Raw genomic sequence first — 144,179 nt, forward strand, 5'->3', positions numbered from 1 at the left:
TTCAACGTAGATGATCGATAGTATGCTTTTGTGCTTAATTCAAATTGAAAGGTGTATGATAAGCATTCAATTATACAATAACCGAATTACAGTACGTATAATATTATTTCACAAAATACGATACAGAATATGATAGTTAAAGAATAGTATGATTCCTGCTATGATTTAAATAGCATTTTTGTGTTTTTTCAGTTTATGATCAAATAATTGAACACAAAACAAGTTTTCATCATATTTTATTTATTATCTTATATAAATATTAAAAAGTTTTCCTAATTTATTAAAAAATATCAACGGTTTTTTTAAATTGCCTAATGATAATAAATTGCCTAATAAAATGATTATGGCTTGATAAATCATTGCTTTCCAAGTTAAAATTGCTTGTATAATACAATTGCTGCTTCAAATTTTCACAATTATATCTAAGAACAGCAAAAACTACCTCTGGAATGATTTTTGTTTGGTGCTGAATCTTTGCCCATGTCCAGAGGATCTGCTTTTTCCGGTGGTGCTGCATTCCTGTTCCTATAAAAGAAGAGAAAAAAATGAATGTCTGTAATATATATGGAGTTTTGAGCATCATTAATGTTTTGACTTCTTGATAATAGCAAGCCATTCTGCTTGCAAATGGTTATCTGAGATTTTTTAAATAACAAAAATCGCCTTTTCTCTCCATTTTTTTAACTGTTTCAATAGGTTTAAAGCCCAGCGCAGCGGCGCGTTTGAATATACATAGGTTAACTGTTTATCATAGACTTCTTACCTTCACAAACGTTCCGCGGTTCAGCCGAATCCGATAATGAAATAGCGTACTTATTTTCATCTTAGGAGGTATACGTATTTCTGAAAATAAACAATATTTATGTTAGTTTTCTACGTCGTATAATATATAGAGTCCAATTACATGTATTCAAACCAATTTATTTTTGATTTTAGAATGCAATTTTAGAATTGCATTTTATTCACATTGCTGCCGAAAAACTTAAATGGCAGTTGGCACGAACAACATTTGCCGAAAGAAATTGTCACAATTGGGTTGTTTAGGGGTATATATTTTTTACATATTCTGAATCTGCATAAAAACTGAGCCTAACCCCAATTTTTCAGAATTTTTGGAGCCCCGGAACTATTTTTAATTTGCATTTTAAATTTGTATGGGACTAAAAATTTGTTCTTATGCTGCATGGGCCAACTGTCATTCTATGAATGTTAGTGTCATTCTATAGATTGAAATGGCTTATTGTTTGCTATATAAAAATGTAAATAAAAGGTTTACAAACAAAATAAAAATATTTTGGAGATTAGGAAAGCATGCTCTTTATGTTAAATTATAAAAAACCTCATATTTTTCTTTGCTAAACAACCCAATTACACTGAAAATGAAAACACCTTATTTCTGTGTTGGTGAAAAGCTATCTAAATTATTTATGGTAAGATACGTTTAGAATAAAATGATATCAGGTAATCCTTACTACACCATGTATAATCTGTGAATTATTGTATATGATCGAGTCGTTATTTTTGTTAATCATAAAATTGCACATATATCATATACGTTATGATGATTACAAGTGGAATGGCAAACTAATAATATCAACTATTCGGCGTACAATTTATTTCTATTCGGGCGGTGCTACAAACAAACCGAGTGCACACGTATGCTGGCGGGAAAACCCGTTGCAAGCAAAATATCCGCTCCGTGCAAGACACAGCTCCCAGTTCGGCTCGTTTGAACCACACGGTTCGCTCGCTAGAATCGGTCGCGACTGATCCGGATCGAGATCCGTGTCGCACGGATCTGAGCTGGTGGCGCAGCTCTCGCTTGCATGTCACAGCAATAATTTCGAGCTGGACGACGACATGAGCGGAACTGAGAGTTGTTCGGATCTTCGGATCTTTTGCTTGGTACGGATCGTTCGCTACCGCACTAAGGTATCTTTTGTGTGTCCGTTTGTAGCGCCGAGTATGTGGGTATGGGTTAAGAAATAGACGGCAAGCTAGATTATTTTTGCTTGTGTATTTCTTATTGCTATCTGCAGCAGAAATGATTTCTGTTGCTTGGCTAGATGGTGCTGTCGCTTGGCTTGATGGTGCTTGAGGTGCAAATAATAAAGATCAGCACGTGCGCGGTACTGGACTGGAATGCTCATACAAGCTCGCTTGTGTTGTGTACCGCGAGCGTGGTATTTTCGTTTGTGCTGTACAAAATACAACAGCGCGCGTACTCGAGTGCGTACGCTCGAGGGAGTTTCTCTAGGGGCGTGTTTGATAATGATTTCATCAATTTAAAGTGAGCTGCTGAGCTGGACTTCTTTAAAAAAGATCCATGGCTCATCAGATCAATGTAAGGAAGCGAATCTTTGGAACAGCTCCTGAGCAGAGCGCCCATCTCTACTTGGAACAACTATCATTAAACATCAATCAAACGTGCTTATGTGCTCTACGCATGGTGAGTATAAGTTACCGATACGTTGGAATCTGGCCAAAATAATTCTATCAGGAATGTTCCAATTGACGTTGATCTTCGTTGACGGTAATGGTGAAACGAACCGTTGCATTCGGGGCGACTAGATACTCGAGACTTGCCTGGTAACTGCACACTTAGGATCTGAATTCCAATGTCAGTTTGTTACGCGCAAAAGTGCACAATTCGTTTATACCAGTTATTGATACGTTGGCTGGTTTCTTCGACAGACCCACTGTCCAGCAAAACAAGACATTGATGGAGAAGATTCTGCTTATCGAAAACTTGAACAATGGCGTTTAGCTTAGCAGCAACACAATTTTGGACGAATTGGCGAAGTTGGATGAGAAAGTAGTGGACACAGGCTCTTCTTCCTCCAACGTTGACGGAACTGGAACAGAGGGTGGGCTTACAATTAATTATGTTGGAATGGTAATACATGACTTGTTCTAATTACTTGTTGCACCATCCGGTGTTGAACTTAATCTAGAATTAAAAAAACACCTAAATAAAGATTAAAAAAAAAAATTGTTGCACCATCCTTCTCATGGAGTAATGTGTACTGTCGTCGATGATACTTAAAGCACGTCTTTCTGGAAGGGCAATCCTTGGCACGGTGTCCTTTCCTGCGGCGCGGATTTGTTTGCCTTTCCGACGCTGTAAGGTTACTGAGAGCGGAACACTGAAAGTTTGGATGCTTTTTACCATATTATTATTACTTATTACCATACCATCACAAATCTTACATGTTGGATGAAACTGCGTGGCTCTTCTGTGGTTGCATTTTGATAGGTAGCTGGATTCGCTTTGGCTTCATCGATGGAGTTACGGACTGGAATGCAGCTTCGTAGTTTTCTAAAATTTGACACCTGGAGTTCAGGAACTCGATCACTTGGTTGTACTTCGATAGATCTCCCATTCTTTGACTACCGTCCCAAGATTTGCAGGGAAATTCGTCCTACGCAGAGATAAGCAGATAGACGATGAAGTGCTCTGACACTCCAGTGATCTGTTGCTGAAGCTGAAGATAGCGCAAACCTTTGACGTGGTGAGTAGAGTAATTTAACAATAACCGTGAGATTCTGACGTCATCTTCTTGAGCAACCACAACCCACGGATATGAGTTTCCACGATGATCTCTGGTTTGGAGCTAGACATTGAGGTTCATCAGTACCTGGTAAGCTTCAAAGGACGACGGAGATCCTTCGTAGCTTAAGGGGGACAGCTTCTGTCTAGCTTACTGGGATAGTGGGTTCAATTACCCCTCAAGAAAGTGGTGACTTCCAATAAATCGAATAAAATCTTTCATATGTTGTCCATGCATATGCACAAATGGGGCTTCCAACATAATAACTGAATAATCCACCAAACGTTATATTGATCATAACTTTTGAGCCCATAGGCTGATCCGGCCAATTTTAAGTACGAAACAATGTGACAGGATTCCTTGTCAAATGCAGATTGGTTAAGGGTAAGTTAAATAGAGCTAGCCGAGAAAGGCAGAAATACCAAATAATCTTCCGAAAACTAATATACTCTTGTTGCTATTAATGAATTTACAGCACGCCTTAGATAATAAAATATTCCGTTTAAATCTGCATCTGAGGTGATGATGATGATGGTCCCGCCACATGCCTCTACAAAGGTTTGAGTTGGACGAGTTATTTTTAAGATAATAGAAGTAGGAATATTGCATTCCTTTGGATGATGTGGTACTCCAATTGATGTTTGTGCTTTATTTTTAGCTTAAGTAATTATTGCTGTTTAAATCAAAAAGGGGCTTCTGTTGGTAAGAAGTGCAGTATAGAGCCTTTACCGAAGTATAATGGAATGTTGCTAATATTATTGCTGTGCTGATTGAGGTCAATGGCAAACGAAAGAGCGCCAACTGCTCTACATTTTCTTATTTATCGACAGTATTTGGTGGTATCAATAACAATCATTTTCAAGTTTTATCAAAAGAGAGTGGATCCTGGTATTGTGGTATAATATTATGCCGTTATGCTAAGTACGGCAACAGCAAGTATCGATAATGATGTTTTTCAAGCATGGACCTTTATGTCTGCATCCATTTGCCAGCAACGCGGTCTTGTTCCGCAGTTGCCCAAGTATGTGGGTAGGGAAAATATTTCATTGTGCCAAATAGTTGCAGAAAATATATAGGGTAGAATACGGCATTGGCAGGGTGCGACAGTTGTTGGCACCCTCAACAATATTTGCGTTTTTCAGCAAACATACACTATTTATGAACATAATTTTGATTCAATCACACAATTTCAAGTCTAAGCTTTCATTTGAATAAGTTGTTTGTGTAAAAGTAGCAAGATTTGATGTGTTAATCACCGAAACAAATTTGCACCTACGAAATCCTTGCCATTATTGCATTGCCAAAGAAAGCAGCGCATGAATAGCAAACTGTTACTTACTTTTTTGGATCGCCTGTTTCTCCTCTTTATTGCGTATGACACGACAAATTAGGTACGTAAACTACTTTTCACACTAAATCACCACTTGATTATTACCACAAAGAGCAAATTTATGCAATATTTGCTCTATGTTTCACTAAATAAAATCGGGACTGTTCGTTTTCTTTGACAGCAACACACTTCAGAATAGAGCAGTTTGTGAGTTTGTGAGCATATCAAACACACGCTAAAAGATACCACGCACAATTCTATGTGAGTTGATTTTAGCAAAAATACGAACAAAATATCTGGCGATGGCATTAATTTAAAAAAAAAGTGTTAAAATACAAATGCTTCAGATTTTTTACGCAGACCATGAATTATATCAAAAGTAATAGTAACATCGTAGTATTTTAACCCTTATGTGGCTGACAGGACCGCTTTCCTTTTGCAACTTCAATACTTTCCAAGCTCATCAAATAAATCATAACCATTCCCGTTCCTACATAGCGCATTTCAACCATAAATAATTGCCTACTTTTAGGGTATTATCTATTATTCAACTGTGAAACGTAGTGTAAGAATGGGGTGGCTCCAGCGGCTGGATAGGACAGTGCTGCCCATTATTCAACATATGAAGACTTACGAGGTGGAATATATTGTTAATATACTATACAACCAGAACCGACGAGCTTCGTTTTACCTGAAATTGATTAATTATATATTTTTTACATTATTTAAAAGACGGTTGAATAGACGAAATTTGTACTTTATTTGTATGGGAGTCCCCCCTCCAGAAGAGGAGGGGTCTAATACCATCATAAGAATCTTTATCGTTCCCAAAAACCTCTACATACAAATGTTCATGCCGTTTCCTAATCTATAAGGGCAGACAGACAAAATTCTTTCTTATGTGTATAGATTTGGTTTTACGTAGTTTACGTCGAGCGGTCGTGTCTTGTACACAACCACCATGATTTTTTTTTGATGAAACAAACATATCATGTAAGGACCGCAAAGAGCAAGTTGTATATTTGAAACTGGTTGATAGATTTTTGCTCACGACTCTTATGGAACGTACACACCGTCAATCAGTTTGACCAACATGACCGCCAACTGTCAAATGGTTGTTCGAACAACTTCACACACGTTCAAACAAAGCAGCAACCAAAGCGTTTTCCTCGGGGCGGAGTCAATGTTCGTCAAACTGCTTGACTGGTGTGTACGTTGCATAAGGCATTACAAAAGACAAAAGATGTAAATCTTGGCAGCGGACAAAAAGCATATAAGTTCCCTTCTCCAAAATGGCCAACATTATTCAAATAGGATGAAAATGGTAAAAGTTATGAAAATGTCAATATACACACTGAAATGTCAATATACACTAGTACCCTATCTGCCATTCACGTCTGTTTTTGGCGCATAAGGGTTAAATTTGTTTTACAATGTGTTTAAATACTTTTGCCTATCTGTCTACATCAGCGGTTCTCAACCTGGGGTACATGTACCCCTGGGGGTACCTTCACTGGCGCCAGGGGGTACCTCGAACAAAAATGCGTAATGCTGGATGTATTACAATTCAAATAAAAACTTATTGATGAAGTTTTAAAATTTACTATTTCAAAACATTGTATTGTACATCAAATGCATGGCGATCAGTAGATCAAAAACTTTTGAATCCTGTCTACCCCTAGCAGAGCAGTGTATGAAGGGCTGTGACAAAAAATCAAAAAGACGAAACGTCGAATGAATAAATTTTAAAATTCTTTAATGTAATCTACCTGAGAGAGACAAAATATTATGTTTTCGCACTAAAATCAAGAATCTAAAGGTTCGGTACACTTTACTTGATAGACATGAATGCCTTGTTTTCAGAAAATCTCAGTAGCTTCGTTGTAATAAGCTTAGAAGCCTTCTTTCAACAGGCTCCTTCCAAAGCAACTCGTAAGACTCCTTTCAAGAAACTAGGAAGGCTCCTGCCCATAATCTCGGAAACCTCCTGCTCGGAAGCCTCGTTTTAAGAGACTCGAAAGCCTCCTTTCAATATGCTCGGATACCTCATTTCAATTGGCTTAGAAGCCTTTTTTTAAGAGGCTTGGAAGCCTAGTTTCAAAAAGTTCGGAAACTCTCAAGCATTTTTTTTTCAAGATGCTCGGTAGCCTCCTTTCAAGAGGCTCGGAAGCCTTCTTTCAAGAGCCTAGGAAGCCTCCTTTCAAGAGGCTCGGAAGCCACCTGAGAATCGTATGATAATATGGTTTTGTATTTACACAACAATAACTCGCATTTAAAACACTGCCGATGAACGAAGGGAGCATCCTCATTTCATGCTGCCCTACTGAACGATGTCTCCTCGACACTACCCGGCTTGTGAAGATGCCACGTTCAAAACTCCCCACTTTCAATGTATAAAACGAATGCTTTGTATTTGACTCTTCCTTTGTTCGTTCAGCAAGCAACACGTCATCCAGCAAACATCAATCGGTGCACCGAAATTAAAACTCATTGTGGGCTAAAACCGAAGCATTCGTTCGTTTTTGAATGAATTTCCAAGGCCTGCTTCAAGGTGCTCAGAAGCCTCCTCTTAAGATGTTCGGAAGTCTCCTTTCAAGAGGCTCGAAAGCCTCTCTCTAAGAAGATCAGATTTTTTCAAGCGATTCGGAGGCCTCTTTTCAAGAATTTCGGAACCCTCCTTTCAACAGGTTCGGAAACCTGCATTCAAGAGGTTCGTAAAGCTCCTTTCAAGAGGCTCGGAAGCCTCCTTTCAAGAGGCTCGGAAGCCTCCTTTCAAGTTGCTTGGAAACCTGCATTCAAGAGGTTCGTAAAGCTCCTTTCAAGAGGTTCGGAATCCTCTTTTTAAGAGGCTCGGAAGCCTTCTTTCAAGAGGCTCGGAAGCCTCCTTTCAAGGCTTTCTTTCAAGAGGCTCGGAAGCCTCCTTTCAAGGCCTCCTTTCAAGAGGCTCGGAAGCCTCCTTTCAAGAGGCTCGGAAGCCTCCTTTCAAGAGGCTCGGAAGCCTCCTTTCAAGAGGCTCGGAAGCCTCCTTTCAAGAGGCTCGGAAGCCTCCTTTCAAGAGGCCTGGAAGCCTCCTTTCAAGAGGCTCAGAAGCCTCCTTTCAAGAAGCTGGGAAGCCTCCTTTCAAGAGGCTCAGGCCTCCTTTCAAGAGGCTCAGAAGCCTCCTTTCAAGAGGCTCAGAAGCCTCCTTTCAAGAGGCTCAGGAAGCCTCCTTTCAAGAGGCTCAAGCCTCCTTTCAAGAGGCTCTGAAGTCTCCTTTCAAGAGGCCTGGCAGCCTCCTTTCAAGAGGCTCAGGCCTCCTTTCAAGAGGCTCAGAGCCTCCTTTCAAGAGGCTCAGAGCCTCCTTTCAAGAGGCCTGGAAGCCTCCTTTCAAGAGGCCTGGAAGCCTCCTTTCAAGAGGCTCAGAAGCCTCCTTTCAAGAGGCTCAGAAGCCTCCTTTCAAGAGGCCTGGAAGCCTCCTTTCAAGAGGCCTGGAAGCCTCCTTTCAAGAGGCTCAGAGCCTCCTTTCAAGAGGCTCAGAGCCTCCCTTCAAGAGGCCTGGAAGCCTCCTTTCAAGAGAGGCTCAGAAGCCTCCTTTCAAGAGGCTCAGAAGCCTCCTTTCAAGAGGCTCAGAGCCTCCTTTCAAGAGGCCTCAGAGCCTCCTTTCAAGAGGCCTCAAGCCTCCTTTCAAGAGGCTCAGGCCTCCTTTCAAAGGCTCAGAAGCCTCCTTTCAAGAGGCTCGGAAGCCTCCTTCAAGAGGCCTCAAGCCTCCTTTCAAGAGGCCTGGAAGCCTCCTTTCAAGAGGCTCAAGCCTCCTTTCAAGAGGCCTCAGAAGCCTCCTTTCAAGAGGCCTCAAGCCTCCTTTCAAGAGGCCTGGCAGCCTCCTTTCAAGAGGCTCGGCAGCCTCCTTTCAAGAGGCTCGGCAGCCTCCTTTCAAGAGGCTCGGCAGCCTCCTTTCAAGAGGCTCGGCAGCCTCCTTTCAAGAGGCTCGGCAGCCTCCTTTCAAGAGGCTCGGAAGCCTCTTTTCAAGAGGCTCGGAAGCCTCCTTTCAAGAGGCTCGGAAGCCTCCTTTCAAGAGGCTCGGAAGCCTTTCAATATGCTCGTAGACTCGGAAACTCCTTATCAAGAGGCTCGTAATCCTAGTTTCTGGAGGCTCGGAAAGCCTCCAAAAGTCTTGTGGAAAACTTGACGTATAAAATCAATTTGGTTTGATTTTAATATATCTTATGAAATACGCTTATTTTCATTTACAGCAAAAAATGAAATAGGGGTACCCTAATGAAAGCATAAGTTTGAAGGGGTACCTCTCAAGAAAAAGGTTGAGAACCGCTGGTCTACATGACATAAAATTGATGCCAAGGCTAAAAATTGATGGTTTGTTTTAAGCCAGTTTTGATAATTAATGAAATTTGTTCCAAAATTGAGTGACGCGGAATGAGCGTGCGGCTGATTAATATGAATGAATTTTACTACTGGAGGATATAAACAACCAGCATTTGGCACCAATACATTACCAGTTTTCTACTTCCATGTCTAGTTGCTAAAGAGAGCAAACTCATTGCTGATAAAAGAAATTGCTATGCCAATAGAAGAAACGTTGACCTGTTACTTTATATTAAATTTACTGAGTTTGTGGTAAAAGCTGTTATATTTAGTGAACACCAATCATCAAAGAAAGAGCATACAAATGTATACCAGGTCAACTGTACCTGTGTTTTAGTGTAATTATTCATTATTTTTATCATTCAATTTGGCGAATGTCTTAGACTGCCAAGAATAGGTATTTTCCCCTACCATCATTAAAATTGCACATCTGAAGATGCCAAGTTCATATAACAACTGTTAGTGGCTGCGAGAAATAACCTTTCTTTGTTGCATACAACAGTCTCAGATAATTAGATGTAATGTCTAGAATATTTTTCTAAAAAATCCTTCGCTTGGTAACTGTACCACCCCAAGTGATTCACTCCAGGGCATATTTTGGCCAAAACCTGAAAATGACGTTAGAATAGCATTAGAGGTATAGCATTTAAGTTCTGTTATTGAGTGCAATCTTTCTATTAGGTATGTTGGTGCAACTAGTTGCAAAAAGATGATTTTTTCAGCAAGAGTTACACCTTTATCCAACAAGGCTTGCCGAGTTGGATAATTATTACGAGTGCTGCATAAATTGAGTTTTGAACGAGTTGCACACGCTATTTTTGTTTGCAGTGACGAAAAATAGGCTTTATTGTGATAAATCTGTACCAAAATTGTAGTCTAACTTACTCCACATGATTATTCTTGTCAATATACTTTGTTGCTGCAGAGAACAATCAGACGCCATGTTATCCTACCTTATTGTATAGATAATTCATGAAGTGATTGAAGAACTTGCCTTTGGAAAATTTTGTCATTATTTCATTTATTGTATCGCGAATATACTATTTGAACACTTACCCAAGCTAATAAGGCAAAATGTAGTCATGTAACTACTGTTCTGATGTTGGTTTTTCATTAATGTTTTTTTTTTTTTTTTAACTTATTTTATTTGGTTAAAAGACTATTATTCTTCCATTTACTTCCACTATTAATCATAATTTTATTTGCTAATTATCTAATACATGCATTCATCTCTTAGACTAGGTGTTCCGTGTTTTCTTAACACTATCATCCTTATTTGCTATGTTATATTTTTAGTTATTAATACATTTCAATTGCCTCTGGCAGTTAGAATTTTTCCTCTGGTTGAATTGAACCATGTAGGAATTACAATGTTTTCAACTTAAACTAATCTTAACCTATTTTATACTAAGGGTACAAGGAGTTAATCGTTGCAATTGAAGATTGCAACGATTTTTGTCTAAAATTGGAAATTATTTTGTTGGACATTTGTTGCAATGTCTCAATATTAGAAATTCTATGAAGTTCATTGGTACTATACCACGGAGGCAACTTCAGAATCATTTTCAAAATTTTATTTTGAATCCTTGTTGTGAAACGACCTCTCCGTGACGAAAAGGGGATTAGTCGGTCCGGCTAGCAACAATAAACGCCACAAAACATAATTTAGTGTGCAATCATATCATCCTATATTTCACCCATTTACATAACTTCTCAACGTTCTTCTGACTCCCTACTCTCCTACTCGATTAGCATGCCTGGTCTTCTTACATCTTCGTTTCAATTTCTTAAAACTATCACTCACGGCTGCCGCATCCTCAGTGCCGCTCTCGTTCTTCCCACCTGGATTCCGTCGAGCGCATCTCGTATCGCGAGGAAATGGTGAACCCCTGTGCTTCTGAAGTGGCGTGAAGATTCGTCTTGTCATTGGCAGCGATACGCCAATCGCTCTTCCAGCGGGTGCTGTCCGTGTCCTTCTCCTTCTCTCCGTCCGTGTCCTTCTCTTTCCGGTTCAAGCTTCCGTACCTTCTCGCGCAATGCCGAACTCTTCCCAGCACGACAGTTGAATGATGGTTTTTCCGGCTTCAGACTTCGATCCCCACAGTGTTCGAAACGCCCACGGCGGTTACCTTTCGGGAGGCTAAGGCCGTTCACCGTGACCGATCTGCAAAATATAGAAAAATGGCCCTGCCGGATTGCATCCGTTAGTTGTTTTGTTGGCACTTCTATTCGGATCGACTTACTCCTTGTGGAGGCCTTTTGTCGTGCGAGCCGCGAATGGAAGGATGACGGTGCTGTGTCCTTGAGCTACGGGAGGAAAAAGTGTGAGCTGGCAGGTTTCTCACATCTGTGCGGAGTGACTCACCTTTGGTTTGATTTCGGGTGTGCTCTTTGTATAGGTACTCAATTAGCTATAATCTGCCCCGATCGATTTAATGCCTTGCCCTTTCTGGTTTACGGTACCGGGAGTGTTCCGACGTGCTGTAGGGAAAGTCAGCACCATAAAGGATCTAGTTTGCGCTTCGTGATGTAAGGTTCAACTCACCTTAGTATTCTTTAGTCCACCCGCCCGTCCGGATTCGTCTCTGGGATTCAAAGCGAGCAGTCTGTTAGACTTTAAATATGTCCCCACGTGCTGTCACAATTACGGTCCGGATGGCACAATCGGTGCGAATGAGGGAAGCAATTTCAATTGCTGTTAATATTTTTCCTATATCGTCAGGAATTCCTTCCCCGATTCCTTCTTAAGCACTCGCGCCCTTCGTCCGCTTCCTAGGACGATTTTTTTCCGTTCGTACGAAAAACGGGCACTTTTATTTTTTTCTTTTTTGCTGCACAACTTTGCTGCTGACGGCGGCGAGAAGAATGCGGAATGACGTTGACGGAAGTAGGTGTTCGCCGATTTTGATGACGTTTGTTTTTCGCTGATCTTGTTCGCCGTATCCTAGGATAGGATGTGACAAGTAGTCAGTAAAAAGCGTACCGATTTGCTGTCACAATCGTACCGGTTGCTGATTGGTTGAAAATGACAATCGATTACTTCGATTGGTGGCGACGCGTTTTTCGTAGGGCAGCATGTTGTTAGTTTGGCCGTGTTGCAGGTTTGTAAAGTTGATATTAAGCAAATTACGTAAATGTTTCGAGTTCCAGTTTTTTGGTAAAAAATAAATTTATATTGAACTGCTAACGCCATATAAATTATTCTCAAGGGTTGTAAAGGTTTAAAACTGTTGATTTTAAGCATTATGATTCACCTTTCTGTCATTTTCGATCTCAAAATCATATTTTCATTAGCGAAAACTTCTCTCTGTTAGTCTTTCGCTTCTCTTACATAAATAATGGATGGAACGGAAAGAAAAACATCAAGTTTTGATACATGATATTTGGAAGATTTTGTACCAAATTACTTTGGCTGCACTGGCGACCACCTCGTCAGAGCAACCGACTAAAAACAACAAGGCAGTCTCAATTGAGTTGTCACATCCTATCCTAGGCCGTATCGTATTTAAGCCCATGCGGCATATCTTGTTAGCACAGCTGTCATTTAGGGTGGTATTCAGTGATTGATTGCACATTCATGTAAATTAACTAATTATGTATGCTAATAGGTACTAACGTAACACAACCTTACCACAGGCGCAGAGTTTTTTGTGAGCGCTGACAAGCAGCTCACAAAAAACTCTTAGACTCACTTCATAAAGAAGTCGCAGAGAGACAGAGCAGATCAAACGTCTTCGACTTAAGCAGACCTTAAGATTTAGACAACTACAACATACTAACATACGCAAGCATCTTTGCTTGCCAGATCCAAAAGCTCAAACATAATCAAAACAAACATAACGGCAGCGAGTCCTGCCAGAGGTGATCTGAACGCTCACTAATGAGCAAAAGTCTCTGCGCTTTTCTTGTCCCATCATCTGTGCCATGCCCTTCCTGTGGCAAAACACTCAAAACTGATCTACACTAGTTTTAGGAGCTACAATAAAACTAGAGATCTTACATGTAACGAAAATGTACACTAAAGTTGGCTAATAAAAGAACGAGTACAGCGGATACTGAATGCTACGTTTGAGAAAAGGAAACATTTCAGAATCCTAAATCACTACGAGCCCAATAGGAGGTTTTACCGCGCCCCCCGGTCGCGTTGCTTCGGTAGAGTTTTTCGTAGTGACCCCCATGTAACAGACTACCACTGCGTTCTAGACCCATGCCTGTATCAGTCAATGTCGTTCAGACGGATTTGCACCTTTGTCGCTAGCTTGCCTTCTCGGAAGATTGTTGTTGTGTAGGCAATGCTGCTTGTACGCCGGCTCCAGTCGGCTAAACGCTGATCGATGTTTTTTCGGATGATGTGGTAGTGACCGTGTTTGCAGCTGTATCTGATGTGGTGGTCGACTTGATGGCAAGGATGGCGAGGTTTCGTTTCTTGTCGTTGGTCCTCTAGCCTTTTCCGTATTTCGTGTTTTAGTGGCGATTTCGCTCGTCGTTGGCAGCTCCTTGCTTCTGCTGCTGCTTGCATAGCTTGCTTGGTTGTCAATGGCATTTGGAGCCTCCTTACTGGCTTTCAGGGTCCCAACCTCCCGCGCCGCCTGTCGGATGTAGCGACTCTGCTTTTTCGGCCGCGCCGACTCTGTTTTTGGTACTTGGGGCCTCCATAACTTTCAGGGTTTAAATCTCCCGCGCCTGCTTTAGGCTTCATACGAAGCCTTCAATTCTCCCAGTACTGCCAGCTGATATCCCGTTGCGCCTGATAGTGGCCGTAAGCATCAACTCCGCGCTGAACCGATTTTTGGTCGTCAACTCCGGGTCTCCACTCCTCCTATCCAAGACACTAACTGGTGCACTGCAGAGATCCCTAAGTCCCGTTTCCAGAATCGAAGGGTACGATTTCTCCCGTATCGTGAACGGCAAACGGTCCATCCCCTGGCGCGATGGGAATGGGCGGTGGACCGCAATTTGGCTTGTTCCTCAGTGGCATCTGGAGCCTCTTACTCCAAACTTCAGAGTTCCAGTCTCCCTTGCCTGTGGTAGGCCGATTGGCCTTAGTGTTGTTTGATGTAATGACCGCATAGCGTATGTTGTTTTCCGATGAAGGTTGTGGTTGGCAGCGATTGCTGCGTACATAGCTGAAGGAGTGTCAAGGTGGAGAGGTAGTTTAATATAATGTTGTTGCTCATCACACCTGACTGACGCCTTGCTAGGACGTTTGTCGTGTTGATGCCGCTGAACGGTGAAGCTTGATTTCGGTGGCGAGAATCGAATTTTGCGTGGAGCAGCACCGTCTAGGTCCTCCGTGTTTCCGGAGCTTGTCGGCTTGTTGTTTCACTGCGTACCTTCTGCTTCCCTTGGGTGTTGTCTCCTCGTTCTGCACCGTTGAACCTTGACCGCCTTGCGTATTTTGTTGATTCTCCGTGGATAATCTGTTGTTGACAGCTTTTGCTGTTTACATAGCTTGTTAATTACTGCACTAGTCGGGTTTAATGTCCTTGGCGTGGTACTGACCACGCTTGCCATTCCGTACGTCCTCCAGCATGTATAGGTTGCTTCCGATAATCTTGACCACTGTAGCTGGAACGAACTTGGAATCGAGCTTGCGATTAATGTGATCCACCTTGGATGACTGCGTGAAGGTTCTTCGCCAGACGAGATCGCCGACCTTGAACGTGATGTTCCGTGTCCTCAGGTTGTAACGCTGCTTGGTTTTCTCGTGGTTGTTCTTGATGCGTTGGATGATGAATTCTTGGATTCGGCGAATCGCTGAGAGACGAACGTCTTGAGCTACCTTGGGATCATCTGGCGTATTCAACTCCTGCTGAGTGTAAAGATCGGTGTGCAATATCAGCTCCCTGCCGAAGTTGGCGTAATGCGGACTGACTCCGGTGGCTTCATGCTTTGCTCCGTTTATAGCTGCGACGATCGCTTGCAGGTTCTCGTCCCACCCTCGGTGGTCTTCATCCAGGAGAGCACGTATGCACGTGATCAGTACGCGATTCACTCTTTCGGCATTGTTCACCATCGGACAATAGAACGCGGTCTTCATGTGAATGATGTTGTGCTTGGAGATCAAAGCTTTGAAAGCTGCCGAAAGAAACTGCTTTCCATTGTCTGAGAGAATGATCCGTGGCCGCGAGTATCGAAGGAAAACTTGTTTTTCCAGAAATTCCACCATTTTGAGCGAGTCTGCTGACCTCATTGGATGAACGATGACGTATTTTGTTACCCAGTCCACTATGACGAGCATCACCGTGTTCCCGATGCGTGAGCGAGTGAACGGACCGACGAAGTCAATTGATACTAGTTCCCACGGCACGCGAGCCGGCTTGAGACCTCCCATGTTTGGCATCATCGCTTTATTTGGTGCTTTGCTTGCTTTACAAGTTTCACAGCTTCTAACATACCGAGCCACGTCTTCAATCATCTTGGGCCAGTAGAAGTGGTGTTGGATCTTCTGCCATGTTTTCTGGAAACCTAGATGCGCTCCTGAAGTTGAATCGTGGAACTTCGCAATTACTTCTGCTCGCTGATTGAGTGGCACGACCTTCTTCCACTTATGCTCTACTGCTCCTTCTTGGTTCTTGCAACTGCAGTTCTTGTAGAGTTCTTGGTTCACCACGCGGAAATCCGGGAATTTGCCACCCTCTTGCTGTACTCGTTGAACCAACCGCTGATACCACTGATCGACCGAAGCATCTACCGAAAACACTAGTGCGTTTACAATTCTCGACAGTGCGTCTGGAACTGTGTTTATTACTCCCTTCCGGTATTTGATATCAAAATCGAATGCGTTAAGTCTCAGTATCCAGCGACTCATGAGCGCCGTCGGGTTCTTCATGGACTTGAGATAGCTTAACGCCGAGTGATCGCAGTGCACCGTAAACTTTGTTCCTTCCACATACGCTCTGAATTTCTCAATCGCTCTGATAACGGCGAGGCACTCCCGCTCGGTTACTGAGTATTTTCTCTCGGAGGATGATAGCTTTTGCGAAAAATATGCGATGGGGTGTTCTTCGCCGCCAGTTTCCTGGGTCAAAACAGCACCTATTGCCACGTCGCCAAGCGATGGCGAATGGCTTGCAGTGCTCGGGCATCGCTAGAACTGGTGCCGATACGAGAGCTGATTTGAGCTTCAGAAATGCTTCGTTCGCTTCACTTGTCCAGCGAAACATCGCTTTTGTCTTTGTTAGCTCCGTGAGAGGAACTGCGATTCTCGAGAAGTTCGCTATGAACCTGAGATACCAGTTAGACATGCCCAGAAACCGTTGTACCTCCTTCCTGCACTGCGGAACTGGAAACCGAACTATGCACTCAATCTTTTCCTGGTCGACGTTCCATCCACTTTGATTGAGCACGTACCCCAGGTACTTCATCTCTTCCAAACAAAACTTCGATTTATCGGCGGAGATAGTCAGTCCCGCATCCTTCAACCGTTGGGCGACCTTCTCTAGCATCCTAATGTGTTCATCGAAAGTACGGGAACAGATGATGATGTCATCGAGGTAATGAAACACATGGGGCTCTAAATCGGCGAACAAGTGGGTCATGAGACGCGCCAGAGCCTGGCTCGCCGTGCACAGACCAAACGGCACGACCTTAAACTGGAAGTGACCTCTCTGTGGCACCGTAAACGCTGTGACTGGACGAGAACTGGCTTCCAGCGGTAGCTGCCAGAAGGCATCTTTCAGGTCGATCGCTGAGATGTATGTGCAACCACTGAGATTATTCATGATCGCAGATATCTGAGGTATTGGATACCCTTCGTTTACCATCACCGAGTTGAGGTGACGCGCGTCTAGGCATACTCGATATTGACCAGTTTTCTTTTTCACAGCTACTAACGGATTATTCCACGGCGAGAATAGTGCTTCTTCAATCACGTCGAGTTCCAGCATACGGTCGATCTCCTTGTTCACTTCATCCAGCACGTACTTCGACATCGGGTAGTAGCGTTGTTTCCGCGGTTTTGCGTCTCCTATGTCGATGCGGTGGGTATAGCGATCCGTTCTGCCCAGCTTTCCGGGTTCTGCTTTCGGGAATTTACTTATTGCTTCCTGGAGTCGAATGTGCTCTTTCGTGCATAACTCCTTTGTCGCTTCTTGTTTTGACTTCTCTTCCTTCTCGTCTTGCAGTGTCATGGTACAACAAATAGGCTTTATGCCGAAAGTGTTCCAGAAGTTCATTCCGAAAATCACACACGTCGGCAAAGTTGGGAGTAGCAACATGGTGACGACTTCGTTCTTGTTGTTGTAGGCTACCGGTAGCCGAGTGTAGGACTGTATCCTGTGCTCGGTGCCGTCGGCTGTTCGTATTCCTCCTTCAAGTGCTGTTTTCTGTAGTCCTAACTCCTGTGCTAATCTCGTGTGATCGCCTCCTAGGATGGAGCAGTTGGCGCCACTATCGAGTAACCCTGTAATCTGCCTGCCGAGAACTTCTACTACTGCGTGAGGGCGATTGTCATTGTCGGGGTTGATGATCAGTGAATTGATCTCGAGTGTGTCTGGTATTGTTGAGGGATCGTTGACTTGATGCGAGGACTCTGCTCCCTCGGTTATTGGTTCCCCGCTATCGCGTTTCCCGAACGTTGACGGCACGTTGGACAGCTTCTTAGCGAGAATCCCTTCTGTCCACAGCGGTAGCAGAACAGCACAGCCTGTGGTTTAGCACAATCCATGAAGCGGTGTCCCTCTTCGTCACAATTCCAGCACATTATCACCGCAGGTGGCCCACGAGCGATTGTTGCTTCAGGCATCTGTCCTTGTTGGAGATTGGAACTACCGTCCGACGATTGTTGACGCTGCTGGTCGAAAACTTGCCTACCTACTGCTTCACGACGGTCGAATCGTAGTTTGAGAGCGTTCACTTGCTGTAGTATCGCCTCCATACGCTGGTCTATTCTCTCCTCTTCTGGACAGTCGCTTTCCACCGGTACTTCACCACTTGTGTAGCTCTGCGCGTTGTCTACTTCCAATGCATGGACTCTTCCAAAACGTTGCAATGGTTGCTGTGGTTTTGCTTGACGCTGTGACGGATTTGGAGTTGCTAAAGCTGGTTCTATCAAAGCACCGTAAGGCAGCGAGATCCGCCGCTGGTATTGCTGCAGCTTTCGGAGTTCATCCAGTTCCTTACATGCTTTCACCAGCAATCGCATGGAGTTCTGCGAAGCGGCGATGGGCGCGTACGTTGAATTCATGTTCTTCTTGATTATGAACAGCTTCTCCAGATCGCTCATCGGTGGATCAACGTATTGGAATAGAGTCGAGATGTCCTGGTAGAATTTGTTGAACGGCTCTTCCTCGCCTTGTATGCGGTGGTAGGCCACTGCCCTCAAAATTTAAGCGTAGCTTGCTGGTAGGAACTCGTCTCTGATTATGCGTTTGAAATCCTCCCAGGAACTGAATACACCTGTAGCATACATGGTGCTGTACCAGTTGAGAGCATCGTCCAACAGCAAATGTTTGACACTTTTCAGCAGCAAATTATCTGCGATCTCTTCTGATGCGGCGAATGTTTCTACTCGTTGCAGGAATGTGTTCAGCGATGAGCCATCCTTTTCCCCCTTGTAGCGGAACGGCCAGTTGTGAATTGCTTTCAGCGTCCTCCTTTCCTCGAACAGCGGCCTCGGAACGTTATCTTGCCAACCTTGGTTTCGATACGGAGCGCGGTTTTCCCATCGCTGATTCAGATTGCGCAGCAACTCATTGCGCAGCTGATTGTACTCCTGGAAGTGTAAATCCTCCCTAACGTCTGGCTCGACTGCTTCTGTTCTCGACTCATACGGAGGTGGAGCGAAGCTACTGAACGTTGGCTCACGCATGCTGGATTCTTTCTGTAGGCTATACCTGCTACTCTGCACCGTTGGACGTTGACTCGCATTCCTGTAACCTCTTCCTCGATTGACTCGTTGAACTTCTAGGGATTCTGCTCCGTGTTCACTGCCCTGGACATTTGAACTATTTCGCGTTGGAAGTGCTGCTAACGGATCGGTCATTGTTGGCGTCGATCTGGATTGTTGTCTAACTTCCTCGGTTTGGATGACGAAATCTTGATTTTCTTCATTCGACTGCTCCCTTGGATCTCCGTTCTCGTCGAATCCTCGAAAGTTTGCTCCGGGTGATGTGGAAGTCTGCATCGTTCCTTTGGGAACAGCACCAGTGTTTTTCGCACTATCACTGTTCACTTTTGTTCTCACCTGTTTCTTCGTTCTGCCCAATGCGTCGTCTGTATCCTCCAACGAAAACTGCTCTAGTAGCGACAATGTAGCGTTTCACTTTGATCAGTCGGAGGATCCACGATGGCTAACCGATCTCGATAAGGATTTAAACGCGATCGTATTACACGCACTGCTGGAAGGTCACCACGCTTGAAGGCTCCGTCGAGTTCCGAAACTATTTTGCTTACTTCCGATTGACATTGACTGATATTGTCGACAGCTTCCATAACGTGAGAAGAAGTGTCATAAATTGTGTTTTTAATTTCATCTTCCTGCATAAGAGCACGCAAACGGACGGCTCTCGCCCTGCGAGGAAGTGAACCAAGATTAGTTACGTGGCGCAACGCCAATTCGTAACCTATTTCCTCTTCTGTCAGGCTTGCTGGATCCATGATCCTTAAGGTCTAAAATTAGCCAACTAATAAAATAAGTGGTAGGTTCTTAACGTGTTACTAAACAGAAATTGTGCCACAAACTAAACACAAATTTCTAAAAACTCAAAAATCTACAAACCACAAACTAAATGGTTCGTTTTGTTGGGCGCCAGTGTTGTGAAACGACCTCTCCGTGACGAAAAGGGGATTAGTCGGTCCGGCTAGCAACAATAAACGCCACAAAACATAATTTAGTGTGCAATCATATCATCCTATATTTCACCCATTTACATAACTTCTCAACGTTCTTCTGACTTCCTACTCTCCTACTCGATTAGCATGCCTGGTCTTCTTACATCTTCGTTTCAATTTCTTAAAACTATCACTCACGGCTGCCGCATCCTCAGTGCCGCTCTCGTTCTTCCCACCTGGATTCGGTCGAGCGCATCTCGTATCGCGAGGAAATGGTGAACCTCTGTGCTTCTGAAGTGGCGTGAAGATTCGTCTTGTCATTGGCAGCGATACGCCAATCGCTCTTCCAGCGGGTGCTGTCCGTGTCCTTCTCCTTCTCTCCGTCCGTGTCCTTCTCTTTCCGGTTCAAGCTTCCGTACCTTCTCGCGCAATGCCGAACTCTTCCCAGCACGACAGTTGAATGATGGTTTTCCGGCTTCAGACTTCGATCCCCACAGTCTTCGAAACGCCCACGGCGGTTACCTTTCGGGAGGCTAAGGCCGTTTACCGTGACCGATCTGCAAAATATAGAAAAGGCCCTGCCGGATTGCATCCGTTAGTTGTTTTGTTGGCACTTCTATTCGGATCGACTTACTCCTTGTGAAGGCCTTTTGTCGTGCGAGCCGCGAATGAAAGGATTACGGTGCTGTGTCCTTGAGCTACGGAGGAAAAAGTGTGAGCTGGCAGGTTTCTCACATCTGTGCGGAGTGACTCACCTTTGGTTTGATTTCGGGTGTGCTCTTTGTATAGGTACTCAATTAGCTATGATCTGCCCCGATCGATTTAATGCCTTGCCCTTTCTGGTTTACGGTACCGGGAGTGTTCCGACGTGCTGTAGGGAAAGTCAGCACCATAAAGGATCTAGTTTGCGCTTCGTGATGTAAGGTTCAACTCACCTTAGTATTCTTTAGTCCACCCGCCCGTCCGGATTCGTCTCTGGGATTCAAAGCGAGCAGTCTGTTAGACTTTAAATATGTCCCCACGTGCTGTCACAATTACGGTCCGGATGGCACAATCGGTGCGAATGAGGGAAACAATTTCAATTGCTGTTAATATTTTTTTCCTATATCGTCAGGAATTCCTTCCTCGATTTCTTAAGCCCTCTCGCCCTTCGTCCGCTTCCTAGGACGATTTTTTTCCGTTCGTACGGCCACTTTTCTCATTTTTTTTTTTTGATGCGCAACTTTGCTGCTGACGGCGGCGTAGAATGCGGAATGACGTTGACGGAAGTAGGTGTTCACCGATTTTGATGACGTTTGTTTTTCGCTGATCTTGTTCGCCGTATCTTAATTAAGCCCATGCGGCATATCTTGTTATCACAGCTGTCATTTAGGGTGGTATTCAGTGATTGATTGCACATTCATGTCAATTAACTAATTATGTATGCTAATAGGTACTAACGTAACATCCTCTGAAGTGCCTTCTTTCTGGTATTGCAGCAACTAGTCCATATTGGCACAGCATACAACATGGCAGGTCTAAAATTTGTTTGTAAATCAAAAGTTTGTTCTTAAGACAAAGTTTTGATTTTCTGTTTATAAGTGGATATAGACACCTAATATATTTGTTACATTTGGCTTGAAGGCCTTCAATCCGAATTTTAAAAGTTAATTTTTGATCTAGCAGAAGTCCTAAATATTTAGCTTCGCTAGACCAATTAATTGGAACCCCATTCATAGTGACAATATGTCTGCTAGAAGGTTTCAAATAAGAAGCTCTCGGCTTATGTGGAAAAATTATAAGCTGAGTTTTGGAAGCATTCGGGGAAATTTTCCATTTTTGCAAGTAAGTGGAGAAAATATCCAAACTTTTTGCAATCTACTACAAATGACACGAAGGCTACGCCCTTTGGCCGAGAGACCTGTGTCATCTGCAAACAAAGATTTTTGACACCCTGGTGGTAAATAAGGTAAGTCAGAATTAAAAATGTTATACAAAATGGGCCCCAGTATGCTGCCTTGGGAACACTAGTCTTACAGGTAATCTATCAGATTTAGAATTCTGATAGTTTACCTGCAGTGAGCGATCTGATAAATAATTTTGGATCAGTTTAATAATGTACAGAGGAAAATTAAAATTCATCAATCAATGGGGCCCTCCTTAGCCGTGCGGTAAGATGCGCGGCTACAAAGCAAGACCATGCTGAGGGTGGCTGGGTTCGATTCCCGGTGCCGGTCTAGACAATTTTCGGATTGGAAATTGTCTCGACTTCCCTAGGCATAAAAGTATCATCGTGTTAGCCTCATGATATACGAATGCAGAAATGGTAACCTTGGCTTAGAAACCTCGCAGTTAATAACTGTGGAAGTGCTTAATGAACACTAAGCTGCGAGGCGGCTCTGTCCCAGTGTGGGGATGTAATGCCAATAAGAAGAAGAAGAAGAATTTTACAATCAAACCTTCATGCCAAACACTGTCAAATGCTTTCTTTATATCAAGAAGAGCAACTCCAGTCGAATATCCTTCAGATTTGTTGAGCCGAATTAAGTTCGTAACTCTTAATAACTGATGAGTGGTTGAATGCCCATGGCGAAAACCAAATTGCTCATCAGCAAAAAATAGAACTGTCATTAATATGGACCATCATTCTATTTAAAATAATCTTTCCGAACAGTTTGCTTATTGAAGAAAGCAAACTGATTGGGCGATAACTAGAAGGCTAGGCTGGATTTTTGCCTGGCTTCAAAATTGGAACAACTTTGGCATTCTTCAATTTATCTGGGAAGTATGCCAATTGAAAACATTTGTTAAATAAATTAACCAAAAAGGATAAAGAGCTCTCAGGAAGTTTTTTGATAAGTATGTAGAAAATACCATCATCACCCGGGGCTTTCATATTTTTAAATTTTCTAGTAATAGATCTCACTTCATCCAAGTTAGTTCCCAACGAAGGGTCAAAAACATTATCTTGGTTGAGAATGTCTTCGAAGCTCCGTGTAACCTGATCCTCAATTGGACTAGTGAGACCTAGACTAAAATTATGGGCACTCTCGAACTGCTGAGCAAGTTTTTGAGCCTTTTCGCCATTTGTTAATAAAATTTTATTTCCCTGTTTAAGCGCTGGAATTGGCTTTTGAGGTTTTTAAGAATTTTTGTTAATTTCCAAAAGAGTTACGAACTGGGATCCAACTTCGAGACATTATTCTCAAAGTTGGTATTTCTCAGAATAGCGATATGTTTTTTAATTTCATTTTGCTTTCAACTTTCAACGCGGGATCGCGAGTTCTTTGGTATTGCCTTCGCCTCACATTTTTAAGACGGATCAGTAGCTGAAGATCGTCGCCAATAATAATGGAGTTGAATTTAATTTCACATTTAGGAATTGCAATGCCTCTGGCTTCGACAATTAAATTTGTCAAAGATACGAGCGCATTGTCAATATCACTTTTGGTATCCAAAGGAATAGTAACATCAAAATTCCTATCGATATATGCTTTATATAAATCCCAATCAGCTCTATGATAATTAAAAGTAGAGCTGATTGGATTATAAATGGCTTCTTGTGAGATTTCAAATGTCACAGGAAGGTGATCAGAGTCAAAGTCAGCATGAGTTACCAATTGGCCACACAGCTGACTTGAATCCGTTAAAACTAAATCAATTGTAGAAGGATTTCGACTGGAAGAAAAACAAGTAGGGCCATTGGGATATTGAATAGTATAATATCCCGCAGAACAATCTTCAAATAAAATTTTGCCGTTGGAATTGCTTTGAGCATTATTCCATGAACGGTATTTGGCATTGAAGTCACCAATTACGAAGAATTTTGATTTGTTGCGAGTCAGAATTTGAAGATCAGCTTTCAACAAATTCTTTTGCTGCCCAGTGCATTGAAAAGGCAAATAGGCTGCAATGAAGGAAAATTGACCAAAATTTGTTTCAACAGAAACTCCCAAGGTTTCAAAAGCGAAGAAAATAATTTATGTTTGATACGTCTATTAATGACAATGGCGACCCCACCACAGGCGCTGTCAAGACGATCATTTCTGTAGATAAAATAATTTGGATCTCTTTTAATGGAGAGTCCTGGTTTTAAATAAGTTTCTGTTATAATGGCAATATGCACATTATGAACTGTTAGGAAGTTGAATAATTCATCTTCCTTACCCTTTAGAGAGCGGGCATTCCAATTTAGAACTTTCACACAATTATTTAGATCCATTAAAACGGAGTCCGATAACAATTTTTTGTGTGTACTTTATACCAACCTGAACAGCTTCAGGAATGGTATTTGCTTTGAACATTGCATCAATCATGTGATGCAATTGTTCAGTTAAAAAATCAAAATCGGAAGCAGTCATGCTACCTGAATCGGCAACATGAGCGTTATTTTCCGTTGGGACATGGGTATAAACCTCATTTTGAGAAGAGAAATTTTGTCTACCAGCAGCGATGTTTGCATACGTAGGTACATTCGAAAAATTGGAATTTACTGAAGTGCTTGCTACCCGTTGACGAGCGGCAAAATTTGTTTGTGAATTGTGGTGGGTATGAATTGCTCGACCGGTAACTGGTTTCGAAATTTGAGCGTTTGAAAATTTCTACCTGTCGAATCTGGGATCCGATTGGAATTTCCGTCATCAATTTTGCACGGGAATTCAAAACTTTTGCGTGAAGGGCATTCCCAGAAATTGGATTTATGATTGCCCCACAATTTGCACATTTAAATTTATTGAATCTTCTCTCACAGGACATGCGTCCTTGGCGTGAGAGGTTCCACCACAAATCATGCATTTAGCATCCATGTGACAATGTTTGGTTCCATGACCCCACTTTTGGCACTTACGGCACTGGGTGGGGTTTTGGAAATTTCCCCAGGCCTGCGGAAATGTTCCCACGTAACACGGACATGGGACATAATACAGGCCTTTTCCAAACTTTTCGTATTATTTAGTTCACTTGTGTTAAAATGAACTAAATAAAATTCTTGGGAAATGCCCCTTTGGGAAGCACCAGAGTGGGATTTCTTTTTCATCTTAATTATTTGGACTGGTGAAAATCCAAGTAATTCAGAAATTTCAATTTTAATCTCATCCAGTGATTTATCATCACTGGGGAGACCTTTCAAGACGACTTTGAACAATCGCTCAGTTTTGTCGTCGTATGTGAAGAATTTATGGCGCTTCTCAGTTAAATACTGAAGAAGACGTTTGCGATCGTCAAAGGATCCCGGCAAAACGCGGCAGTCACCCTTCCTAGCAATCTGAAATGAAACCTTGATCCCCTGAAGGTTACTCAAAATCTCATTCCGATACAGATACCACAATTGGCGGAATCCTTTGCTTTTCGCATGAATCGAATCACCTGGGCTAGAGGTATATTCGATTTGCTCAATTTCATCATTAATCAAATCGAACTGATTGCTCAGTTCGATTGGAGAAGAATTATTTCAATATTAGAGTTAGAAGGAATATCTGAATTCTCCAGCTTCCTTCTATTTTTTCCGCGCTTTGGCAGGACGGTCTTGAAACCTTGTTTCTTTGAAGGAAGTGGAGAATTCAGAGACTCCCCTTCCTCTTGTTTTTATTAATGCTCATGGCTGAGCTTGGAGACGTGACCTTCTAAGAGGTTTTTACCCAGAACGGTGTCCCTGCAGGATTACCACCGCTTGTCGGAATTTTACTTCCGCAAACGGGTCCAACGTAAGACGAAGGCACGGGTCCTTGCAAAGATCGTAACGGGATCAGTGGGTACAAATAGCGCTAAGAAGCACCGTTGAAATTAAAATAGCTTCGGGTAGTATTAAAAACTTCCTTCCGCAAAGAGAGAAAGAACCGCACAGCACGAAAGCACGATGCGGTCTGATTCATTAATGTTCATTAAAGCACTCATTTCGATGGCATGGAAAACTAGGCCGTTTTATCTGTTTCATCACTCAAAGACGAACTGTAAACCAGGTATTATGATCAGGAATTGCAAAAATGAACATGTGAGCAGTATGCTGCTCTGTTCGTTTGGCACCATTTTGAATGATGAATGCTTTGTTCCTATGACTTGTTCATATGAACATGACTAGGTATAATTGTCTGATTCTTGGACGAACAGCATGATTTAATTCAAAATTTGAAAATGTTCTGAAAACAGCACATGTGTGGATTCATTCATATGATACGTGATAATTTCTAGTCTGATTTGGACACTATCGTGAGCGAATACTTGCATAACTTTTGAAGAGCGTATCGAAAATCATTCACGTTCATATGCAGCGTTGGCAAAATAATAGACAAGCAGACATAACACATTGAACATTTATTCATCAAATTCATCGTCGTACAAACACTAACGACATCTGTTATTTTAACAAAGTTAGCCAAATCACGAATCAGTGGCAGCGAGGAAACGTCAAATTCGAGCAAATTCGATGCACGCGCTACGAGTGATCGATTTGCCAACTAATCGTTGTTTAATTTGACCAGTACATGAGTGAACGATGAAAATTTCACAAGTGTTATGTCTGTTTGTCTGCGGTAAAATCATTCACAAATCTCAATAATCGAGCCCTCCCGCGCTAACAATCTCGTTTCACTTGTTTTCCAAAAAGTAAGTTAGCTCCGGAATGGGTTTAAAAACAATTTGGGGGCAATTTTTTGTTTATACATGCAAGAGTATCCATTGTTCTATGCGATGAACGTCAATTCAACAGAAACAAAAGAACAAAAGAAAACCTACTATGATTCAAATGGTTGATTCGGTTGATTCAATTCAGCCATCAGTTTTTAGACACTGATTTGGGTGCGTCTCAACTCTCGCTTGATTTGAATCGATTCTTGAGTTTTGAGATTTTGAGTTTTTCCCAACACTGAATTGAGATGGCGCACAATGGCGGGAACCCGGACAAAACTTCGAATTTTTTTAGTTCGCTTGAACTGATTCCAATGTTTGATGATTGTAGCTTATAAATTTAATTTTTGGTGGCTTGTTGAAGTTAACGCTTGTTAATGTTATATATAGGATAATAATTTTCACATCAAAATGAATTTTGCGTTCCATACAGACATGAAACATGGACAATGCTCGAGGACTTGCGAGCACTCGGAGTATTCGCGAGACGGGTGCTTAGGGCCTTCTTTGGCGGTGTGCAAGAAGACGATGTGTGGCGGCGAAGAATGAACCACGAGCTCGCCCAGCTCTACGGCGAACGAGAGATGCGGCCTCGAACCGTGTATTGTTGATTCAGTGTTATCTGTTTAGATGTAAACTAAATAATTGAATGAATTTGCTGACAGATTAAACCGAAGTTGCTGCCAAGTGGAAGGAACACTTCGAGACTTTTTTGAACAGTGGAAAAGTGACGGTACAGCGGTGAAAATAAACATTAGCCATCCCTCTAACAGCGGAAAAGGTCCCAAGTCACAGACAATTATTGCTGGTAGGGGAATATGATTGAACAAAAAAAGCCCGATCTACATCGTATGTTGGGGAACCATCCTGATTCTGAACGAGAATTGAACTCGCCATCTTCGGTTCAATTCTCAATCGGTATGCCTTCGCTCGCAAGGCTAACTGGAGCCCAACACGTGCGGGATCATTCAAGGTTCTCACGTTCCAAGATTCTACTTTCCAATCGTAGTCCTTTATATATTGCCTAGTCTATTGCAGTTGAAGCCATCCGTTTGCTTTACATTTTCCTTTCTTGTTAACTGCAACGTATTTGCGTAGAATTTTTGCAATTGGATAATGATCCGTCGCCTCTAACATGGGGATCAGACGCCGTTGTGAGCCGCTTATAATATGAAGAAAAGACGCGCTATCAGATTTGCACCTCCAGAGTGGATTTTTTTCTTTTCATTTCTGGGAATTTTGAAATGAATTTAGTTCCAGTGGATATAGGGCTCGTACACATATGCGTACATAATGATTTCATGCATTCCTAACAAAAGGGATCAATTTAAATAGTGGAAATAAATTAATCGTTTGTTTGAAAAAAAAAACGGCATATGTGACTTTTTTAGCCAAAATGATTTTTTTTATATATTCTGTATCCTTGTCTAAAAATGCGTGGGGAAGAGGCCCCAAAACGCCCCCGGGGCAAAACGACTTTCAGATATTCACTTATATTTACCATGTTTGAGATAGCCTTAATAAAAATAAAAATAGATAGGAATGTAGGAAAAACTGAAATTTTCCACATTTTGATGAAACATTTAACATTTCGGCGAGGCAAAACGCCCTAGTGGAACTATCCTACAATGTACTCGCGTCTCCACGCACTGTCCATAATAGAATGCTGATGCGCCGACGCGTGGTACGTTGTTCCCTAAGAGCTGCCGGCTAAAAGGCGTTTTGCCTCATGAGTTTTCCAGCAACGAAATATCACCACTTTTTTGAAATGTGAATATGTATGTATTATCAATTTGATTGAGATTTTTTTCTAATTTTAATATGGCATCAGCCAGCTATATTGTTTAACTGTTGCGTGAGGTATAAACACCCATGAAAATCGTTATAGCTAAGGCATAAAAGCAGCCTATGCTTAGCTAGGGCATATTGCCCCTCCTTCCTCTATTCTGACAAGAAACATGAAAAAAAAAACAAAATGTTCAGACAAGTATTGATTTTTTTTCGTTTGTTTGAAAAACTACATTATGTACAAGCACTTTGGAGAGCAATTATGGAGTACTGCTTGCCGTTTCCCAACTGAAAGTGTCCAAGGGCATCGAGTGTTACCTATAGGTTATAGTTGTTATATATAACTATTTATCTGTATCGAAGAAATAAAAAAATCGGTGCCAATTTGTTTGTTTTAGGTTTTGTTTTTTATATACAGTTTCTCAAGCAAATGATTCCATAAGAATATTTAGAACGAATCCGTTTTTTTATTTCCATGAACTTGCATTATTTTGGTAAAAAAAATTAAAAAATGCTTTTTAAAGTTGATAATGATAATAATGATATTACACTTAATTGTTGCAAGGTCCCCTGCATATAGCATTGACTCATTCTGGAAAAAATGGTCCTGATTGTGTTATCATTTGTTTCGATACACCTACATAAAGTACCAAAAAGGGGTGAGCGGATTTGTGAGTGGATACACTTTCGAATGTTCCGCGAAGAATAAAAAAATGTCATTCTATAATTAAGTATTATCAACTTGCAAGGCTTTTTATGCCAAAAATTCAGTACCATTGTATACTTTTTTCCTTAATTAGGGTTACTTCTCATAGTTATTCATCCCACGAAAAGCAAAGCAACGAAAAGGTGTTTGATTTGTTTCTTATTCTTGTGATTTTTTTCATCAGTGAGCACTAAGCACGCCCTCCTTAGCCGTGCGGTAAGACGCGCGGCTACAAAGCAAGACCATGCTGAGGGTGGCTGGGTTCGATTCCCGGTGCCGGTCTAGGCAATTTTCGGATTGGAAATTGTCTCGACTTCTCTGGGCATAAAAGTATCATCGTGTTAGCCTCATGATATACGAATGCAAAATGGTAACCTGGCTTAGAAACCTCGCAGTTAATAACTGTGGAAGTGCTTAATGAACACTAAGCTGCGAGGCGGCTCTGTCCCAGTGTGGGGATGTAATGCCAATAAGAAGAAGAAGAAGAAGAAGAAGAAGACTAAGCACGCATGTTAGCAAAAAAACAACAAAATTGGTGCCGTATTTCTTTGTTTCGCGACGAGATACATGCTCAGTGAGATGGAAAACGGAGCAGTTCCCCTATGTAATTCGTGCTGTAGAGATCCTGTGCCAAAATTTATCAAAAAATCTGTTCCTTTCTTGATAATAATTCTAGCATCTCACTCTAACACAAATATTGACCAACTTAAAAGAGCTGCCCCGAGACCGAAGCATATTTTTTGTTTACCGATGCACCATCAGGAAGAATCAACCAACCGTAGCATGGAATCTGTTATATTTCGTTGGATCTATTTATCCGAGAGGCTCATAACTGAGTCTGTAGTATCAGTTCTGTGAACTAGCGACTATGGCCTTCTTATCAGTTAATTAGTTACATGCCTTTATTTAAAAAAAAACTTAGTGTGTCATCTTCACTTTGACCACTTCAATCTCATAGGGGAGCTGTTCCTTTTTCCATCTCACTGAACATATATTCATCTCATCGCAAAACTGAGAAATACAGAACCAATCTCGTTGCTTATTTTTGCTAGCATACGTGCTCCCTGTTGAAAAAAAAAACACAAAATCAAATTCCTTTTCATTGCTTTGTTTTCGATGGGATGAAAATGGGAGCTTTAAGGAGCTATATAATGACAATAAAATGTCACCCGAAAAACATTTTTAAAAAATCACATGTTTAATCACTTGTACAATATTCTCACACACTTTTCCATGTGTATCTATTTAATAGAGCTTTTATTTTAGAGTCTATCGCAACATTCTTCACTTAACAACACGAATATCAGTTTTAGCTGCAATATTCAACAGAAAATAAAATGCAAAACGCTCTAGAAGGGTGAACCCAAGAAGACCACATTCAAGACTCATATAATGTCTTCATGTTTCATCAAAATGTTTTATGTGGGAGGTTTCGTTTGAAAATCGGTGACTGTATTTTACAGAGACGATGTTGATATTATAATCTACTCATGATATCTATGCGTTTGCCCGACAGCATCTCCTCCTAGAGCTGGTGACTGACCTATACTCATCTGATATTGGGCTCCAGCAGCATGTAGCACGACAGTGTGATCCTTCTGCGTAAATGAGGATTCAAATTTCACCGTTCATCAACACTGTGAGCGTTAATTCTTGCGAAGGAAGCGCCAGTGAAGCTGTTAATAACTGTGGTGAAGCTAATAATGATAATCTGTAATCGTGATACCCACAGCCAGCAACCGCTCGCGCTCATGGTAAGTAGCATGTGGGAGCCTGACGTCCGCCTGCCATGGCTGTGCCAGCCGTTGGCTTTGGGTAGAAGTGCGTGCTACTGTGCTTCTCCCGGACCACATGTTCTGCAAGAAATCCAACTTCCGCCAGAGTTATAAAACCGATGTGATTTTCTGCTTTGCGGTCAGAAGATAAAAACTGTTAGTGAAGACTGGAGCGTAGTACAAAGCTTAATAAGGCGGATGCGCTCACACTGGCCACAGGTGCTGCCGCCGGAGAAAGGATATACATTGCTACAATGAGAACATTTATCTGAAAACTGTGTGCATTCGAAGTGAACTTAGTTTATAAGGCGGAAACTTGAACTTGACAGTATCGTTGCTCAGTTGCTGCCTGTGGATATTTATTTGGTCGTTATATTAGTTTTGGTGAGTGTTTGAAATAGTTGCATTATATATCTGCTTCCTCGATTCTCAATCGAATTTAATGATAATGACATTACTATTTACAATCATAGTATCATACGTTTACAGTCTCAGGGCTATAATAACTTACAATGGATTTCTTGTATTTTACAAGCTTACAGCGGCACACGAGAAGTGTTTTTTTTAACAAAAATGGTGATTCTCGGTCTGATCTTGCAGACAGATACAAATTCAAAGAAAGACATTGGAACCCTTCCTGTGGAAATGTGTTGAAAGTGTGAATGGGAGATCAGCGTTGTCAAGTTTCTCCGTTTATTGTACAGTGCAATTGAATTTCTCCTGTTCAAATTAATAATGATCGAAACAACAATACAACTCTCGGCATAAGTTTAGCCAACATTTATATACTGCTCCTTTTAGTTGTGTTATTTGATTCAAAAAGAAAAGACACCAATAACTAGAACTTACGTTTGCTATTGAGTCACCAGTTAGCATTGCGAGCAAATGCCTAGGAATCGAAAATTATTTAGAGCTTTTTTAGGATTGACATTCCGGATATGGAGATGTTCGATTCCTGGTTCGGCCTAGGATGTTTTCGGGTGGGAAACATTCTTGGCTTCTTGGGCATAGTGTATTCATTATACTTGCTACACAAAATAGAAATTCATGCAATTGGCAGGCAAGGGATAGTAAGGATTTCAGGGCACGCAGGGCAAGTTACAATTAGAATGTAGAGCCATCGAAGAAAAAGAAAAAGAAATTTATTATAATTTCTACATTTTCAGGTGTTTATACCAGAACAAATAACCGTACGAACTTGAAATGGTTTAAATTTGCGATGTTTGTCCTTAAATCATCCCAAATACCTGCAAAAGGGCAATTACGTAAACTATGTGAGCATGGGCAGTTGAAGTAAGCTTGTATGGTTGTATGGTGAAAAGCTTCCATTCGAACACTTCCATCGATACCCTTTTCTACATAACTGGTACTACATATTTTGTAGAGGAAAGTTCGATTTTTCAAATAAATTCATTGTAAATATTTTTCATCAAACACATTTTGAATGATTTAATACCCGCATGACCTTAAATAAGGAAAATTAGTCAAACTATCTTAATAACACATAGATGCTACCAAAAAATTATGATGGTTTTACACAAATTGGATAGTATGAACTGATTTTTCTGGAAATGAATCAGGGGCGTTGTTTCCGGAGCGGTGCGGTGGAGCACGTACGTACGTTATATTATTTTTTTAGATACGCTACAAATTATCGTATTTTAGATGATCGCAACAAATAGTTAAGGGAGAAGGTTCAATAGTGGGCACCCTTTTGTATTTTGTCCGTAATTTTGGCCCTAATTGGTATTATGCCGATACTTATATACCATGGGAAAAATCGAGCGAAAAAATGGATGTTTTACCGCCGCCGGATTTAGTCCACAAAAAATGTGTGGGAAGGGAAAACGTCTGATAAATCGATTGAAAGGGGTTTTGTGGGCTGGAGATAAATAAAAGTGGTCCATATTGCCCCATTTTATCCCGTTTTGACCCATTTTCAGCTCTGTTTAGGAATAATAAAAATTCAATATTATATTTATAAACCAATTTTGGTGGAGTAGAGTTAACATAGGGTAAATGATATATTTTGGACATGTACATATTTTGGACAAGCCTGAGCTTCTTCGATCAATTTTAGATAATGTGTAGGAAATTTTTATCGAAAGTATGATCATTGCATACTTTTACCTCAACTCTAGCGGCTCCTGATGAGAATTCACAAATCAACTATTATTTATCTTTAAAATTATCTAAAATGTAAAGCTTTCTACCAAAGTGCCTGCTGGACGCCAGTATGCAGGAGAACATGCATTATAGGACTCTTCGTAACATGCACCTGAAACACGTTTAAATTGGTTCAAACGGCAATCTTGAGGTCCTGCGGCCAAAGTTTGATTGTAATTGAGATACTAACATATTCCAATCGCTTAACATGAGGTTGAGGCGGATGAAAAGGAGTGACCAAAATGAAGTTATGTTTTTATGCATCAGACATTTATTGGTCACCCCATGTACAGTACATGGATGAACCATTTATTGCCAACTTTCAGGCTGTTTTCAATGATATCGATAAGATTGCGAAACAATGTTAATTTCTGGTTTAATCTATGTCAGTTAAGCAAATAAATGCATTTAAATGGATGTGGATACGTGTAGGTAAGTTATACTATTGAGATCTGTAGGTAGCCATTTTTAAATTAGGAGAAAATGACTCTGTCCAAAATATATGCATTTTCCATGTCGAAATTATATATTTGATGTCCAAAAGAAAATATTTCAGTTCGCAGTATATCACAGTTTACACCTAGTAAACGTAATTTACTCAAAAATTGGGCAATGGAGACACAAGACTAATCATAGGTTATTTATTTGGATGAACCAAGTGGTTTTCAATTGGTTTATACTATTCAATCTCGATATATTTTCTAATGTATGTCCTGCTCTTGTCCAAGATACATCATTTACCCTATGCATGGCAAATCATTAGCCAGTAACGTAAGTCATTTGCATATTTTGATATGATTAATTTGCCTTTTTTGTTACAATTGATCCCTGGTAGCCGTTTTTCTACTCGATTTTTCCTACTGTGCAATGGAAAGCTAGACTAACTGTCTTACTACTAAAGAATAAATTAGCCTGATTCAGTCGATTTGAAAAATTTTATTGACATTTTCGAAAATTCAACATTTTTGGAAATTTCAATTTTGTGGTTCGATTGAAAAGTCGATTAAAAACCGAAATAAATAAATGAATTCCTCCTAGGTTCAAAACAAATGAATAATTTATTCATTCTCATTCTCATGAGGCACTAAAATAACCCAGATGGATCCACCTAGCAGTAAGAGATGCTTTTTTGGTGATTTGTGGACAATTATGAAAACAGTCACATTAAAATGGTCTAAATATCACTTAAGATTAGTTAAGCTTTATTTTTTTCATATATTTACATTTAGGCCGTTACAAATATTTAATTAACTTTTTGTCCTACTGGTCTCCGAAAGGTCAAGGAGGGGGTATAATAAAAAATAAATATTAAAATGAAAAAAATAAAAAAAAACTCCTCGGATTTGATAAAGAATGTTTTGAAAATCCTCAAAATTATCCGAATTTTATTTTGTTGCCCCCTCAAAATATTATTTTTTGTAATTCCTGATCATAATATCTGGTTTACAGTTCGTCTTTGAGTGATAAAACGGCCTACTTTTCCATACCAACGAAATGGGTAATGAACATTATGCAACTCAAATGGGTTGCATAATATTCATTATAGCACTAATTTGGGTGCTATAATGAAAACCCAACATCAGAACAGTAGTTACATGACTACATTTTGCTGAATAAGCTTGGATAAGTGTTCAAATAGTGTATTCTCTGCGTCGCGTAATAAATGAAATAGTTTGATGGACATGATGTCAAAAAATTTCAAAGGCAAGTAGGGTAAGACGGTATAATATGCCCCCTAAGGCAAAACCTTGATAACTTTTTACTTTTCATCGCAATTTATGCAAACTTTGTGTTATTTAGTAGTGCAAGAAGTCGCAAATGCATTGCCCGTGAGTAGTCTTATAAAATATTACAGATAACACGTAATAATGCTTTTTGAAAAGTCGTGAAAAATGAATTTCAAAAGGTGCCTGGGCAATACGCCCCACCTTAGCCAAAGACGTTCCATAGCCCTTCATTAGTATTTCATCAATCCCATAATAAAAGGTTACAAATCCTTATGTGCTCGACATTAAAAACCAACATAAGTCCATTTAATCAGGTTTTAATTACATTTCAATAATTTCCATACAATTTGGAAGCAACTGCTGCAAGCTCGCCGCGCTTGTGTCCAGTTGGTAAGGGCATATCGTCCTGCCTACACTGGGGCGTTTTGGCCAGTAAAACATATTTTCGAAAATCGTTACGTTTTTGAAGATGGAAGCAATTTTATATCATATTAACCACTGAGAAAAGTTATTTTGTTGCCCAACTGAGTGTTCCCGTGCAAGTTTTGCGGACAGTATGCTAGCGTCGCTCCAAAATGTTGAGCAAACAAACATGAAAAGTTACATCAAAACTGTCACTTTTTTTATTTTGCTATTATTTTTATTATGTAATACAAAAATACTTCCACATTCACATAGTACGATGGTTTTACAAATATTTATAGGTACCAACTGATTTTGACCCTTAGTTGGTTATAGTTTTCTAGAAATCAAAGAGGGGCGTTTTGGCCAGGTGGGGCGCATTATACCGTCTTACCCTACATCTATCGTTTCACGGCTTATCGTACTATGCAATGTGGCACGGTAACATTGAATCTGGTTGTTTTCCGCAGCAACATAATTTATTGGCAAGAATGATCATGTGGAGAAAATTTGACTACAATTTTGGAACAGATTTATCAAATTAAAGTCCATTTTTCGTCATTGCAAAAAATAGCATGTGCAACTCGTAGCAAAACTCGTACTAAACGTACAACTCGTGCTGAAAAAATCATCTTTTTGCAACTAGTTGCACAAACCACTATTTTAGCAAAAAAATCCGAGGGGAGACAAAATAGATTTTAAATATTTGTATCGGCCTTATTGCATTACTAGAAACAAACCTGCCCGATCTCGCTCGGGTTTGTTTTTTTAATCGTTCAAACTGTCTATCGTGTAGGTGATTGCATCGTCGCACTCTAGATCGCTTTCATATTGAGTTTGATGGCTTGCTCCAGATCTCATAGGATCTCATGAAAACGTTGCATTTTAACAACTTTTCAACTTTTCAACTTTTCCCGTTAAATGTACACTTTTTGTGTATATAAACACAGCAGAGTCAAAGACGAATCAATTAGTGAGGACATCTTGCAAATCGGTCCATCCGTTCTTGAGTGATACTGCCTCAAAGGAAATTTGTACTCATTTTTATATATAGAAAGATAGAAGAAGAAAAGAAGATGTACATTACAGTAAAAAATATCCCTTTGTTTCGAAAGGGAATTTGTGAGAACAAAACCATGACTATAACTTTATAGGTAATGTCGTTTGGTTCAATTTTTAATGGGAAACAATGAGACCCGATTTCACGTCGAATGCAACTTTTTGTGAACAAATCGACCGATGCTTAGGGGCCCCATACACGCTCCGACATGTTGTACAACTTTGACTCCGCCTCCAGGAAACTTCGTTTGGTTGGAGTAAAGTCGGACCGTCTGTGGGAAAGTTGTACGACCGTTGAGCAGTACAACTTGCCCACAGACGGTCCGACTTTACTACGACTGAACCAAATTTCCTGGCCGCGGAGTCAAAGTTGTACAACATGTCGGAGCGTGTATGGGCCATGGGGCCCTTAGTTCCAGAACTTATACAATAGCAAAACATGCCTAAAACAAAACTTTATTATTTCAATCAATTATAGGAAACTGCTCCGTTTTCCATCTCACTGAACATATATTCGTCTCATCGCGAATCAAAGAAATACGGCATCAATATCGTCGCTTTTTTCTGTTAACATGCGTGCTCGCTGCTGAAAAAATCACAAAAATAAGAAACAAATCAAATAGGGGAAATGACGGCTTTGGCAGGTTTTGTTCTATTATTGTTAGGGGGTTTTTCTATAACTAATTATGCTCAAATTTGGCCATAACATTCTTTACATTTCAAAACATGTTGTGGCCAAATTTCACGAAATTTGGTCAACAAAACCCTCTGACAATAATAGAACAAAACCTATCAAAGCCGTCATTTCCCATACTTTTTTATTGCTTTGTTTTTCGTGAGATGAATATGGGAGCTATGAGATGAAGGCCAGGTGCGGAAACCCTATCTAATTAATTCTAATAAACGGCATAAAAACGCCAATAAAATAAGTTTAATGATAACCATAGTTGTATTGAACGATTTGTCAACAAAACAAGTGTACCCATTACTAAACTTTGCAGACTATTTGGAATGTGATGAAAATCATTTTGGTGCCAGTTTTTTTATGGCACTCGTCATTGAACTTAAAAATAGATAAAATTTACTGTATAAATACGCATTGGAATTAACTTTTTCAATTAAACCACTCCACTTTACGACACTTTGGAAACGGTGAAATAGCTTTCGTTTTTATTTTTAAAAATGATTTGTTTATAGTACAAAGTAGTGCTGTATATCAAGTTATGTTTCATAACACAAAGCATCATCTTATTGTAGCAAACAAATGACAGTTGACAGAATGGCAGCATCTGATTTTTATCAAAAGATACGTCGGGGTGCCCACAACCGAGACATTTCTCCAACTTATTTCAGCAATTGTACTATTTTTGAAAACTTGATTTATGCATTTGTGTTATGCACAACATGTGTAAAAGTTGAGTGCCTGTTTTGTCGTGTGTTGCTGCTCAATAAGCAGATAGTTCGCGCGGCCCGATTTTGTTGTTCTGTGCGAAAGAAATAAAAATCAATCAGTGCCTGTTTTGTCGAGTTTCTGCTTAGTAAACAGATAGTTCACGCGGTCGAGTGACTAAATAATTGGTGCGCGATCGAACGTGTTGATTCTGTTTTTAACGTTCGGTGAATAAGCATGCGATTGAACGTGTTTTGTATATGATGCGAAACATTACTTTAAGTTATTCAAATTTTGCGTGGCCAATATAAAAATCTTTAGGAAGGTCAAAACATACAAATCGCCCTGCAGAATAAATAAGGTTGTCAATCCAAAAAATAACTCACCACATAAAGGTCATTTGTCTAGAGGATCTATACTAAAAAATACGCTAGAACAAAACTACTTTAGTTCTCGCTAAAACTTCCCCTACTGTCAAATAGAGCTCCCTTTTATTCACCTTACCCACTAACACAAAATTTCTTTCCCTAAACATCTATGAAAGTAATATGGGTTCCCTGCATTTTCACTAGTATATGGGTCATTCGACTTAATCGACTTACACCGATTTTTATCAAATTTTGTGGATTTGTTTATCTACCGATTATATGAAAAAAAAAACCAAATTTATTTGATGATTGAACAACCCCTCGGCAAATGCGAGCACCCCCCGTTTTTGACGATTTGTAAAAACATATTTTTGAACGACTCATATCTCGGACAGTTTTAAAGCTACAAATAACTTCTTTTTATGCATTTTGAAGAGAATTCTTCAAACTTTTTGAGAAAAATATCGATTTTTAGTAGAAGTGTTGCCATCTGTATTGTTTTTGTAAAAAAAATTAAGTAAAAAATTGCATTTTTCTGCCAATGAGTATATTTTTATTTGGAAAATAACAGCAGCATCGTGTTCTCCAGAGAATTTTGCATAAGAAACACTTGAAACCCCAAGGTACTATGAGCCGTTCTCGAGTTATAGAGTTTTGAATGTTATATGGTTCATATGGAGCTTATCAATCACATAAGATTTTGTTATGCATACCCAACCTTTACCCTTTTTGCTAGAGTGTTTTTATGGAATTGGCAAGAATTTAAAGATTTTGTTTTCTTCAAAGAAATTGTAAAACATGTAACTTTAAATAGAAAATAATGTACTTGGCAACGTAATCACTTTGGAAAAAATAGCTTTTCTGCATTATTGTAAAGCGTACTATTAAAATATTACTCACATAGGTACTATAGTATTTTACCTGCTATGGAAAGATTTTTTTTTAAATTTTATAGACCAGTAAGTAAGTAAAAGCTTTCGGCTCATATGCTGTTAAGCGTTACGGAGCCGAAATCTTTTTTATACTATTTTATTCTTACAAAATAACGTTAGATTAAATGAACCGAAAGACTCGTGTTTTAATCATAGAAACAAACATTTTCTTAAAAACAGCAAAAGAAAGACATACGAAAAGCAATTATGACAGAAGAAACGATATGATTATCTAAAAAACCCTGATTAATTTACCTTGTGGGAATGGTGCATTTCTCGTGCATTTTGGAAATAGTATTTTGACCATATGTTTCGGGCCGATACTCCGAACCAGTCAAATTTAAATAGGAAACAATGGGACAGGATTTCCCGTAAAATGCAACATGTTGTGACCAAATCGGTTTAGGGGCAAGTGCCTGAAAAGTGGATGAAACTTTTCTGTGCACACACATACACACAGACATCGCCTCAATTTGTCAAGCTGAGTCGATTGGTATACAACACTATGGGTCCCCAGGCCTTCTATAAATAGTTTGTTTTCGGAGCGAACATATAGCCTTTCAGTACGCTTAGTGTACGAGAAAGGGGAAAATTAAGTAGCTCATTAGGAAGTAGACTTTCACTATGTTATTGTGGGAAAATAGTGTATGAAAAACGCAAATTATTAAGTAAATGATACTAGTACTCACAGAAGGAGAGGGTAAGTGATTTGTGACTATTTGTGACAAGTGGGAGGTAAGAGAGTTGAAAATGGCAAAAAACGTTGGTTTGCAATTTTCAAACGAATTTTGTAATTATACACAAGGCAGAAGAAAAGCTTAATATCAATACTAGTCGACCAGAGGAGAATTATCGACGAAAAGTTTTTATCTTACTACCACGGGAATTAAACCCACACTTCACAGCACCCAAATGTGATTTGACGACAGCATGAGCTCTCAGTAACTCAACAAGGAATCGAAAATTGTCAACTGTGTATGTATATTATCAACATATGAAAATAGTAGACATAAAAATGGTCTTCTTTGAGATAATGATTTTATTTTCTGTATTTTGAAAATAAATGGATAATAATTGCTATCCAATTTTTTTTGTGTGTTTCGCATTTTTAACTCCTAGAGAATTCAGATTTTCTTAAACCATGCGACATATTGCGTTAAAAGTTGACCCTAAGGATGCCGAAACACTTTGCAGAAGAAGGATCACTCAGGAAAATCGACACATACTTTATGGCAAAAATCCATGTATTTTGAAATATGCATATCATGCGTCGGCACATACCTAATTGCATACAAATTCACACATGGATACTATGACCCACATGGATAGTATGTGTGAACACTCATGCAATGCATGTGGGCCCATGGAATATGTGTGTCGAAAATATGGAATCCATTTCGCTAAACCCATTGCAAAAATCCATGTATAAACTCATGAATATAATGTGAAGTTTTTTTGTGAGTGATCCTTGCTGGAACGACGACCAAAATTGTTTATTCTCCCAGCACTGCCAAACTACGTGTACCAATCATTCAACTGAGCGTTATTTCGATTTTTTTTATTTTTTTAGGGCTGAGGAACAAATTGTAGTACAGTGCTGGCAGAAACATTTTTTTTTGCATAGGATTTCAACAATCAAACTTTGGAGTCTCGTTTCGTCCGTCTTCCAGTGCGGTTGGTTTTCGCGCTCTACTTTTGTGCAGTGATTCGCACAAAAGTAGAATAACTGAACCAGTGCAGTGACCGCGGTCGAAACAATTGTGTAGTGCAATAAAACTATAGGATCTAGGGTAAAACGCCCAATAGTGGACCCCTAGTAGCAAAATTTTGCTCTTCTTGACATAAGGAGTGGAAATTTTCAACATATCAATTTTGCCTCCTCTCCTCTTTACGATACATACATAAAACACTCAAATACACGACGTTATTTGTTGAAATTAACATTTTAAAGTCTTACTGAATTCGCCCTATAGTAGACCCCCTGGGGGTCCATAATAGGAAATTGCTTCCCTATAGTCGACACTTCATTTGATTTTTATGTTCCGTTCCGGGACGTTCTTCTTCCCTATTATGGACCCCCCAAAATATTCCTATAATGGACACTCTCGTGTTTATTTTTTAAAGAATTGTAAAAAATCATCTAATTTTACTTTCCACAGCATTTCCAATGCATGTAGTCAAATCATAGGACAGTAAGGTAGGTTCTCCCGATGGAATTTCGTAGCAAAATGTTTACATTGTGCTGTAATAATACAAACATGGCTAGAGGGTCCACTATTGGGCACTTTACCCTAAGTGCTTTAGACGCGGGCATGTTCGTGCTTGCAAGGGCTGATCGGTTATTATCAAGGGCAATGCCCTTGCTAATACTATGATCAAGCAAATTTAAATGCTCAAACATGTTCAGCGGTAAAATAATTAAGGAAAAGAGGTAAGGCTTCGATAATCTGTAAATATATATAAACACGCACGTACTTACACAAACTATTCACATATACATATACACAAATACACAAATACACGTATACATACGTTCACTGATGTACATAGTGGGGAAGCAACCAATCAAGCTGTGTGTGTGTGTATGTGTCAATGCGAATGTGTGTACGTTCGGAAATTAGTAAAAATATTCAATGTTCACAGTGAAAAAAGGACTTTTCATTTTTAAAATCCTGTATCTCAAGATCGGAACATAGTACCTCGAGGTTTCAAGCGTTACCGATGTAAAAATGGCCAAAGAACACGTTGGTGAGGTTATTTTTTAAATAAAAATATACTCATTGGGTAAAAAATGCATTTTTCGAACAAAAACTTAAAAATTGTTCATTTGGCAACACTGCAAATCAAAAAAATATTGTTTTATAAATTCCTTGAAAAATCTTCTTTCGAATGGTTACCTTAGCTTCATTATAGACCTCACAGTTCCAGAGATATTAACAAAACAAAATGATGGGTTTCATCAAATAAACAATTGGTCAAAATTTCATTTAATTCTAAGAAAGTCTATTGCACGTTTGCATTTTGTCTCGGTCACTTCATATGGAATGACTCATATGTTGATTCAACATTGTTGAACTAACATTCCTTCTCTTCCATCCGTGATTGTAAGGACGTGTATAGGAGAAGGTACTAAGGTACTAGTCCCAAGTATCAGTTTGCGACAATATACAATAGATTGCTCAATTGAGCATTGTATAGCCACCCCCGATTTGTACAATCACGACTACAACTTTGTCAGACAAGACATTGCTGTAAATATGTAATCTGGGGCGTGGGAGGTAAAATGTCATTCAAATGCCACGTGACATTTTGGAAAGATTTCACTCTTTAGCCTCAGATGTTACATTTAGAGCAATGTACCCTTGAACAAAAATATAGCACTACTCAAGTGTTATGAGTACATCTAAAATTATGAAGTTAATTCGGCGTCTGAAGAAAGTTGTGATCAAATTAGTCAAATGACATGCAGATGACATTTTACAAGACTGATCACGATCATCGGATGCACAACATGGACAAACGGACCCAATGGACTCACGGTGAGATGGACTGGCAACGATAATAATAATGGCAATGGAAATCTAAAAATAGTTTCTGTCTGGATTCTTTACAGCAGTAGATCTCGGCACAGTAGCGGTGATGTAACACAGAGTGTCTAACAAATAATGCTCGTGATCAGACAGTTCTGTTGTCGGAAAACTCATGGAAGCAAAACGCCTTTTGGCTGGTAGCTCTTAGGGAACATCACACTACGCGTCGGCTGACCTTGATATGGGTAGTGCGTGGAGGCGCGTGGTACATCATAGGTTGGTGCTGCTAGGGAGTTTTTCGTCATTCAAATGTGGAAGATCTTTGTTTTGCCTGCCTTCCTGTCTATTATTTCAACACTTTCTTTCACCAAACCTACATATTTTTAGCCCTAGTTTTATTACGTCTAACTCACCCTCGATCGATATGATCCAACGCACTACTTCAGAAGTTGGGCAAGTTGCCTGTATCTGGAGAAAAATCCAACTTCGATATTAAAAGCGTACTAAATTTGTTACGAATATACAATATAAGAGTCTGTGTCTCTGCCTCACAGAAGCAGCCAGACTTGCTAGTGGAAATATCAAGGTTATTTAATGCAGCATAGTGCTAACAATGTCACCAAACCATCAACAGAAAACCTCATTTTACGAATTATTCGAAAAGTGTCAGATATTAAGCATTCATTCATTATTGCAGGATCATCGATTTACGTCAGAACTCTGATAATTCTTGAGCTAATTCATCATTATCGTGCAACCGATAATGTTAAACACAATAATTTTTACGGTGATAATAATAAATTAACGATTAGCAACCTTAAAACATTTTCAATCATGTTTCACAAAGCAACTCATATTGTTTACGTTGATTTCGGAAGTGTTTATAATGTAACTTTGTGTGCGTAACACAGGCGTGAATTCATGCAAATGGAAGCCACGGTACTTGATGTTAACTTACTTAGGAATTATTACAATAGGTGTTATGTGAAAATATACTTTTGTTTTTCTTATTTGTTTTGCTGGATGGAAGCATGGGATTTGCACTCCAACCTCAATGTGCACAGTCCGAGAGCTCTAGTATTTTGGAAGGTCGATAACGGCGCTGGCCACGTCCTGACGGTCATCGGGGGATGGGAAGTAATTGATGATGCAGTCACTCGCCCACTGCAAGCCGAGAACACCTCTGCACTCGCCACGAGTTCCTGTGGAATTTTATTGGAATCTGGAGGTTAGGTTTTATGGCAGAGGTTCGTCTTGGTTAACGGGTTGCCAATGTGATAGTAATGAAAGGGTGGTGTAGTATTCTAATTCGATGCCGAAGCGAACTTTTTCGCTCATTTCGAATTCTAACAGTTACCTGCTAGAACTAATCAAAATGTAGTTAGAGGGGGATAATAGAAGATAGAAATGGTATGAAAGCCCATTTCCAGTTCTAGCGATTGCTAGAACTTGAGAAGTAGTATTGGGAAAAATACAAAATAGGAGAATGGAACGGGCCTGCACACTCCGTTTTTATTTCTGCAGCTCGGCAAAAATCCGCACAGCCGTGCGCCAGCAAAATAAAAACTAAAATAAAAAATTATAAAAAACTGATATTTCAGCAAAAATGGCGTTTGTTAGCTGACTTTCGGCAAAATATTTACTGATTTTCAGTAATTTTGACAGGAATCTCGGCAAAAAACATGTTAACTGGGGCACGGCTGTGCGAATCTCGGTAAAAGTTCAACATTTTGCTAAGATCCCGGTAAACAAAAAAATAAGTGTGCACGACCTCCTGCGTATGAGGCAGAAGCGGTAGCCATATGACCACCAAGCCCGTTAATTGCAATTTTTGTTTTAGAAGTGCTAATTTATTTTCGTTTTATAGAAACTTCTTAATTGTTTATTAGAAAATTATGGAGAATTCTTAATTTTTGTGGAAATTCTATATTTATTTATTGCTCATACCTTAATTTCTTTATTGACAATTTACTATTTTTTTATGGAAAAATTCATTTTCTTAGGGAAAGTTTTTATTTTATTCGATTATAAATGGCGTTTTGTGATGATTCGAAAGATTTCACAGAAAGGGAATCAGTATCAATGTCACTATAGGATATAAGTTGAATCGAACAGCTGAAACCGAGTGTGACATTTTGGTGAAGTTTGAATTAGGTATGTTAAAATATGCTTCGGTGTTAGAGCTTTGCGACTACATATTTCAATTGTTTCCACCCCAATTAAACCGTTTTTTAAAAATTGCATATGTAACATTTTTGGCCAAAATGAGATTTTGATATATTCTGAACCCTCGTCCAAAAATACGTATTTTGGCAAAAAAACGATTTTTTTTTCAGGAACGTATGACAATTTTTTCGTTTGTTTAAAAAACTTCATATGTGCACGCATTTTGAAGAGCAATTATGGAGTACTGCTTGCAGTTTTCACACTGCAAGTGCCTCAGGGTGTTGAGTTTTGCTAAAATCTATTGATCTGTATTGAAGAAATCGAAATATTCGGTACCAATTTGTTCAAAAACATTTACATACTAATTAGTAGACGAGAACGGCAAAACGTTGAAAAACTTTGCATCCCGTTTACTCAAAACTAGTTTTTATCAATTACATCCCTTCGCGATAGACAACCCTTTGCGATAGCAGTCACTGCGGCGTAAAACTTAACTTGTATTCGTCACTCATTTTTCAACTGATAAAGATATTGCATGCAAACCCGCATGTATAAACATGCGGCAACGTTACTTTGGTCTAATGTCATTGTCGTACTTGAAACTTTGCAATAAAATTACAAATCTCCTAAGTACACATTGCACACACACATCCATTAAAGGTCACGATGGGGTGAGCACTTGTTCGTTCGTATCAGGAGGACAACATCGTCAACCAGAAGTTATCCACCAAACTTACTCAAGGAAAATGCAGTTTATGACTTTCGGCGCACATATACGCCACGCACTTGCCGCATCGTCCATACAAAAGAAAGTTGCTCTCGATAAAAACAGACAGCTCGAAGAAAGTTGTAGGTACCATCTATATTGGCCTAAAAGCATATTGTCATTGCAGGAGCTATTAATAACTGGGGAGCACAATAGGAAACGCTATTTGGCAGTTTGATTCGCACGTGAACTAAATGCAAAATATATGGCTATGCTGCACGGCCTGAAGCAATTTTCAATTGCTCATAATTTCCACTGTAAGCCGCAGCGATAAAACAACTAACAGTAAGGGGTTACTTTTCTCGAAGTATATTTTAAGCTTTGATTCCCAACATGTTCAGCATGTCAGATTTCAAACAGAACAAAGTTCGAACGATGAAAGTTTCAGCTTTTTTCTTCAAACATACAGAATTAGTTAGATTGAAAGAGTTTTAATACTGCTAGGAGCAAGACAAACATTGCAACGCATCCCGTGTCAGAGAATCAGAATAAAAATGAGGAATGGGAGCACGCTAATAACATTATATGCAGAAGACAGTTTAAAAACGGCAATCTCTTACGTAATCAAGTTTATAAAGTTTGGATCCGGTACCAACGATTGGAAGCTGGTATGACAAAACGATTCAGTGAAAGAATGAGCAGCGATTCAGATTGAATGAATGTGATATATTGTTGTGTTATTTTATTGTATTATATGTTTAGTGTTGTAAATTATGCTTTACTCAATGTTCTGTAAATCAATATATTCTCTAATCTTATCTGCAACGCTAACAACTTGTCTGATTTTAACTGTCTAAATTTTAAAATTTGTCGTTAACGTCAAGTTAGGGAAGGTTACTGCATAATATTGTAGACCTACCCTCAGAGAAGAAACCTCCGTAGTTTTTGGAAATGTTGAAGCGAATGAAGAACGCCAATCGCAGATAGGAATACCGTTTTGATTCATATTTCGAACACTTAAGCACATTTTTCACTTCGAAGGTCTGTATGGCACATGAACTACAATTGTTTAATGGATCAATTGTTTCCATCGGGTAGCATAAGAGTAGAAGTTTCATATTTAAGCGCTTGATATTCATACTTTATTGATTGTAACTATATCAATACTGTATGATTTTATTCTGCCAAGCATTGTCTCAAATATCGAACACGTATAGCCAAAATTGTCCCAAAATCCTAATACTTTGATTCAAATTCCGAAAACCCCCTTAAAAGCATTAACATGCAAAATTTGAACGTTATCTCATTGTTGGACAATTATAATGTCCTATATTTGTAAGTCTGTCGAGAAAATTCGCATATTTATGCAATAATAGCGAAATGCTTCAGATAAATCTCCATGGAACGAGTGTTTGGAATATGAGTCTGCTTGGGATTTGAGTCAAAACGGTGATGAAATATTGGAGTTGAGCACAATAAATAGTTTCTGCTTAAATACAATTCCTAAGTAATCAGCAGAAAGTACTTGGAAAGTATTTCCCATAATGCTAACCGCCGAAAAGGCATTTCCCATAATATTTTTACCATTATTCATATAACCTTTTCGCAGAACAGAAACGAATCAATTATAGACCGTGTCAATTTATCGAACTTTGATAATGATTGATATGATTTGTTGTTATCACAGCAAGCGACAATGTTGAATACAATTAGGCATATTTATCGGCGACAACTCAGTAAATCATTGATTAACAACCCACACCAGCGACATGCTCCGTAGAAGGAGGATGATCGAATGATAATGATTTTCTCAAACAGTTTTTACCGCTGGCTGTCCAGTCCATTAGTCAACGCAAAAAGGAAAGTTTGTTTAGCTGGATGGAGGTGGGGTATGGTTTGGCTGATGATTCTTATTCTACTACTCGATTCATTGTATCCTCGATAGTAAGGAGATGTGAATCAACCCACGTAGTCGACGAGTAACGAATAGCTAAGGGTGGGAAAAGCAAAAAAAATGTTTTGCCATGACTATGAATAAAAATTCGGCTTAAGATGAACCTGCTAAAACCATCTCAAGAAATCAGGCACGCCAGAACCAGATGAAGTTGATATCACGGCAAAAAATGTTAACTAGTCCTTCGAATGGAGAATAATAAAATACAGTCAACATACTGCCATTGTTGTTCGTTAGCTAGCAGTCGGAGGCATTTCCAAGAAAATGAAAATTGCTCGTTATGTTTGTAAAGGGTGTCTCGGGAAAATACTCTTCTCAAAATGACTCACGATTGATGTAGTGGCGTTGCATAATTTATGTATTATGCCGTCGATATCAACCTGCGTAAGTTTTCATGAGAGAAACCAACAACTCAGAGGTTCTCTAAGGCTCAATTTATTGGAACAGTAAAACAGCAATCCTACTCCGGCGTTAAGGAATTCTTAGGATAACAAACCTTTCTTATAGAGAATATGTGTTACAGAAACCGACATTTTTTTCCCTCCTAAATATTTTGCATACAATTTACAGACTGAACATTTAGCACATAAAATATCCAATATCGGTACGGGTTTTGATAAGTTTTATTTATGATTACTCACTTTTGAGCAACCACGTTTTTCCGTCAATTTGGGTCGATTTTGCAGCAGTGTGAGCAAAACAGCATGTAAATGCTGGGTAGATCTGTAATAGCGTGCATATAAATTATCTAATGCAGCGTACACACGGTCAAGCAGTTTGACGAACATTAACTCCACCCCTCGTTATTCAAGCATCACGAATACACGAACGACCGACGCGTCAACCGGCTTGAACACCAACCATCAAACATATATGGGGCTTTGTGTGACTTCACTACAAACGCTCAAACTTGTTCGGCGAACTTTGACTCCGCCCCGACAGTTCAAACCAAAATCAAACCGCTTGACTTCCATGATTTTTTTCCAACCGAGCCTTAAATGGTTGTTCGAACAACTTCACATACGGTCTAACAAAGCAGCAACCGACGAACTTCCTTGATGGCGGAGTCAATGTTGGTCCAACGTGTTTGAGCGTGTGTACGCTACATAACGTTTTATAAAATCATAATTGATAGGTTAGTTTTATGCATGAATGAATTGAAGCTGCTGAAATATAATTGGAGTCTATAGCTAAAACTATATTTCGGATTATGAGTACCTAACTTAAGCCCTATATTACATTCCAAATGACTAAAACTAGTAAATTCAACACAGGCAGACTAAAAAATCTACCATTTTTCAGAGCGGTTGGGAAGACTAATATCTGAAAACGAAGAGTCACAGGCCTGTAAGTAGAACTATTTATTTTTACAACAAATCTATAGCGCAAAGCAAGCAAATCAGAAATGTTGAAGATGCACCTTTCTGTCGTTTTCTACTCTACGTTTCTACTGGAACGTGGTCTGTTTTCAACTTTTTCGTTATACCCTTTCAAAGACATTGGTGTATGTTTCATGCCTCAACAAATGTTCATTACAAGAGCGTGCACTACTTGCGTGCATTTTAAATCTTTACGCTCTAGAGTCAATACTTTGAGTAAAATGAGAATTGCCGATACCTCCCATTTAAATTACACGGTCTGTCACGTGAGGCGCGTCAGATTCGACAATTCTCGAGTCATTCAAGACGCATAATTGGCACAATTGTTGTTTATTCAAGTTCAAAGTGAAATTCATTTGAATGTCTAATATAATATGTCTTTATTAAGGACATTCCTCAAGGAATCCAAAATTAAATGCACTCGCGTTTACAAGGGCACCCCACTCAACAATAAAGCAACGCACAACTGCCATGTCCGTGAAATGGTAGAAGGAAACCGTGTTCAGGAGCAAATTGTTCGTTACGTATACTCTTATGAGTACCTGATGATGTTGAGTGCGAAGATGTGCGAGAGATGTTTAAAAAAGCCTCACAATCTATTCAAACAAAAAATAAGGCAATGAGGCGGTATCCGAAAGAAAATTCGCGTTATCTGTTAGTGTCAATGTTTTTGAAATTGTGTGTTCTCGAAGTTATGTACCAGAAAAATCCATACCAGACAGTTAATGTTAGACTAAACAATAGACTAGGAACAAATACCGTATTTTTCCCCTGATGAAGACACCATCCCCGTGTCGAAACGTCGGATAAATATACATCTTGTTTCAATAATTCAAGACTGCGTAGCCGTCCTTAAAATCGAAATAAAAATATACAGTCGATTTCTCAATAGTTCATCATCTCAAAAAATAATTGAGCCCTAGTTTTACGGGGGTTATTTATGGACAACCCCTATGAGTTCTACGAAACAACAAAATTTTCAATTTTAATTTTGTGTAACATTTCTTATATGGGAACTCATTTTTTTAGTATGAACAGTTACCAAATGACACACCCCGTTTGCACCCCCTATTTTGTTACGCTATTCATGTACAAACCCTAACATACAAAATAGAAACTTTTTTTCATTTCATGATCCATTGTGATACTGTATACATAAACCGAAAGCCGTAAATCCCTCATTCCAGAAGCACACTGAATTCGCGTAACGCGACACCATATTTTTGTACCTAGTGTAACTACATAAATAATGATCCGATTTTGGATCTTAATATATGAAAAGAAAGCTTTTGACGAGTACTAAGAGAATCCAAAATTTTCCAATGTGTGTACTTTTTGTATAGTATCAATAATACGACTATTTTCGTAACGCGACACCATTTCAATGTCACTGTTTTAAAAATATAAATATTTCATGAAAACAAAAATGTTCGAAACAATACAATTGGTACAAAAAAATGTCATTATCAGCTCTACTTTATCATGTATTCATTAACACATTTGAACCCAAATAGGTGCGATGGAGCACATTTGTAAAAAAATGATTACGAAGTCTTTTTCTCATGCTAAAAGTCTACTACTTTGATTGGCTGTTAAACTATGTTCCTAAACCAATTTTCAGTGGAAAAATGTTTTTTCTTATAATTCAATATATATGTTTTCGTGTCCTATTGATACTGGACCCTAATTTTCAGTCTGAAATGTTGGTCCTTTGGCGTAGAAGTGCGTGGAATGTGTCATATATATATATATATGATTGAATTTGAGTAACATTTGGTATTAGTTACTTTTTGTATATGTGTTTTATTATTCTGGGGTTCACAATCCTTGTATTTTTCAAAGGGCAAAAGTTACTTTGAATATCCAAAATGTGTCAATTTTCTACTGTACATAGTTTTATTATTGTAGAATTGAATAAACTCACTCAGATAATCATTGTTTTTTTTACATTGTATAAAAAAATATCCAAGATAAATACTCAACATGGACACACTTGATCCCCTACAGTTTGTACACACTTGATCCCGATATTGCAAATAATAATGCGTTTGTTCTATTCCATCGCACATTATTGCATTACATATAACTAATTGATCTGTTAAAATTATTTACTCTTCAATTTTGTCAATTAAGCAATGCGTAAATCTTTATCAGCATACCAACTTTGTTGATAATTCAGACATTCTATATGTCACTGTTACTCTATTCGAGAACCAAAATACTTACCTTACTTAATACCAACAATATTTCTTCTTCGAACAACTGTTTTGCGATAGACTATAAAGAATTTTTAGGATTTGAGTAAATAAACCAATTTGGCATTTAATAGACTTAGAAGAATTTAAATATATTCAGCCCGTAAAAGGGATCAAATTGATCAAGTCTCCCGTAAAATTTGAAAATGCAAAATTTTCTATCTTTCGAAAAATCGATATTTTGATAACTTCCATAGAAAAAATAATTGCTTGCAATGATGTTTTTGCATGGTTCATAAAATTGTTTATCATGTCCATTTGGAAGCCTATAAATTTATGTATGTTACATCGAGAAATATCCCTAACAAAAATTTAGGGTTGTATACAAGACACGACCGCTCGACGTAAACTACGTAAAACTAAATATAGTACACTGAACCAACTATTCCTAGAAGAGAAGGAACCATCCCACGACAATACTACCCAGCTTTAGCAGTAGAAACTGGGGTAATATACCCCCAGGGCAAAACGACCCTTTGGCATTTTTAATACATTTTCAGCAGTTTTTCGAGAGTATTCACTACATTGCATGTAGTTCGGATCTAGAACTACCAGTCCAGTAGTAAACATTCTCGAAAATCACTCTGGAATACCGCTAAAAATGCCAAAGGTCGTTTTGCCCTGGGGTATATTACCCCAGTTTACCCTATCTCCCACTCTATGAAGAAGTAGGGACTCCACTGTCTAGCGGCTGGGCCACCCCATTCATACAACCCAGTTCAATAATAGATAATACCCTAAAAGTAGGCAATTACCAAGGATTGGAACGCGCTATATAGGGGATGCATGATGCACAGGGAATCAATATCCAAGCAACGCCTAACAATATAGGATCCCTCATTCCGTGCCGATAGTTCGAACGAGCCAGACGTGTGCTGTGTCTCATCGCGGATTGTGTTCGGTAGTGAAAAGGCTATTGTGTTGTGCTCCTACCTACGGATCCAAGGCGATCACTGTCGGCGAGTGAAGTAGCTGCTTCTGGCGACGCCAGTGAAGCAGGCTATTGTTACTGCTGCTACCTACAGCAGCAGGGGCAGCTAAGTGGCAAAACTTTTTATTGTTCTCCTTCTGTTTGATACAGAGTGGGACTGCTTAGAATTAATCAAATTAGTATTTTTAGGTTTTTTTTCTAATTTGCTATTAGTTTTAAGTTAGTATAAGCAAAATTATCCTTCCACCTTGCGGGGTGAGAATGGAGGCGGAGACTGGAGAAGGCAGTGTGCCTGCTAAAGATGGAGGGCGCACTCGATTGTACCATGCGGCTTCGCCTGGGCCTTGGGTTGTTTACTTTCGGCAGAAAGTAAAAGCCTAGATTTTCTCGGCATTAAACGAGATTTGACGCGTCGTTTTCCGAAGCTTGATTTTAGCCAGATCAACAGGAACAAACTACGCATCACCGCACCTACATACCAGGTGGCGAATGAAATTGCTGGCGACAGGGCGTACAATGTTGAATATATGGTTTATGTCCCCTCGCGGGAGGTCGAAATTGAAGGAGTGATCAACGCAGCGAGCCTGACTTGCAAGGATGTACTTGCGGGAAAAGGCCGCCTAAAGAATGCAATGGAGTCTACCGTGGATATTCTGGACTGCAAGGAATTGCATTCAGCAGCCACGGTAGATGGAAAGAAGGTATATTCCAAGTCAGGTTCGCTTCGGGTGACGTTCGCCGGTTCGATGCTCCCAAAATATGTTGATATTGAAAACATGCTATTTCCGGTGCGTCTTTTTGTGCCAAGGGTATTTAATTGTACCAACTGCAAACAACTTGGTCACACTGCCGAGTTTTGTGACAACAAACCACGTTGTGGCAAATGCTCAGAAGACATCGGGAGGAGTCCTGCCAGCAACAAGCAACAAAATGTGCTTATTGTGGTTTGAATCCTCCCCATGGTTTGCAAGAATGCCCGGTGTACAAAAAGCGCACCCAAAAAGTGAAGCGCTCGTTGGTACAGCGCTCCAAGCAGTCGTATGCGGAAATGGTTAAGTCGCAAGACACATCCGCCACAGCCACTGCATCGACTGCTATTTCAGCCACCGTTCGTGTAAGTGATTATTATGATTCCATATCCATTGATGACGTAGCCGATTAGGATGATTCTGCGGAGGTACACGTGCCCGAAAAGAGGAAGCAACCGTCTTCCCCGGAATCGCGCCGCAAGAGAACAAAAATCATACATAAAAACTTGGCAAAATCTGAAGGTAATGGGGGTTTATTTAAAATCCCGAAGCAACCTGTCCCTACTACTTCTTTTGATCCTAGTTGCAATAAGACATTCCCGCCATTGCCAAATCCGATGTTTCGAAGAAACATCCGGCTAGGAGAATCAACGAAAGAAAAAAAAGTAATTCGCACTTCTAGTAAAAGTATTCCGTCCAAGCGAGGATTGATCTCCTTTAAGGACCTTGTGGACCGTTTTTTGAATTTATTTAATATTCCGAATTCATTGAGGCCTATCATTGACCTTTTTATACCAACAGTGGAAAGTTATCTGAAGCAATTGACTGTTTCATGGCCCTTCTTGCAGGAATTGTATCTTTCGATGGATAATACGGCCAATACCCAAGATACAATCACTGTGCTGCAGTGGAACTGTCATAGTCTGAAAAATAAATTAGACGTGTTCAAGTTTTTGATTCGCAATTCCGATTGCGATGTATTTGCACTCTGTGAAACATGGCTTTCTTCTGAAGATGAAATCAACTTCCACGATTTTAATATTATTCGCCAAGATCGGAATGATCATTATGGTGGCGTTCTTTTGGGGATCAAAAATGCTACTCCTTCTACAGAATTCCCATTCCGACTGTTCCCGGCTTAGAAATCGTCGCATGCCAAGTAAATGTGAAGAATAAAGATCTTTGCATAGCTTCAGTGTACATTCCTCCAAATGCCTCTATTAATCGTCGACATTTTTGGAGCGCAGTCTCCTCCTATCATCTCCAGTATTGATATTGGGTGATATGAACGCACATGGTATTGGATGGGGCGAAACGTATGACGATTATAGAGCGCCTATTTTCTATGATTTGTGTGACGATTTCAATTTGAATATTTTGAACACTGGTGAAGTAACTCGAATAGGACCAAATGGTCAACAAAGCCGTATTGATCTGTCTTTATGTTCAAATTCACTATCATTAGATTGCACGTGGAAGGTAATTCAAGATCCCCATGGTAGTGATCATATGCCGATAGTTACCACAATTAAAAGTAGCTATCAACAATCTGAGCCAGTTAATGTTCCTTTCGACCTCACGAAAAACATTGACTGGCCAAAATTTGCATCGGCGGTAAAAATTGGTATTGAATCAACTGATACTCTTGCACCTCTGGATGAATATCGATTCCTTACTGAGTTGATTCAAAAAAGCGCACTAGAAGCACAGAAACGACGCGTTCCAAGTACATCTGTCATAAGAAGACCAGCCACTCCTGGATGGGATGATGAATGTACTAAGTTGTATTCTGAGAAATCTGATGCCTTCAAGGCCTCCCGTAAACACGGAAGGTCAGAGCTTTGAAGAGTATTTGAGGCTCGAAAGAAAACTCAAAAATCTTCTCAAGGCAAAAAAACGTAGCTACTGGCGACGTTTTGTCGAGGGACTATCACGAGAAACCTCAATGACAACACTTTGGAAAACGGCTCGCAACATGCGGAACCGCATTTCCACCAATGAGAGTGAAGAATACTCCAATCGATGGATATTCAACTTCGCAAAAAAGGTCTGCCCAGATTCCGTACCAGCAGAACCGCTATTTCGAGAATCAGTCACTGATCCCGGTTCTTTGGGAAGACCATTCACAATGCTGGAACTTTCTATGTCTCTTCTTTCATCGAATAACTCTGCTCCGGGATGCGATAACATCAAATTCAATCTTCTTAAAACCTCCCAGATATCGCAAAAGACGATTACTTGACCTGTACAACTGGTCCATGGAGGACAACATTGTGCCACCTGAATGGCGACAGGGCAAATTAATAGCTGGTCAAAGGCCTGGGTCACCAGCGTCGAATCACGATTCATAGCGACCGATTGCCATGCTATCATGCATGAGAAAGTTATTAGAGAAAATGATCCTTTCAAGAGTCGACCATTGGGTCGAAGAAAATGCATTGCTTTCAAATACTCAGTTTGGTTTTCGAAAAGGTAAAGGAACAAACGATTGTCTAGCGTTGCTCTCTTCAGATATTCAGCTGGCTTTTGCGCACAAGGAGCAATTGGCTTCAGTATTCTTGGATATTAAGGGCGCTTTTGATTCAGTTTCCATAGAAGTACTGTCAGACAATCTGCACAGTAGTGGATTACCCGTTATTTTGAACAATTTCTTGTATAATTTGTTGTCAGAAAAACAAATGAACTTCACACTCGGCACTCTGACAACTTCCAGAAATAGCTACATGGGCCTTCCCCAAGGATCATGTTTAAGTCCCTTGCTTTATAATTTCTATGTTAAAGATATTGACAATTGTTTGGAAGGACAATGCACGCTCAGACAACTTGCAGATGATGCCGTGGTCTCTCTAAGAGGTCCATGTGCAGCTGTCTTGCAAGGACCATTGCAAAGTACCCTGGATAATCTGGCTGTTTGGGCCAGACATTTAGGGATCGAGTTTTCACCGCAAAAAACTCAGTTGGTTGTGTTTACTAAGAAGCGGTATCCTGCTCAACTGAAACTAAAACTGTTGAATGATGACATCAACCAATCTTTATCTTCTAAATACCTTGGGGTCGTGTTTGATTCTAAATGTACTTGGAAACTCCATTTTGAGTATTTGATACAATGCCGGAAAAGGATCCATTTTCTACCTCATCAAACTCTATAGAACGACTATTCTCTCTGTTTTAGAGTATGGCTCTTTCTGCTTCCTCTCAGCAGCTGATTGCCACCTGATCAAATTGGAACGAATTCAGTATCGTTGTTTGCGTATTGCCCTTGGCTGCATGCATTCAACGCATAACATGAGCCTGGAGGTGCTTGCTGGAGTCACTCCTTTAAAGCACCGTTACTGGGAGCTCTCACTTAGAATACTCGTCAAATGTGGAACAAGTAACACACTTGTTCTAGATAACTTCGATAATATGCTTGAACTAACTTGTCGTTCAAGATTCCTTAGAGTCTATCTCAACTACATTTCTTCAGATCTTTGTCTTCCGTGTTATAATCCACCTCGAGTTCACTTCACCAACGACAGTTCCTCAATTGAATACGATCTGTCCATGAAACATGCTATTCAAGGAATACCAGATCATCTTCGAAATATTTCTATTCCTCCCTTTTTCAGAAAATATGAACACATCAATTGCAACAACAGATATTTCACTGATGGTTCTCGCATTAACGGATCCACTGGCTTCGGTGTTTTCAATGTAACTTCAACCACCTTCCGAAAACTTCAGGAACCGTGTTCGGTTTATGTTGCTGAGCTGGCAGCAATTAACTTCGCTTTGGGGATAATTTCCAATCAGCCCGTAGACCATTATTTCATCTTCTCGGATAGTCTTAGTTCTATCGAGGCACTCCGGTCGATGAAACCTGTTAAGCACGCATCTTACTTTCTTACAAACATAAGAGAGCAGATGCGTGTTTTGGTCGAAAGATCATTCAAGATTACCTTTGTTTGGGTCCCATCTCACTGCTCAATCTACGGCAATGAGAAGGCAGACTCGCTGGCAAAGGTGGGCGCACAGGAAGGTGAGGTTTATGATAGACAATACTCGAGCAACGAGTTTTTCCCATTAGTCCGTCAGAGTACTCTTCAAAGTTGGCAAAGAAATTGGACACACAACGAACTTGGACGGTGGCTATTTTCCATAGTTCCAAAAGTTTCTGGGCGAGCGTGGTTCAGAGGTGAGGACTTAAGTCGAGGCTTCATTCGCACGATGTCGAGGCTTATGTCCAATCACTATTCACTAAACGCACATCTGTACAGAATAAACCTTGTCGATAGCAACTTATGTAGGTGCGGAGCCGATTATGATGACATCGATCACGTAGTTTGGTCCTGCTCGGAAAATGACGCGTCCAGAGAGCAATTATTGGATACCCTTGTGGCCCGAGGTAAACAACCCTTCAGGGAAGTTCGCGGTGTTTTGGGAGATCGTGATGTTGTCTATATGCAGGCCATTTATAGTTTTCTTTGTGCTTCTGACATAAAAATCTAACATTTTGTTTTTTTCTTTCTTTAAAGTTTTTTTGTTCCGTCTCTGCCTTTTTGTTCCATAGAGCTCCATAGCTCTTGCCATCCGGAAGATGCTCCAGTCGAACCATTCCTCGAGCCAGACGATACGCTACATTGTCATTGACGTCAAATGCCCGGATGAGAAACTGAAATTCCCAGATTCCGAATCCTAAGCCCCGTCCATCCTTAAACATTGTAAACTAACCTCGAGTCACCACGAGTACGCTGGCTTCTACCCCTCTTACTAACCGTATAATAAAATGATATTGATTGTATATATCACAAAGAACAATGGCTCCGTAAAGTGTTATACACGCCTGAGCCTACCAAATAAACGAAATTGGAAAAAAAAAAATATAGGATCCCCCAAACCTAAGCGATTTCATCGCCGCGATGGCGACAACTAGTCGCCACGATTCTATCGTTGGGTCGCTGCAGGCAATGTTCCATTGACGCTTCCATACCAACGGCGACAGAATCGCAGTCGCCATGCGATAGAATCGCGTCGCGCTTGTCGTGTCGCGTGTGTTTGGGGAACCTTATATTCTTTGTCATCAACAGAGTTTGTTACTGACAAACGCACCTAGCGACAAACCTTTATCAGAAATTGAACACAATATGACAAGAATCATTTGCCTTGCTTGCTTTGATATTTCCGAAAATACGCTGCTAATTTTGTAATCATTGTTCGATTCTCGAATATTTCCATAAAAGCAGAAACTATGATAGCATAAAACCGAAATTTGCTCGAGAAATAGTGCAAAATAACGGAATGAAAAGTTAGCAACAAGATTGTCTTCTTTTTTGTTGCTGACAAAATTTTTCGGATCTTTGTCATTATTATCTCCGACAAAAACAAAGCTTTGTCGTTGGTTCTCTTTTGTCGCTTGTTTCGCAGGCGCATTCCAAAAAAATGATTCCCTGATGATGCATGAAAGAACTAAAATTTTCAATAGTTTAGCGTTGATAATCAATAGTTTCAAATTGGTGGTAAGTTTACGAATCGATTGATATATAAATCATTAAAATCCATTGAAAGATAAAGGACCTATTAATGTTACAAATCTTACATGATTTCGTGACGGTCTCCAGTTTTGAAATTCTCATTTGACACCCTGTATCAGAGTCTTCCCCTTAGACGTAGTTTACGTCAAAAGTGGGGATCATGTGTGTCCAGCTTCCCGTACATATAAAAAATATACTAAGTGTTTAGTGTTTTGTGGATTTAACCAAATTTTCTATCGTATAAGCCGTAGGTCGTGTGTTCAATATCAAGCTCGTCCATTTTATACTTTATATCGCAATCTTAATTCAATCGGTGTTCCACATTCCACCAAAACGATTCCTACTGTTACACCTTCCAATCTAACAATCTAAAACCTCCCGTGGCATATATGAGAGGTCGTAGGGATCTCTTTATTTACTCTTTCAAGGCCGCTTTTTTAAATGTATAGCTAACGCACAGATTTGGGGGCTTCACTGGATTCTGCAAAATCTAGTGTAGAAAGAACGAAAAGGCATTTAAATTGTTCCGTCCAAACTGTTCTGTATTACATATCCTTGAATGTAAATACACCATAATACACCGGCCATAAGTTTGGGTTCACCCTAAAAAATATATGCAAAAGTTTTTGAACGTAGTTTTGCCGTCTTACATCCAATTTTGGGTATTTTTAGCTCGGTACATAGATTATGAGTATATCTTGCATCGTAGGTGTTTGAAACGAACAATTTTAAATTTATTATTCACTAAAATATTACCTTAAGATACACATTTTTCTTAAATTTATGTAGTTAAAATAGTGGTAATGACGGTTCGGCAGGTTTAATTCCATTATTGTCCATATTTTTTATAACTGATTATGCTCTAATTTGGACTATACATTCTTTGCATATCAAAGAATATTGTGGCCAAATTTCATAAAATTTTCCCTATTTTAAATACATTATGTTGATTTTTCTCGAAATTGAGCCCACCAAATTTCGAAAAAAAAGTGGAATGGAACCCAATTTTAACCATCTTTGAGAGGCATTGATGAAATTTAGGCCGAAAATTGTGATTTATTTTTAAAAATCAAAATGTTTACTCAAGTGCATGGTATGTATTGACCAAAACTTTGGATTCACCCACTATATGGTGAGCCGGTCATAAGTTTTTGGATCACTTTCCTGATATGCGTTTTAATTCAAGTTTAGCCGAATATGGTCTGAAGTACAGTTCTTGACCTTTTGTTTGGTAACTCCCTTTCTTAAATATGTATTTTGCCCGAATTGAAATTGATTATTTAAATTAATATATCAATATTAACCTTCCTACAGTGCTCAAAACTCACTCTTAGGATGTTTGGGTCATATTAAATCGAATTTGACAGCAATATCTCAGACATTTCTCAGCCAAATTCACATGTTTATATGCTTCAAATGATCATCAGCTCATTAATTTCTCGAAACTGGCCTTAGATTAATGATCGGTCACACCTACTTTCTGTAATTGAAGGTGGATGTATCGACAATTGACCCCTTTTATATGGACGGAAATTGCACAATAAAACCGCGCTACTACGATTTGATTACTTTTTTCCTGGAAAATGTGCTAAAACTACTTTACATTGGAAAGAAAACGTTATGTAGCTAATAGTACTTCACAGATAGAAAAATCCACTGAAATTTACGCTAAAAATCATGCACATAAATGGAACGCCATTATTAGCGTAATTCCATGCGGGATAGGGCCTAAATGTATACAATATTTGACGTGAATCATCAATATTGCATGCAAGTTGCAAGCAAACTTGTTAGGAAGGGCATCATTTCAGCGTAGAAAAGCGTAAATTTCCGCATCACAAGTTTTACGCGCTGTTTACTTTTCATTATTTTTTTCTGTGTACGGATGTTCCATGTTCTCCAAATCATTCTTGAATTTAGATTTTTTGTCAATAACGCACGGTACAAAATCATAGCGGTACAAAATCATGTATAGTTCATGTATTGTTCGTTGCATCGTTCGGCTGCCATTTATCCGGGTAGCGTTGAAGGAACGACTCCGAGGTTCTTTTTCACGGGATTCCCAAAAAAAAAATTGTTTGGAAATTTTGTGGATTTTTTTTTTCGGAATTCCCATGAAAGATTCTTCAGAACTTTTACGGAGAATTGTTCAGAATTTACACGAAATTTTTTTCAAGATGTCCACAGAATTTCTTCAGAATATTCTCGGGAAAGTCTAAGCAGTCTTCACGCAATTTTCTCTGGAATTTTTACGAGAAATTCTTCGGAATACGACTTAAAATTACGTTCGGCAGAACAGATCATTTTCCCAAAAAATTCGTTTAGCAGGGGGAGCTATTTTGCCGAAAATCGGCTTAAATGTAGCTTTCCTCCGGGACCCGATGGATTTCCCTCGCTTCTTTTGAAAAGACATATGGACGTTCTGGTCGCCCCGATACTTCTTATAGTCCAAGCATCCATCAACAGTGGTATTTTTCTTGCTTGCGAATATGATTATAATTCACAAAAAATACAGAATTTAGAAGAAAAAATCCTAATTCGAAAGATTATAAAATACATTTCACAAATGTTGTCACAAAAGGTCCATAAATGTTGTGATATTCGACGAATCTGACCAATGCACAGTGGCGAACATCGTTTTTAAGAGCGTTTATTTAATAATACTTTTATTATACGATTGAGGCTAATGATGTCTTCCAGATATTTCATCAGTAAGTTTATGCACTTCTTACGAGGTATTCAGCTAACTGATCGATCCCCCTAAAAGTGAGATGAAAAAATATTTTTTTCACTTTACAACATACGAGGTTTGTGTCTTCACAAAAGATGTACCAAAACTTCTTCTGAAAAACTTTGTTGAAGACGCCAAGTTCGCAGTTTCATAACTTTTAGAGATATATTAATATTCATGCCTACAAGTTTTAAACATGTTCATCATATAAGCATACAGGCATATGGAGACGCATGGTGCATTGTTTCATCAACTCCTTGGAACTTAAAACTTTTTGCGTTGCGTTGTGTTTTGTAGATTGCATACTGATAGCTGTCATGTATATTCTTTAACTTTCTTACCCCAATTGCTTATGGATTTTCATTTGGGATTTAATGGAAATCCAATTGGAGGTCCAAAATGATAAAGCATGAAAGCTACCATTGCCGGCCACGCCCATCAGAAATTTGTGTCACTCCGTTTTCCTGGCTGATGATTCTTCTCGGATGGGGCGAAGGTATTAGCCTTGCCCTGGCTATTTAGCCTAGGTTTAGGCGCCTATGCTCGCTCTCTGAAACGATAAAGAGAAGAAAAACCTCCCTCCCCCGCTCCTCGTATAACTTTCTAATTTATATTATGAAATTATTTTTTATCATTAAATGATTCCTATTATGTAAAGTAGCAACCGTGGGCGGTCAATCATGCTTATTGCTCATGCTCATGCTCATGCTCATTAAATGATTCCTATGATGTAAATAATACGTAAAGTCTTCATACAATGATGCCAGTTTTGCGAAAATATCATTAATCGTAAAAGACCATTTGTTGACATTTTAAAATTCCGTATTCCTATAAACAAATGTTTCGAAACTAATAATGCCGATCCAAAATCGAAGCGTGATAACACGATAAATTGAAGCATGTAAAATATATGAAAATATTTCATAGTATTTGAGCAAATGGTTGAGCTCTGTGCAACTGCACTACACGCTATACACGCTTGGCTAAAGTCAAAAACACAATTCAAAATTCATCTAACTGACTAAACCTGGTAAATATTAAAAAATATCTTCCATCGGAAAAAGAGTTTTATTGCTTGTAAGATATCGTCACTTCGATTAGTTTTCGTATGATCTAAATGCAAATCAAAGTGATAAAATTTCAGATAGATAAAAGGAATCACTCTTTCCTGTTCTGTGAATGGTCACTTGAATCCTAACAGCCTTATAGCAGTTATACCCGCGGTTACAAGTAACTGATATAAAGACAACAACAAGAATTCTACCTCCAAACCAAACCATCCGGGCCCAGAACAGGAGAGTTCCGGTGCCAATCCTCTCGTTGATAAAAATTGCAATTAAATTTTTATCAAAGAGAAAACCGACACCAAATCCTCTCCGCTCCAAATCCAAACAGCTCAGTTAAAACTCCCGTCACTGTCTGTGAATCGGTTCGTAATTAAGTGTCAAGTTTAACGGAAACCAACCATCTAATTTGAGCTGAAAAATATAGGAAAAATACTTATCTGCACACTTCGTAGACTCAATCTGGATTTGAACACCATATTTCCACAACCTCCTAGGGCCCTCCTTAGCCGTGCGGTAAGACGCGCGGCTACAAACCAAGACCATGCTGAGGGTGGCTGGGTTCGATTCCCGGTGCCGGTCTATGCAATTTTCGGATTGGAAATTGTCTCGACTTCCCTGGGCATTAAAGTATCATCGTGATATACGAATATCATGATATACGAATGCAAAAATGGTAACTTGGCTTAGAAACCTCGCAGTTAATAACTGTGGAAGTGCTTAATGAACACTAAGCTGCGAGGCGGCTCTGTCCCAGTGTGGGGATGTAATGCCAATAAGAAGAAGAAGAAGAAGATTTCCACAACCTGATCACTTCCCGAAAACCGTTCAAGATTATTCCTATCTCTGCACAATTTCAATCATGACAATTCTGCTAGCAGAGTTTGAATTACTACCAGCCGAAATCTGACAATTCAGGCACAAAATGTTTATGAAATACGGAGAAGTTTTCTAGCACATCCGTATCCGAGCAAGGCACACTCTCAACTCCTTGGAACTTAACTTTTGTGCAAAAAATAAAGGTTTATAATATTCTGCATATTTGCATGAAGTTATGATCAAAACAAATTGGCATGATGTTAAGGCCTACTTGAAGTTCCACAAGAGTAATGGCAAAATACCGAGGATTGATTTCTGCTTTGAACAGTAGGAAATGGTTTTTGATTAAACATAGGGTAAATGATGTATCTTGGACAAGCGCAGGACATTCATTAGGAAATATATCGAGATTGAATCATATAAAACAATTGAAAACCACTAGGTTCATCCAAATACATAACCTATGATTAGTCTTGTGTCTCCATTGCCCAATTTTTGAGTAAATTACGTTTACTAGGTGTAAACTGTGATATATTGCGAACTGAAATATTTTCTTTTTGGACATCAAATATATAATTTCGACATGGAAAATGCATATATTTTGGACAGAGTCATTTTCTCCTAATTTAACAATGGCCACCTACATATCTCAATGGTATGACTTACCTACACGTATCCACATTCATTTAAATGCATTTATTTGCTTAACTGACATAGATTAAACCAGAAATTAACATTGTTTCGCAATCTTATCGATATCATTGAAAACAGCCTGAAAGTTGGCAATTAATGGTTCATCCATGTACTGTACATGGGGTGACCAATAAATGTCTGATGCATAAAATTAAAAACATAACTTCATTTTGGTCACTCCTTTTCATCCGTCTCAAGTTCATGTTAAGCGATTGGAATATGTTAGTATCTCAATTACAATCAAACTTTGGCCGCAAGACCTCAAAATTGCCGTTTGAACCAATTTAAACGTGTTTCAGGTGCATGTTACGAAGAGTCCTATAATGCATGTTCTCCTGCATACTGGCGTCCAGCCGGCACTTTGGTAGAAAGCTTTACATTTTAGGTAATTTTAAAGATAAATAATAGTTGATTTGTGAATTCTCATTAGGAGCCGCTAGAGTTGAGGTAAGAGTATGCAATGATCATACTTTCGATAAAAATTTTCCTACACATTATCTAAAATTGATCGAAGAAGTTCAGGCTTGTCCAAAATATGTACATGTCCAAAATATATCATTTACCCTACCTTACATCCGCTTACAACTCGACAGTTCGGGTATTAAATCATAGTCAATTACTTCTACTTTGAAATGCGTATGAGATTGTTTGCCACAATTTGCTCCTTGGTGAAGTTGCAGTTATATCAAATATGCCTGAAAAATCTATAAAAACTGTTATAATGCTTTTTTTTTATTTTGTAAGTTTTTAAGGCGCAACAGTCACCAAATGGCATATTTTAATATTATCTAGAACTTGAGCATACCAAAAATGTAGAAATGACAATAAAAAAGATTTAATGAAAAAACCATTTTTAAGGGATTGTCGGCATAAAACGTGACATGTCTCCAAAAATAATGAAGTTACAAACTTGCCGTCTTCGACAAAGTTTTTCATGGAAAGCTTTGCGATAAGTTTTGTGAATACACGAACCTTGTATGTTTAAAAATGGAAAACATATGTTTTTCATCTCTAACTAAATACCTCTAAAGAAGCGCATCAACTTACTGATAATCGTGACGAGCCAGCCTTGGGCTGAAAGTCTCAATAATCTTCTTCTGTATAATAAAAATGAAATGGTCTGTGTTCATATCCGCATAACTCGAAAACGGCTGGATGGATTTGCTTCATTCCTTCAGCTGAAACGTTCATTATAGTTTCCGACGGGTTTATATGATATTTCCTCATGCGAAAATCATTAGTAGGGTTGAGTATATCGTGAAAAAATAAAATGATGATTCGTATGGAAAATTAGCTTCGGCAGTTAACAACACGCATTTTCGCCTACTATGTGCAGGACAACGTCTGTCGGGTCGACTAGTAAAGAATAATAATAAAAAAACTTACTGATAAAATGCCTAGAAGATATTATTACGCTAAATCGCAAAATGAAGGTACTATTAATCAAACGCGCTAAAAACACGATTTTAGCCACTGTGCAATGTGGAATGGTGTCGCCAGTAAGCCTTGCTAGTAAATCCCGAAAATTGCTAGTTCGTTTCTCTAGCTAGTCTAGAAACTTTCGCGTTGGACATAATCTTGTTTCCCTGAGTGCTACGCAAAACACTTATTGATCCAATAGGCTTCAATTAATAACTGCAAAAATGTCTAAGAGAATACTAGGTAAGTTTTGAGATCGCCCAAATAGAATTTTTTCTTCAATACCATTCGAGAAACACTGTTTATAAGAATGAAAGCATAAGTGAAAGAAATGATATTAACGGTTGTAGTGAGGCGCGACAGGTAGATGAATTTATTACCGCCCAGACAATAAAGGGTCATGCCGGCATATTTATCAATAGACGTTACGTGCTGATTGGACGCGTAAAATAAGACTTTACATTAGGGAATAACGAAGTTAAACCACAACAAAAATGTCGAAGTGCAGTTATTTTAGCTCCATAAACTAGAATATAATCAGAGCTGGATGAAAATTGTTCTAACAATGTCATCTCTCCAAACTTTGTATCATCACATTAATGGTCGTAGTTTGGTTAAATTATGCACCTCGCTACTGGCCAGCATCCGTTGTCGTCATCAACGGAAGCTTTTATCCGCGCGACAAACAATGGTTTTGCTCCTTTGAGATTCAATTATAAATGTGCGGCTTTGGTGGTTGCATACCTGGTCCCATCTCGGGTCATATGCGTTGGCTGTGTTACAGAATATATGGCACGCGGTCGTGCGAGGCCAAAAATTGCTTTACATATATACGATACATGCCTAGTTGGCGCCACAATGAGAAGAGAAAACATTTTAATTAAGGGGTAATAGAACACCTTGGTCTCGGTGATGATAAATTAGGCAGCGGTAACCGAAACTGTGTCATCTATTATTCTTATTTCCTCCATGCTACTGGAATCCATGTCAAAAGTATAATTTTACTGATATAAGTGACGCTCGTATGCTTTAGCATTACTTGTCATTAGAGTTCTACTAAATTACGTGTATTGGAAATAATAATGTTGTTATTCTCAACATAACCAATTAAAATTTCGCTCATTCGCATTTAAAAAATGATTGTTGATGTATGCTCCCCTATGTATTTATAATCTCTTTAATTTGAACTCGTTTATCTGCGCATCGTTCACATTAAAAATAGTCCAAGCTTCATTTAGCAAGTGTGTTGAAGAGAAGCAATTAACCTTCGGGGACTCGTACCGTAGTAAAAAGTACAACTCCATAAAAAAAACACAACACGAGTGGAACGAAGCCTGTTAATATGAATGCAGGATCATTAAAATAACTGGACGGTCCCGCATGAGCCAGGTTTTCATGAATTCCAAAATTTTCCGTTTCTGTCACCATTACTGCAGTTTTACTGTAGGAATTTTTAAAATATCCGCAAAAGTTGTATAGCTACGTCGCAATATCAGACAATCATTTTTACCACGAAATGTTTGTAAAAATGATTCAAATATGTAGAAACTATAATTTCACTCTCTGATTATTAACTAAAACAATCTGAAAATCGCACTGTTCAAAATTAAGTCTTTAAAAGTGAAACAGTTTGTAGTACCAGTATACATGAATTCTTTTGGATTTTTTTATTTATCATATCAGTTATATTTTGCACAAAACTGTCATAATTGAAAATATGAAGATCGTTACATACGCAGCGTTGTTACGGGTTTCCTGAAATATTGTCCGCGTCGCCTAAAATGAAATCCGCGCTGTTTTCGCGCGGCATGAAATAATCTGCACCTAATCCGCGTGACCTAAAACTTAATATTGTTCAAATAAGTGCGAAATACATATCAACTTTTACTATCACAATTTCTTAGTCGTTTTGTGTGTATGTGTATGTGTGTATGTGTGTATGTGTGCAAATTTTGTAGATACACTTCTTGGAACATTGTCCGAATTACTCGCAACAGGTTCCGTTCGACGGGGAATCCTGTCCCATTATTTTCTATTGGTCAGATAAAGTAAGTAAGTAAGTTATAATGCTCTAGATCTAGATGAACCAATAAGATCAAACTTTATAAAGTTTCAGTACAAGATGAATTAATATACCAAGAATGTTTGAAGTTGCTCCAGCCTTTTGCCTGGATTTTTTTTCAAGAATACCTCATGGAATTCCTGCGGAAGCTTTCTTAGGATTTCATGGGAAAAATAATTCGGGAATTCTTTAGTAAAGTCAAGGCGGAATTCCTGTGGATTGTTTACAGAAATCTGCGGTCAAAGATTCGCTTTTGAAATTCCTGCAGACATTCTTATGTGAATTTGTGGGGAAGACTTTCCATTGTTAATTCGGAGCGAAATCCAGCGGAATTGTTTGCAATTATCCCTCAAAACATTGATATCTTCTGGAGCGATATCCTACTGAAGTTTTCTCCGATCTGTGGAAATTTATTTATTTATTTTATCATAGAATCCTTGTAGAAATTTCTAAGCAGATTTTTTCATAATTTAAACGGGTAGTACACTCTGCGGCCTGACAAAAAATATATTTTTGGATTTTTTTAAAGATAACTATAAACTATGTGCGTCTGGATACGAAATGCATTTCCCTGCAAGCTGCAATGTCCCAGGAGGGGGGATGTAATGCCAATGAGCAGAAGAATACTTTTGGCATAAAACAAAGGACACGAATTGGAGCACGGAATGTTTTAACTTAGCAAGGCAAGCTGGCATAACTTGCCAGCGAGGCGCAATGCATGAAACTTGAAATCCTGGGACTGAGTGAAGTCCATTTCCAAACTTTGTTGAACACAACAAGCTACATTCCGGGATTTAGCAATCTTAAGTTTTTGTGTTAAATGGTGCCTTGAAAGTATGCTGCGAAAAGTCGTTGAAGAGCAGTTGGCGATGGACTAAATTGGAATATCCCAGAGCTTATGAAGGAGAAATTCTCCAAATATACTACTGTAAGAATTTTCCACAATTCTTGTAAAATTAGTTCCTACAGTGTAGTGTATTGAGTGCGATTAACCAACTAAGAATTATGTTTCTACCCGACATTTATTCCACGTCGTTCGAATACAATTATCAGAATCTTTTAATTTTCTAAGCTTCTCTCGAGCAAGTAAAATATAAAGCGCAACGGATCGTTTTTCAATATTTAAGATAAGTAGAAAAGACTCATCCCTACTAATATAGAAAAAAAATATCCTCGTTCATACAAGAATTGCCTTGAGCTCCTTGAGAGCGGCTTGCTCTTTCATTCGTTTATGTTGATTGTGGCCCATAAAATTGAATTGGATGAGCGTTCAACAATTTTTCCATTACAGTTCATCCAAGAATTCTTTGGAGATTAGGTCTGAAATTGAAAATGTCTGCAAGAATTATTTCTATTTTTTCTTGAGTATACGCCCTATTGGCTGTTAGATCTTTTAAAAAATTATTCACTCTCTATGTGATCCGTATAACCAAATTATTTAAACAAGAAGTCAAATGATATTGGATTCAAATGATCACTAATAGCATGTTCATTTCTAGAAGAAGCAAATAGATCATGTTTTATTTAAAAAAGAAGATAATAGATCTTTCGTTATCCGTATAGACATCCACGGTTCTTAGGTTTCTTGTAATGGAACAAATTTTGAACGTATGTCCAATTTTATTAATTCCAATTTGATTTATAGGCCGGAAGATATTAGATTATGCGTGGAGATCTGAAAGCCTAAACTCCAGGAAATTCTTGGAAGACCTGAAACATGTGACGATAACATATTTAATTTATTAATTTAATTTGGGTCCTTGGATTGCTATAATCATGTATCATATTTTAAAGAATTCGAAGATCAATTAAGTAAAAAACAAGTAATCTGCCTAAAAAACTGTTTTGCACCCACATTAAAACAGGTTTGAGTGTACATGTTCTTTTTAGCGGCGCAGTCGAAATTTTTCAAACGTATAAGGGCTAGAACGGAATTTTCCTTCAAAAAATTTGAGGGAGGAAAATGATTTCCCAAAACCAACCCCAGGCTACGGCACTGAAATTATGTTAACGGCGCGCTCAATATCCACCGGCGGTGGCGCATAAAAATCGTCGCACTCAGCAGGGGTGGCTTACTTATGCAACCTGACGGAAGATTGAGGACGAACAAAGGCCGCGATAGATCGGGCAAAACCAGTGCAGTCAAATGAGATTCCTATCAACGGTATTCGGCTTAAGAGATTTAAGTTAAACGCTGCTGCAGATGGGCATGAGCAGAAAACCGCATCAACTGGCGACGTGCTCCTCCTCTACGATATCCGTAATCAAGTTAAAAAAAAAGTGAAACGTTGCGTTGGTAGTTCTGACGCCCGGCCAATTATCAACATCTCGGCATGAGCCACCAAGGGAACGATCGCATATTAGCGGAGTTTCTCAAACCTGACCCCATGCTCACAAATGTTTTAACAACAATTCTACAATATCTCTAACGATGCGACTTTTCTGGCCGAAAGATCTGACTGTGTGCGACAACTGGCGGTTCATCATGTTACTGTGTATTCTTCTCAAAGTTCTATGCAAAGTTATCCTAAATCGGATACAGGGGAAGATAGACACGACTCTCTGACGGTAGCAGACAGGATTCTGCCCAGGAAGATCAAGTCTGAACCATATTGTCGCTGGAGTGAGGGAAGGATGTTTTCTATCTCCGCTACTGTAACTCATCATAATCGACGATACTATGGTGGGTGTGATTGATCGTGTTGCAAACCGAACTGCTCTGGCTTCGATTTGGCTGATGATGTTGGTCTACTAGCACAACGGTGCTCTGATATGCAGAGTAAGCTGAACGACTTGGCCGGCGGAAATTAGAAACATTTTGAGAATGTTCATGTGCCGTATTTATGGCTCACGATCTCTGGTGACTGTCGCTAATTAATTCCGAGATTATTTGATCACAAGCTAGATGGCGGTTCACCGCTTGTGTTTACGTTCAAGTCATTTACAAAATGTGTCTTAAACTAATGAATAAGTTACAATAGTTATTTTATCATGTGATTAAAAAAAACATTTTTTTTTCTCCATACATGTTTTCAAACGAACAATGATATCCCTTGGGTAGGGTAGATAGGGACCATAGTAGGGATTTAAAATATTTATCATCACATCTATGTATATATAAGCAAAAGAGCCTATGGAGACGCATGGTGCATTAGTTCATCAGATTTTTGTGAACACTCGTCACTTATGTCCAAGGAATGTAATTGTCGCTGAAAAATGCAAAAAAACAAGCAACACAAGAGAATACGTTTACTCTTTGTCCTCATCTGCAAAGGATAAAGACAATGTTGCGTTTCATTTTATTTGCAACAAAACATATAGAGGCAATTGTTGTGAACTTTTCAAACTGCGATAACTTGTATCAGAATTAAACCACAAATCACTTCAAAAGATGGTTAAGTTTATGTCTAAACATTGATAACTGATAACAAAAAATATCATCGAAAACCGACTTCTGTAAATACACGGCAGGTGATCATTTTCCTATTCTGTTGCAGTGAGGGAAAAACGCTTAATGCTAGTTGAGTTTGTCCCAACATTTACAAGAAAGGACAATGTTGTTGTCATTGGCAATATTGTTATATTACACTAGTTTATTTGTGGACGCAGTAGCGCCCGTGGCAAGTGTTTTTTTCAAGTTTTTTTTTCAAAAAATCAAAATTTTCAACGTCTGTTTCTGTGATTTTCTTCATCAAATGCTGTATCTGGTTGTCTAAGGTTGTCACTGGTTTTGTTTTCTGCATCTGATAGTAAAAAAGAATTGAAGTGTCAAATATTTTATTTTTTGTTAGACTTTCCCGCGTCTTGCGTCTGGCTAGTCGCCGGACAGACAAACAGGGCTATTATATTTATGATGATGATGATGATTCCTGCTTGACTCGACGAGTCTAGTTACTGTTGAGGTCGAAATACGTATCCGTCCAGTTACAATCAAGTGGTGGAATTAAATGGGAAGGTACAAATTCGTCATATTACAAGTGAAGACATTTCACTAAAAAGCTAAAAATAATTTTCCTCACAATATGTAATAATGTTTAAAATAACAAATTTCCCAATTTCGTCCGTGAGCCGTGTCATTTTATTTTAATAATTTCTAGTTGTGATTTGAAGGTGGCATAAATGTTATCACACATCTATGACTGTGAATGCCATCATTCGATAGATCCTGAAGATTATCCCTCAATGGTGAAGGTACACATTTGAGCCCAAATACTAATATGTTTCAAGAGAGACTACCTTCACTTGATTCTGTATAGCACTTTATGGTTTTCACTTTGAATCGTTCAATTTTCATTGAGCCTTATGTCAAAAAATAGGAAATTTATGTTATCATTATTTTTTCTAAAAAGTTGTTTGCATTGAAACATAAGATTTCATATTAAATTCATTTCTCTTTCTAGGTGAACCCTACCTATTTGAGAACATTTTAATATCGTAATGGCGAGGACGAAACGGTTCCGAAATAGAAATCCCACGCCGCGCCGTTGTCCAAATGTCCACCAAACTAGCTCGCATCCCTTAGCTCAACACATATCACATGTTATTCTAAATTATCAACGGTCCGTAAAACGCTAAGCTTCCTTCCGCCACTAGTGTACTTACCCTTGAATACAAACTACCGATTGTGGTCGTGATTTTCCTCCCCCGTATAGAATTCGAGCTGGGCGGCGGCGGAAACTCGCCCAGCCACCCAATGAAAAGTTTCTCGCATAACTATACGCGTCTAGTACAATCAAGGTTCAGCTACAACCACGCACATTGGCAGCTTGCCATGGCAGGAGAGAAAAAGACATGCGACTCTTATTTCAATTTGGAGTTGATTTTTTTTGGCAACTTCTGCTGCAATAGGAGAAACGGCGGCTAGAACAACTCGAATGAATGAATTTTTACAAAGCAGCAGACAGTCACATGAGACGCTGCTGGAGCCTAAGATACTGGATTATAGGGGAAAAAACACATGATCGTCATCGAACGAACAGTAAAAATCCATTTCGTCATCACGTCTCGTGTTCATACATAGGTGTAGCTCGGTGGTCTTTCAAAGATTTTCAAAACGTATAAGATTTTGTTCTTAATTGGAAAACACTCTAGGCACAGAAATAATGCATTGGATGACATCGAAGGCTTTCATTTAATAACTGTGGAAGCGCATCTAAAATATGAGTCAGCTATTAGCTAATTGACAAAAAGCAATAAGTTTGTAAAAACCAGAAGAAGAAGGTTGATATATTTTATGGTTGTAGGATGTAATAAGTTTTGATCTTTGGGCCTTTGTTACTTTTAGCCTTGCTGATTTTTTTTTATATTCTAACAAGCACCGGAGCGTTAAATGGAGAAATTCAATTATTTATTTATTTAGCAGACCCGACGAACTTCGTTTCGCCTAAAATTGATTTATTCTCTGATTAGATCTAGAGTTATGAAGAAATTGGTGTTTCATTTGTATGGGAGCCCCCCTTTCCAAAGCAGGGAGGGGTCTCCATCTTGAGAACCTTCCCCGGCCCCAAAAAGCTTGGCATACAAATTTTCACGCCGATCGGTTCAGCAGTTTCCGAGTATATAAGGTTCAGACAGACAGAAATTCATTTTTATGTATATAGATTTCAAGATTTCATTTACTCAGTCTAAGGCCGGAGTGGCCTTTACATTACATTAAAGTCGTCTCCATTCAGCTTGCAGTCCTGGCTAACACGCTGGGTCCACAAATAGTGTTTTACCTGTCCAATCCACCGTGCTCACTGCACACCTAACCTTCTTGCGCCAACAGCTGATGCAACTCGTGGTTCATTTTCCTACTCCTGGTATCGTATGCCATCTGTACCCCATCATAAATGGCAGTGTTGTCCTACACTCAATGCAAAAAAATTTGCTCTTTGATTTTACTCTATCTAAACGATTTTATAGTCTTAAGTAAGTAAGTGCAACTAATAGAGGGATATTTGAATTTTCTAAAAGTCATGTCAAACTATTGAAAAAATGCACTCCATAGCCACAGGAGCGCGCGCGCTGAAAATACACTCCAGTGTTTTTTTCAGTGCGCGCGCTCCTTGACATTTAGAAAATTCAAATATCCCTCTATTAGTTGCACTTACTTAGTTAAGACTATAAAATCGTTTAGATAGAGTAAAATCAAAGAGCAGATTTTTTTGCACTGCATGCTTAAAATCAATAACACAGAGATATGTTTGCTTCACACAAAACGGACCTAATGCAGAACAACACCTAGATGAGCGATAGTTACACAGCCACAAAAATAGCTCGTGTGGTTTTATTGAAGGTTGGATTTCAATATTTTCAACAGTATTTGGTTCCTCATGAAACAATGAATCTGTACAAACGTTTAAATGTTAAAAAGGACCGTTATCACGACCGTACGAGGCATTGTTGTGGCTGTGTAACTGTCGCTCATCTAGGTGTTGTTCTGCATTAGGTCCGTTTTGTGTGAAGCAAACATATCTCTGTGTTATTGATTTTAGGCGTGTGAGTGTAGGACAACACTGATAAATGGTATGCAGCACTTTACTTTCAAAAACTTCAAGTATGCATTGATCCATTGATCCGGTCTAATAAGCGTTTTGTAGATAGCAGGGTTTGCAGAAATCGCTCTGTTCCGAATCATAACAAGCCATGACAACAAATTTTTCAAACTTGTATACAAGTGCTAAAAAACAGAATCGGATAGGCAACCCCACAGAAAAATGGTGATTCTCGCTTTGTTTTCGCTCCTTTCGTGTTGGTTACTGCACAGCTGTGTAGAACAAGTTGAAATGCATCATCAGAGCCAGTGCTCCCCGCATTTGGAGCTTTCTAAAAGAAATTTATCATGGGGTATAGCATCCCAAATCAGTTCTCTATCATGACAGCTTGCGAAAAAAGTCTCTCGCGGTATGCTACATATCGTATATGTATACAGAGATGATAAGTGAGAGACTTGTTCTTTCTCTTTAGGATTCAATCCCTGGTAGATAGTCAGTTTGGTATGGCGACGAGTTCTATTCGATCATCTAGCGGAATTCCAAATATGTACGATTTACTGCGCCGATGCAGGATTTTTCAGCTGATATCATTTGCGTTACCAGTTACCGAATTCTTGAATCACCTAGATTTCGTCACCACCGATATAAACTCGTGGTGGGTGGCACACATTGTCTTCTTTTGAACCTCTCCTAGCATGTACGTTTTCTTCAACGTGTTGATGACTAATTCGATCCGCTTAGCTTTGCTTTTCAGTGGGATGTAGGCTTCCTCAATCTTCTCAATGATACGTGCCATAATATCGTCAAGTGAAACTAAATAGGTAAACGGAAACGGGAAAAATAGCAGTCAGTGGCCGATTTTAATACAAAATGGCCAACTTTGACGTGCTGTAACCTTTATTCTTCGATGACCGATCGAGCTGAATTTTAGCAGTGAACTACAAATATGTTGTAATTTACGTATACGAAATATAGCATTTTTCGATTCACTTGTTTAAAAATGAAATACTATGTCAAATTGTTCAAAATAATAGCAGTTTTTGTTTTTCACATATTGACCAATATAAATGTAATATTCCACTATTCATAATAATTATGCCAACCGGCAACCGCAACCCGGTGCACTGGCGGACGAGCACGATAGCTGATCTTCGCAGAACCTGTCTTAAAGGAGAAGTTTGCGACGTGCTAGAACCGAAGCGGACAGGCTAGAAGGACGCCGAGTGTTCTAAACAGCGAGCAGAGCTCTGAACTACGAAATAAAATGTAGTAAGAGAGCCTGCTTTGAAGAGCTGTGTAGGATGGCCAATAATACTCCATGGGAGGATGCATACAGGATAGTGAGGGTTAGAACCAACAGCACACCTCCTGAGAAATCCCCGGAGGGAGATGTTACCCAGGATCGTTGAAGGTTTGTTCCCTAAGCATGACTTATCGGACTGGCCCGCCATACCCTACGAGTCAGTGAACGTGGTACCGCTAGCGACTAACGATGAGCTTATCGCTGTTGCAGGAAAACTTAAGCTAAATAAAGCAGCAGGTCCGGATTGTATTCCTAACCTGGTCCTTAAGCGCGCGATTCTTGCCGCTCCAGATATGTTCAGGAGCTGCCTCCAACGTTGCTTGGACGAAGGAAACTTCCCAGATCGTTGGAAACGGCAGAAGTTGGTGCTATTGCCTAAGCATGGGGAATGCCCGGCAGAGCCTTCGGCATACAGACCAATTTGCCTACTCGACACAACTGGTAAGTTGTTAGAGAGGGTGATCCTGAATATATTGACGGACTATACGGAGTGTGCTGGTGGCTTATCAAGTAACCAGTATGGGTTCCATGCCGAGCAGCACACATGTTTCAAATAGATGGCTGCAACTTATACATTACCAGATTCAGTCACAATCAAGTCGCAGCGACCAAATTTCGATTGTGCTGCTTGGGGTAAAGGCAGTTCTACCATCGAAGCAATTCGGTTGGTAACGGAAACGGCTAAGATAGCGCGTGGTTTGAATAGGGGCGGTATTAGGTACTGTGCATTGATTACACTAGATGTAAAGAATGCATTTAATAATGCCAGCTGGGCAGCTATAGCTGATTCCTTGCATAGTTTCATAATCCCGGATTGTCTGAGCAGGATTCTGAAAAGCTATTTTCAGAACAGGATATTTTTAGCCGACACCGACGCTGGTCAGCAGTCGATTGAAGTGTCAGCAGGTGTTCCACAGGGATCGATCCTCGGACCGGTTCTGTGGAATATCATGTATGACGGAGTATTACGCTTAAATCTTCCGGCTGGTGTGAAAATAGAAGGCTTTGCGGATGATGTAATGCTAGAGGCGAAACTCTCGACGAAGCTGAATTGTTGTGGGGGTGCTCGTCTCCTACGCGAGTTTATGATACAGACCAATAAGTTACTATTATAGCTTGCAATCACCCTTGCGAAAGAAAAAAAGTGATATAATCTACTTTTTTTTTCCTTGTTGGGTATTTAAATTACTGCGACCATTTGTTAGATCTGTTGTGATATATGCCCCATTTGATGATAGCTATGTCAAGTTGACGCACCATTACTATGTAGAGTAATTAAATCACCTTGACTACCAGAGTTTTCCCAATACAGAATTATGGTTCGGATGAATCGTATTACCGTATCGGGACTTGTTCTCTAAACTTCAGATGGCTCTATCAGCCATCTTGTTGAAACACTGTAATCTCTTTCTAAAAATTGCCGGACAATTGCATAGCAAATGTTCCGAGTCCTCTACATGTATGCCGTAGAAACGACATATATCATCCTGAAGTTTTCTTAACAGCCCCAAGTGATATCGGCTCGGATATGAGTTAAGATTTTTTTTATGTAAATTATACAAACGAATGCAAATGACATTTTACAACACTGATAGCAATTATTAAGAAAATTTTCACGTATTTACCCATTCCGGCTGGAATGGACCAAAACCAATACGACATTGCAAAATTGAGGTCAACTTTCAAAAGCAGTAAGTTTATTTATGCATATATTTAAAACATGTGAATGATGTTTATTTATTTATTTATTACATCAACAGACTTGATACAGCCCCAATGATGGTTAAAAAAATATCTTCTTCTTCTTCTTATTGGCATTACATCCCAACACTGGGACAGAGCCGCCTCGCAGCTTAGTGTTCATTAAGCACTTCCACAGTTATTAACTGCGAGGTTTCTAAGCCAGGTTACCATTTTTGCATTCGTATATCATGAGGCTAGCACGATGATACTTTTATGCCCAGGGAAGTCGAGACAATTTCCAATCCGAAAATTGCCTAGACTGGCACCGGGAATCGAACCCAGCCACCCTCAGAATGGTTTTGCTTTGTAGTCGCGCGTCTTACCGCACGGCTAAGAAGGGTTAAAAAAATATATAAATACAATGTCACATCACTACATTAAATACATTGTCAAGGATTAAAATACAATACAATCACAAATACATTAACTATAGTCTATGTTCGTCAATTGTTCTAGTCGGTGAAAAATGATGTGAAGAACCGGTGGAGGACATCTCGCGTCAAGTGGACATCAAACACCGACGCCACTCTATTGAAATTACGCTGCAAACCATGGAGAGCACTACGCAGTCAATAGTTTGTGTGACGAAAAGGAAGTCTTAGCATTAGGTTACTCCGCAGTTGTCGGGGTTGTGCGTTGATGTTTATTTGACGCAGAAGAGTGTCAAAATCTATTCTTCCTTGCAAAATATCGGCGACGGTTAATGCTCTGCATACATCCCTTCGGATACACAGAGGATCTAAGCTGATCAGCTGGCAACGGCTCTCGTAGCGAAGAAGTCGTAGCGGATCTCTCCAGGGAAGGTTGCGGAGTGCGTACCGTATAAATCGACATTGAACGGATTCGATGCGTTATTATAGCCATTATTATAGTTTGGACTCCAGACCGCAGAGCAGTATTCTAACGTAGATCGCACGTTGTTGACTTATTGAAATCTTAATGAACCAGTTTCATATCTTGAGCAAAACATTGTTAGTTTAAAAACAGTATTCTGAAGCATGTCCAAAATAGGTTCATTTTTTATTGAACCGAACATATTGTCGACATATCTTTTTTTTAAGTTCTAAATAACGGGCTTGGTGGTCATATGGCTACCGTTTCTGCCTCATACGCAGGAGGTCGTGGGTTCAATCCCAGGCCCGTTTCATTCTCCTACTTTGTATCTTTTCATATATTTCTCATGTTTTAGCAATCGCTAGAACTGGAAATGGGCTTTCAATACCGTTTCTATCTTCTATCCCATATAACTACAACTTGATTAGTTCTAGCAGGTTACTGTTAAAAATCGAAATGAGCGATAAAGTTTGTTTCGGGGCATCCAATTAGAATACTACACCACCCCTTTATTACTATCACATTGGCAACCCGTTAACCAAGACGAACCTCTGCCATAAAACCTAACCCCCAGATTCCAATAAAATTCCGCAGGAACTCGTGGCGAGTGCAGAGGTGTTCTCGGCTTGCAGTGGGCGAGGGACTGCATCATCAATTCCTTCCCATCCCCGATGACCGTGACAGAGTTCCGCGTTCTACGATTATGTTTCGATTGAAAAAGGATTGTGTAAGGAGCAAGGAATAACCGGTTAACCCTCTACTATCAATAGCGCAAGTGGAACAGACTTGGCAAACTACATAAAAAATATGGCAGGGCAGGAGTGACCAGCTGCATACATCACGGCCATGGGCCGCACGTTTGTTTTGCTTTGATGGTACCGAGTGGTACTGAAATTGATATTTAGTTTCAATATCCTTAGCAGGTAGATATTGTTCTAAGTTTTTGAGAGCTTATAAAAATGTATTGCTTAACAAGGATTTAAGGATGAAAACGCCGAAAATAGTTGAGATAACTAATTTAATCAAATAATAACATAACTTTGCAAGTAATACAAAATTATTGGAGTGGTCCAAAATATGTTCAATAGGTGGTCCAAAATTAAATCCCACATATCTTCAGAATTTATGATATTTTGGTTCTTTCGGTGGGATTTATTACATTTTTAGCTATAAATCTTACCTAGCATTCGCCACTTTTAAGTTGCATAGGGAATTGATCAAGCATTATTACTAAATCTAACTTTTATTCGAAGAATTGTTTTGCCATCTCCCAAAGTGGTCCAAAATACCTCCCTTACCCTACTCAAGGTTTGGAGTGACTGATCACATTCCAAAACAAGTTAAGATGTGCATGTAGCTGATTTCAAAGCATTCAATGCAGCTTGACTGTCAGAAATTATGCAAATGTTTGAATGCCGGTAATTTAAGCGTAATCATAGATAAGAGCATTAAAGAGTAGCCTGAACTTCAGCTTGGAAAACAGTTGCCACATGGAAATCGAGATATTCGTCCCTAGGCCTATCATTTCTGCTCCAACTTGATTGTTCCAGGCTCTAACACTGATCCGTCGTTGTTGATGAAGCAAGTGTGTAGGAGCTGGACAATACTAAATATGAGTATTTAGTATTGTCCAGCTCCTACTTGGTTGGCATCCCGAGTAGACGAAAATAGCTCAATAATATCAAATGTTGATAAAATAGCAAAATTAGATATGGATTTGATTGATATAAGAGATAAAAGATCAGACGACAATATCAATATTTTGCACTAAAATATCATGAGGAGATCAAGTTATGCTATTTGTAATAAGTGATCAATATCATGTGCCATTAATTTGTTCTTATCCATAGCAAATCTTGATATTTAAATGATATTTCGGAGCAAATTTTTGATATTGTTGCCTGTTCTTTTATCTCTTATATCAATCAAGTGCATATCATGTTTTGTTATTCTGCTCATGGCTTCTGCCCGGGATGTGTACAAAAATACATATGAGAGAGTTAGTTCTGAAAATGTATTGCGAGAGTTCGGCTGTTGGCCCGGTGCTGGAAATTTGGTTTTATCAGCACCCGCTAAGCTGCGGTGGACGACAGAGGTCCTTCGTAGCGTAGTAGGGAAAACACCTATCTAGCGTACTGGGGTCGTGGGATCAAAGCCCACCGAGGGGGCGGTTACCCTCCAATACCTTTTCTGAACTAAATCTATCACATGTTGTGCATATGCATAATCGAGTTTCAGACATAGTAAGTGAGGAAAATCATTTATGTAAAGCGAAAATAGTAATGGTCCTAAAACGGATCGTTGCAGAACACCGGAACTAAAGGGGCGCATTGAGGAAAAACGATCAATGCAAAAGACAGTTTGGTAACGGTCGGTTAGTCAAATATGATCGTATCAACCAAACTGTCGTTCTAGGTACGACACAAGGTAACATGGCTGTTTGTATCAAATGCTTGCGAAAAGTCTAATAATATCAATATTACATTACCACCTTTGTTGGTCACTCCAACATAATCACACACTTTCAGTCTCCTACGCGAGTTTATGATACAGACCGATAGGTTACTATCATAGCTTGCGATCGACGGGTGGTGAGGTTACCACCATTGAAGTGGAAAACTCCAAGTGCGCGTTGGTATTCCACGAGCATCGTCCAGAGCTCGTGTCCGTTGAGGACTACCCTGATGTATTGCTTAATTGCGGGCCGGGGGATACCGACTGGCGAAAGGGTTTTGATTTCAGTGGGTCGGGTGATCCCATCCCCACACTACCTGAGTTAACCTCCTCAGGTGTCTGTTTGCAGATTTCCGTTTATACTTGCTCAAGAAAAAAAACACTTTCAGCATATCTGTTTTAACGCTCGGTTATCAAATTGGTGTGGAGAAAGTAAATAATTGCTGGTATTTTTACCAGCAAACTTTTAATTCGATTTTAAGCAACCCGTTAGAAAGCTTTAGATAATGCCCTCAAAATACTGATTGGTGTAAGATTATCAAAAGAAGATTGTCCCAATTTTTTCTAATAGCAATAATTTTCGATATTTTCCACATTACAGAAAAAATACTTGTCTTGGCAATCTGATAAAAGATGTATTTTATAGGTTCAATAACCAATTTAGTAAAACTAATGGGAACACCATCCAAACCTAGAGCATCTGATATAATATCATGAATAGTGTTTATGATATGAAGTTATTCTACTACACTGAACTCAAATGTTTTCGTTACGATTGTGCTATTATAGAGGTCATGTGTCTCGTAAATTGTATTTTGTGAAAATGCATTTGCAATGTTCGTTGATTCGATCTGGACTCAAGTCGGAAGATGCATCAGCTTGTTTTTTTCTAAGATTTATTTGGTCGAATTAATTCTATAGAGCAGCAGGGACTATGTCCAAGGGCTTGACGATCCCTCCCCAGGCCATCTGCGAGTTGTGGCGCCTGCCTAGGATGTGGTGGGGTTTGACAGTGGGCCCTGTTAAACCTCTATAAAAAGCTGCATGAATCCGCAAGTAGGCTCCGCCAAAGCAACCGTGTGCCGCTCAAAGCGCACAAGCCCAAGTCCTGGTGTTAGGTGGGCCGCTAAACAGCCCTGACACGACGGCCCTCCGACGAGACAGGAGGTTTGCGCAGGCCTAATAAGCCGCCTTTAAAAACAACTATTACGAACGACATAGAAGATAATACGACTCGATACAATCTGCAACGACCTAGGCGACGAATAAAGGATCACGATTGGAAGCTTGGAATATGGAACTGCAAGTCGTTAGGCTTCGCAGGTTGCGACAGGATAATCTACGATGAATTACATCCCCGCAACTTCGATGTCGTAGCGCTGCAGGAAATCTGCTGGACAGGACAGAAAGTGTGGAAAAGCGGGCGTCGAGCGGCTACCTTCTACCACAGCTGTGGCACCACCAACGAGCTGGGAACCGGCTTCATAGTGCTGGGAAAGATGCGCCAACGCGTGATTGGGTGGCATCCAATCAACGCAAGGATGTGCAAGCTGAGGATAAAAGGCCGTTTCTTCAACTATAGCATCATCAACGTGCACTGCCCACACGAAGGGAGATCCGACGACGAGAAAGAAGCGTTCTATGCGCAGCTGAAGCAGACATACGATGGATGCCCACTGCGGGACGTCAAAATCGTCATCGGTGACATGAACGCTCAGGTAGGAAGGGAGGAAATGTATAGACCGGTCATCGGACCGGATAGTCTGCATACCGTATCCAACGACAACGGCCAACGTTGCATAATCTTTGCAGCCTCCCGCGGAATGGTAGTCCGAAGCACTTTCTTCCCCCGCAAGAATATCCACAAGGCCACATGGAAATCACTTAATCAAGCAACGGAAAACCAAATCGACCACATTCTAATCGACGGTAAATTCTTATCCGACATCACGAACGTACGCACTTACCGCAGTGCGAATATTGAATCCGACCACTACCTTGTTGTAGTTTGCCTGCGCTCAAAACTCTCGACGGTGATCAACACGCGTCGGAGTCGTCTAAACATTGGGCGGCTACAAGACGGTAGACTAGCCCAAGACTACGCGCAGCAGCTGGAAGTGGCACTCCCAACGGAAGAGCAGCTAGGCGCAGCATCTCTTGAAGATGGCTGGAGAGATATTCGATCCGCCATTGGTAGCACCGCAACCGCTGCACTAGGCACGGTGGCTCCGGATCAAAGAAACGACTGGCATGACGGCGAATGTGAGCAGTTAGTGGAAGAGAAGAATGCAGCATGGGCGAGATTGCTGCAACACCGCACGAGGGCGAACGAGGCACGATACAAACGGGCGCGGAACAGACAAAACCCGATTTTCCGAAGGAAAAAGCGCCAGCTGGAAGATCGAGACCGTGAAGAGACGGAGGTACTGTACCGCGCTAATAACGCACGAAAGTTCTATGAGAGATAAACCGTTCACGTAAGGGTCACGTGCCACAGCCCGATATGTATAGGGACATAAACGGGAACCTTCTTACAAACGAGCGTGAGGTGATCCAAAGGTGGCGGCAGCACTACGAAAAGCACCTGAATGGCGATATGGCAGACATCGGTGGCGGTATGGTAACGAACCTAGGAGCACGCGCGCAGGACATGCGACTTCCGGCTCCGAATCTCCAGGAAATCCAGGAGGAGATCGGCCGGCTGAAAAACAACAAAGCCCCTGGAGTTGACCAACTACCAGGAGAGCTGTTTAAACACGGTGGTGAAGCACTGGCTAGAGCGCTGCACTGGGTGATTACCAAGGTTTGGGAGGATGAGGTTCTGCCGCAGGAGTGGATGGAAGGTGTCGTATGTCCCATCTACAAGAAGGGCGATACGCTGGATTGTAGCAACTACCGCGCAATCACATTGCTGAACGCCGCCTACAAGGTACTCTCCCAAATTTTATGCCGCCGACTAACACCAATTGCAAGAGAGTTCGTGTGGCAGTACCAGGCGGGATTTATGGGTGAACGGTCTTCCATAGACTAGGTGTTCGCCGTACGTCAGGAATAGCAGAAATGCCGCGAATACAACGTGCCCACACATCATCTATTTATCGACTTCAAAGCCGCATATGATACAATCGATCGGGACCAGCTATTGCAGCTAATGCACGAAAACCGGATTTCCGGATAAACTGATACGGTTGATCAAGGCGACGATGGATCGGGTGATGTGCGTAGTTCGAGTTTCAGGGGCATTCTCGAGTCCCTTCGAAACGCGTAGAGGGTTACGGCAAGGTGATGGTCTTTCGTGTCTGCTATTCAACATCGATTTGGAGGGAGTAATAAGAAGGGCAGGGATTGACACGAGTGGTACGATTTTCACGAAGTCCGGCCAGTTATTTGGTTTCGCCGACGACATTGATATCATGGCACGTAACTTTGAGAGGATGGAGGAAGCCTACATCAGACTGAAAAGCGAAGCTAAACGGATTGAACTAGTCATCAACACGTCGAAGACGAAGTACATGATAGGAAGAGGCTCAAGAGAGGTCAATGTGAGCCACCCACCACGAGTTTCTATCGGTGGTGACGAAATCGTGGTGGTTGAAGAATTCGTGTACTTGGGCTCACTGGTGACCGCCGATAACGATACCAGCAGAGAAATTCGAAGGCGTATAGTGGCTGGAAATCGCACGTACTTTGGACTCCGCAAGATGCTACGATCGAATAGAGTTCGCCGCCGTACCAAACTGACTATCTACAAAACGCTTATAAGACCGGTAGTTCTCTACGGACACGAGACCTGGACGATGCTCGTGGAGGACCAACGCGCACTGGGAGTTTTTGAAAGGAAAGTGTTGCGTACCATCTATGGTGGGGTGCAGATGGCGGACGGTACGTGGAGGAGGCGAATGAACCACGAGTTGCATCAGCTGTTGGGAGAACCATCCATCGTTCACACCGCGAAAATCGGAAGACTGCGGTGGGCCGGGAACGTAGCCAGAATGTCGGACAGTAATCCGGTGAAAATGGTTCTCGACAACGATCCGACGGGAACAAGAAGGCGAGGTGCACAGCGGGCAAGGTGGATCGATCAGGTTGAGGACGATTTGCGGACCCTCCGCAGACTACGTGGTTGGCGAAGTGCAGCCATGGACCGAGCTGAATGGAGAAGACTTTTATGTGCAGCACAGGCCACTCCGGCCTTAGTCTGATAATAAATAAATAAATAAAATTAATTCCATAGATCTTTGGAGGACGTAAGGGGCTCAAACTTCTTTTGAATGTAGTTTTCCTTTGCCTTCTGAATTGATTTATTCACTTTATTCCCAAGTTTTTTATAAGCATTGTGATCAGTTTCGTGATGACATTGCTTCCAGGTTTCAAATGCTAGATCGATGATTTCTTTCAAAGATTGAAGGCGTAAAACTTTCTCACGATGAGTATCAAGCATGGTTAGCGATTGGAGCCACATCGGTGTTGAAAATAGGTCAAATGGGGATGAGAATGGGTCACTGTTACTTAGCATGTACTTAGCATGCTAGTAGAATAGATTGAATGTATTTGAAGGCAAGAAAACTAAATTACAAGAGACCTTTTTGAAGGATTGACCTCCAGATTGTCGGTGAGAGCGATAACCCATTCTCACCCGACGATTTGATAAACCTTTAGAATATCATATTTGGTTTCATATTAGTTAGAAAACTATATCTTGTTACTTTCGAACATAGTGACTATATATATTTTTCTACTAATAAGAAACCAAGTACACAGAACAACAATGAAAATCAAAAGAAAGTTAGGCTTATTTCTGGAAGAGAATGGCCGGTCGTTGATATAAACAACTATCAACAGGGAAAGATGCATTTCGAGTTAAATATAGAAGCAAACAAAACTCCAACTTATTTTCATTTATTCCGATAAAGAGGGTAGATATCATTTGAAGATTAGAAGAAAATAACGTCTTTGAAAATGCTATTAATTTATATCTCTTATATCTCTTTGTAACTTGTTTTCCTGATATCCGAAGTAAGTAAAAGTGGCAATATTTCTAAATCAATTAAGGTACACTACATATTATGTGTAGTACGTATTAGATAAGTAACGACAATGTCTAAAAGCTTTCAAAATTTTGGTTCAACAGCACTAAACCCTAATATATTCGTATGAATCAGAAAGCTGGCAGACCCACGCACCCTACGTACCAGATGAAGATATTCTTCTGCTGTCCGCGTTGGTGTGCTGCTGCCGCCAGCAGTGTGAGCATGTATGGGTAAACAGTCAGCGCTGCTAGGAAGGACGAAAAAGGCTACATAAACTTATGTAGCGGAGCTTTGCCGCCACATTTTTAAGACGGATGGCATCGAAAATGGTTCACTGGAATCAGTAGACCAGTGGACTCCAGCTAGTGCCGTGAAGCGTGCAACAGTATCGAACCTACCCGGGAGCATCGGTGGGTGCCTACGCGTAGTGTGTCAGTTCCCAACGTGGTTTTCGACTAGAAGGATATACTAACGGCTACCAGTCCTTACCGGGCCATGTGCTTCTGATGTGCAGCGTCAAGTGCAGTTTTTAGTTGAATCTACAGCGGCTTCGGGAGCACCATGTTACATCATACATAAATGTAATTTGCTTATGAATCATTCAATTGTGACCTGCAAATGTGTTCTGAAGATCTGCTGCTGATTATGTTGCTTCTATATTCTTTCGATGGATCTGTTATGCATAAGCTGCTTTGTGGTGATACTTTGTGCAACTCATGGTGCCGAACTAGCAATTAAGGGTGAAATATTCAGTTTGCATAGCCAGAGGCGCTATAAAATATGAATTTTTATTGATAGCGTATTAATCGAATAGAAGAAAGTGCTACAACATCATTAAAATAATTGCAAATGTGCCTTCTAACGATATATTATTTGGGCGTAAATAATCATTATCTCACTTAATAATATTTGAAAATTCAATTGAGGTTCATAAAAATTATTACTTTATATTATAGCTTTTGATCTATTTTTGTTGAGTGCTGTGAACGAAACATAAAAAAAAGTGGCGTAAACTTTGAATTATAATTATTATTTTATTTTCAAATACTTTATTATTTATTTTATTTTCAAATACTTTATTCCAGTTCTGCAATGAAGTGAGAAAGGGGTTTGAAATTTACTGACTTTTCCTTACCTTTTCAAACGAAAATAATCTGTTATAAGTAGCTCCCAGCGACCTAAAGAAATGCTACAAAAAAGTCAAAAAAAAAAAGTCAAAGGTCAAAAATTACTCCAACTTGAAATAGCATCCAAAATCCCATTTTCGAATCAATTTTCAATCTTTTTGCATCAAATTGAAGGTACTGATTCCGCGGATATCGTTACGAACTGATATTTACATAATCAAGGAACAAAGTGGTCACCGAAGGTCCTCCAGAAGATCAGGAATGTTCGTCAAAGTGTCACATTCTTGTCATACATTGCGTATGAAATAAATTTAAGATCAACTCGTACAGGGGTTAGACAAAGGTTGAGATAGGCAAAAAATTGTCGAAGTTCAAATCAGCATAACTTTGCGTAGAATGATCCGATTTTGATCAAACTGGGACCATCGGACGCGGAAACTCTTCTAGTATACTGGCCCTATGCAAAACGTCTAATTGGCCTTTGGCCACCGGTGGTGTTCCGGGTTTTCTGAGGGTATGTTAAAAATGCATTTTTTCTGCTGCTTGTCATTTCATATGACGTTTGCTGCCATCATGTTTTATGTTTTCCCCAGAAACTAGAACTAATATGCTGACCAATGCTGGCTGCAGATTGAAAATCCGTTAGGTATACGCAGAGATATGGCCATTTTCGTGAAAACGATACGGGATTGGCCATACACCCTGAACAAATGTCACTTTCACAGAACTTCTGGAACCTGTTACAAATTGGCCAAAGAGTCTTACAGTCCTCACAATATATCTCTAATAAAGATCCTATATTCATCGTCTTGGGAAAACATGAATTTTGACTACCATATATGCATGGTTCCAGATGGTGCCAAAACCGGCCCCTCCTGGAAAGCCCATGGAACCTGCTATAAGGGTGGCAGTGGACACTATCATTCTGGAAATGTTTCTGTAATCATCGTCTCGCAAATCCATGAAGTCAGATACTCATATTTGCATTATTCCGATCTGTTATCATTTCATCATGTTCCCGGTACCGTTTTTACGGAAATGGCCGTATCTTTGTGTAGTTTAGATGGATTCTCGATCTACAGCCACCATTGGTCGGCATATTAGTTCTAGTTTTCGGAGAAAGCATAAAACATGATGAAAGTTAACGTCACATAAAATGACAAGCAGTGGAAAAAATGCATCTTGAACATACCCTCGGAAAACCCGGAACACTTCCGGTGGCCAAGGACCAATCTGAGGTTTTGCAGCGGGACAGTATACTAGAAGAGTGTGCGCTTCTGATGGTCCTGGTTTTATCAAAATCGGATCATTATACGCAAAGTTATGCTGTTTTGAATTTCGACTTATTTTTACCTATCTCAACCTTTTTGTCTAACCCCTGTATGTGCCTTAGAAGCTACGGGAAGTCCTCATAACTATTTAAGCGAATTAATCGAGATGGATCAACTAGGTCCGAGCTCATTGCCAAACAAAGGAAAAAAAGTTGATTCAAAATATATTTCTATTCTTAGTCTATCAGGCAGTCTAAGAATTAATTTCAAAAATTGTAATCCATTTTTATAAAATAAGATGATTATCGCAGGTCTAGCAAATGATCCGGAGTATCCATTAAGTGATCGAAGTTGGAACCTTTTCCCGGAAGAGTATTTTTTTTAAAGATGCATCGGAATATCTTAGAATAGCGTTTGGCCCTAGATCTTGGCCTTCCTCGGGGATTTAAATATCTAGTGTCAAGGCCAGGATGATGAGCCACAACGTAGCAAACTGAACAAACGTGTCGTTTCGATTTTCAGTGAGAAAGCCGTTAATCCCAAAGTTAACCAGATACAGTCGTTTTTAAGTTAAAAATTATTAATTGCTTCCTATGAACTCTCAACGCAAAAGTTTAATAAAGATTTTTTTCCGCCTCTAATAATTTTAAAATTATAAAACAAAGCAGATTATGAATGATGGATTATGAATTGTGAATTGCGTTTTCATAGGTGGTTTCATAAAATGACTTCTTTAATAAATATTAGCGTAGAACAAAAAAACAAGTTTTGGAAGTTTCTCGTTTGTTTTTTGATAGTTTCATTAATTGGCTTCTTTTACGAAGGTTCCGGATTTCCTGAGGACGATCATGTCTATAAGAATGGATCACGACCACGACATTTTTTTCTTGCTCAAAGTACGACAACAAAAAGTAGTGAACAAATCACGCTCTTCTGGGATGAGTGGCATGAATTGACCATTTTAACGGATGTTTCGGATTTTCTAGAGAACATCTGGTGATCACTCAGGTTTTTGAAAATGAATAACGACAATCATTCCTTGCTCAGAGTATGGCAACAGAAGGTTTGAATTGAATTGACTTTTGATAAGAAAATTATTTTGAGCTTTTTAGTGGAATGTTTTCACCTGTCATAAGACGAGTTTGAACAATCCCATTGAATTCCACCATAATTGTATCCTGACAGATACGTATTTCGACCTCAACAGTACAGGCCGTCTTCAGACGGCCTTACTGTTGAGGTCGAAATACGTATCTGTCAGGATACAATTAAGTGGTGGAATTCAATGGGATTGTTCAAACTCGTCTTATGACAGGTGACTTTTGATGATGTTCCGAAGCTTCCGGAGAAACAGTCACACGTGGAAAATGATTACGACAATCATTTGTTGTTCACAGTAAGACAAACAAAAATCGTGTTCGAAAGACTTCCGCTGGCCACTCAGGTTCTTGAGAACGAGTCACGACAATCATTCCTTGCTAAGATTATGACAATTGAAGGTTTTGAAAAAAACACGCTTACTTAGGATAAATCGACCACTTTCAAGGATGTTCCAAAGCTTTTGGAGGACCTCCGATGGCAATTCCGTACCGTGATAACTGGCTCCGATGAAGTGGTTTTCAAAATAGGAGATTTTTTTTTCAAATTCGCGTTTTTCTAGGATGAATTTTATCAATTGAACACGGACTGGTTGCAGCAACTCCACGGAACACGGATTTGGTTGCAGCAACTCCAATGTGACTGGATTCGATCGCATACGAGTCACAGTGACTGATATGTGACAAGAGTGCTACTTGGGATGTTTCGGTTCATCCGGAGGTCCCCCCGTAACAACTCAGGTCCGCGAGAACGAATCACGACCATGGTTTCTTGACTGACAACAAATTGACCACTTTTACGAATGTTTCAGATCTTCTGAAAGACCTCCGTTGATCGCTCGGATTCATCAAAATGGGTCACGACTAGGGATAGGTAATATTTTTAAATGTCGTGTGTCGAGTGAAAATTTCTTCAAATGTCTTCACCTCGGTTTTCACTATGAGGCTGTGACGAGTAAATTTTTTGACTTTTAAGCAGTACTGAAATACCCATCTCTTTTCCATACTTCAAGTTCATTTCAAATCAATTTCGCCGTTTGTCGTAATTTTCTTCGGCGTCACGCTGATGGCCATTTTAGTCGGCGGCGGCAACGGCATAAATCGGTGTGGCGTTTTTTTCTTGCATTTGTTTCTAGGTATAATAAATTTTCAAAAGAAATATTTAAAAAAAAATATTGGGCTGTAAGGAAACTTAATATGATCGTAGTGTGGCGTCGCAATAAATGCAGAAAATGACATTTCGAACGCAAAACGTAACAAACTCGAGCAACGCAGAGTACGTTCTGCTAGTTCTTTATTGTTTCCAATGGAAGTTCTTTGGTGTTTTCAATAGAAATCTCTCGGATTTTCAAATTAAAATTGTTTGGATTTCTCAATAGAAATTCATCGAGTTTTCCAAAGGAAATTTTACAAATCTTCTTTCAATCTCCAGTGGAGATTCTTCGGAACTTCCAACGGAAATTCTTCTGATTTTCAAAAAAACATTTCCCTAAATTTTGAAATAGATTAAATAGAAATTCATTGGAATTGCCAGGAAATAATTTGTAATTTCTCAAGGTAACACTACGGCATTTTCAATGAAAACGTTTTCGAATTTCAAATAGAAATTTTATGGAGTTCTCAATGGAAATTCTTTGGAATTTTTAAATGAAATTATTCGATTTTTCTAATGAAGATTTTTTGGGGTAAAACCCTATGAAGTTCTTTGCAGGTATCAATGGAAACTTTTTGGAATTTAAAATAGAAATTTTTCGGAGGTTCGAGAAGAAGGAGGAGTAATTTAGGGGAACGGTATCAACTTAATTTTCCGTCAGTAGTTAGCTAATGTGTGTAGCCTTCTATTGATATGCATGTCTATATATTTATTTCTACAAAGTTATGCCTAAAATAGCCAACTATGCCCACAGCCGGGCAATTTCCCCTACATATACATTTTATTAGGATTATCGCTACAACAAATTGTGAGCATTTCCAAAATATCCTTTCAAAATGCAAAAAAAACGAGTCAAAAATCGGCCTTAGTATCACTGTTCCTTCGGATCCATTACTAGGAATCCATACTAAAAGATCAACAAATTAGCACTAGCATTAGCATTGAGCAATTCGCACAAATTCGTAGGTGGTACAAGCCAAGACTATTGTATGAGAGTAGAATCACCTTCATCCGTTACCACAGGTATTGATTTGGGACTAATCACTATCTCTTAGATGGAAGCAATGCATTTTCCAATAGTCGAGATATATTTCCTGCCCACGTCCTTGCGAAAGCTGAGGAAGGGGGAAGGATGGTTAGTTGGACACCTACTTAAGAAAGATGCAGAGAGCTCTACGACCTCTCATAGGTGCCACGGGAGGTTTTTGGATTGTGTGGAAGGTTATAAGAACAGTAGGAATCGTTTTGGTAGAATGTGAAACACAGAAAGAACTAAGATAGAAATACAAAGTAGGAAAGGGACGAGCATGGAATTGAACCCACGACTTCCTGCTTATAAGGCAGAAGCGGTAGCCACTGGACCACCGAGCTCGTCCCATACCAAAAGATCAACAAATAGTTCAAAAAGGGGTTTCTTAGCTAGTTCAGAAGTTGAGGCCATTTTTGTATTAAACTTTTTTCTGACTAAAAATTAAGCATGTTGTGTTGTTAAGCGTGTTGACGATAGCCAGTCAAAAATGAGTTTGGGCCATTTTCAACACATATGAATGGTCACAACTCGCCAACTCCTCTCTTTTTTAAGCAATGCGTAATTTATGAACGTTCTCTTAAGTCGGTTTGGGTTTTGAATTGTTTTGGTGGAGAATCCTACGTACTACTGATTCAGAATTAATCAGCCAAATTAAAGTTTCTTTGGAAGTTTAGATGGAAAGTGTCGTTCTGCAGAGTTCTCCAGCTGATATGCATGTGTCCAAATTAAACCCAACTGACTTACATACATTGATATAGTGGAAGAAAGCTGACTGTACTACAGTCAGCTACAATTTTGGAGTTAGAAAACGTTTGCTCTAAGGTACACCGGGGCGGGGTAAGTTGAAACGGAAGCTGTAATTTAGATAGGAAATGACCGAATGCCCTGATTTGTTATTTCAACGAACTATTGCCTTAAACGCACCCTCTGACTGCCATTCCCGGAAGATTGCAGCTTTCAAAAGCAATCACTGGCATCGTTTATTTTTCGCCCTTTGCAAAATCCAAACCAACTATTTGACGTACCAATGAAACAGGTCTCAAAATGATGTTTAGAAGAGTTTTTTCATCAAATTTTCACGGTAGGTAATCATTCAATGTTGAAGAAGCATAATGATTATGAAAAATCTATAAAAGACCCGTTTTAATTTTTGTATTGCTCCGCATTTTCAACTCATCGGGGCAAACAGAAATGCGTGGTGCGAGGTAAGTTGAAACAACGTTTCAAAACGTCACCCTCGCAATTAAAAGTCATATTTTTCCCAGAACTCAACATGGTCTGTGAATACATACAGTCGGAAAACATAAATACAAAAAAAAAACAAAAAACATAAATCGGGGGCACACCACTCGATACGGAGGCGGCGGACAACTGTCATTTTGTTGATTCAGCTTTGCTGCGTCGCAGCATGCGTGAAAAAATAAAAATGACAGTTGTGCGTTGCTCCCGTATCGAGTGGTGTGCCCCCGAAAACGCTAGCACTTTGAAACTTGGTTTCTGTCAGGAATTACCTTAATGCAACCCTCCTACAATCACCACTAGAATGAAAAGGGGTCATGTTTAAACTGCAGTTTTGAGATTCTTATTCTACTGAGCATTAACTCTAAAAAAATAAAACATAGAACATGTAATTATGAGAGATACGCTGGTTAATTAATGTGAATTTATAAAGAGGCCACAACCGAACTAGAAATAAATAATGAACCATCCTGAATAGTAATTTGAGTGATCACCAGTAGGTGGTCATCCATCTGATAAATTTTCAGCGTAGTCGTTCTCTAGAATTTAGTCTCTGAAAATGCACTTGTGACTTTGTTGTATACTGTCCTTATGCGCATAAGAGCCCCATGTCATTTTCTCCGACTTTAGTAATTTGCCGTTGAATTTTTCAAACTTGTTTTACATGGAAAAATACAAAAAATCTAATAAATTGAAAAAATGTGACTTTTATGCGAGTTAATATCAAAATGAGACAACAGAAGTGGCATTTGATTTTCAAATTTTTAGAACAAAGCCTACTGTTTTATCAGTTTTTCTTAAACAGGAGACAATTTTAGGATAGTTTCTAAAAGAAAATCAAAAACGTTAAATACGTACATGGGACTCTTATGTGAATCCTGGCAGTATTATAGTCACCTTTACAATCTCGTGCTTCTTGAGTCTTACTGAGTACATACATTTTGTTTTTAATACGTCAAAATTGGCTTATTTCCCGATACGCGGGGCAAGTTGAAACGATGCATATAAAAAAATAATTTTAGTATACAGAATATTTTAAAAAAAAGTTTGGTAAGGTTGCTTATTTTTGCCTTTCTCGTATACTAAGAATACGTAAAGGCTATACGATCACTCCAAAATCAAACTTTTGATAGAAGGCTCGGAGACCCATAGTGTTATATACCAATCGACTCAGCTCGATGAATTGTGTATGTGTGTATGTGTGTATGTGTACAACATTTTGTAGACACACTTTTTGGAACTTAGTATTGGCCGAATTACTTGCAATTACTCGTTCCATTAGACTGGGAATCCTATCCCATTGTTTGCTATTGAAAATTGGCCAGATTGGACTATGGGATCAGAAGTTATGGCCAAAATACTATTTTCTATGCGCAAAACACGTTCAAAAGCACTCACTCATATTTTTTTAGTATTTTTTGCACCAGAAAGGCACCAACACCGCTACCGAAAAAACCGTTTCAACTTGCCCCGGTGTACCTTATCGCAGCTTCAGTGACTCGTTTTACGTTGGCTGGTATTCCATGACCAGTCTGAGGTCTCTTTTGCAAACAACAACCTCCACCTGTTAATGCTAGAGTTATCCATTGAACAATGGATCCATAAACAAACTCTTCATTTATCCAATCTAGTGCGTATTTAGTTTTATAAATTAGTATCATAATAGAAACATAAACCAAATTATTCTCTTTCCGCAAAATGGAAATAAGGAAATGAAAAACACCCTTCTGTCCTTTCCTTGATGTTTTCAAAAACATGAACTTACAACTGCACATTATTGCCAAATTGTATAGTACTTATCATCATACGATTTAGGGTCTGTCTCAATTGGATAATGAAACTGAAATTAAACTTAGAAGTGACATTTGCATAATTATCAAATAACCCTGCTCGCAGAGCAAGATTACTTTTGACAGATATCGAATCATTTTCCATCGATGTCCTATTGGAATTGCTGGGTAGCACCAGCCATTCTTATAACGGGGTGATTTTCAAATTTTCGAACTGTTACTTTTAAGTTTAATTCTCCAAATGAGACAGACCCTTACTCGCCAAAAATTGCATTCGACGACGATGCGGTGTACTTTTTTGCTATGGAAAACTGCTCGACAGGTTATTGCATTCCAGAGTTATTGTAAATAAGTAGCACCTACTAGTAGGACAGCACCTATTACGAGTAGCACAAGGGGTCGACGTGGAAGATCTCCATCCTGAACGATTGTACGCTCTCGCTTTTCCTTATTGGCAGGTTAGATTTAAGTCGCCTTCTTTCTTATCTTCGTGAAGGGTTTGCAGTCATCAACCTCTGGATCTGCCACTGCTGCGGTATTCTTCTGCACCAAAAAAACATAACTGGCAATTATTGTATAAAATCTTGGCATATACAATTCTGTAATAAATAATACAAATCTGAAAGATTTTAATACTACAATTGTATATATTGTATATTTAATTGTATTAAAATCTTCCGAAAAAAGTGTATGCCAAATAATGATACAGTTTCTGTTAGGTTCTTATGCAGAACTGTATTAAAATCTGTCATCCGCTGGTTAGGTGTGGGTTTCAATTTAACCCTTGTTTGTAGAATGTGTGTGTATGTATAAATCTACTAGCAATATGTAACCAAATTAGATCTGAATAGGAAAAAAATGTGTAATTCAAATGTTCAATGCTGAAGATAATCGCACTCTCACTGAACTCACATGGGTCGGCTGACCAGATCATTTCGGTGAAAAAACGGGACTAACGCACTTGCAAAACGGGACATGTCAATAAACTTGTGATCAGTGGTGGTAATTACTCAAATTCTCAAATCTCATCCCCGATTCGAATCAAGCGCGAGACAAAGTTCACCCGACACATGGCCCAGAGAATCACCTATAATTCGACTCGCGATTCGCATCATTCCGTGATTTTGCGTGTTCTTCTTCTTTAAATTCATCGGAATAACTTTCTTTGCTTAAAAAAATGGATAACAAATCCAAACGTTAACATAAAATACGCTTTGATTGGGTATTGACACTTTTTTGGAGCGAAATCATTTTTCGGCGAATGAGCGAAACGATGCAATTCTGCGTGAAAAACTCATGCACGATGTTCACCATGCAGAATCGCAAGCGTGTCAGCTCGTGCATGAGGCTTCGTGAGATTTGAGGATGATTCTACCAACACTGCTTGTGATTAAAATTAAGAGCAGTGAAAATTTAAAAACTTATGAGCTTTATTTTCATTTTCCATATAAGAAGTTAGAAATATTAAAGAGTGAATCATTCACCACCATAATATTCTATAGTATTAAGTTAGTTGTGGAAAAATACTAAACTACAAATATTTCACTCTTCAAAGGGACACGAACAAAAACACGAAGGAACAGAAAATTACGCACTCTCAACATTTAAAAAAATTGGGGGATTTCAACATTTTATTTTAATTCATTCTTAGATATGTATTAGGGATTTTATTATTGACCAATATATAAAATTTTTCTAATTGTGTATAATGCCGGTTTTTGGAAATTCCCTTTTTCATAAGTATATATAAGTAGGAAAAAATGTGCGGATAATAATAACGAAAATCTAAACAAGGAAAGAACATCAATAAAATGTAATTTTATTTATTTCCATGAATATGGTTGGCGCATGAGAATAAATGTCAAATCAAATCAATTCACAGTCCATTTTGATCGATGATTTGATTTAAATGACGCTAAAGGCTACTTGCCTTGGAAATCTTGTCCATTGATTTTGTTCCCATGTGCTCCAAAAAAAGGCAAGACTCATGCAATTTCGTCGTAAAAAATAAAAAAAAATCTGGCCAATTTATAGTCTGGTTTACAGCTCGGACATGGGAGCGAAAATGGCAGACAACCTCCTGATGTGTAAACTAGCCTTAAAGTACGTGAGGACCTTAAATCTAGCCTTTAATATGTGGTAAAGCAGATTTGAAAAAAAAAATGAATTTCCTACTTCGGAAGATTTAAAAGGAATAATCGAAAATCTGAAAATTAGAATGTCTGTCCCTACGCCTCATTTTATTGAGGTTGAGGCGTGACCTGAATTTCAGGAAATAATACCTGCTTACCACTGACGATATTGGCCAAATTTTAATGCCTCCGGAATAAGCAGAAAAAAAATCATTGAAATGAAACTGTATGAAAAAATCTTCCGGAGAAGCACATGTTGTCATTAACTGTTAAACCTTAAGAAAAGTCGATCAATGGAAAATTCAAAACGTCGTTCAAATAGATAGCATTATTTTTAAAGCAACACTAATAACATATCATCCCACGGGGTTTCATCCACTATCTTTGTAGAGATGAGCCAGCCGAGGGCTGCAAATCTCTCTAAAAGACACGAAAAAACTCACTTCCTATGTATTTGATTTTAGATTTCTGCCTAAAATAATGAATTTGTTTGAATAATATTTTGGAGCAATTTGGAAGAATTAATGAAAAACGGGACAGCAAAATTAGGTTTAAAAAACGGGACTGTTCCGTTAAATACGGTGCGTATGGTCAGCCTACACATGGGCAGGTAGATTGATAGAGAGACAGATCGCTTCATACCTTCGACCTTCATCCTAGATCTTTATTTTTCCTTTCATCTGTCTCACATGCCTATTTTTCCTTTATTTTATCTTCTGCTTATTTATTTATTTATTTTTATTTATTTATTTAATCTTCAACTTATTGTTGTACAGATTGAAACTTATACTATATGGAGGATCCTTCGTTTATATGTAGACTTACTTAAGCCGAAATCATACACTTCACTGGTTTCATTAAATGCACGGCAGCACAAAGTCCACGGTTCGTTAAAGCTATAGTTGGTGCGACGGGTAGATTGCCAAAGGAGCGAGTGTTGACGTAGTTGTCGTTGAGGAGCATGAAAGTTTACTTGGCTTAGAAGAGCGCTGCATTCAACATCCCCGTTGAGAAGTCCATAAACATAGAGCCGTTGTAGAAGTTTTCTCCTAGATGCCAATGTCTCCAGAGAAATTAGCCGGCATCTTTCTTCATAAGGTGGTAAGTTGGCGAAATCATTCCAGGGCAGCACACGTAAAGCGTATCGGATAAAATTCCGTTGGATAGCTTCTATTCGGTCGGTTTGTGTGACGTGGTAGGGTGCCCAAACAACTACAGCGTATTCCAGCAGGCTACGAACGACGCCACAATATATAGATTTGAGCGCGTAAACATCCTGGAAAGCGTTTGTATTCCTTTTAACAAAGCCTAACAGAGCATAAGCTTTAGCTGTTACCGTCGTGATGTGCTCATTGAATCTCACTTTTGAGTCTATTACTACTCCCAGGTCCTTGACCGTGCTAACTCGGAGAAGATTGTTGTTTCCCATTGAATAATCAACATGCAGAGGATTACGCAAGCGGTTGAAAGAAATGACACTACATTTGGAAATGTTAACCTGCATGCCATTCAGAGTGCACCAGTAAAGGAGAGAGTCTATGTCTTGCTGGAGTGCACAACAATCAAGATTAGATCTAATCACACGAAATATTTTCAGATCATCGGCAAACATAAGTTTCGAGGATTTCAGACGAGTTGAGAGGTCGTTGACAAATAGGATGAAGATTAACGGTCCTAAATGACTTCCCTGGGGAACCCCTGATGGTATTTCGAAGCTGGGCGAACTGATTCCGTTGATACTGATGAAGGCAGAGCGATCAATCAAATACGACTGCAGCCATTGTGTAGCCCAGTCCGGTAGTCCCATACGTTATCCTTTTCTTTTTTCTTTTTCTTCCTCCGACTTTCTTCCTTCATTTTCCTTCTTTCTTCTTCATCCCTTTCCCCTTTTTCTCTTCTTCAAATCTCTTTATGCACTACCCAAGCAACCAATAGTTCACATTATACTTAAATTTGTTCCTAACCGAACCAATAAGCTCACTCTTCAAAGTTCACTTTTGCGCTTCAGTCATACAAAAAATTACTTAAAATGCAAGCTGATTAGGCCAAAACATCCCATCTTATCCGTAATTTTGATTGCTTGGGTAAACTATTCATTATTATTCCTATAGACCTGTGCAGGAGTTCATGAAATTCACTCACCCGAAGGATTTTGACATTTGAGCGGGTCGTCTTCTCGAACAAAAGTTCATTTTGCGTTCATTATGCGACCCGCTCAAACGTCATAATTTCTTCAGTTCATTTTGCGTTAGTCTATATTCGTCTCCTTAGGAAAAAGATATGACCCTTCCCCCTGTGTTGTTTTTCCCTAAGGATAGAGAATATGTTTACCAAACTTGGATAAAAGGGGATCACTATTGTTTACCACTATCCTGGTGTCCACGCTAGTCATAATACAATTGGGTTTTTAAATATTTAAAACTACAACTATTAGAGCAAAGGTGCACACTTTTTTTATATTGCAAATATATGCATTTTTGTATATACACAACCAATAGAATTCGAGATATTTGAAAAATATTTTTTTGCAAAAAAAAAAATGATTTGGTTTCACCACAATATTTTTTACCCTGTAAATCTATATAGTCGTAAAAATAAGGTATGGTAAAATTCAAGTTATATCTGTGCTTTTGAGATTTTTTTTCGGTAAAATCGGTTCACAGGGAACCGAGATATAGAAACCGGATAATAATCGAAGGAAAGCGTCTTTTCAATACAATATACAAGGAAAGGATAAGACTTCAAAATACTTAATGAATCGCCAATAAATATATATTTGTTTCACTCAAAAATAAAGAGAGCCCTATCATGTTGCTCTCGTTGATTTTACACATTTCACATCTTTCCAAGTCACGTTTTTTACTAATCTTTATTTTATCGAATTAAAACAAGTCGTAGCTGAGCATTCTATCGATTTGATATTATGAAAATAGATGCTAGATATTTTAAACTGTAGGGGAAGGTCGTCGGTTGTCGGCACCTCATCGTAACTTTTAACAAAAAACATATGTGGTCATTCTGCCATTTGTCATACGTGTGATTTGTAAGCACGATCTTGTTGTGTCCATTTCCGAAGCATATAGAAGTCTTTGTTTCGTTTTACAGAGAAAACACTTGTTTTTGTCAAGTGAAAACCCACTCCAAAGATTTTTTTCGTCATTTGCTTAGTGTTATAAACCGAAGTTTCAGACAATCTTCTATACGTTCAATATTGATATATGCATAATATTTAAATAATTTATTTATTTCTTTTGAATAAGGCCACTCAACAGAATGTTTTACCGAAAAACGACATAGAAATCCTCAAAAGAGATTTTTCACTTTATTCAGCTTTCCATGTTTGCTTTTTCTCGCTTGCTGATGTATGTTACTTTTTAAAATATTCATGGCAATTTTTCTCTCGTTCAGAAATAGAAATATAAAATTGAATTATTGTATTATCCAGACATGTTTAACTATAGTTTAATTGGTAATTAAAAAAAATAAAACCTGCAATCCGCTATTACTAATATAGTAGACAGCATGAAAACAACAATCTGCTGTCATGCAATACTGTGCATAATAAGTAGTCTTGCATAGTGTATCTATGATTTATAAATATCTTTTACTTTTCGTAATATACCTACCTACTTTTCCTTGGCATAATTTTGAACGCGTTCAAATTTTAGATTAGAACACAGAGTTCAAGAGCTAAATGGAAATTTTGAACGATGATCTTAGATTGCTGAGATCAAGTTCTGATTTCAGGAACGAACATGCTGTTCTTAGCTCGCGTTCAGTTCAAAATGCAACACTGGATATAGATCTTAAAAGTTGACCATTTTGTATGAAATACTAGGTATACAAAAAAAGTGTGACAGAGGGGTGGAGTATTTGAATAACCTCCTTAAGCAAATTTCAGTTATTTTGTTTTCCTACGCATCTTCGAGAATCTCATCTTGATTACAAAAATAGCATCGTATTCTCGGAAATAGGTATCAAAGTATGCAAGGCAAATGATTTTTGTGATATTGTGTTCGTATGCTGATAAAGGCTACGAGGTGAGTTTGTCAGTATCAAGCTCAGTTAATGACAAAGGGTATATTGATTGCTCCATAACTGATTCCCTGTTAATAATTGTCAAATAAGTGGAGGAACGCTCTGCGTAGGAGACATTACCAATTGGAATAAAAAGCGTTCAAGCTTGAACCAGCACACATATACACGTGTTGGGGAATCATCATTTAATCATATGATCATATTCCGCATCAAAAGGACGAGTACTGGAATTATTGCTTGCCGAAAAAAACATCTTTGAAAAGAATTAAGGGAAGATCTATTAATTACGTAACGCAAAAATTGGCCATTTTCAACCCCCCCTGCCCCTATGTCACACTTTTTGTATGAAGCATCTGAAATGTTTGTATATGTTGTCACACTTTGGGCAACCCCCCCTCCCCCCTCTAAGCGTTACGTAATTTATGGATGCTTCCTAAGCGTGGGCAACTGTAAGATTTATTTTGCATTTCAACAGTTTAGATTGTAAGATTTCCCATGCCTACCATTGCATAAATGTGTATTTTGTGTGACACAATCGGTACACTGTGCCCGGGGATTCAAAACGTCCTCCCCCCAAGGGCATTATATATGGTGATCACTATATGACCAAGAAATGTGGTTTTGTATAGATTGGATTAATTATAACTAATTTAATAACATGAACGATTGATACATCATATATAAACTAAATTATTCTAAGGAAATAGGAAACTGTTATTAGGGGTTAAAAGGTGCGAAAAATACATATTTTATTTTGAATACATGGAAGTCGCTTTACCAAAAAAAGTTATCAGATTCGACGAAACTACGCAATCTGCATGGATAATGGTTAATGAAACATACTTAAAGCTTCCATAAGTTGTAACATTACTGCAAACTTTAGTTTCGAATGAATGCAAAGCAACAGACAATCGTGAGTTTGTGCTACTTCTATCTCGTTGTTCCTAATTTGACGATAATCAAATAACGTACAAATATGAACAATGTCCTACCGCTAAGCCCTGTCGAGCCACCTAATCACGTGTGCAAAACAAAATCCGATAGGTACATGGAAAAGGAAAACCAAACAGTCATTAGCTTCTTATCGTCAAATATACTCTTGCATCTGTGTCTTCCTTGGGTTAAATAGAGATGCATCATATAGTCTATGTGTATCAAGTTCAGCCGTCTGCCCAGCTCTTTAAATGAATTGGATATTGATTTTCCTTTAATTTCTGGTTGTTTTGGCATTGATATTGTTCAAAAATACGAATAAATTATTTTAACTTGTAAAAGAAGCAATTATTCAGATGAATAAGAAACATTGAGTACCTAATCCATCGAGCAGTGACAATATCGTTCTCTTTGTTAAATATCTTGGCTGTGCATATGTACAGCACATCCCCAGTAACATTTTTGTTTTAATCTGGTTTTATAGAAGTCATCTAGAGCAAATATTGGCTTTCATGACCATTATAAAACCAAAAATGTTACTTGGGATGTTTCGACATGGACAAATTGACATGAAATTTGCGAAATTTGACTGTGGATATACAATAGTAATGCACATGTGACTATTGGCAAATCAAGCATCCGAAAGATATTAAATTTGTTAAAAAGAGCTAACCGCGGTGGAGGTTGGTACTCGGATTCTGATGGCTTTTCCGCAAACGTGACTTTTAAGTGGCATTGCTGAGTATGGGTTATCACGCCTATCTAGAGAGCAGGAGGTTGAGTAGAGTTTCCATCTCAGGACGAAAAATCCCGGGATTTAAGGAATTCGGGATTTCCTGGTTCCCGGGATATTATTTTTGAAATCCCTAAAATCCCGGGATACCCGGGACAATTTGTTTTCTTCAGGCTTACTAATAGTGTTTATGCTCACAATTTTTATTTGCATTGAACGCCCAACGCCAATGGGAGCTCCCTCACAAAGAAAACACAAGACTAGAGTTTTCTTTACCCTATGGCGGTCTACTGACTGATACTTCTGCCAGCAACTGCAGCTCTCTTATATTTAAACAACAAGTATCTACAGTATATCGCTAGCTAACAATATTCTTTGATATTACAAAAGAGCAGATACATCAAACTGGTGCATGGCTCCTACTTATCTTTCGTCTACAACGAGGAGTCGCACACTATCTGATACATATTCCAGCATTTCTCTACACAGTCTGAAATATTTTGTAAATTTACATTCATTTTGATGCACATATTTGGAGCAATAAACATTTTAATTTTAAATTTGAATTGATTTAATTCATTGATTGATGTGAAAATAGTTTCAATACATCAAATAAAGTTTATTTAATTTTGCGATTCTATTTTACGCGTAATTTAATTTGCATTACGTAGTGTGTACGCCTCGTTAATCTTCTCGGCCATCCTAACACCGAGCTAGTCATCCTGAGCTCTTCGTCCCCTATGTCCATGTTTTGGTCCGAGTTCCTTCAGGACTTCTGCTGACCCGCTTCTGAATGTTTTGGATTGATGCTCATCTTAGACTTTTTCTGACCTGCCCCGATAAATTCGGTACGACGCTACCCATGATTAACGCAGAATTCGTGATCCCACGGCGTCATGCAACTTATACAACCGTTTCATGGATCCCGTACTGCGAATACGTCAAATATTAGTTACTTAATTAGTTGTTCTTTGATAAAGTCTTTGGGACTAGTTTATTGACACTAAGTTGTAGGTCTGGAACCATTCCTGGGCCTATAACCTGTTGATGGGGGAGCTGTAACTGCTTCGGCTAGTAATGGAACACGTGGGCATCTAACGGATAGAAATCAAGCATGCTCGTATGTTTTTGCATAGTTCCAAATCTAAGAAGTCTTAGTTACCATGATCGTTTTGCTTGCGTACCAACCAAGTGCAAACTGAAGTGTTCAAAAGTAAGAACACCAAGGTACGCTCTTGGCTCATGTTCTGTTCAGGATGCATCTCTGCTTCCGTTCAGACCGCCGAACCAGTACGCATTTTGCTTCGTTTGGGCAGATCCTCGCGGATACCAGAAACGCTGGTAACCATATCGAATCAGTTCTCTGGACCTACAACCACACCTGAATGTTTGGAGTTTTGGAAAACCTGTAGGATTGGGGTATCACCGGAAACCTACTACAATTCGTCAAGAGCTTCCTTTCAAATCGATTGTTCCAAGTCCTGCTTAGAAATCAAAAATCCAAAACGGTGAAGTATGAAACTGGGGTCCCCGAGACTCCGAAATCCTGGTCACTTTCTTCCTGGTCGAGATGGAGGTTTACGCTGATGAAATCCTCTTAATCGCAACTGGGAAATATCCTAAATCTATCCGGGGAGCAGCCCTCCCGTCCTCCCGTCTTGCTTTTAGAATATCACCAGTAAAATGCATAAAAGCCTGGATTTAGCTACAGTCAAACCTCCATGAGTCGATATTGAAGGGACCATCGACTCATGGAAATATCGAGATGTGGAATAATACATTCTTGAAATGCTTTTTGCAGGGACCATCACAGTAACCCAGAAAATAATTTTTAGTATGGAATAATTTGCTTCCATGAGTCGATATCGAGTCATAGAACATCGACTCATGGAGGTTTGACTGTATCTACAAGACCATTACAATCTAGAGAATTTGTTCAGTAACAATTTTCGTGTGTTCCTCTCACTACTATTGTTCATCAGTTAATGAAGAGTTAGTACGTATTAAAACCCTCGATTTTTTTTCTAGCATTCAGTTCAGCCTGACCGGGTATCGAGTTTTTTTTAACTAATTGCTTGAAAAGTTACTTCCGTTGCATACAGTTTAGCCTCAATCGGTGAGAATTCCACATATGCAGGGTACAGTTAATGTTTTCTTCAAAGACTGCTGTTGGTAGCGAGGACTAAATACGATGAATCCTCAATTACCACAACTTATTGCCCTAGCTCATAAATTGGATTAAGCCAGGGCTCTGTTTGGTAGATCTTACACCGTAACACACTACGTAAACGTGATCTACCCAGTGTTACGGGACACTGTTCGTTACTATCAACTCCCCCAAAGCCAACATTTTGTGCTCCCGTAGATGCAAATTTGCTATACCAGCACCCAGATTGGTCCCAGTTCCGCATTGGAAGTTTCTTATTGTTCCCCTAAAATATCATTTCTACATCACATGAAAAAATTGTTTATTTTGGGATACTTGGGTCATCGGGGAAAGATCCAAGCTGCCGTTAACGATGTGGCTAGATGGGCTAAGTCCATCGGTTACCAAATGTCGGCAGAAAATGCATCAGAATGCACTTCTGTGATGCACATCACCGACTTCCCCCTAAGCCCATCACCATCGATGATGACGATACAAGAAAGACTGTAAGAATTCTGGGCCTTGCAGTCGACAGGCGACTGACCTTCCGGGAGCGTTTGTTCGACTAACATCAACATGCTCAAATCTATCTCCCGATGAGGGACAAGAAATGACCGCCCACACGTCTGCGAATCGCCAATGCCATCATCAACAGCTGACTCCTCTATGGATTGGAATTGACAAGCATTAACCTTCTGGATATTCTTACAACACTTGCACCTATATACAACCGAGCCATCAAGATAATTTCCGGACTTCTCCGGACGTATGTTTCTCTGTAATATTACATGTCTGGCACATGTTCCGTTGGAACTAGCGAGGCTAATTTGAACGAATCACCCTCAGGCCGCTTCCTATGAATCCACTTTTTTTGCTTTATTTATGTGATTTTTTATACAATGATAAGTTTATCACCAAGAATCTTCAGCTTTAATTTTGTGCTAAGAGACCGGAAATAGCCTGAAATTTGAATTCAGATCCTTGGTCATATTCGACCCCTGTGTACAATTTGTCACTTTTTCGTAGCGGTTCTCTTAGAGGTCACTGAAAGGTGATTATTACCCAGAACCTTAGTGGGCTCCACCCCACTACCCCGAACGCCAGTACCCCGAATGCCATTACCCGGAAGGCCACTACCCCAAATGGGACAGTACCCCGAAAGCCATCACCCCGAATGGGACACTACCCCGAAATCCATTACCCCGAAAACATTTAGAATCTATAGTATTCTATTATTATGTTTAACACCAACATATATCGATGAATCGCAACAGTTTTTAACCAACCAGTTTAACCAACAGTTTTGATTTTTCTACGAAATGGAGTAAGAGATCCTTTTTTTCCAACAGAACGCGTTTGCCCGGTATAAGGTAAACAGAGGAGATGACGCCTTCTTTAAATGGACGGGTTTGCCTGGTATAAGGCAGACAGAGAAAATAATACCTCCTTTTAATGAACGTGCTTATATATGCGTATATATACCTCGATAAGGCACATAGAGGAAATACTGCCTTTTTAAAAGTAACGTCTGATTGATAGAAGGCGAAACGAGATGATGCCTTCTTTAAGTCAACGCAACTTCCCGAAGACAAACAAGATCTCACTTTCTCTCACTCTCATACACAAACCCCCTTACTCACTCATTTCCCCTGTCTCACTAATTATTACTCATTCACCCACTCTTACTTACTTAACTACTCTTAATCACTTATCCATTTCAACTCACTTATTTACTTTCAATCACTCGCTCTCTCTTTCTTGCTTACTCTTACTCGCTCTCTCTTTCTCGCTTACTCTTACTCACTCACTCTTACTCACTTACTTTTACTCGCTCACTCACTTAATCACTCACTCACTCTTACTCACCCATTCACCCCTCGTCGATTCTGAGATTTAGACCACGGTTCATCCAGAATCCGTTGCTTTACTACAGCGACCAAGTAACAACTTCTACCTTGTTGCCCTAGCAGCCATGCTGACGTGGACCGCAATTGCCTTCGACTCTCTGCATTGTGCACGAAAACGTGCTGCATAATCTCTCCCTGCCATTCAGGAATCTTAAAGAGTGCCATACGAAGTGGAACGGGATTTTACGGAATAAGAATACTTAGTTCCATATGAAATTTTAATAAACTTTTGTTGAGTAACATTTTTTTCATTGAAATGAAGCATAAACTTGAAATAATGACTAATTCGGGGTACTGGCTCATTCGGCGTAGTGTCCAATTAGGGGTAATGGCATTCGGGGTAGTGACTCATTCGGGGTTGTGGCGTTCGGGGTAGTGGCCTTCGGGGTAATGGCATTATGGGTAATGGAATTATGGGCAGTGTCGTAGAGTCCTTTAGTAAGCCTTTATCAAAAGATCGGCTTTGAAGAAGTATTAGGAGTAACCTTTCCCGAATAAGAGTAAGACAATAAAACAGTTTTTGTTTATTTTGAGTATTGTTAGAAATTGAATTTCTCGAAATAGCTATGGCTTCCTTAGCCGTGCGGTAAGATGCGCGGCTACACACAAAGACCATGCTGAGGGTGACTGGGTTCGATTTCCGATGCCGGTCTAGGCAATTTTGGGTTTGGAAATTGTCTCGACTTCCCTGGGCATAAAAGTATCATCGTGTTAGCCTCATGATATACGAATGCAGAGATGGTTACTTGGCTTAGAAACCTGTGGAAATGCAATGAACACTAAGCTGCAAAGCGGCAATGTCCCAGTTGGTATACATTTTTTTTAATGGAATTTGTGTATATTAAACGACGTTTTCCCATTTTTATTATCCAAAAAAATGATAAACTCGTCATAATTCTTAAATATACATGACTTTTTCAGAGGGGCAGCCAATGACAAATTTTTATAATTCAATAAATCAGTTGTTAGCCGATTGGAGATTTTTACGATATTATCATCGCTACGGCTTAATCAAATAGGTAACTGCACACACAGTCGTATTAGTTGAAGCTACATCCGCCGAATGACAAAACAACTTCTAATTAAAATCCCATAAACCCGGAGATCCACCGACGACGAGGTTGTCTAACTGCCTGTAGCTAGGCGGCGTCGTCTCCGGAATCTGACCTGGCACATTTTTAGCGAATGAATAGCGTGCGAACAGAGAACAGGATAAACGAAACCACGCACAATGGATACTACAGTTTTTCCAGCTGCAGTCGTTGTTTTTGAAAAGAGGAAAATAAACTTAACCCCAGCGGAAAAGAAGTAAACGCCAAACGGGGAATTATTATTTCCGTCGAGGCTGGAAAGTTGAATGTTATATGCGAAAAAACAATTGAATTTTCAACGGGATACCTGGTAGTGGTAGGAAAATTTAAGGTAGGATTCAATTTTCTCCGCAGAAATTGCATGCATGTCGATCCTTCAATAGTTAATTTTAGAAGAATGTGTTAGATTTCGTATATTTTACTTCAGGCGCGTTTCGCCACATTAATTCAAAAACTTTAACTCCTACTGTGGCGGTAGGTATAAGCATGCCTAAAGAAAGTACCTGGTCTGCACTCTACGTATACTACTTCCGTCGATTGTCGATGGTCCGGGAGAAGAAAGCAAACCTAACAGTCTCGAATGTTCCGCCCAAGCAGTGTTTTGTTTTCACCGTTGCAACAATTTTCAACATCACGTGGGCTAGTGATTTCGATTTACAATTATGTAGGATTGAACGGGACAAGAAAGCGAACCCGACACTGCTGTCGGATGTTCCATACGAACGGGATTGTTTTGCTTTGCTCGTTCACTAAAGTGCACCGAAAGTCTGTTACTTCGAAAATGAAGCTTCGATAGGCTGGAGGGCCGAGTATCCTATAACCCGGTTCAAATGAAAGTGATACATCACATTGAGTTAATTTTACAGGAGACGTAGTTTCCCAAAAACTTTGAATAATAAATTCAAACCTACAATTTTCTGCAACTCAGGTATCCCGAGCAAGACCAGCATATTTTGGTTGATGTGCCCGAAGATAATAGTTAGAAATATATTGTTTCACAAATTTGATGTTTATAAAACGCTAATTGTTTAATGGTTTTTTAAGACTGAGATAGCCAAAATTTCTACATAAAAACTATTTCCAGTCGTTTCCAACACCATACATGTAATCCTTACAGATACGTATTTCGACCTTAACTGTAAGACCGCTTTCAGTGTCTTGTACTTAATTCGATTTTGGATTTGGTGATGTGCGTAGTTCAAGTTTCGAAACCCGCAGAGTATTACGGCAAGGTGGCAAGGCTTTCGTGCCTATTATTCAAGGAGTTATTATTAGGCTTTTGCTTTATTGCATTTCTCTCACAATCAATTACACAAATCGTCAAAAACTGCACATTGTTTTTCTGGGTTTTTCGATATTCACGACGTTTTTTCAATTCGTTTTTTTTTTCAACCCCAAACGGGTACAAGCTTTTGATTCTGTCGATGTTAAGACTCACACGTAAAAAAATCAAGGATTGCATATTTTTAGTTCGTGCCACTAAGCTTGTTTGAAAGCTCTAGAAATTTCAAAAGACATAATCGATACAGAATCCTTGTGTGAAATCCCATTTGTCCAGCGATAGGTTACGGTTACGGGGCCCTCCTTAGCCGTGCGGCAAAACGCGCGGCTACAAAGCAAGACCATGCTGAGGGTGGCTGGGTTCGATTCCCGGTGCCGGTCTAGACAATTTACGGATTGGAAATTGTATCGACTTCCCTGGGCATAATAGTATCATCGTGTTAGCCTCATGATATAGGAATGCAGATATGAAACCTCGCAGTTAATAACTGTGGAAGTGCTTAAAGAACAATAAGCTGCGAGGCGGCAATGTTCCAGTGGAGATGTAATGCCAATGAAGAAGAAAAAGGGTGAACACATTTTTAACGGTGTCTTGGTTCTATATCTTACTTTACCAACACGTATAGTAGTGGTTAAATTTTTACTGTTAACATGATATACATTCTCAGCACGTTTTTTCTTGAACTTGCGAAACGGTTCCTTCCTAATTGTATCCGAGTGTATTAATTCATGGTGATTCTGATTATATACTGAATAGGTTCTATCAGATCCACAATTACGACGGGAATGGTCTTGCATCAAACGTAAATATATAACACACGTTACAGGATCTTGCTGCGGAACAACGTTGAACTAGCCTCAAGTGATTGTTCGAATTGCATAAAGGACATTTTTCTCGATGGTCAGTAGTACGAGTGTTCACACACACAAGTTTTTCTTTTCCGAGCTAGGCAAAATCGGGCACTGCTGTAGCTAAGTAAATTTCAGAACTGAACTTCACCAGAAAATTTCGTTTATTGATTCTCAGCAAAATATTTACTGTATCTCAAACCAAAACATGGCAAAAACCATGACACTTAAAATATTTGTTACATTTGACTTGATTTAAAAAAGTTAATTTTTGATCTAGCAGAAGTCCTAAATATTTAGCTTCGCTAGACCAATTTATTGGAACCCCATTCATAGTGACAATATGTCTGATAAAAGATTTCAAATAAGAAGCTTTCGGCTTTTGTGGGAAAATTATAAGCTGAGTTTTGGAAGCATTCGGGGAAATTTTCCATTTTATGCAAGTAAGCGGAGAAAATATCGAAACTTTTTTGCAATCTACTACAAATGACACGAAGGCTTCGCCCTTTGGCTGAAAGGCCCATGTCATCTGCAGCCAAAGATTTTTGACACCCTGGCACAATAGGACAGCCCCATATAAAGAAGAGGCCAAAACTACCAAAAGGCCTATTTTCGAATTGGACGTGTAAAATGCGATGAACACACGGCTTATAACCTATATTTTTATAATCTGGACAGTTTTGATTTTTTAGATTTTATAGGGAGGGGTGGGGGTCGTTCAAACTGGCCGCTCCTAGAAATTACATTTTTACGTTATTTTGGGAAAACGGCCAGTTTTACCATATTTCCGTCTCAAAAGTAACATATTTATATATCGTTACAAAGCTCTTAAGCAGATCTATGCAATATGCTTGATAATTTAGTAATAGTTCCGTCCAGAATTTAATTTTTAGTAGTTTTGTAAAAGCATATTTTACATAATATTTAACGAACAAAACCCCGCATCAAAACATCATGCACTACACTGTTGAACTCTTAAACTTTGAAGACCATGAATAAAATTCTGCCCAAATTTACCGTCTTGTGAGATACATGAATTTGAAAAATTGCCCATTTTTGCCTTTTTCGTATTCTAAGTATACGTAGAAGCTATATGATCCCTCTAAACTCATTTAAAAGAAAGCCTGCAAACCTATAGTGTATACCGATCGACTTAGCTCTGTGAATTGTCTGTATGTGTGTGAGCGTGATCTTATCTCTTTTTTAGGCACTTACTGATTTACTCGCAACAAGTTTTATTCATCAGAGAAAGTTGTTCCATTGTTCCCTATCAAAAAATGGGCTGGATCGGACTATGGGCTCAGAAGTTGTGACCAAAATACATTTTCTTATAATGAACGAGGAAGACAACATTACCGCTAGAAGATTATTCAGATTGTTTGGTAAACTTTTTTCAAATTTTATCTGAGTTGCTCAATAATAATGGGAAGTTCAATAACGCGATACACTTCAATAATGCCACTTTAATTGAATTTTGCAAAGAACACAATTTACGTAACATTTTGAGGGGGAGGGTTATGTCTTGACGTTGCGTCTAATTCGAGAAAAAAATCACAAAAAGCGTTACGCAGTGAGAAGGAATGGGGCTCAAAATTCACAATTTTGACATTACTATATAATAGAAGCGAATTATTGATTTTACCATAACGTGTTGGATGAATAGTTTGTTGAATAATTCCTTGCCATAATTATAAAAGAAATCTTAACGAAATATCAAATAAATGAAATTCTATTTATTTTTATTTCACAATATGACGCCCAATGGATCTATTCTTTCCTTGTTAGTTTAAGAAGTTCAGCTCAGTGAATTTTCAACACCAGAAGCTAATAGTGCTTTTTGATCACTTTTAGAAAATCTGTGTTGCGTCACTTGTCTGTGACTTGAATATACTGTTAAACCCTTTATATGACCATTAGCATTTTATCCAGCATTAAACAGACTTATTGCAGGCCAAAAAGTGACCAAATTCCGTTGGTTTTGTGGAATATGACAGAAATCGATACTATGCCGAAAATTGGTCATATACTCCATTGAAGCCACAGAACAAATATTTTTCTTATCTATCTATATATTTATGATGAATACCACCATTTATTGCAGTATTCATAATTTTGGCCAAAAATACCATCTTTTTTCCTATTGTGCCTATTGGTGGTAAATCAGGTGAATCAGAAATAAAAATGTTATACTATATGGGCCCCAGTATGCTGCCTTGGGGAACATCAGCTCTTACAGGTAATCTATCAGATTTAGAATTCTGATAGTTTACCTGCAGTGAGCGATCTGATAAATAATATTGAATCAGTTTTATAATGTACAGAAGAAAATTAAAATTGATCAACTTTACAATCAAACCTTCATGCCATACACTGTCAAATGCTTTCTCTATATCAAGAAGAGCAACTCCAGTCGAATATCCTTCAGATTTGTTGAGCCGAATTAAATTCGTAACTCTTATTAACTGATGAGTGGTTGAATGCCCATGGCGAAAACTAAATTGCTCATCAGCAAAATATGAATTGTCATTAATATGAATCACAATTCTATTTAAAATAATCTTTTCAAACAGTTTGCTTATTGAAGAAAGGAAACTGATTGGGCGATAACTAGTAGCCTTAGCTGGATTTTTGTCCGGCTTCAAAATTGGAACAACTTTGGCGTTTTCCATTTATCTGGAAAGTATGCCAATTGAAAACATTTGTTAGAAAATTAACCAAAAATGATGAAGAGCTCTCATGAAGCTTTTGATAAGTATGTAGAAAATACCATCATCACCCGGGGCTTTCATATTTTTAAATTTTCTTGTAGTAGATCTCACTTCATCCAAATTAGTTCCCAACGAAGGGTCAAAAACATTCTCTTGATTGAGAATGTCTTCGAACCTCCGCGTGACCTGATCCTCAATAGGACTAGTGAGACCTAGACTAAAATTATGGGCACTCTCAAACTGCTGAGCAAGTTTTTGAGCCTTTTCGACATTTGTTAATAAAATTTTATTTCCCACTTTAAGCGCTGGAATCGGCTTTTAAGGTTTTTTTTAAAGAATTTTCGTTATATTCCAAAAGGGTTTCGAATTGGAGACATTATTCTCAAAGTTGGTATTTCTCAGAATAGCTAAACGATTTTAAAATTTCATTTTGCAAATCTCGCCAAATAACTTTCAACGCGGGATCGCGAGCTCTTTGGTATTGCCTTCGCCTCACATTTTTAAGGCGGATCAGTAGCTGAAGATCGTCGTCAATAATAATGGAGTTGAATTTAATTTCACATTTAGGAATTGCAATGCCTCTGGCTTCGACAATTAAATTTGTCAAAGATACGAGAGCATTATCAATATCACTTTTGGTATCGAGATGAATATCAACATCAAAATTCCTATCGATAAACGTTTCATATAAATACCGATCAGCTCTATGATAATTAAAAGTAGAGCTGATTGCATTGTTAATGGCTTCCAGTGAGATTTCAAACGTAACAGGAACGTGATCAGAGTCAAAGTCAGCATGAGTTACCAATCGGTCACACAGCTGACTTGAAACCGGTAAAACTAAATCAATTGTAGAAGGATTTCGACTGTTGGTCCATTGGGACATTCGATAGTACAATATCCCGCAGAACAATCCTCAAATAAAATTTTACCATTAGAAAGGCTTTGTGCATTATTCCATGAACGGTGTTTGGCATTGAAGTCACTAATTATGAAAAATTTGGATTTGTTGCGAGTTAGAATTTGAAAATCAGCTCCCAACAAATTCCTTTACTGCTCATTTGCACTGGAAAGGCAAGAAGGCAGATTATAATTTATGTTTGATATATCTATTAATGACAATGGCGACCCCACCACAGGCGCTGTCAAGACGATCATTTCGGTAAATAAAATAATTTGGATCTCTTTTGATGAAAAGACCAGGTTTTAAATATGTTTCAGTTATAATGGCAATGTGCACATTATGAACTGATAGAAAGTTGAATAATTCATCTTCCTTACCCTTTAAAGAGCGGGCATTCCAATTTAAAATTTTCAAAGAATTATTTGGATCCATTAAAACGAAGTCTAATAATTTTTTTTGTGTAATTTTGAACCAACCTGAACAGCTTCAGTTTTGGTATTTGCTTTGAACATTGCATCAATCATGTGGTGCAATTGTTCAGTTGGAAAATCAAAGTCGGAAGGAGACATGCTACCTGAATCGTCAGAACGAACGTTATTTTCCGTTGATAAATGGGTATTTCGACAGCGGTGCGCTGATGCAAAAATGAGGGCTGCAGTGGCGCTATTATTCATCACATAGCTTCCTTTGGAACATTTCTCCAGTTAAGAATTGAAGGCGTTCTATGGCGACTATGTGTATAAAATTAGGTTTATTTCAAGCAGTACTCTTTTTAAAACGTATTTATTTATGTACATTATTTTGACCAGAGGCTATTTTCTTATTTTTTTTTTCAGTTTACGCGATGAAGATGTATTTGTTTCTGGCTATCCTGATATACAAATGCAGCAATCATTTCTCCTGCGCCGAGTATGAAGTGGTTGAAGCAAGCAAAACGGATACCGATCCTATCGCCTCGTTGGACTTCAATCCGGAGAGTGAAAACGATTACACAAACAACAACGGGATGGTATTCGAATTTCGACGCAGCATCAAAAGCGATGACACGGAAATAGAAGCCAGGAGGCGAAGTGCTCTGGACAAGAACTTCATGCGTTTCGGGAGAACAGATCCTACAACTTTACAGCGTGTGGCTCGGGAGAGTAAGCGAGCTAATCTAATGCGATTCGGTCGGGCAGGTCAAGGATTTATGAGGTTCGGTAGAATTCCTGGAGACGTTCCTTACTCGTTGGTACATTATGACGATACTAACGGGAAGAATTATAATTCGGATGATGAACAATCAAGTGAAGAAATTGCGTATTCCAAACGAACGCCAAACTCCGATGAGATTACAGAAGTTAGTGAATCTGGAGAACAAATCAAACCCAAACAATTGGTATATTACAGACGAGATTCTCCCAAGAATTTAATGAGATTCGGTAAACGGGCAGATCCCAACAAGTTCCTTCGATTGGACCGTGCAAACCTTATGCGGTTTGGACGATCTGGTGCTGCAGTGAATCTACAACGAGGGAACTTACTCCGTTTCGGCCGGGCAAATGGAAACCTGATGCGATTCGGGCGCTCGAATAGTAATTTAATGCGTTTCGGCAGATCTGATCCACGATTTTTGCGACTGATAAAAATGGATAACAACTTCATGCGATTTGGGCGGTCAGATAAATCATTAAAATCGTTCGAGAGAAACGAAACGGGGTCCTCGGGATCCTTAGTATCTTCGAATGACGATAACAAAAGTGAATTATCGCATCACATTCAACTAGCGGACGACAAAGTTGATGCTCCATCCAAATCCGATGAGGATTATGAAATTCACATGAGGGAAGAAGATATCCTTGCTCCAATTTTCCTTCCAAATAAATAGTTTCCCGCATAAATCGCGCGGAAAAGTTAGTGAATACACATAGAATTCACTATGGCCAGATTGTTAATGATATTAAAAATACGTCCGATAAGTACTATGTTATCGCTATTGGACTGATATGATAAGGCTGGGATTAACAATCTGGCTATGGTGAAGCAAGGCGAAACCTTCCACTCCTAAACAATTCAAGAATGCCAAATGAATTAGTCAACAAACCAGATGAAGTGATTCTTATTCTATATATAGCTATATTTATAAATTTACACATACATTGTAGTCGTTATTATCATTATTATCTCAATCACACTGATTTGCTGTAAAGTAAAATAAAATTTAAATACGCATTGGAAAGACGACATCAACTTATATATTTAAAAATACCCGAAACCCATTGTTTCAATTATAATCTTTTCATTTATGCAAAAAACTTTCCCTTTTCCTTTTTTGTCAGATGGCAGCCCAATGCGATTATAAGAGGAAGAAAAATACTCACTGAAAGAATTTTAAGTATCGTCTGCTCTAATAGAGAGTGCATTTACCCATATTAAAGTTATGGCGGGCATTTCCGTCCGAGAAATAGCATGCAAAGGTTTGACTTCACCGTTTAAGAACATCGGAAATGAAAGAGTAAACTCCATGAAAAATTGAAACACAAAAAATATCAATAAAAAACAGGAGCAAGCAATGAATATAAAAATTCTATGAACATATCCTAACTTCCCTTAAACAAAATTAACAATATTCAATGTCAACACTGCAATACAAAATTGAAAGTTTTACATAAAATAAACGCAAATTTTCCTCCAAAAACCCTGATAAATCCCCGCATTGACAAATCGCATTGTAGTGGACGAAATAGCAATTAAGGGGGTAGATTTCACTCTTTTATCAATTTACATTTGTTTGCGTTTATTCATACTCATTGTCGCTTTTAGACGGAGTTAGTCCTTATTCGGCGTAGGTTCATCGAAGAGCTGTAGCCCATCAAGTATCAAGTAAGTTGAGCAATTAGTTTTTGGTTGAGCACATTGCTAGATCGACTAAAGTGCGAGCATGAGTGTTTTCTCCACAACACACCAGGTCGTTGCAATTTCGTGATTATCTGACACTTCCAGTTAAATTTTCCGCTTCCCCATATACATAAGCACTGTGGATCCCAAGACCAATTATATTGCGGTTAGTCAAGACTATTCACCGTTCCTGAATTAGCACATGCCTTTGGATCACATGTTCCGGAAGCTGCAAGGCCATTTTAAGATCTTATTATACATCTTATTATTTCATTATTCAACGACACCTGAAATGAAAGTAGAGTTAATAAGGATAGTATTAAACAACCAGGAAAATTTCAACTTTTGTGCAAATTCCTTTGATGACAGAGAAATAAACAAATCAGTATACATATATCGTTAGTAACGAGGAAAATCTTCGTCTGCTTAGACGAAAATTTCAGTTCAGTGTTTGGAAACAGCTCTTGTCACACTATTTATAGCATAGGCCGGATACATTTAGCAGAAGTTAGTATTGTGCCTTGCAATCGTGATCTTTTGTGATCATTTTTTCAAAGCTTCTACAGATCTGGCATTCATCGCTACAAACCACCACGTGGCGGTCAAATTTTCAAAAATATCAAACTAGCTTTTTTGCTACAGGTTTGTTTTTCATAGGCGACTTACTTACTTGATACTTGATGGGCTACAGCTCTTCGATGAACCTACGCCGAATGGAGTATCCTTCTCCACTGGACTCGATCCTGGGCCAATCGCTTCCAGTCGCCCTGAACATTGAGCGCCCTCAGGTCCTCTTCAACTGCAAAAAGCCATCGTGTACGCGGCCTTCCACGAAGCCTGCGACCTCTTCCGGGCTCTCTACTAAATATTATCTTCGCTTGACGTTCTTCCGGCATACGAACAACGTGAACAGCCCACCGTAGTCTGCCGTGTTGTATAAGCTTAATAATATCCAGCACTTTATACACCTGGTACAATTCGTGATTCATGCGACGCCGCCAGATACCGTTCTTCTGTTTACCGCCGAGTATTGTCCGCAGCACCTTACGCTCAAACACGCCGAGAGCTCTCCGATCAGCCTCCTTTAACGTCCATGTCTCATGGCCGTATAAAGCCACCGGAAGAATCAGAGTAGTATACAGCGCGAGTTTTGTTTTCGTTTGCAGACTACGGGACTTAAGCTGGTTACGAAGTCCGTAATAAGCCCTATTTGCAGCTGCAATACGCCTTTTCACCTCGCGGGTAAAATCATTATCGCACGTCACTAATGTTCCAAGATACACAAATTCTTCCACCACTTCAAATTTTTCACCATCCAGCACCATTTCGCTACCACCACCACTAATGAACCCACGTTGATTGCCAGCGACCATGTACTTCGTTTTGCTGGTATTGATTGTGAGTCCAATCCTCGCTGTCTCCCTCTTAAAAGGCACAAAAGCCTCTTCCACGGCACGGCGATCAATTCCGATAATATCGATATCGTCCGCAAATCCCAGGAGCATATGCGATTTTGTGATAATGGTACCGCTTCTTTGCACACCAGCTCTCCTAATCACTCCCTCGAGCGCTATATTGAACAGTAGATTCGAGAGTGCATCACCCTGCTTTAATCCATCTAAGGTAACAAATGACGTCGATATTTCATCCGCAACCCTTACGCTTGATTTTGATCCGTCCAACGTTATATGAATCAGCCGTATCAGTTTCGCCGGAAAACCATGTTCAAGCATAATTTGCCATAATTCATTCCGTTTCACTGAATCGTACGCCGCCTTGAAATCAATAAACAGATGATGTGTCTGCAAGTTGTACTCCCGGAATTTATCAAGGGTTTGTCTTAGGGTAAACATTTGATCCGTCGTTGATCGGCCCTCACGAAAACCTGCATGGTATTTGCCGACGAAGGACTCTTCAATCGGTCTCGATCTGTTGAACAGAATACGGGACATAATTTTGTACGCCGAATTAAGGAGGGTTATTCCTCGGTAATTGGCGCACTCCAGTCTGTGCCCTTTCTTAAAGAGAGGGCAAATGAGGCCGTCCAACCAGCCAGCAGGCAATTCCTCGTCTTCCCATATTTTCGACATAATATGGTGCAGAACTTCATAAAGCTGCTCACTGCCATGTTTGAGAAGTTCAGCCGGGAGCTGGTCCTTCCCCGCAGCCTTATTGTGTTCAGCTCTTTAACAGCTTTTTCAACCTCATCTAGTGTAGGTGACTCCACAGCTTGTCCATCGTCGCTAATATTTATTCTGTTCACCGATGCACCGTCACTTCCTCCATTCAACAAAGTCTCGAAGTGTTGCTTCCACCTGGCAGCCACTTCAGTTTTATCTGTCAGCAAATTCCCTTGTTGGTCGTTGCACATGACGGGAGATGGCGCTGTCTTTCTCCGCACGCCATTGACAGACTTATAAAACCTCCGCATATCGTTCTGCTTCATTTTTTCCTGCGCCTCACTAATAACTTGTTTTTCGTACTCTTTTTTCTTCCTGCGGTGGGTTCGTTTTTCGGCTGCTCTTGCTTCCTTGCACCGATCTCTAATCGATCGGGTACCCGACACCAACATCCGGCTTCTGGCAACGTTCTTCTCGTCTGTCACTCTCTGACACTCCACATCGAACCAACCCGTCCTGGGTCGCCTCTGTGCAGTGCCTACCACTTCTCGTGCTGTTGTGCTCACCGCTCCATGGATCGACTCCCATAATCGTTGATATTGTCGCTAACGTTGATTGCACTTATCCGTTCGTCGAGCTTCTGGCGGTACTCAGCCGATATTCCTTCCGCCGACAATCGCTGGAAATTGTAACGCATCGTTCGCTGTAATCTTTCGTTCGATACAGTTGACAACCGTGATCGAATTTTACTGACAACGAGGTAGTGATCAGAGTCAATGTTCGGACCTCTGAATGTCCGCAACGTCCGAGAAATGGCGCCCATCCACCAGAACATGGTCTATCTGGTTGCAAGTTTCACCATTTGGGTGTCTCCAGTTGTGCTTTCGGATGTTCTTTCGTGCAAAGTAGGTGCTACTGATGGCCATTCCTCAGGCAGCAGCAAAATTTACTAGCCGTAGGCCGTTGTCATTGGTATCGGAGTGAAGGCTCTCCCTACCGATTATGGGACGGAAAAAGTCCTCTCTGCCGACCTGAGCGTTGGCATCTCCGATAACAATTTTCACGTCATGCTTTGGGCACTCTCCATAGGCTTTATCAAGACATTCATAAAACGTGTCCTTCACGTCGTCGGATTTATCGTTTGTCGGTGCGTAAACGTTGATTAGGCTGTAATTGAAGAATTTGCCCCGTATCCCCAACACACAGATTCGTTCGCTAATGGGTTTCCACCGCATCACTCGCTTCATCTGCTTGCCCATCACTACGAAACCAACTCCATGCTCTGCTTTTTTACCACCGCTGTGATAGATGTTATACTTGAATGCAGTGTTGGTCGTGGGGTCCACGGCTCGGAATTCACGATCTCCGGATCTAGGCCATCAGACTTCTTGAATTGCAGCCACGTTCACTCCAACCTTCTGCAGTTCACGAGCCAGAAGGCTCACTCGTCCAGGTTCATTTAGGGTCCTGACATTCCAGGTACCGAGTTTCTAATCATAGTCCTTATTTCGTTGCCGGGTCGGTTGCCAAAAATAACGTTCTCTTTTTCTTCTATCTCCTTTTTTCGTGGTATTTGAGAGGCTTCACTAAGCTACCTCACCGGGGTCGCGTTACCTACATCGCGATGATGGGGCTGCCACCTTAGGTATAGCTGACGCGATACAGCATTTCGTTAATCAGCCGCTGGGTACCAGGCAGACGCTGTTTGAGCCGCACCTCCTGGTGAACAGACGCTTTACTTGGCGCTTATTTTTGCGACTAATTGGCGCTTATTTTTGGATGCGTCGAAAAATAAGCGGATGAGTAGATTTTTTTATGCGCTGTATAATATGTTTGAAAGAATAGAATGCTTAGCCCGATATCTGAACGACGCGAAATTTAGAAGAAAATACCAAATTTGTATTGATAATAAATTTTGTTATTATTCAGTTATCGGTTAATCACATGATTGATAACTAAATATCAAGTTGATAATAAGGATAACTAATCGTGTTATCAGTTTGTGATCATTTCAGTTATCTGCCTTTGCTCGGGCTCCTCCACGTACCCCACCATAGATGGTACGCAGCACTTTCCTTTCGAAAATTCCAAGTGCGCGCTGGTCCTCCACGAGCATCGTCCAGGTCTCGTGTCCGTAGAGGATACCGGTCTAATGAGCGTTTTGTAGATTGTCAGTTTGGTACGGCGGCAAACTCTATTCGAACGGAGTCCAAAGTACGATTTCCAGCCACTATGCGTCTCCGAATTTCTCTACTGGTATCATTTTCAGCAGTCATCAATGAGCCCAAGTACACAAATTCTTCTACCACCTCGATTTTGTCACCACCGATGCAAACTCGCGGTGGGTGGCTCACATTGTCTTCTCTTGAACCTCTTCCGATCATGTACTTCGACTTTGTCGTGTTGATGACTAGTCCGAACCGCTTGGCTTCCCTCTTCAGCCTGATGTAGGCTTCCTCCATCTTCTCAAAGTTACGTGTCATAATATCTATGTCGTCGGCGAAGCCAAATAGCTGGACGGACTTATTGAAAAAAAAATTTTTATTGTCTTTATTAATGAGGTTTTCGGCCCTTGACCGGTTCACCTCATAATTGAAAATTGTACCACTCGTGTTAATCCCTGCTCTTCGTATTACCCCTTCTAATGCGATGTTGAATAGCAGACGCGAAAGACCATCACCTTGCCGTAACCAGGCTTGGCATTTACTCGCACAATGAGCTCAATGAGCAAAAAAAAGTTCATCAAAAATGAGCAACAAAACATCACGGATATGATCAAAAGATGAAGAAAGATGCTCTTCTATGTGAAAAATGAGGAGCGGCACTCTTTGAGAGAAACCGTTTGTCTCAATGTGCCTCTTTGAGGAGCATCATTTTTGTTGTTCTATCCAACTGAACGTACAGAGAAATGAAAGCACACTTCGCTACCCGCACAACAACCTTACACATTCGTACCTTTATGAGACCAGCATGAGAATAGGGACCGTGTATAGCATCCATGAACGGGTAGAAATGAACACCATTCTATATTTACATTAATTATGTACTGCTTCAAAGCAACAAGTAGCTTGATGTAGGGAATTCTACATTTATCTGGTTAGCAATTACAATTTGCAAAGATATTATTGACGAAACTATCTTATACTAGGCGAACCTGTCCGATCTCGCTCGGGTTTTATTTTTCATCTGTCAATCATTTAGTTGATTGAGGCGTCGCACTCTAGATCTACATCTTTCTTCAGAACTCATAAAACCGTTGCATTTAGTCAACTTCTCAACTTTCCCCGGCAAATCGATCTACTATTAGGGTATGTGATCCAATAGTGGAGGAACTAAGCACGTTCCAACACTATTCATTTTCCCAGAATTATTCCAATACTTATTTCGCTTACCTCGGATATACATTCGATAGATTTCCCCATGTATTGTAATGGAAAAACGCTTCCGTCGCATGCATTCCATGAATTCTGTCCTAAAATGACAACTCCAATTATTGGTACAGTGTGCCAATATTTGCGGTATTGTTTAATTCGTGGTCCTATAGTTGCGAATCCCATTGTTTTCTTACGGGACTCGCAACTATGGGAACACTACCACAACTATTGGAGCAAAGGCGAAAATTTAGTAAGGTATTTTGAAGATATTTATCAAGATAATCAATGCTGTTTCCACTTTGTTTGTATTCTGACATATCAATTTATTATTGGACGTAGCGGGTTGCTGCGTTTGATTCTTAGATTTTTACGCATACTGTACTACCGCAACTATAGGTACACCCACGACTATCGGATCATTTGCCCTAGTATGTACAAACACAGCTTATCCCAAGACAAATCAATTAGTGAGAAAATCTTGCAAATCGGTCCATCCGTTCGTGAGTTATATTGCCTCAAAAGCAATGTAAACTCATTTTTATATATTGATGATGATGATGATGATTGAAGAAGATGAAAAGGGAAGGGCCAGGGAGCGATCCCTTGATCGTAGTGACATAAAGGCACCAAGACCTTCTTCAAAATATTGTGTAAACGCGTTGAAACGCGTGAGACCCAAAATCCGCATAAAAAGGAAGCCTCATATTAAACCGCATGAAAAGCGACTCTAGTGTATACGGTATACACACTTAGAATAAATCGCCGAATTCGGTAAAATTTTACCGAAATCTCAACAGCAGAACTATTCGGTAAATAATTTAACTGATTTTCGGTGATTTTGACAGTAGAGCAATGGAAAAAATTACAAAAAATCTGTAAAATAAATTACCGAACAGTTCTGCTGTTGAGATTTCGGTAAAATTTACCGAATACGGTGAAATGAGTTAAGTGTGTACCGATTGACCGATTAATACAAGATTTGTTCGACTGCTTCAATTTTGAATGAAAATTATTAAGCTCTTTCAAGAGAATGTCTTCAACGTGTAAAACATAAATGGAACAGTCCTAAACACGCATTATGACCACAGAGAACAGACGTTCATCTTCATTCTCGTGCTTGTGTACTGGTCATTTTGAAGTATGTCGTTATGCCCCCGTTGCGTGGTGCTAGTGTGCTGATAAATATGGTTAAAATTTGCCGTGTTTTACTTTTTAGCGCTAGTGTTTATTTCGAATTGCTCTTAGGCTCGCTCCTAGGTGGCAGCACTATATTGTTTATGTGGTGTATGCCAACGCCATCACTTAGTGAGATTGAGTTTTTATGTCGGGCAGCCTGCGTTGGCAGCGCTGAGGTACGATTCAAATCTTTACACACGTTTTTAACGAAATTTTGTTCGAGCATCCATGTCTGTTCTCTGTGTTATGACAGTGATTGAATTGTTTTCTAAACAAACACGATAAATACAATAACCTACTGGCTACCGTTAGATTAGCCCACTAATTATCATAAATTTATTCGCCACCTGGTGGTTCCGTCTTTCGGAAAAAGGGTCAAAGATACTCAATAAGCAATTTTTTCCTCTCCTCTTTGAGTCAAACCATTTAGTTATCATTGAGAAATGAATATATTTCGGAGCTACCCGAAAAAGAGAGAAACGTAAAAGTACAAAGAGAAGAGCGAAGATTCGTGTGTCGAGAGCAGTGAGCATTTGTTTCTTCTCCTGATTCGCTCTGAGGAGCATTCCATCCCTGCGTAACCCTCTGCGTGTTTCGAAGGGACTCGAGAATGTCCCTGAAACTCGAACTACGCACATCACCCGATCCATCGTCGCTTTGATCAACTGTGTCAATTTTGGTAGGATAAATAATATCATTTATCATGTCAATAATATCAGTATAATATAATTTCGCCAAAAAACATTCTGAGAATTTTTTTCCGCAGTACGAAATTCACCATTTTTTTTTCGGAAGACATTTCGCGGAACAAATTATACTTTAGCTAAGGCTAAGAGATGAGATAATGCTTTCTCTAAAACGTTTGCCCGGAAAAGGTAAATGGAAAGATGTTTTCTTTTAAAATCGCGGCTGTGCAGTATTAGGCGAAGGAAGGAGATAATGTGTTTATTAAAATAAAGCATATGTTCGGTATAGGGTATATTTGCCTTATACCGAACAGACGAGATTATTTAAAGAAGGCATTAGAGTAGAGTGGGGCAAGAGTACGCACTTAGTTTTCAATCGATCATGTGGCCCTTATGAAGCAAGCTTCTGCATATCAAATCAGTGTCGATGATTCATATACTCTTCCTTTATGTTACCCAGTGGAAAAAATATTGAAATTATTGAGATTCGTTTTAGTAGAACCCTTATTGCAAGACAAGTGAAAAACGTACTCTTACCCCACCGGTGGGGTAAAAGTGCGCATCGGGTGGGGTAAGAGTACGCATTTATCCAATCATGTGCTTTAAGTATATATTAACACAAATAAGAGTTAATAACATTTAATTGATGTTTAATGAGCATATATTAGGGAATGTTTAAAGATTACGTAACTCTTAAAGGGGGAGGGGGTCCTAGAAATGTGCACTTTCATACGAAAAACGATTGTTTTTTTATATACAAAAACCCAGATTAATCCACCTAGCGGTGATGGTGCCTTTCTCGTTCGTTCAAAAGGTTTGGAAAAATCTAAAATAACACCAATATGTGGATTGGTCTTATTTTTCATATTTGTTTATATGCATAAAAAAATTCTCGCCAAACGCAATTTGTTGCAAACAAATCGGATGAGCATAAGAGCAAAAAATGGCATTTTATTTAGTAGTTTTAAAATTAGTATTTTCGCCATAACTTTTGACCCAATTGTACGATCCGGCCAAGTTTCTATAGGAAACAATGGGGCAAGATTCTGCGTCGAATGCAATCTGTTGTGAGCGACCTGAGAAGCACACATATTGCACATCAATCACAGTAACTTATATATGACCGGATTCAGTCACAATATGGTTACTGCAACCAGATTTGTTGAAATTGTGTTGCTTGGGGAATAAATGCATTATAAGTGCTAAGAAAATGATCTAGACTTTTTGGACTCTTTTTCACAATAAATTGTATTTTGGCCATAACTTCTGATCCCATAGTCCGATCTGGCTAATTTTCAATAAGAAAATATGAGACATTCTGCGTCGAATGCAAATGCGAGCAAATCGGTTGAGGAAAAGTGCCTGAAAAATTAGTGACATTTTTTACGCAATTTTTTTTATGAATTTGTATTTTGACCATAACTTTCGATCCCATAGTCCGATATGTCAAATTTTCAATAGGAAACAACGGGACAGGATTCTACGTCGAATGCAACTTGTTGTGAGCAAATCGATTGAGGATAAGTGCCCGGAAAATGAGTGACATTTTTACGCGATTTTTTCGTATGAATTTGTATTTTGGCCATAACTTTCGATCCCATAGTTCGATCTGGCCAATTTCAAATAGGAAATAATGGGACAGGATTCTGCGTCGAATGCAATTTGTTGCGAGTAAATAGGTTGAGGCTAAGTGCCCGAAAAATGAGTGACATTTTTACGCGATTTTTTCGTATGAATTTGTATTTTAGCCATAACTTTCGATCCCATAGTTCGATCTGGCCAATTTCAAATAGGAAACACTGGGATAGGATTCTGCGTCGAATGCAACTTGCTGCGACCAAATCGGTTGAGGCTAATGAGTGACATTTTTACGCGATTTTTTCGTATGAATTTGTATTTTGGCCATAACTTTCGATCCCATAGTCCGATATGTCAAATTTTCAATAGGAAACAGCGGGACAGGATTCTACGTCGAATGCAACTTGTTGTGAGCAAATCGATTGAGGATAAGTGCCCGGAAAATGAGTGACATTTTTACGCGATTTTTTCGTATGAATTTGTATTTTGGCCATAACTTTCGATCCCATAGTTCGATCTGGCCAATTTCAAATAGGAAACAATGGGACAGGATTCTGCGTCGAATGCAATTTGTTGCGAGCAAATCGGTTGAGGATAAGTGCCCGAAAAATGAGTGACATTTTTTACGCGATTTTTTCGTATGAATTTGTATTTTGGCCATAACTTCTGATCCCATAGTCCGATCTGACCAATTTCAAATAGGAAACAACGGAACAGGATTCTACGTCGAATGCAACTTGTTGTGAGCAAATCGATTGAGGATAAGTGCCCGGAAAATGAGTGACATTTTTTACGCGATTTTTTCGTATGAATTTGTATTTTGGCCATAACTTCTGATTCCATAGTTCGATCTGGCCAATTTCAAATAGGAAACAATGGGACAGGATTCTGCATCGAATGCAACTTGTTGCGAGCAAATCGGTTGAGAATAAGTTCCCGAAAAATGAGTGACATTTTTACGCGATTTTTTCGTATGAATTTGTATTTTGGCCATAACTTCTGATCCCATAGTCCGATCTGACCAATTTCAAATAGGAAACAATGGGACAGGATTCTGCGTCGAATGCAATTTGTTGCGAGCAAATCGGTTGAGGATAAGTACCCGAAAAATGAGTGACATTTTTTACGCGATTTTTTCGTATGAATTTGTATTTTGGCCATAACTTCTGATCCCATAGTCCGATCTGGCCAATTTCAAATAGGAAACAATGGGACAGGATTCTGCGTCGAATGCAACTTGTTGCGAGCAAATCGGTTGAGGATAAGTGCCCGAAAATTGAGTGACATTTTTGAGTAGTTTTGCACACACACACACATACACACACACATACACACACACACACACACACACAGACATCACCTCGATTCGTCGAACTGAGTCGATTGGTATATAACACTATGGGTCTCCGGGCCTTCTATAAAAAGTTTGTTTTTGGAGCGATCATATAGCCTTTACCGTATACTTAGTATACGAGAAAGGCAAAAACTACAGAGGTAAAAATATATATCAGGTTTCGCGTGGCGTATACAAAGGCATTTTCCTTAAAGAAAGTCCACCAATCACATAACGTAAAATTTGGCTATTTTATCACCCCTCCCCCTATCTTACACTGTTTGTATGAATCCTCTAAAAATTATATGGATCGTCACACATCTCACAACCCCTCCCAGCTAAACGTTGCGTAATTTATGAATGTTTCTTTTGATTAAATGAAATTATCATTTAGATGAAATTGTGTTTTCGTACTATGTTTAGGTGTACAACAAGTCCTAATACAATTTCATTATTTCGCTTCAGTGCTTTATTCGCTAAGTCCTTTCTAACACCAAATTATTTCAACTTATCCTTAAAACTTGTAATAATTTTCGATTTCTGTCCCTTTTTGCTTAGTTGTGGATCTTTACGCTTTGGAAATAGTCTTATTTCGGCTGGAGATACGGGTTTGACATCATAACTTGAATGCGTACTCTTGCCCCACCGGTTCCTGCGTACTTTTACCCCACAGTCCCAAAAATTATCCAATTATTTTTAGCAAAATGACCAAAAAGTTATCTAACTCCATATCTCCCTTGTTGTTTATTCAAATCGTTTACAATTACACATGATAATAGTTGGCCAGAATACCTGTCAAACTGATGCAGTGCTGCTAGTTTATCTTTTTTTATTACTTCAAAAAATCGAAAACGTACTCTTACCCCACGCGCACTCTTGCCCCACTCTACTCTATCTCCTACCTTTGCTCAAGATAATGGCTTCTTTAGAAGAACGCCTCTGCCGGGTTGGGATTGACATCTACATTTTGTAAAACTAAGCCCCAGCAAACATGTTTTTTTGCTGAGATTTCTGTCAAAGTTGCTAAAAATCAGCAAAAATGTTTCAAATGTCATGCCGGCAAACGTTTTACTGCGTAATGTTTATCCGCGAAAATAAATCGGCAAATTGGTTTTTGATAAAATGTATTACAATGATAAATAAGAGAGCTGTGATATGGAGAACTGGAATAGTAAATCTATTTGATATCATTCCTCACTACATGTATGTATTATCTACAATTGCCGGTAAGATTCGCGGATGCTGTAAGAACATGAAAAAGTGTGGAACTGTAAAGTTCAAGTGATTATTGTTTTGTTGTTAAGATGTTAGCACTTGATGATAAGTTGAAAACAATAGTTTGAAGCATGATTAAATAAATGATGATTACACTGGGTTCGAGGTTGGGAGACTTGATCTATATGATATGTATGAGTATTTTTTTAAAAGAAATCTTCATCAATCTTGGTAAGGCGCAAATTTTTTGTATTGGCGACCAACCAGTGTTCAAGTGTCTTCTTCTTCTCATTGACATTACATCCCCCACTGGGACAATGTCGTCTCGCAGCTGTGTTCATTCAGCACTTCCACAGTTATTAACAGCGAGGTTTCTGAGCCAAGTTACCATTTTTGCAATCGTATATCATGAGGCTGACACGATGGTAAGAAAGTCAAGAAAATTTGAAACCCGAAAATTTCCTAGACCGGACCGGGAATCGAACCCAGCCACCTTCAGTGGGGTATTGCTTTGCAGCCACGCACCTTACCACACGACTAAGGAAAGCTCCGTCATCTTAAAATCTAAATATTCTCCAAATCCAATTCAAATCCAATCCAAATCCAATCCAAATCCAATCTAAATCCAATCCAAATCCAATCCAAATCCAATCCAAATCCAATCCAAATCAATCCAAATCAATCCAAATCCAATCCAAACCAATCCAAACCAATCCAAACCAATCCAAACCAATCCAAATCAATCCAAACCAATCCAAACCAATCCAAACCAATCCAAACCAATCCAAACCAATCCAAACCAATCCAAACCAATCCAAACCAATCCAAACCAATCCAAACCAATCAAATCAATCCAAATCCAATCCAAACCAATCCAAACCAATCCAAACCAATCCAAACCAATCCAAACCAATCCAAACCAATCCAAACCAATCCAAACCAATCCAAACCAATCCAAACCAATCCAAATCAATCCAAACCAATCCAAACCAATCCAAACCAATCCAAACCAATCCAAACCAATCCAAACCAATCCAAACCAATCCAAACCAATCCAAACCAATCCAAACCAATCCAAACCAATCCAAACCAATCCAAACCAATCCAAACCAATCCAAACCAATCCAAACCAATCCAAACCAATCCAAACCAATCCAAACCAACCAAACCAATCCAAACCAATCCAAACCAATCCAAACCAATCCAACCAATCCAAACCAATCAAACCAATCCAAACCAATCCAAACCAATCCAAACCAATCCAAACCAATCCAAACCAATCCAAACCAATCCAAACCAATCCAAACCAATCCAAACCAATCCAAACCAACCAATCCAAACCAATCCAAACCAATCCAAACCAATCCAAACCAATCCAAACCAATCCAAACCAATCCAAACCAATCCAAACCAATCCAAACCAATCCAAACCAATCCAAACCAATCCAAACCAACCAAACCAATCCAAACCAATCCAAACCAATCCAAACCAATCCAAACCAATCCAAACCAATCCAAACCAATCCAAACCAATCCAAACCAATCCAAACCAACCAAACCAATCCAAACCAATCCAAACCAATCCAAACCAATCCAAACCAATCCAAACCAATCCAAACCAATCCAAACCAACCAAATCCAATCCAAACCAATCCAAACCAATCAAACCAATCCAAACCAATCCAAACCAATCCAACCAACCAACCAATCCAAACCAATCCAAACCAATCCAAACCAATCCAAACCAATCCAAACCAATCCAAATCCATTCCAACCAATCCAAACCAATCCAAACCAATCCAAACCAATCCAAACCAATCCAACCAATCCAAACCAATCCAAACCAATCCAAACCAATCCAAACCAATCCAAACCAATCCAAACCAATCCAAACCAATCCAAACCAATCCAAACCAATCCAAACCAATCCAAACCAACCAAACCAATCCAAACCAACCAATCCAAACCAATCCAAACCAATCCAAACCAATCCAAACCAATCCAAACCAATCCAAACCAATCCAAACCAATCCAAATCCAATCCAAACCAATCCAAACCAACCAAACCAATCCAAACCAATCCAAACCAATCCAAACCAATCCAAACCAATCCAAACCAATCCAAACCAATCCAAACCAATCCAAACCAATCCAAACCAATCCAAATCAATCCAAACCAATCCAAACCAATCCAAACCAATCCAAACCAATCCAAACCAATCCAAACCAATCCAAACCAATCCAAACCAATCCAAACCAATCCAAACCAATCCAAACCAATCCAAACCAATCCAAACCAATCCAAACCAATCCAAACCAATCCAAACCAATCCAAACCAATCCAAACCAATCCAAACCAATCCAAACCAATCCAAACCAATCCAAATCCAATCCAAACCAATCCAAACCAATCCAACCAATCCAAACCAATCCAAATCAATCCAACCAATCCAAACCAATCCAAACCAATCCAACCAATCCAAACCAATCCAAATCCAATCCAAATCCAATCCAAATCCAATCCAAATCCAATCCAAATCCAATCCAAATCCAATCCAAATCCAATCCAAATCCAATCCAAATCCAATCCAAATCCAATCCAAATCCAATCCAAATCCAATCCAAATCCAATCAAAAGCTTTCATGTTGTTCTGTTGATTGCGCTATTCAAATTAATTCATGAAAAAATGTTATTTAGGTCCTTTTGAAAAGTTATGCGATATTTGTTCAATCTAAAATAATTTTATTCAATTTCTACAAATTAAAGCGTTTGGTATCTGGTAAACCGCAAGCAATATGGGATTCTACATGGGTCGCATGTCCAAAAAGTATGGGAACCTCCGGTCTAGATGATCTATACTGAAAAATACGCTAGAACAAAACTACTTTGGCTCTCGGTATAAGAGGGGCTTAATTCCCAAGGGATCCAGTCTTCTTACTTTCCCTATTTAAAAAAAACTGTACTTGAACGAGTGCACTGCTCTACCTTATTGGTAAAAAAAATCCCGCTATATTCTATGTATTTCTCTGATTGAAATATGCGAAACCCCTATTTTGTCCAAAACCCCCTCCTCCATCTTTACTATTTGATCGTCTTCTTGAGATATGAAATAAGTGTTCTGAATTTTTGTACACTGATTCCGATATAATGTGCACAATATCTCACTTTGTAACAATATTTGGAAATTACTCATATTATACTATACTGACCCCACAATCGTGGGGCACCCATATAGTTGAGGACGTTTTATTTACTTGTTTTCTTGTAATCGGAAAATCATTTGAAGGAAAATCATTCTGGTTACTATGACGTATTACCTTTCTTTCATATTAGCATTATTTTGACTATTTTACTTTACTCTACCACTGAAGTGTACGGGAAAATACAAGGTTATTGACGTGTGTGCAGGAGCCAAATAGCAGAAGTAATAAGCGAAGCTTCTAGTATTGCCTCGTCCTGATTTACCAATTAAGCCTTTCGTTGCTTAGTACATTTTTCATTATATATAAGTACGCTCATACAATCATGTTCATAATCAGGTATCAATAAGTATTAATTCTATAGCCTGCTCATCGCTTGCTATTTCATAATTTACCACGAATAAAAAGAGACTTTTATTACTGGCAAATGGTTTTCTTGGTAATCGTACTTTCTTTTTTCGCATGTGAATTTCTGGAGAATGTCTTCTGGCGGTTGGTTTTCTGGGAAATGCGTTTCTGGCGATTATAATACAATCGTCGACACTGCCTTCATAAAGGTTGCTTACTTCAAATTTTTGAATTTTATTTCAAAATCTAATTCGAACATTCAAAACACTCTGGCCTAATTATCTATAATTTATATTGAAAAAATGTAGCTAATGTAAAAAGGACTACAAAGATGACTACAATGGCATTCGAAATTAGAACACGTGGTTACGCCATTACAAATGGATTTTACTTGTTGTGCCCTTCACTTCCCACAGTGCCCATCTGAAATCACATACCGCTCACCCGTGGTGCTAAGGTAAAGGTTATAGAAGTTGCATTTTTGAGCGCTTCCCTTGGTCGTTAGTTTTGTTCTGAACACGGTTCGATTTAAATGCTTTCACGCATCGGTGCCCATCCAACGGCAAAAGTTTAAATCGAACATGAAATTGCTTCATACCTGTGCGGAGGAATCCTCGGTGCATGGTTTGGCGCATTTGGTTGCACAAAATCGGCATTGGGCGGAAAAGCTGCTGTGGGCAATCATTTTGATATTTTCTATTTACTGCTCGTACGGTGTTTGTCTGACCACATGGACGCGCTATCAACAAAATCCAACGGTCTTGACCTTGGAAACCGACTACAGAAGGTGGATTTATCGCCGACCGGCAGTTACCGTTTGTCCCATGCAGATTGATCGCAATCGTTTGCAGCAAATGATTAAGAAGTGAGGGCGATGAGGTTCAATTGTGTTCTAAAAAATTACAACCAATATTTCGGTTTGATTTATTATAGAACTTGGAATATTGACGATCAACATGAGAAATATAAATACTACAGACAGTATTTGGAAACCATTACTAATGCTACTTTTCAAAATCTGCACACCTTTGAACCTTTTAAAGGTGATAAAAGCTTAGATGGTATAAATATGCTGGACGTGGCTCGAAATGTGAAGTATGAATTTATTCCAACCAATGAGTACTTGCCAGTTGTCACAGAGATGGGAGTATGCTTCTCAAGTTCAAATTTATCGTACATTCAGAAAGTCAGGTAAGCTGTTCGCATAGGTGAACTAAGTAGATTTTTTCATCAAATTAACTAGATAGCAATAAAACAATCTCAGATAATTGTTTTGAAATAGCAACTGGGAGTCATTATCGGAATCAAGGTTTACTTGGTAATGCAAAGTATTTTTTTATCTTATTTTATATCTTTCTTTGTGAAACTACCTTTGTACCTAGTTATTGTTGCCTAATCATCAGGAGAACAGGTTACGTAGCGTTGTGGTCCACTCGAATTCATTTTCATTTCTCCGTAATAAACACTTCTAGTTCTAAATTACACATAAAGTACAAATTGTTACTTTCGTACATGCTAGCTGTTGAATTTTGTTGCTGATAATTTAACATTTTGGCGATAGCATTGTAAATTTATAAATACGTATATTAGTGCACAAATATTATTTCTCCTAAATTTTAGTGATATACAAGATTATCAAAACCGCACATGGCCTGACAGTTGCTACTCGTTCGATTTATGCAAGTCCAGTGTCCGGATGAGTGCTTATGGAACGATGAAAATATATTTGGTAAATATGCTATTGAGTCCTTTTTTATTTAGTGTACTTTCTAATGTAGGAAAATACATTTATTTTATTTTAGATATAAGTTATAAAAACTTTATTGAGTTTTTGTTACAGATTAATAAGTTATTTCAATAAATTTATTGAATATTGACAATTATTGATTCTTGTCAGTACGTACACTCTGAGGACGAAGTAATGATGGCATCCAACATTATCAATATCGAAATGAAAGATTCAGAGCAGATAGAGATGATTCTTTGGGTAGATCAGATTGTTTCATCGAGCAATCTTAAATATTTAACACCTGCACGGAGAAAGTGTGTCTATCCTCACGAAACATCATCATATTACAAGGTATGGCATTGAAGCAATTTTGTATTTTTTGAATATGTTTGAAATGAGTTAAATACTTTCACAGTTACACACCCCAAATTTATGTAAAATAGATTGCCGAATAAGAAAAGCGCTTAAAGCGTGTAAATGTGTACCATATTTCTATAATATAGGTGAGTGATTTTCAACCTCTATTGCAGACAAAATTTCGAATTCAATTTTTCTACAATTGCAGATAGTCTAAAAAAATGTAATGCCTCTGGGATGGTTTGCTTGGCAGAAAAATTTAATGATTGGTATCACGCCAAGTGTACCTGCATGGAACTTTGTGATGCAACTAAATATACATTAACATCTTCAAAAACTTTGGTAATAATTATACCTTAGCGCATGATGCACACTATAATTTAAATTTTTTTTCAGCATTTCCAACAACTCAACAGTCAAGTGTCAATGGAGTTATTCTTTCCGAAAAGACGCATAAAACGAAGCGTGCTTTTCAGCTTGAGTGATTTAATCGGTAAAGAGATCAAATCGGAGTCCTGTAAAACATGTTAATTCTATTATTTTGTTCCAGTATCATTCGGAGGAGCTGCTGCATTGTTTCTTGGGTGCAGCTTCCTGAGTGGGGTAGAGTTTGTTTATTTCTTTTTGGAATATGTAGCAACAACATCTTACAGTTTGTTGAAAATCAAGCTAGATAAGCGGGAGCGAAGTTAGATCATAGGTTTAAACTAATTGGCCTATATAAATACAATTTTTCTGAATCACCATTAGCTTGAAATTTCTACGTGCTTTTTGATGTTCTAATATGAAAATAATAAGGTTGTAACAAACATTTAATAGAAATTATGTCCTAGCGGAAATTATGTCCGAGAGGTCAGGGGGGGGGGGGATGAAAAATGAAAGATAAAAATCCAGGGATTTGTTGGAGGGTTTATGGAAAATACACGAAATTTCGCTAAATTTTTATCATCCCCCTTTATACTATACTAGCTTACCCGGCAAACTTTGTCTCGCCAAAAATTGATCATTTTTCTGATACAATTTACTGCGTACATGATTTGTCTAGAAAACAAATAGGTTTTTCAGAATGATTTTTTTACGGTTTTGTAATCAATATGTTTCCTATAAGTTAAGTTCACATACAAAAATTAACACATATTGATCTTTCCATTATCGATTGATAATGCCAACTTCGTGTTACACATACAAATGATGAAAATTTGGATCAAGTTGAAAATTTGAAATTAATTTTTTTGTCCAGTTTCATCGTAAATAGAAGAAGGAAACAAATATAAATTAGCAAAAGTTAAGCTGTCTATTCTAGAGTGATGCGCTATCGTACAAATGTCAACTTTGTTTTATATATATAAGAAGATGTATATATTTTTATCGTCCCCACACTATATACAGTTTATGGTATTGACCTCTTGGAAAACCAACTTGATTGGTGTTCTGCACCATAAAGTACTTTATACAATAGTTTATCGAAATGGTATAATATACTTCTTATTTAACGTATATATAGTAATGAACTAGGGTGGGTGTACCAATTGTCGCTATACATAAGAACAACTATTTTTTTTAAATAAGTAAAAGGCATGTGGGTGGACTTTATATATCAAGCGAAAGGTTTTACTTCCTGCTCCTTAAAACAGCTGTAAAAACCAAAATAAAATTTGTTATAATCATCAAAATTGATTAATCCATAATAGGACCGCATGCACCAGTTGTGGCACTATTCTTAATTTTGGTTCCTTATTTGGCAAATCCCATTGTTTTCTTGTGGGACTGGCCAAAAAGGGACCATTAGTGCGACAACTGGTGCAAAGGACGTCAAAAATTAAGCAAAATTATGCTTTGCTAGTTTTGGAGGAGGTCAAAGGTTTTATCGTGTCTTATGAATATGCTTTATCGATATAAACTTGGTTTGCGGTGATTTGATTGGCCATTTGGCATATAAAGCACTGGTGCTATAGCCAAAACAACTGGTGCTATAGCCAAAACTGGTACATCTAGCCTACTAGTTGCGGAAACACAATAATTTTTAGCAAAATAACCAAAACATTATCTAACTTCATATCTCTCTGGTTGGTTATTCAAATGGTTTACAATTACACATGAGAATAGTAGGTCAGAATACCGGTTGAACTGATGCAGTGCTGCTAGTTTATCTTTTTTATAACTTCGAAAAATTGAAAACGCACTCTTATCCCACGCGCACCTTTGCCCCACTCTACTCTACTGGCGACGTACAATCAGTTGTAGTGAACCATGATCGAGCTAAACGACTTGTTCCAAACGACCCGATACAGAAAACCAAATGTGCGATACCCTTTCAGCGGTTTAAGCGGGCACTCATTCAGTGCCCTGGTGGTGAATTTACTAATCGGGCAGAATAGTTGCCAACATTGCTATTCATTGGGTTCTCCAAATTTATACCTAAATATAATAATTTCTAAGAAATCGACAATCCCTCCTAATCTGTATGTAACCAGTGAGAAGTCGTTTAAATGCAGTGAGTTTTTTATATCCTTCGTGGCGAAATAAAATTTATTTAAATTGTGTCTTGTTCTAAGGTAATCATTTTAAAACTAAATCTAGAAAATTTATTTTCAGTGGAAGTACTGTGGAAAGATCCTTTAGACTGGTTAGTAGTTACTACCCAAGTCATTAAGATGTTAATCTAATTATGTGTTTGCTAGAATAGTTTGGTTAAAAGGAAGGTTAAATCCCAATAAACCGAGAAAAAACTCGAACTATAAATACTAAAAATAAAAGGTAATCAGGCCGTTACAAATATTTAAATAACTTTTGGTCCTACTGGTCTCCAGAAGGTCAAGGGGGGATAATAAAAAATAAATATTAAAATGAAAAAATCAAAAAACTCCTCGGATTTGTTAAAGAATGTTTTGAAAATCCTCAAAATTATCCGAATTTTATTTTGTTGCCCCCTCAAAATATTATTTTTTGGCAAAACAAAATCCGAGGGGGGAGACAAAATAGATTTTAAATATTTGTATCGGCCTCATTAAACAAGCATATTTAAGGGATTTTTTTTTACAGAAAAAGAGAAAGGTAAAGTGGTATACTAGCGACCTGGTTAGGACAAAATCAGGCTCTTTTTCAGGGGCTTATTCTGAAAACCACAAGCCTGACGTCATTTTCCGAGACATTACAGTTCCCTCGTACGTTCAGTGCGGCACTCCACCTAATCGACCTAGCAATTTTTATTTCTTGTTCATTGCAGCACTCCAACGTCCGAAGTTGGCCTCGCCACGTACACCACCCGTTCCGCGCGGCATTTCACCGCTTCCGAAACCACCTCGTTTCGTTCATCGCCCGTTCAGTGCGACATTCCCCCGACGAATAGGCCTTACCATGTCCTTCGTACATCTACGGTACGGTAATGTACCGACCAAGTCTTCCTTACCAGGTTCGGTTTGCCCACGCCATTTTCCCCAGACCGTCTTGCGCGAGCGTGGAATGACGCTTAAGGGGCCCCTTACACGCTCCGACATGTTGTACAACTTTGACTTCGCCTCCAGGAAATTTGGTTCGGTCGTAGTAAAGTCGGACCGTCTGTGAGCAAGTTGTAATATTAAATAGCCATACAACTTGCCCACAGACGGTCCGACTTCACTCCGACCGAACCATTCCTGGAGGCGGAGTCAAAGTTGTACAACATGTCGGAGCGTCTATGGGGCCCCTAACGTATCGGCTTCGGTATGAGGCCCACTAAGTCCATTGAGTAACCCATCCAATCAACAATGCCTAGCCAACGAATCACCCAATCTTCAATGAAAATTAATGTACACCAGTAGGAGAGAACGGTCCAAAATGCACCCTTAAGCTTTTTCAATGTTTTTACCAATATAAACAATACCGAACCATTTCAACACGTGGCTGCAAAATTTACAAAACTAGCTACACTTCTCAATGATCTCCTATTCAAAACAATAAGGTTTTCAGGACATTTAAAAAATGTTTTAAAAAAAGGCCTGGGGCAAAACGCCCGAATGGTGGTGTAGAATAATGGTGAACGCATGGTTGTTTGTTTATTTGCAATCTTACGGGTGAGGTTGAAGAATCTCTAAGCGTTGAATTTGAGTGTATATGGAGGGATTTTGCTTTTTTTTTTTTTCAATGGAGCTAAATAATGCATAACGAATTATAAATTGTAATGGTACCTAATGTTCGTTCATAAATGTCCTACAACCGATTTTACATTATGCTCCCGGTCACCTGTCACATTACAAGCAGTCATGATGGGAATGTAGCTTTTTTAAATCCAAATTTCTAAATAGCTTTAATAGATCTGTGCAAATAACGATTACTAGACGATAAAATGATTACATTCCTGTTTTTTTGAGCTAGAAGTAACATTATTGAGGAAGAAACAACTTGTTTACGACAGTTTGATGCGCTTTTATGAAATAAAAATCCGTGAAAATGTTGCGGAATTCCTTTCTTTGTTAATGTTTTCTATGAAAGCGGGAAAGAATAAAATGTAATATCACGTGACCTCTCTCAATGAAAATGAAATGAAAATCTCAGTACAGATGTACATTCTTTAAAAACCATTTTTCTTATAAGCCCGTACGCATGGTATGGGCGAATAGAACAAGCTTTAAAAAAATTCGTTAGTCAAAATTATGTGTACAAACGCTTTCCGAAGGTTTTATGAGTTCACATAATTCCGTCTGTACTGCAATTTTCACTCGGTCGAGTCCGCTGTAAGATTTGCCTGTTACCGTGAGTAAGTCACCTTGATGGTAGCCATTATGTTGTCCCCAACCCTGCCAGTAAGCATTCAAAAGCTTTTAGAGCTTCCACTGAAGTGGACGACACAATGAATGTGCGCATACAGTTGAATGAAAAAAGGGCTTCCGTTGTGAACTTGAAACAACAAGTTAACTCATTTACTTTTGTAGAACATTCTAAGATTCAGACAAGGACTACAGTTTGCTTTTCTGGCATATTATGAGTTTAGTACTAATCCATTTAATTCCACCACGTTGTAATCTTTACAGATACGCATTTCGACCTCAACTGTAAAGTCATTTTCAGTGTCTCATACTTGACTCGGAATCGAGCCTTAAAATGTTATAAAACTCCGAGAATATTTTTTAAATGACAATACACTGCGGTCGCTTCACGCAATTAGATTTTATCAATTGCCCAATCAACCTCAATTTGCACCACTTATTAAATGCAACTTGATTTTTCTTCTCTCTCATTTTGTGGTGTCAACTCTATGTTTTTTTTTAAGCTGAATGAGATTTTAGGACACCACAGAAATTATTGCTACACCAAGCAAACTCCTTGATATCGCGATGAATACTCATTTTTTTGGAAATCGTAAATGTCGTAATTTTGCTCGGCCGCGAAGAGTAAATTTTTATTATTTTTGTTTGAACTTTCCTTCAATTTTTTTTTTTCGGGTGCCTACTGAATTGTTTGGAATTTCTACGGAAAACACTTCTCAACTTCCCTGGGAACTTCTTATTCATTTCATTGGAAAATTCTCCAGAGACAAAACTTAGTAATCCGAAAATAGTCTCCGAATAAATATTTTGGAAAACTAAAAAAAAAGTATTGTGCAAGTTCAAAAGATAAAATTATGACAAGCGCCGCCGACGAATTTCGGACCGACGCACACCTCTATTTGGATGAGACTACGTCCGGAGAGTTTTTAGTCGAAGATTATCGTTACGTTCTTATATGGTTTTCATAAATCTATTTTTTTTCAGGCACTTACCGAAAACCGATTTACTCGCAACAAGTTGCATTCGTCAGAGATTGTTGTTTTATAATTTCATATTGAAAATTGGCCGGATCGGACTATGGGCTCGGAAGTTATGGCCAAAATACTTTTTTGTACGCTTAACATGTCCAAAAATCTCACTCATTTTTAATGCACATATCCTTAACCGATTTCCTTGCCAAAAACATTCGTCGCGAAACTTTGTCCCATTGTTTCCTATTGGAACTTGGCTGAATCGGACTGTGGGCTCAAAAGTTTTGGCCTAAAATACTATTTTTATATAATGCACGAGAAAGGCAAAATTACCCCAGGATGGATTAATCACTAATAATCAGGTTTTTAGTAAAATACTTTTTGTTCAATTTCATCTGAATTAAATAATAATGGGAAGATCAATACCGCATTGCATTTCAATAATGTCACTTTAATTGAATTTGGCATCAAAAACAATTTAGGGTATTTGTTCCATTATTAATAACATGCTCCTATATCAATAACATTCGCAAAACAGGCTATTTATGCGCAATTTGTGTCGTATTTTGTTGTTATTTTTATTTTTTTTTATTTTCAATCAATTTTATTTCAATGCATTGCAGTAGTTTCGATTTTGAATATTTCTTTCCACGGAGGGACTCTTGGGGACCCTGCACTGGACAAAATATTCGTATGAATTCTTTTCGAAAGAAATCTTCCGATGTTTCACGCAACTTGTTTGGAAATGAAATGAATAAAATTTTCCATTAGAAATTTAGGAAAAGAGAGCAGTGTAGAATTTATTGCTTCTATTTATTTGTTTCTTTCTCCTATAAAATTTGCCTAAACAACGTAAAGTGTTCATGAACGTAAGACAATTTTCCAAAAACCGCAAAGATATGCAATTTTGATTGTAAAAATAAAAATGTGACTTTCCATGAAAAGTGAAGAGCAACATAAAATAAAAAAAAATCCATGAAAAAATAGAAATAAGCAATAAAGTTGAGTGAATTTTTCATGAACATGTTTAAAGAAGGGGTCACCTATGCAAAAATGATCAGTTTTATTGCTTTTATATATTTTTGCCTTTCTCGTATATCAAGTACCGTAATCCGGGGGAACATTGATCATTTTCAAATTGTTTTGTAAATATTTCCCCCGTAAGTGAAACCATAGCTTTCCTCATGTTTTTAAAACTATTTTTTATGCCCAAAACACGGTAAAACACTCATTCATATTTTTAGTATTTTTATTCACGACAGTGGCGTAGCCAGAAAATTTGTCTGGAGGGGGTTTTCTGAACATTTGTTATTCGAAAAAAAAATTTTCTTCCAAAAATTTAGTCTTGGGGGGGTATACCCAACACCACCCCCGTGGCTACGCCACTGATTCACGAAAAAGGCACTAACGCCGCTAGGTGGATGTATCAGGGTTTTCTAAAAGTATTTTATATTGCACTTTACTGATTTTTTGTGAAAAATGTTATTTTTTTTATAAAACATATTTGTTTCGTCAAAAAAATCAGAAATTATTTATTGCTCTTTTTGATTTATTTATGCAAATTTTCTCCATTTTTCGATTGGAAATATTGTTTCGGATTTTCATCAATAATGTCTCTTGAATTTCCACGGAAATATCATCAACATTTTTCATTAAAATTTCTATGGGAATTTCCGAATTTCCTTGATAAATTCTTTTGAATTTCAACGGCAAAATCTTTTGTATTTTCTAAGAAAATTCTTTATAATTTTCACGGAAAATTCTTCCGAATTTCCGCGGGATATTATTCCGCATTTCTACAAAAAAAACTTTAGAATTTCTACGGGACATCCCTTTAATTTTCCACATGAAACTCTCCTGTATTTCCACGTAAAATTCTTCTGAATATCCACGGGATTCTATTGATTTACTAGCAGACCCAATGAACTTCGTTTTGCCTGCAATTGATTTATTCTTTAATTAGTTTTCGAGTTATACATAAATTTATGTTTCATTTGTCCCCCATAACGCTGGGTAGACACCTTTGCGTGGTGTGTTACGGTGTAAGATCTACTAGGTTGCATTGTCAACTACAAACAAATCCTGACCCAACGAATAAATTCCCCAATATCCAACACCGTGGTACTTAGGGTATCACTTAGTCGGGGGCCTCTCGTTAATAAGTACTACATCAACACTTGCGCTCAAAGCGCACAAGCCCAAGTCCTGGTGTTAGGTGGGACGCTACCCTAACAGCACACATGTATTACATAGGTTACTGCAACTCATATGTGACCAGATTTGGTCACAATCAAGTTGCTGCAACCATTTTTGTCTGACTTGTTTTGCTTGGGTAAACAGCCCTGACACGACGGCCCTCCGACGAGACAGGAGGTTTGCGCAGGCCCAATAAGCCGGCTTTAAAAACAACTATTACGAACGACATAGAAGATAATATGACTCGATACAATCGGCAACGATCTAGGCGACGAATAAAGGATCACGATTGGAAGCTTGGAACATGGAACTGCAAGTCGCTAGGCTTCGCAGGTTGCGACAGGATAATCTACGATGAATTACATCCCCGCAACTTAGATGTCGTAGTGCTACAGGAAATCTGCTGGACAGGACAGAAAGTGTGGAAAAGTGGGCATCGAGCGGCTACCTTCTACCAAAGCTGTGGCACCACCAACGAGCTGGGAACCGGCTTCATAGTGATGGGAAAGATGCGCCAACGCGTGATTGGGTGGCATCCAATCAACGCAAGGATGTGCAAGCTGAGGATGAAAAGCCGTTTCTTCAACTCTAGCATCATCAACGTGCACTGCCCACACGATGGGAGAACCGACGACGAGAAAGAAGCGTTCTATGCGCAGCTGGAGCAGACATACGATGGAAGTCCACTGCGGGACGTCAAAATCGTCATCGGTGACATGAACACTCAGGTAGGAAGGGAGGCAATGTATAGACCGGTCATCGGACCGGATAGTCTGCATACCGTATCGAACGACAACGGCCAACGATGCATAAACTTTGCAGCCTCCCGCGGAACCCGAGCAACACACATGTTGTAAATCAGTTGATGATACTCATATATGACCAAATTTGGTCATATATGAGTTATTGCAACCAAATCAACGTGAATTGTGCTGCTAGGGAATGGTAGTCCAAGCACTTTCTTCCCCCGCAAGAATATCCACAAGGCCACATGGAAATCACCTAATCAAGTATCGGAAAACCAAATCGACCACGTTCTAATCGACGGTAAATTCTTCTCCGACATCACGAACGTACGCACTTACCGCAGTGCGAATATTGAATCCAACCACTACCTCGTTGCAGTATGTCTGCACTCAAAACTCTCGACGATGATCAACACGCGTCGGAGTCGTCTGCCGCGGCTAAACATTGGGTGGCTACAAGACGGTAGACTAGCCCAAGACTACGCGCAGCAGCTGGAAGTGGCACTCCCAACGGAAGAGCAGCAAGGCGCAGCATCTCTTGAGGAAGGCTGGAGAGATATTCGATCCGCCATTGGTAGCACCGCAACCGCTGCACTAGGCACGGTGGCTCCGGATCAGAGAAACGACTGGTATGACGGCGAATGTTAGCAGTTACCCGAGCAGCACAAGTCAGGCAATAATGGTTGCAGTAACGTGATTGTGCCTAATATGGTCACATATGAGTCGCAGTAATGTATGTGAAATATGTGTGCTGTTAGGGTAGTTGAGAGAAGAATGCAGCATGGGCGAGATTGCTGCAACACCGCACGAGGGCGAACGAGGCACGATACAAACGGGCGCGGAACAGACAAAACTCGATTTTCCGGAGGAAAAAGCGCCAGCAGGAAGATCGAGACCGTGAAGAGACGGAGGAACTGTACCGCGCTAATAACGCACGAAAGTTCTATGAGAAGTTGAACCGTTCACGTAAGGGCCACGTGCCACAGCCCGATATGTGTAAGGACATAAACGGAAACCTTCTTACAAACGAGCGTGAGGTGATCCAAAGGTGGCGGCAGCAATACGAAGAGCACCTGAATGGCGATATGGCAGACAACGGTGTCGGTATGGTAATGAACCTAGGAGCACGCGCGCAGGACATGCGACTTCCAGCTCCAAATCTCCTGGAAAGCCAGGAGGAGATCGGCCGGCTGAAAAACAACAAAGCCCCTGGGGTTGACCAACTATCAGGAGAGCTGTTTAATCACGGTAGTGAGGCACTGGCTAGAGCGCTGCTCTGGATTTTGGGAGGATGAGGTTCTGCCGCAGGAGTGGATGGAAGATGTCGTGTGTCCCATCTACAAAAAGGGCGATAAGCTGGAATGTAGCAACTACCGCGCAATCACATTGCTGAACGCCGCCTACAAGGTACTCTCCCAAATTTTATGCCGCCGACTAACACCAATTGCAAGAGAGTTCGTGGGGCAGTACCAGGCGGGATTTATGGGTGAACGCTCTACCACAGACCAGGTGTTCGCCATACGTCAGGTATTGGAGAAACGCCGCGAATACAACGTGCCCACACATCATCTATTTATCGACTTCAAAGCCGCATATGATACAATCGATCGGGACCATCTATGGCAGCTAATGCACGAAAACCGGATTTCCGGATAAACTGATACGGTTGATCAAGGCGACGATGGATCGGGTGATGTGCGTAGTTCGAGTTTCAGGGGCATTCTCGAGTCCCTTCGAAACGCGTAGAGGGTTACGGCAAGGTGATGGTCTTTCGTGTCTGCTATTCAACATCGCTCTGGGGGGAGTAATACGAAGGGCAGGGATTGACACGAGTGGTACGATTTTCAATAAGTACGACCAGTTATTTGGTTTCGCCGACGACATTGATATCATGGCACGTAACTTTGAGAGGATGGAGGAAGCCTACATCAGACTGAAAAGCGAAGCAAAATGGATTGGACTAGTTATCAACACGTCGAAGATGAAGTACATGATAGGAAGAGGCTCAAGGAAGGTCAATGTAAGCCACCCACCACGAGTTTCTATCGGTGCAGAGAAATTCGGAGGCGCATAGTGGCTGGAAATCGCACGTACTTTGGACTCCGCAAGACGCTCCGATCGAATAGAGTTCGCCGCCGTACCAAACTGATTATCTACAAAACGCTTATAAGACCGGTAGTTCTCTACGGACACGAGACCTGGACGATGCTCGTGGAGGACCAACGCGCACTGGGTGTTTTTGAAAGGAAAGTGTTGCGTACCATCTATGGTGGAGTGCAGATGGCGGACGGTACGTAGAGGAGGCGAATGAACCACGAGTTGCATCAGCTGTTAGGAGAACCATCAATCGTTCACACCGCGAAAATCGGAAAACTGCGGTGGGTCGGCCATGTAGTCAGAATGTTGGACAGAAATCCGGTGAAAATGTTTCTCAACAACGATCCGACGGGAACAATAATGCAAGGTGCACAGCGAGCAAAGTGGATCGATCAAGTGGAGGATGATTTGCGGACCCTCCGCAGACTGCGTGGTTGGCGACGTGCAGCCATGGACCGAGTTGTATGGAGAAGACTTTTATGTGCAGCACAGGCCACTCCGGCCTTAGTCTGATAATAAATAAATAAATCAACACTTCCTTCCACTCCCAAGTGAAGATGGGCGTGCCCAGGAGTAGCAATCGTCATGCTTTTGTGATTTTTATCCTAGATTGAAATCAAAGGACCACACCCACCTTGATTTCTGATAGCAATCTGAATAAGGATTTCAAAAGAAAAACATGAGTATCACTAGTATCCAATCTACGAAGTTCACCGTAACTATGCTATGCTATGCTATACATAAATTTATGTTTCATTTGTATGGGAGCCCCCCCTTTCCTAAGGGGTAGGAGTCCCGAAGCATACCCAGAACATTCCCTGGCCCCAAAAACCTCTGCATAACATTTTTCACGCCAAATCTATACGGTCAAAGAGACAGAAATTCATTTTTATGCATATAGATTTCTTCTACCTTGATTTCTTTATTTGCAACTAGCAGACCCGACGAACTTTGTTTCGTCTAAAATTGAATTATTCTCTGATTAGTTCTCGAGTTATGCAGAATTTTATGCTTCATTTATTTCCAAAGAGGGGAGGGGTCTCGAATTATCTTTAAAACCTTCCCCGGCCACGAAAACCTCTGCATATAAATTTTCACGCTGATCAGTTCAGTAGTTTCCGAGTCTATAAGATTTCTTATTTTTTTTGGAAAACTTCAGTACTAGGCTTTGCTCAGGATTGAAAAGTATATTATGCAACTCAAATGTCCAGTGCTGAAGCTTTTTATATCACTGAGCGCACATAGGTAGATTATTTTTATTTACAGT

The 144,179-nt window shown here is 39.2% G+C and overlaps 1 protein-coding gene and 2 long non-coding RNA genes across 4 annotated transcripts; 1 reads left to right on the forward strand and 2 right to left on the reverse strand.

Moving 5' to 3' along the window:
- Nucleotides 1–260: 260 nt before the first annotated feature.
- LOC134215874 (uncharacterized) lies at nucleotides 261–1,025 on the reverse strand. Its single transcript, XR_009980345.1, has 3 exons — nucleotides 905–1,025; nucleotides 764–843; nucleotides 261–525 (listed from the first exon to the last, which is right to left on the reverse strand). It is a non-coding gene; the product is annotated as an uncharacterized LOC134215874 (long non-coding RNA).
- A 9,852-nt stretch (nucleotides 1,026–10,877) lies between these two features.
- On the reverse strand, nucleotides 10,878–12,181 carry LOC134215875 (uncharacterized). The gene is made up of 4 exons (XR_009980346.1): nucleotides 11,786–12,181; nucleotides 11,606–11,721; nucleotides 11,484–11,547; nucleotides 10,878–11,427 (listed from the first exon to the last, which is right to left on the reverse strand). It is a non-coding gene; the product is annotated as an uncharacterized LOC134215875 (long non-coding RNA).
- Nucleotides 12,182–31,030: 18,849 nt separating this feature from the next.
- Nucleotides 31,031–114,702, forward strand: LOC134215876 (FMRFamide-related peptides). Of its 2 annotated transcripts, none has more exons than XM_062694968.1 (2): nucleotides 31,031–31,266; nucleotides 113,000–114,702. In XM_062694968.1, exon 2 carries the CDS (start codon nucleotides 113,008–113,010, stop codon nucleotides 114,028–114,030), a length of 1,023 nt encoding a protein of 340 aa, XP_062550952.1. In that variant the 5' UTR covers nucleotides 31,031–31,266; nucleotides 113,000–113,007; the 3' UTR covers nucleotides 114,031–114,702. The 2 variants fall into 2 exon arrangements, with proteins under 2 accessions (XP_062550952.1, XP_062550951.1); XM_062694967.1 differs by lacking the exon at nucleotides 31,031–31,266 and adding an exon at nucleotides 85,057–85,315.
- The last annotated feature ends 29,477 nt before the right edge of the window (nucleotides 114,703–144,179 follow it).

Source organism: Armigeres subalbatus, chromosome 2, assembly GCF_024139115.2.
Source record: "Armigeres subalbatus isolate Guangzhou_Male chromosome 2, GZ_Asu_2, whole genome shotgun sequence".
NCBI classification, from domain to species: domain Eukaryota; kingdom Metazoa; phylum Arthropoda; class Insecta; order Diptera; family Culicidae; genus Armigeres; species Armigeres subalbatus.

Coding starts and splice junctions, on each gene's coding strand:
- LOC134215876 (XM_062694968.1), top strand. CDS start 113,008: ATGAAGATGTATTTGTTTCTGGCTATCCTGATATACAAATGCAGCAAT.